General features: G+C 34.5%; 8 protein-coding genes and 1 pseudogene across 11 annotated transcripts; 4 read left to right on the top strand and 5 right to left on the bottom strand.

Annotated features, from left to right (window-relative positions):
- The first annotated feature begins 7445 nt into the window (after nucleotides 1-7445).
- Nucleotides 7446-14552, top strand: LOC145598006 (dnaJ protein ERDJ3B-like). The gene is made up of 10 exons (XM_081654293.1): nucleotides 7446-7777; nucleotides 7890-8038; nucleotides 8330-8462; nucleotides 9715-9826; nucleotides 10866-10982; nucleotides 11395-11481; nucleotides 12583-12642; nucleotides 12810-12887; nucleotides 13680-13751; nucleotides 14121-14552. The coding sequence occupies exons 1-10, from the start codon at nucleotides 7695-7697 to the stop codon at nucleotides 14277-14279; spliced, it is 1050 nt and encodes a 349-aa protein (XP_081510419.1). The 5' UTR covers nucleotides 7446-7694; the 3' UTR covers nucleotides 14280-14552.
- A 2868-nt stretch (nucleotides 14553-17420) lies between these two features.
- On the top strand, nucleotides 17421-22543 carry LOC145597577 (phospholipase A1 PLIP2, chloroplastic-like). 2 transcript variants are annotated; one of them, XM_081653779.1, is made up of 5 exons: nucleotides 17421-18525; nucleotides 20026-20547; nucleotides 20655-20714; nucleotides 20855-21271; nucleotides 21663-22543. In XM_081653779.1, exons 1-5 carry the CDS (start codon nucleotides 17869-17871, stop codon nucleotides 22236-22238), a joined length of 2232 nt encoding a protein of 743 aa, XP_081509905.1. In that variant the 5' UTR covers nucleotides 17421-17868; the 3' UTR covers nucleotides 22239-22543. The 2 variants fall into 2 exon arrangements, with proteins under 2 accessions (XP_081509905.1, XP_081509904.1); XM_081653778.1 differs by having other exon boundaries at nucleotides 17424-18525; nucleotides 21660-22543.
- Nucleotides 22544-37892: 15349 nt separating this feature from the next.
- Nucleotides 37893-42099, bottom strand: LOC145598633 (transcription initiation factor TFIID subunit 13-like). Its single transcript, XM_081655010.1, has 6 exons — nucleotides 41948-42099; nucleotides 40714-40892; nucleotides 40599-40636; nucleotides 39375-39434; nucleotides 39234-39308; nucleotides 37893-38336 (listed from the first exon to the last, which is right to left on the bottom strand). Exons 2-6 carry the CDS (start codon nucleotides 40814-40816, stop codon nucleotides 38226-38228), a joined length of 387 nt encoding a protein of 128 aa, XP_081511136.1. The 5' UTR covers nucleotides 40817-40892; nucleotides 41948-42099; the 3' UTR covers nucleotides 37893-38225.
- Nucleotides 42100-43484: 1385 nt separating this feature from the next.
- On the bottom strand, nucleotides 43485-46493 carry LOC145597778 (uncharacterized). Its single transcript, XM_081654024.1, has 3 exons — nucleotides 46155-46493; nucleotides 45673-45892; nucleotides 43485-44010 (listed from the first exon to the last, which is right to left on the bottom strand). The coding sequence occupies exons 1-3, from the start codon at nucleotides 46352-46354 to the stop codon at nucleotides 43795-43797; spliced, it is 636 nt and encodes a 211-aa protein (XP_081510150.1). The 5' UTR covers nucleotides 46355-46493; the 3' UTR covers nucleotides 43485-43794.
- A 6260-nt stretch (nucleotides 46494-52753) lies between these two features.
- LOC145598173 (BRCT domain-containing protein At4g02110-like) lies at nucleotides 52754-60802 on the top strand (annotated as a pseudogene). The gene is made up of 10 exons (XR_014103488.1): nucleotides 52754-52927; nucleotides 53023-53112; nucleotides 53866-53970; nucleotides 54258-54359; nucleotides 54513-54597; nucleotides 55557-55626; nucleotides 55762-55809; nucleotides 56028-59408; nucleotides 59528-59744; nucleotides 60024-60802. The product of XR_014103488.1 is annotated as a BRCT domain-containing protein At4g02110-like (transcript).
- Nucleotides 60803-68094: 7292 nt separating this feature from the next.
- Nucleotides 68095-71993, bottom strand: LOC145598958 (uncharacterized). Its single transcript, XM_081655356.1, has 3 exons — nucleotides 71493-71993; nucleotides 70721-71151; nucleotides 68095-69729 (listed from the first exon to the last, which is right to left on the bottom strand). The coding sequence occupies exons 1-3, from the start codon at nucleotides 71592-71594 to the stop codon at nucleotides 68463-68465; spliced, it is 1800 nt and encodes a 599-aa protein (XP_081511482.1). The 5' UTR covers nucleotides 71595-71993; the 3' UTR covers nucleotides 68095-68462.
- A 22637-nt stretch (nucleotides 71994-94630) lies between these two features.
- On the bottom strand, nucleotides 94631-111477 carry LOC145598128 (transcription factor GTE1-like). The gene is made up of 7 exons (XM_081654439.1): nucleotides 111333-111477; nucleotides 110850-110952; nucleotides 107745-107854; nucleotides 96692-96825; nucleotides 96435-96570; nucleotides 95656-95806; nucleotides 94631-95235 (listed from the first exon to the last, which is right to left on the bottom strand). Exons 5-7 carry the CDS (start codon nucleotides 96494-96496, stop codon nucleotides 95200-95202), a joined length of 249 nt encoding a protein of 82 aa, XP_081510565.1. The 5' UTR covers nucleotides 96497-96570; nucleotides 96692-96825; nucleotides 107745-107854; nucleotides 110850-110952; nucleotides 111333-111477; the 3' UTR covers nucleotides 94631-95199.
- Nucleotides 111478-115524: 4047 nt separating this feature from the next.
- Nucleotides 115525-116499, top strand: LOC145597263 (uncharacterized). The gene has a single exon (XM_081653403.1). The coding sequence runs from the start codon at nucleotides 115525-115527 to the stop codon at nucleotides 116497-116499; it is 975 nt and encodes a 324-aa protein (XP_081509529.1).
- Nucleotides 116500-120124: 3625 nt separating this feature from the next.
- LOC145599203 (peptidyl-prolyl cis-trans isomerase FKBP17-1, chloroplastic-like) lies at nucleotides 120125-121646 on the bottom strand. 2 transcript variants are annotated; one of them, XM_081655611.1, is made up of 4 exons: nucleotides 121222-121646; nucleotides 120788-120910; nucleotides 120538-120654; nucleotides 120125-120441 (listed from the first exon to the last, which is right to left on the bottom strand). In XM_081655611.1, the coding sequence occupies exons 1-4, from the start codon at nucleotides 121570-121572 to the stop codon at nucleotides 120355-120357; spliced, it is 678 nt and encodes a 225-aa protein (XP_081511737.1). In that variant the 5' UTR covers nucleotides 121573-121646; the 3' UTR covers nucleotides 120125-120354. The 2 variants fall into 2 exon arrangements, with proteins under 2 accessions (XP_081511737.1, XP_081511736.1); XM_081655610.1 differs by having other exon boundaries at nucleotides 120125-120452; nucleotides 121222-121644.
- Nucleotides 121647-121896: the final 250 nt, after the last annotated feature.

The raw sequence follows: 121896 nt of genomic DNA on the forward strand, positions 1-121896 counted from the left end.
AGAAGTCCCAATTTCGGATTTTTTTTATTTTTTTATTGGGAGTACATCACAATATAATACGTGACTGAAATTAGTAATAAAAAAATATTAATACTAGTAAGAATGTGTCTTTCTTGTCAGCCTATATTATGGTGTAATTGTGTATTGGTGTAATTGTACCCAATGTAATAAAATAGATGTAATTATAGAAGTTAAAATATGGAATACTTTTCCAAGAATAAATGTATTTAGAGGGGTGAAACCGTGAAAGGTTTAAGTACGTTAAGGTTGCATGATGCATTTAGATGATGTAATAATGGTGTGAATTAGGGACATTGAACTATGAATAATGACCTTAGCTTGCTCATTATCATATTATCGAAGATATTAATTGTTTGGTTTGATAACTAATTGATACGACGTAATATTGACAAGAAACATAAATGTTTTTAAGGATACTCGTAGATGATATGAATTAAGAGAGTGTAGAAACAAAATAGAAAATTATGTTGCTAGCTAATCACGATATATTTTAATGTACTTAACCGTAGCCCTAGTGAGAAACGAAATGTCGAAACAAATGGTTCAAAGACGTGCCACAATGCCATTATACTACGGTCATCGAAGAATTGAGAAGGTTCACTTATAAAAATAGTAATACTTTCGTAGTACGTAGCAACAAATTAGATCAATCATCGTGGAAGTTATTGATCCAATAGTTTATATATGGTTTGTAGTTCATTATATGACACTAGAGTACTACAAAACAGTCTATGGTTACATCATCATTAATGTTATTTGCTAACGTCTTGCCTTTTGTCGATTTTTAGCACCAACTTTGCTGTTACCTCGTTATCAGTCCACTTTGACTCTTACATCTACATGAATTTTCAATATACATATTGTAGTTATCAATCTTCATTCAAGCTAAGGTGAGTAAGAATTAGCGCTAATCAAATTTGATGAGATAATAAGGTGTAAACATAAAAGTGAAATCGAGGTTGATTAGGTTAAATATGCATGTAAGGTGCGTGTAACAAATTTAGTTCATGTGAATAAAGCACACCCTTAATCTCAAATGAAATATTTCCTATCACAGCTAATCGTCTTATGGATCATATAAAAATTCCATATATGCGAAAATGTAAAAAATGGATATCGGAGATCAATTGGCATATTGGGTTGTATAGTAATTGAGCTATTTTAAGGTAAAACAATTTGCATGTGTCGTTACTTTGGGAACTTAGTGGGCATTAATTAGGTTAGTTCTAATTAATAGGTTAAATTGTGCCACGCATTTAGTATTGAAACAAAGCAATCAATAGTCTAACAAATCAATCAACTTAATTAATATTGATCATGCTACATTTGTCCGATGTACAAAGTATACTCTTAATCAACTTAAAGCATGGGGATCTAAATCAAGTAGGGTCATTGTTCATCAAATGATATAAAACAGCTAATTAAACTAATACGGAGTATATAATTTCATTTGGTAGCCCATATTTATCAAAGGTTGAATACTTCAATATAATTTCATTTGGTAGCCCATATTTATCAAAGGTTGAATACTTCAATATAAGATTTGATAAGACATGGCATCATTAATCCTTCATGCATTATGACCAAATAATTCTAACATAAATATTAATTGCATATATTATTATATTATAAGTCGGATTGACAAGAAATTTAACAAAATATCACGTGATAAATTTTTCAATGTTTAACCTTATAGGGAAAATTGTCAAAAATAATACAAACTTTGAATAGCCCGCCAAAAACAAGTCAATCTTTTAATTATTTTTAAATAATACAAACTTTGAGGGGTATTCAATTCGCTAGGGTTTCAAGGGTGGAGGGATGGGCGGAGGGATGGGCGGGCGGCGGTTTTACATGGATAAGGAGGGGATTCTAGGTTTATACGGGGCTGGGGGATGTTTTTCAGGGTAGGGGAGAGTTTTGGGGGAGGAGGGAAAGGGCGGCGAGGGCTTGGGAGAGGCGGCGAAGCACGTCAGTGGTGGGGGAGGTGGGGTGGCTAAATAGTGGTTGGAAAAAGTAGGAAGTGAAGAAGATAGGTTGTTGTGTGCTGGTGATGGCAATGGTGGCTTGATTCCTTTGTTTTTAAAACAAACAATATAGGAAATTTGAAGGATTTTTATTCCATTCTCTTTCTTTTCCTTTGTTCATTCTATTTCGTTTATTCCATTTCAACCAAACGGCCCCTTAGCGTATTCATGTTATGAAAATTAAATACGCGTAATATAAAAGTTGAGAAAGAAAAATAGTTAATCATATATATTTATGTGGGACAGAGAGTAATACCGTAGTACTCGTATTATTTTTCAAGGGACATTGAATATACTAATCAATGGGTAGGCCATGGAATAAGCCCATTAGCGCTGTCCATGGTGTTGAAATTGGGTATCTTATATTGTAATTACACCTTTCAAGTTGGAACTAGTGTGTGGCCCGGACGATGACCCGAGTTGCTAGTTTGTACTTTTTGGTTTCAAGTTTAAATCTTACTATAAACATTTTTTAGTTGTCAAACTCAATCATTATATAATAGAAACAAATAGTATAATAAAAACACCAATTAACTTATCTAAGTTAACTATAATTTTGTTGGATAAAAAAATACAATTAATAAATGGCTAAGATGGTAAGACTTGTAACTTAAGACTTGATGGTCTAGAGTTCAAGTCTTATTATAAGCATTTTTTAGACGCAAACTTAATGCATGTTGTGAAGGTGACATGTTATGTTTGTAGTGACATGTGACAGTGTGACACATATTTCTAATATGTCGAATTTAAAAAAGGTGACACGTGAAACATAATCTGTTTTAGGAACGCTTTTTAATATATAAGTATAGATTCATTAACGGCCTTTTATAGTCTTCATTCATATCCGTACCATTGTCTAATATCTAGACTTAACATTTGGGCACGAGGCATATTGAGTTGGCCACTTGGCCCATATCTATTAATGGACTATGGATTGTCAACACTCAACCAAAAATATGATTTTTTTTTTTTTAAACCCGTTAGGGACCAAAAATATTAAATAAATAAATAAATATAATAATAATCGTGCGGCAGCTCATATCTTCATTAGGGTAGGTTTTGCTATAGCTAGAGGAGTGGGAGCCCAGATTATATCTCGGCTTTCCACTAATTTATTGTAGGTTGTATTACTTTTGTTTTTGAGATATAATAATAACAATAATAACAATAATAATAATAATAATAATAATAATAGAATTAATCATCCAAATTTGACACCCAATTGATTAAAAAATAATGAAAAATAAAATTTAAAGTGCTAATGTCATGACTTACCCTCTACAGGAAGGAACCAAAAAAAAAAAAAAAAAAAAAAAGTCAAGGGATAATTCCAAAAGAATAAAAGAACCAAAAAGTTTGCAGCACGAATTGTTGACCGTCTGTTAAAAAAAAAAAAAAAAAAAAAAAAAAACAAAACAAAACAAAACAAAACAATCCTTATAACACTTAACAAGAAAACCCTATGATACTGACCAATTAACCCCTATAACACTAACCAAGTAACCCCTGTAACACTGATCAAGTAACCCCTATAAGGCTATAACTCTAACGAAGTAACCCCCTATGTGGCCAGTCACATAAAAAAAATTGTGAAAAGTTTGATACCCAATTTCATGGTTAAACGCCTTTTGGCTTGTTTGATGCATGAGTTTTTTCTTACAGATTATTTCTCTTGAGGTGTGTTTTCAAAAAAATAAAAACGCCTCATTTTGTTAATTAAACTAATTCTTTGTCCGAGCATGCTCGGATATTCACAGGAAAAATTTATATTTAAGTTTGTATGTATTTGTTTATAGAATGTGTATATATTTAATATTTTATTTATTTAAAGTAGTTGTTATTGTTCTACGGAGTATTATTTAGGCTGTATATTCTCATTTTTTCATCAATTATCTTATTATTTTTAAAAACAACAAAAATTGAAAAGTTTTTGCCGGGGATTTTGTTTAATGTTGATGTGACAAGTGTATGTATAGAATATTCTTGGTGATTACTTTAGTATATAGTAATTGATGATTATGCAAGTTACTGAATGTCTAGATCTTTAACCCTCTAACATTATATAATCTAATTTTAGTTAGTGTGAATGTGAAAAAAAACAATGTTGATTACATGTAATGAATTAATTTTATTGATAAATTTTAATACAAAATGTTTTATTAAAAAGATTAGGAAAAAAAAACAATCAAATGACAATTGTGACATGTGGCGGCGTGGCGCTATTGATTTGTGTGATGCATGATTTGTGTGATTATATATTTATATACTTCCTCCGTTAACCATTATCTGCAACTTTTACTATTTTTGGCCGCTAAACATTATGTGCAACAAAAAAATTTATTTCCTCTTTTAGTAAAAAAAACTGATGAAAAGACCACTTTACCCTCATTTAAAAATTTAAAATACAATTTACCTACTATAATAAGATTTAATTAATCACTAATTACCACCCATTCTAATTAATTATCTACTCTTCACCTTCAATTAAAGATTTCAAGTAACCAAAATCCATCTCCATTCATCTTCATCTGCATTCATCTTCCCCCATAATTTCTCTCTCCTCTTTCAATCTCATTATCTCTCTTCATCTTGTTTAGATCTTCTTTCTCTCTCTTCAACTTTCAAAAAATTTGTAGTGGGTTTCATGGATTTGAGATCTTCCTTCTCTTGCTTCAACTTTTCAAGAAATTCATCAATTCGTGGTGGGTTTTTCGAATTGGTGGTGATTTCGCGGTGGATTCTGTCAGATCCGAGGGGGATTTCGTGAGAATGATAGCCTGGATTTCGTGGGGGTAGATTTTCGTGGGAGTGGGGTTTTTTTCGAGGTGGTGCCTGGGTTTTGTGGAGGAGAGATTCGTGGGGCTGGTGGCCTGGGTTTCGTGGGGCTGGTGGGTTTTGTATAGGTGGCTTTCGTGGGGTGATTTTGTGGAGGTGGTGGGTTTTCATGGGGGTGTTGGTGGTGGGTTTTCGTCAGGGTGTTGGTGGTGATGGTGGGTTTTCGTGGGGGTGTTGGTGGTAGTGGTAGGTTTTCGTGGGGGGTATTGGTGGTGGTGGTGATGGTGAAGCGGCGTGAGTGGTGTTGCCTGGTCTTGGTGGTGACAGTGGGTGGTTGGTTGGTGTTGGTGTTAGATCTTCTTTCTCTCTCTTCACTTTAATTACATACCCTTTTAATTTACTAATCACAATTATGAAATTTTGCATTGGAGTCCGTGTCATGCCCCAAAGTTGCAGATAATGGTTAACGGAGGAAGTACTTTGTTCTAAGTATAGATATAGATTGAATTACTCCAAAATTATATAGATGTGTCACAATTGCTTACCTATATGATGAAATTTTGAAGTCTTTATCAACTTGTTTTGAGGTTAGGCCTTGAATTGCCGACTTGAAATGGTGAGATTACAACTAGGTTTTTATGGTGTTGTTATATCTTTGCTCGAGCCATTATCTAGTTAGACGTAATCAATCAATTAACCTATACTAAAAGCGGACCTAAATGACATTTGTCATAATGTCATTAATAATTTTCCCGCCCATTTTACTTTCCGTTTTTAAGAAGATTCTTTAAGGAAATTGTTTTATAATAATGAAAAATATCTTTCTTCCAGTTAAAATTTTTAACAATAATAACTCTCCATATAAACCCAACTAATATATTTTTATATTTACTTTTGAATTAATATTATGAGTATAATTTTTTTATAAAATTCAATACAATAATAACTATTTAAAAAATTAATAACAACCGTACATTGCACGGGATTTAAACTAGTTTAATATTATATTGAGTTTGAAATATTTACACATTTACAAAATACTTTAGTTATGTTTTGGAGAACAATAACTGATCGACCATTAAATTCTAAAAAGCTCAATAAATATGCAAGCTAAGAGTAGTTAGTTGTAACTTGTAAGTGTATACTAAGTATAAACTAACTTTTGAAATTTATCGTAAGCTAACAACTATTCATTAATGGAGCTATAAACCACTTTAACATGACTTGTAACTATCGAATGTATCACTTAAATTGGTATTGTTTTTTTTCTTGGGTGGCAAACTTAAATTGGTACTGTATGGTAGCCGGTAGGTGTTTATATTTTCATTTATGAAATAGGGCCTGTTCACTTTTACTTAATTTCAGTTCAGTTCAGCTTCAATCAGTTCAGTTTAGTTCAGCTCCAATCAGTTCAGTTTAGTTCAGCTCCTAATTTCATTCTCTCATAAAATATTCATTTCAGCTCTGTTCAATTCAGTTCAGCTCCAATCAGTTCAGTTCAGTACAGTTAAGCTCCAAGCAGTTCAATTCAGCTCAATTCAGTAAATATTAAGTTATCCACTAATATTTATGGGGAAATAAACCACTTGACATGGTTTGTATCTTGTGTAGGTGTATATATTTATTTCTGACTCCTTTTATTTCTAATTGTTTGCTTCAATTTTTTTATTTTTTTTTGCTTCAATTTTTTATTTATTTATTTATTTTATTTTTTATTTTTTTTATTTTTTTAAAGTTCATCAACTTTGACCATAAACTCCCAATACCAATTGTTAGAAACTTAGAACTGTACAATGTCAAATATCCGCTCCTTTTTTTTTTTTTTTTTTTTCAAAGGTTCATCCAATTAATCTTCTTAATTTTTTTTTGACAAGAAAAAAAAGGATTTCATTAATGAAAGATAGTCAAACGACACTTATTAACAAATTATAGGAAAATTAGAGTACCAACACGAGTACAAATCACCTTATTGATACATCGCAGATTCGATTAACGATCGCTTAATAAAAAACTTCATCCGAAGCAATACAATCTATGAGTTAGCATTAATAGAATAATTGTTCGAATGAAATTACCCATATGGTCTTTGAGATACTTCCGAAGATTATAATACCCTAAATCTTCAATCTTTGGCAAACAAAAAAAAATAAAAAATCAACCCTAATAGAATAACCAACATCTCAAAAATGAGATTCATTTTTTTTTTTTTGACGGGAAAAAAATGAGATTCATTTTAATAAACTATAACTATTTTAAAATCATATTATTATGAATAGAGGTGTTAATTCGGATGTTCAGATCAGGTCTGGTGTGATCGGGTCGGGTCCAATTTTAAAGTTGATTCATACCAAATTATTATATCCACTCGAATTTAAATCTAAATCGGATATTTTTCGGATTAGTTTCGAATCGGATTGGGTCGGGTATGATTTTTAGAACTCTAATTATGAATTGGGCAAAAAATGTATGCAACCTTCATACATACTCCTTTGATACGACAATACCAAAAGTTAACGAACATCCACATGGCAGCACCCAATTGGACAGTAACAACAAAAACTGCACCCTGATTGGTCGAATTCAATGAAGAACACGTCGGTTAGAATACCCAGTTGAATATTGACATTCTTTTTTTCACAAAAACAAACACTCCCAAATTACACTCGCACTATCGCTCAAACAACAATAGAGCCAATCGAATCCAATCCAAATTCCCAGATTTTGTTGATTGTTCTTCCAATTTTCAGAGAAGATAGAGAAATTTCAATCGAATTAATCGTCAATTGTAAAAATCCAGAGATTTCCTAATCAAAACCCTAGAAAATCTGAGCATCGAAGCGGAGAGATCACGAATCTCTCCTCCGCATATCAATGGCGACTCGGAGAACAACGCTGAATTTGAATTTGTTGTTTATCGCTTGCATTTTATCTTACACTGTCTTCGCCATTGCAGCGTATGTTTTTTTTTTTTTTTTTTTTTTTTTTTTTTTTTTTTTTTTGATTTTATGAATCTTGTGTATGAATGATTGAAGAGCTGATTATTGTGTTAATTTTTGTGAATTTTAGGAAGAGTTATTACGATATACTACAAGTGCCAAAAGGAGCTTCAGAAGATCAGATCAAACGAGCTTACAGGAAGCTTGCGTTGAAGTATCATCCTGATAAGAATCAAGGCAATGAAGAGGCGAACAAGAAATTTGCAGAAATTAACAATGGTAATTACATTTGATTTTTGATCGAGATTGTTTAGAACTAATTTTAGCTTAAAATGTTATCAAATTTGATATCTAATTGTTCTTATTAGTTATTCATGCGCCAAATTATGATCATTATTCGATTCAGGGTCAAATTAGATGATTTGAACAATGAAGGATTAAAATGTAGTTATTTTTGTTCAAATTTGTATTAAGTATGGAGTATTTGCATTATTTTATAATTGTTGGAGGATAAATAAGTAGGTGTATTGTTTATGGAATTGCTTTCTAAGATAGGATTGTTTTTGGCAGCCTACGAAGTTTTGACTGATAGTGAGAAGAGGAGTATTTATGATAGATATGGCGAGGAAGGTCTAAAACAACATGCTGCAAGTGGCGGCCGAGGTGGTGGTGGTGGTGGAGGATTCCAGGACATATTCAGCCAGTAAGTTGACATACCTTTTCCCCTCGACACTCGAAACCAGAAATTTATTTAATTATTTATATGTTAATGTTGTATTTAATCATAGTGAATTGAAGTTGGTTAACTTGTTAATCATTCATGGAAATAAAAAATAAATGTGTTTCTGAGAACAACTTTGATTTTGTGATTTGGACAATTGGATAGAGTAGTTTTAAAGCTGAGAATTACATTATAGGTTGTTGGCTAACAAATCAGAGAGAAAGGGATCTTGACTTTTGACAATGATAGATGAACTTTGGATTGTGTAGTTTACAATTAATATTTCCTTAGTATTGGAAAACTTGTGAGTGTGCATTTCGGGTACGGGAACTTTGTAATTTGGAAATTTTGAAGGAAAAGGAAGAGAAGGAGAGCCATATAGCTGATTTGGACCATTTTGTTAGTCTTACAAGTTAGAAAGAAGTGTATGGATGATTGGGGAGTGAATCTTCATAATATTTGAACTGGTCAACTGTCATCTTATTAGGCTAGAATTTTGTCGGTACAAGTTAGATTTGTAGAAGGAAAAGGAAACCAAGGAAAACTAGGATGAAGATACTCTACTATTCTTTTAATAAAAAAGAACTAATGTGATTTGTGAAGATTGGTTCTTATATTGAAACTAATATACAAGTAAATGGTTCATATCATCAGAATGAAACTTGTTTTACCACAAACATCTTATTGCTAGCTTGAACCATTGCAATGAGTAATTTTAAATTGCATCTTGTTAAAGGAAGGTTTAAGGTTACTGTTCCTTATTATCACAGTAGGCTTTTTACTTCAACTCCCCTCCCTCTTCTCTGATGACCAGTGAAGAGATATACCAATCTGTAAAAACACCAAACAGTAGCACTTTCTGTAAAACATATGTGCATTTTTCCCCTTTAAGTCTTTAACTCTTGATGGTGTTTTCTCTTCTCCTTTTTGGATTTTAGAATATATATGAATTAGACTTGTTAATCTTTTTTTTTTTTTTTTTGGAACTTAAATTAGTTTAGGTTTTCTCATTTGGTTGTAAATCTAACAATTGCAAAACCAGCTAGAGTTTGGCATGTTCCCCTGCTATATTGAGAACCGTGTAGGGTTGTGGTTGTCAGAAAAATTAATTTGTTTTTTTTTTTGTTTTTTTTTTTTTTTTGTCTTTTATTACTATCAGCACTTAGTTAGGTTGATGCATTTCCATGCGATCTACTGTAAGCTAATTTTTTTAAAATTTTTTTGGTCCTTTTAGATTCTTTGGAGGCGGTATGGAGGAGGAGGAAGAGAAAGTGTTGAAAGGGGATGACGTGATTGTAGAATTAGAAGCATCATTGGAAGATCTGTACATGGGAGGCACAATGAAGGTAGGATTTTTTTTTTTTTATTTTTTATTTTTTTTATTTTTTTATTTTTATAAGTCTTGATTGCTGCATGAATTGAGAAAGAGCCAGTCACGTTACTGTACAAGTGTACAGCAAAGAAAATATAGAGAGACAACCCTTTTTCCAACTAGGAAATGTCAAAAAAAATGAGTCATGCTATAAATTGTTGATTCTCAATTACTGTCAGCCGTTGTGGATTAAGTTTTGTGGAAGAGCATGAAGTTTTTGTCTCTCTTTCATTTTCTTTTTCTCATTCAAGGCTGTATTACCCATTATGCATTGTGGGCCTTCCATTGTGGTTTCATATGCCCTTCTCTGGGATAAAGCTATTTAATTTGTAATGATAATACCTTCTCTTCAGTTCTAGCCCTCCTTTTTGTATGTTATTACATTCTATTGGTTTCCATATACAATACTATATAATCTATCCTAACAAGACAACAGAAAGTATATGGATGAATCTTAATGAAGCAATTAGAGCCTTGGCATAATTCTAGAGGCTAAGGCACATGTCTACGTGAAGCATGTCTCGCATAGTCTGTTTATATTATTAATAATATAGTCGTTCCTGTAAATTCTCTTTATTGGAGATTAGACACACAGTGACATGGTATGTATAAATTACTAATGTTTGATTAGACCAAAAATACAACATATTACACCCTACCCCCAACTCTCTAAATTTCATTAAATCCTTTCACACAGATAAAAAAAATAGTATCAAGATAAGTGAGTTGCCTCCTGTGCCTGAAGCACAGCAAGGCACTGTAGTAAAGCTGTAAAGGTGATCATCCCAGCAGCCTTAGGCATGCTGTTACATATATGCTGTTATGTTATAATTCACATTCAGAGCATGTCTCATCTCACTATTATTTTTTTCTAAAATAAATGATATTGCCCACATATTTGCAGTGGATGCCTTGCAGGTAACTTTAGAAGAGACATTTCCATAATCTATACAAGAGTTTGATCAGTATTATTCAAAATGATTAAAATCAATTTTATTATCTATTCATTCCAGGTGTGGAGGGAGAAAAATGTCATTAAGCCGGCATCAGGAAAAAGAGACTGCAACTGTCGTAATGAGGTCTATCATCGCCAAATAGGTCCAGGAATGTACCAGCAGATAACGGAGCAGGTATGCCAGCTATTTATGTCCTTGAACTACTTTTGTGAGGCATTACTTATATTTATTTTTTTTACAGATATATGTTTGCTTATTTGTGTGTTTTCTCATATAACGTTATTATCACACATTGTTAAAGGTCTTACTTATGATGCCTATATTTGCTCTGAATCCTTTATGGTCTTGCTGGACTGATGTTTGAGTCAATTTGTCATGCATTCATGCTTAACCTTTATTTTTTCTTTTGAATTATTTGAAGAGGCCGGGGCGGGGAGTGGGTTGCTCATTGCTGCCTGTTATCTAGTCCCTAGAATCACAATGATCCATCATATTTGAAATTTGATGAGTTTAATCTGTTTATACATACTCTGATGTATTCTATTTATTTTTATTATTGATACATGCCTCATTTTACTTTTTGCAGGTCTGTGAGAAGTGTCCAAACGTTAAATATGAACGTGAAGGTTACTCCTTGACAGTAGATATCGAGAAAGGAATGAAAGATGGACAGGTAAGGTTAATGCATTTAATTTAAATAGTTCAATGGTAAATGGTTTGGGTGGTTGGGATTGAGAGCCTTGCATATTGTAGAAGGCTGTTTTGATTGTAACTGCACTGAAATCCTCATACTTCCTTCATCAAATGATGTTTTACAATGATGGCTTGAATATCATCAGCCCATTATGGACTATATTACACAACTTTCTTTGGGTATTTGACCATGGACTCATGTTGTTGAATCAAATCTTATTCAAGTTCTCAGCGAAGCGCCTTTTGAACATTCCATATATCTACCTGGCTGGTCCTGTAGTAGTCCACTCAAAAAAAAAAAAAAAAAAAAAACCTTTATATGGACCTGTTGTTAATGTTTGTGTAATTGAACACCTGATTAGTTTGAGACTACTAGAGAGGTTATTTCGGTAAACTGGTATTAAAGGAAAGAAAGAGGATGTAGCAGGGAAAAATACAAGTGAAAATTAATTTAGACTCGTGTTTTGAGGCTTTGGGTGCTCCCTCACTTTGAATTTATGGAAAATATATTGAGGGTAGGATTGAATAAGGTGGATTAGCATGCTTGCAAATAACTCAGAAAATAAGAACCACCTCTCTAAATTTTTTTGCTGTATATATAAGCTGGTCTTTTGTTGTTGGAATGTTTCCCTCTTTCCCTTCATTCTTGTTGTGTGAGGGATGAAACCGTAAAGGACAAAGTGATACTTTTAGACAGTAAGATAATCAATAGATCATGCTTGCATATATAAGCTATACTGTCACAAACAACTAGACCCATCTAGAGTTGACACGACTTGGAACTGTAACATGATATTGTGGGATTTAAGTCAGTGTTTTTCAACTCATAACCTGCTATGGGATAACATAAAATTGGACCCGAATCGAAATTGATCCTTACCAACTTAATTTTAATCTCAAAGTACCTAATATGTAACTGATTGGATGTCTGAAAGGTTTATAATTGCAACTTCCCTCTCATTCCCCCCCCCCCTCTCTCTCTCTCTCTCTCTCTCCATGGTCATACGTTAAAGTGTTGAAAGGTTGAATTATCCTTGCTTCTTACCTAACAAATTTTATCTTGTTCTTTTATATTTTGTAGGAAATATCTTTCTATGAAGATGGTGAGCCCAAAATAGATGGAGAAGCTGGGGATTTGAAGGTAAAGTTTTTATGTTGTTGAAGATACTCTAGATAACAAGTTCTTTCTACTTATTTCTATAAAAAGTACTATGTTTGCAGTAGTAATCATCTTAAAAGAAGTTTCTCTGTGAGTAGTAGACCCATGGTACATAACTACGTTATTTATAATTACGTCCTGTTCTGCAGTTTCGTATCCGTACAGCACCCCATGATGTTTTCAATAGAGATGGGAATGACTTGCGAACAACTGTTACGATAACTTTGGTAAGTATTACCTGTGTGTTTTTTTTTATTTCTTCATCTTTATTTTTTTTATAAAATTTTTGGCATTTTAGTTGTTCAAGATTTATCAATGTATTTGCTCAGTTTCACTAGCATGTTTTTATGTAACACAGCATATTTAATAATATGTGTCTGAAGGCTAAAATCATGCGATGATCTGAAGAGATTTATTTTATGTTTACTCCAGACTCCAGAGTAGCATCTTCTGTTAATTAGGGTTTGCCCATGAAAAGGAAGAAGAATTAGTTAGACATTTGAAAATCTGCCTTACTTCATCAGTAGACTCTGTATGGAATATGTAGATTGTTGTCTAGCGGGAGTTAGTCTGATGTTTTGTTTCATTGTATATTAACAGTCAAGGAATTTATAACTCATAATTTCTAGGCCTCTGCCTTCTCTTAAGGCTCGCCTGCATTGAAAATACAGAGAAAAGGAGGGAGGGGAGGGGAGGGGAGGGGGGGGGACAATTTCCGAAGTATTTTATTCAGGCCTCAGAGGGAGAGAATGTATGTTTGCTTTCCGAGATTGGTGTTAGTACTGACTACTACTGGGAAAACTTTTACCCATCCCTTCCATTTTGCCACCACTCTCTTTCTCTCTTCTCCCCCTCTGTTAATATTTTTCTTTCTGTGATTATCTGGTGGTTCTGGCGTAATATCGCGTTTGGCCCATTGGGACAGATGTTAAATTATTTGTAACTAGTGGTGCTATTTTTTTTCACCCTGCCACCTCAAACTATTCTGATATCATGGTTTATTTACTTCGTATTTTCAGGTTCAAGCTCTTGTTGGATTTGAGAAGACTATCAAACACCTTGATGAACATTTGGTTGACATCAGTTCAAAGGTGAGAGTTCAATAAGTTGGTTTTGCTTTAGTTCTTGTATTGAAAGAGTTCCAGTTTGTATTACCTATCATATACTTTCTTTCTTAGTCAAAAAGTATGGTATTCCAGGAAGTTATTTGGTACACAAATCAATAATTTCTGCTTGTTTCCCTACTATTAATACTCCATACTTACCTGGATAGTCTAGTAACATATTTGAGGAAGTTAATATTTCATATTTCCTGCACAAATCATACTCACCTACACAGCATTGAATTGATATAAGTACTTTTTACTCGTTGAGAATTGATTAGCCAAGCCGTTTGAACTTTTCCAAATATTATTATGATTGTCAAGTCACTAACTTGGCAAATTCTGAATGATGTTCAGGGTATTACAAAGCCCAAGGAAGTAAGGAAGTTTAAAGGAGAAGGAATGCCACTGTATTTGAGCAACAAGAAAGGTGATCTCTATGTGACCTTTGAAGTTTTGTTTCCAACTTCATTAACAGAAGAACAGAAGATCAAAATCAAGGAAATTCTTAGTTAGATTGTCATAAAATTTTGTTCGGTCAAGGATGGTCTAATGTGCCCACTGTAACATGAATACATGGTGAACCTCTTACCTTAGCTTCCGCGCCTTCTTTTTCTTTTAAAATTATCCTTCTTGATCTTCCATTTTTATGAATTAGATTAGGTTCTTCTTGGTGCTGCAATTTGCAAATGTCCTGTATTTATAAGGGCTTCTGCTGAGGTTACGAAAAAACCTTTGTTGGGTTTAGGATTGTTATAATATCAATATAGTGTTATCTATTCTTTTGACTTTGATGGACATTTATCAAATATATGGCATGTCTTCAAGACCTCTATTATCAAAGGTTGGATAAATATGAGCACGTGACAACTAATTTTGAACAAAAATGAGCCTGTATACTCATATATAGGTTTGTAGACTGTCCTTGGGCTTTCTGCCTACTCCGGAGTGGCAGGATCCAACCCATGGCCCATTGTTCCTTTCATCCACACAGAACACTATACCAAAATTTGAATAAAATCCTATAATTAGCCAAATAGGCTTACTAAGAAATACTAAGTTCCCAACCCCTTCGTAGGCGATAATAGCCTTAACTGTACCTGTACCATTACCATAAACCCACAATCGACCATGGAGCATCAGGACATAGTTTACCTTGATTAAAACAGTACGAAGTACCTAAGTTGGTTTGATAAAAACAGTACGAAGTACCTAAGTCGGTTGAACGTTTGTTACATAGTTGGTCATTCGTAGTCATTTTAACTCTAACCTTTTCTCTAAAGAAGCAACAACCATAACTCATTAGGGTAATCTGATACAAACATACAATGGATCTTGCACGAAAGTTGTTTATCATCTTCAATTCCTATGATTCAAGGAGATATTGAGAAAACTAAAGAGAATTTTATTTTACATTTTTCTTTTTTTTTTTTTTTTTTTTTTTTTTTTTGCCAATGAGTGATTTTTGCTTTCATTTGATGAACTCTTTGTCAATTTTGTTACTCTCAAGTATTTTGATTATTATCTTAGAAATAGGTTTTTGAGAAAATACATGTATTTATTTTATGAGGAGTTGTAATAAAATATAATTTATTTTTACTATTGTTCTTTATCACCATTAAATAGCTAGAAGCAACCAAGCAAAGATTAGCGGAGTTGGTGGAGAACTCACTTTGTGACTTTGAGTTGAGGTCATGAGTTCGAACTCCACCAACTACATTTGCTTGGGAGTAGGAGGAGACATGAAAACCTAAACACTAATAATAATGAGAGATACAAATTAATGACTTCCGTTTGATATAATACTGTGTTAATCGCCCATCATAGTTATCATTTAGTACTAAACCATAATAACCCAAAACAACGTAGTATCACATTTACAAGCGAGGGTGATTCAAAAGTATGTGTTTGATACTTTGATACCATTAGAGGAAATCTTACCAACTAATTATGCTTTTAAAAATTAAGTACTACTGTAATAACTTATCTCCAACCAACTACTCGTCTAATTAGCCAACAATTAAACGAAATTAATGGCTACTTATTCATGATTCGTCAATTGCTTTTCTTGTACAAGAATGCTTTAGAATGGTCCCACCTACTCTCCAACTACTTTGGAGTTGAGTCTCATGCCAACTTTTGTGAACCGAAATAAGAAATGAACTGTTATTTTACTTTCATTTTCAATTAAATATGATTGTATTGTGATTAAATGTAAATGAGATCTTGACATTAATCTCGTTGGTTTTATTAAAAATTACAGTACTTTGTATGATCGTGCTTAGTAACGTAGATTTTGCATCTAATCAGATAATAGAAATACTCCATATTAACAGTACTCCATATAAATTAGTGCGGTGTAATTGTTGTATAGTTGGAATCATCCTTGCCCTCCGAAAAGGAATACGGAGTACAAAATCTTCAAATTGGAGACAATCTACTAGTTGTCAACACAGTGAATGGTATTTGGTTAACCCCATGGTAGATTGATCACATTATAGCAAATATCAAGATCCTACTTCGCAGATTCCCCCATTAGGAAATTCGATATGTCTACAGAGAAGCAAATAAAGCAGCAGATTCTTATAATCTTTGTTATATATAACACTAAAATTTTATCAAAATAAAAAACTATAATGATATGGCCAGCTAATAAGAGAAATAATTAATTATAATAACGGCGCACTTCTAATTTATAGAAGATTGAGGGCTCACGTAGTCACGTAAATACGTAATGCTTTAGAAAATTTTGATTTAATTAGGAAACAATGGTGGACAAAACAGAGGACTTTCTTTTATTTTGCTTAAATAAAAATAGATAAAATGATGAAGTAAACTGACTTTATTTTTATCTGTTGAAACTTGAAAGTTATTTACTACGGAGTAGTATTTATTTATATTCCAAATATGATGTGGCGAAGTTGCCTGAAATAACTTTAGAGGGAGGAAATGCAAATATTTATGCAATGATGAGTACAGCAGACTTCATAAATTCGTGTCCCAAGTACTTGTACTTGACACCCTGCAACTTATGTCATGGGTTGGGTTGGCTAGGACGGCACTATTCATTTATTCCCCTATTTAAACCTTGGTCGAATTTAAGCTTGAATGAGTATTAAACGAGTTTTAAATGATCTTTATGAGTTTATTATATACTCGCATGAAATGTTTACAAGTGTAAAACGAGCGGAATACATATTAATTTGAATAACACTCAAGTTTTGTTCAATTTCATCGATTGTTTACTGGATGAATAAACTTTAATCAAATCAAATTATGAGTTGAGCACAACTGCACAAGTACGAATATATACTAACTCAAATATCATACACTTTTCAAACTCTTTATGTCGCATACATATAGCCGTAATTTCATACTCGGATACCAAGCTAACAAGAAAAGCTTGGTCTAGTAATAAGATTTGTTATCTCATAACTAAAAAAGTTGTGAAATCAAACCCCATTAAAAGTAATTTGGGGGTAGGAATTTCCTTAAGCTTTTCCCCCTCCCACTCTTAAATTGTTTAGCCGCTAATTCAGGTAAGGTACTATAAAAATAACCCATATATCTATAATCTCTATATTCACAAATACACGAATCATACACACAAACAAACAAAAACATCTCAATTCACAAAAGACCTTTTCTCTCTTTAGAACTCTTTATTTTCTTTCTTTCTTTTATTTACCAATTTTATAAAATAAAAATTCAAAAAAAACATGGGGAACGTAGAAAAGGGCAATTAACAGATTTTTCCCAACTACATAGGTAAAGTATTTGTATTTTATTTTGTTTGGTTACCCAATACCAACATTTCTTAAACTTCTCCTTCTTTCTTCTTCTTCTTCCTTTTTCTCTCTCATTAAAAATCATACACACAAAGATTAAATCACACGTATTTGCACCAAATTCCGCCACCTGCCCTTTTCGCGTTTCCCCTCAATGAGTTTTCTCTCTTCTTCTTCTTCTATTTTTCTACCTATAAATTAATCAACAAATCAAAAAACTTTGATCCATTTATTAATTTATTTTTCAACAGAAACAAAAAAAAACTAAATAACTGAAAAAACCCAGAAAAGTTTTGTAAAGAAAGATTGAAACTTTAATGGATAGTCTTTGTGTGAGATCTGGGCTTCATGGGTTGGGCTCAACAATCACATTGAATAACGGGCTTGATGGGTTTCGGCCCAGCCCGTCAATTTCTTCCGTCGGACGATCACCGACGGCGGCGACGAATGCAATATCAGTCGATAAAACGGCGTCGTCTTCATCTTCATCTTCAAAGTTTAATTACCCTTTTAGATCTCTGTTTTTTGGAGGAGAGAGAAAACAGAGGTCTAAAGGTGTTGCCTTGGACGACGCCGTTTTAATGGAGGAAGAAGATGTTAGTAGTAGTAGTAGTGCTAGTGGCGGTGTGGCGGGGCCCTCTGATTTAGAGGGGCAAAATGGTAATTGGGTATTGAAGATCCTCCATGTTAGGTCTCTGTGGTCTTCTCCAGAGAAGCAAGGAAAGGGTGACGTGGAGGAGAGAGAAAATGAGGGGGAAGGGCAAAATGGGAATTTCACTTCTTGTTCGAATTCGGATGAAGGGTGTAAAGCATGTTATAGTGATGAAGATGATAATGATGATGATGAAAAGAATGTAGAATTTGATAGAAATTCATTTTCTAAGATGTTAAAGAAGGTTTCTTTGAGTGAAGCTAAATTATATGCTCAAATGTCTTATTTGGGGAGCTTGGCTTATTGTATTCCTAGCATCAAGGTATGAATTTTAATTTTATTTTTGCATGTTAATTTTGAAAATTTGTTATTATAATCATGATTTTTTTGGATGTTTTTGATGAATTTTTAGTACATTATTGTGTTCTGTTCCATTATGTTATAATTGAATGGTGGATGTTAACTAGCATAATTGGTTAGAGTATTCGAGGTGGTACTTTAAGGCTTCGGATCAAATCCCGTCTATATTATTACCCTTGTGACTCCCTTTACACGACTCCCTTTACACCATATATAAAGATTAAAGGTGATATGATGGTTTAGAAGATTGCCAGGTTAAACTATCTACTCTAGTAACTTTGTTTAGCTTTTTACTATTACAACTGTACAATTTTTTTAAGAAAGAGTTGTACACGAGAACAATTAGGTCCGTCCTTTCTCAAGACTGTAACCTAACTTACCGAACTTAAGGAAATTTGTTTCGACGAAAGGGTCAATATCTTAATGATTATCCATTTAACTTGTACTTAGGGCCTGTTCACATTTACTTAATTTCAGTTCAGTTCAGTTCCAATCAGTTCAGTTCAGTTCCAATCAGTTCAGTTCAGTTCAGCTCAGCTCTTAATTTCCCTCTCACATAAAATATTCATTTCAGCTCAATTCAGTTCAGTTCAGTTCCAATCAGTTCAGTTCCAATCACTTCAGTTCAGTTCAGCTCAGCTCTTAATTTCCCTCTCACATAAAATATTCATTTCAGCTCAATTCAGTTCAGTTCAGTTCCAATCAGTTCAGTTCAGCTTCAATCAATTCAGTTCAGCTCAGCTCAGTTCAGTAAATATGAACAGGCCCTTAATATTTGTTGAGCTGTTTTTGCTGGTGGAAGTTCTTAGATTAAAAGCTGTTTTGATCTGGAATATTTGGTTGAGTGCAAGTTGCAACTGTTTGAAATTTGTTATGTCTGTTTGAATATTTAGGAAGAAGGAAACTGGAATGTTTGGTAGATTGCAAGTTGCAACTGCTTGCAATTTGTTAGGTCTATTGGGAAATTAGAAGAAAAAAAAAAGTTAAGGGCAAATCAGTAATTCAAAATGTGTCGACGCCTTTTCAGATATTCCCTGACTCAATCAGATATGTATACTTCAAATATCTTCTAGGATGTGAATCAAATTATCAACAGATTCAATTATTGACTGCAGTATAACTAGAACATTGGAATTAGTTTGAGGTCAGCTAATTTAGCTGATTTTGGCACTAGAAATTGTTTTGGTGTTGTGGTCCAAGTATTAACATGGGTTTATCATCAATTCTTAGTAAAATGGTTGATTGTTCTTAAACATATAATATCTATCAATATTAATGGTTTCAAAGGAATATACATATCTTTTCGAAGTAAATATCTGTTACGACTCCTTACGAGTATTAGCTTAATTAAATCATGATGGCCTGTAATACTGTATGCATGGACATTGTTCTTTTTTTTTGGACACTTTATTATCAATATATCTGCAATGGAAATTATAATGCTATCATTTTCCCAATGTAGCCGAGAAATCTTTTGAAGCGCTATAGTCTACGTTATGTAACTTCTTCAATCGAAAAGAGGGAGTTGTTAGCTGAGGCTGAAAAGAAAGAAGAGTTGGCCAATTCTGAAGCCAAGCAAAAATCTGATGAGGCTGAAAGCAAGAACAACTGTCAAGAGGAGGCAGAGAAAAGTGATGATCAAAAGAAAGAAGAATCTCGAGTGAGAGAACTGGCTGCTTTTCAGGTTGCTGCCTCTGCTGCTTCATTTTTGCATTCTCGGACTAGAACTTTGCTTTCTTCTCGGTCAAAGGACAAAGCGGATGGCCACCCATTGAACAAACATAGTGGAAACGATGAAAATCTAGATATTAACTCGGATATGGCTTCTCTAATGGCCACCACAGACTCAGTAACTGCTGTGGTTGCTGCAAAAGAGGAAGTGAAGCAGGCTGTCGCCGATGATTTGAATTCAATAAGCTCTGCACCGTGTGAGTGGTACATTTGTGATGATGATAAGAGTGCTACTAGATTTTTCGTCATTCAGGTAATTTAATATGTTTTGACTCAAATGTTACAGGCTTACAGCTCTAATTTCCTCTCCGCGTCAATGTGATACTTATATAATTACTGTTTTATATCATATTTGTGTAGGGGTCTGAGACGCTAGCTTCTTGGCAGGCTAATCTACTCTTTGAACCCGTTAATTTTGAGGTAAATGCTTATTTCCGCAGTTGGAAGGGATTTCTTCCCCTGTTCCAATATTACATCTTGATTTATTTGGCATAACTTGTGCTTGATGAATTATACTATGCAAAGTCCGTTATTAAGCATCGTGCCCTTGTCTTTCACAGGGTCTAGATGTGCTTGTGCATAGAGGCATATACGAAGCTGCAAAGGGCATGTATCAGCAAATGTTGCCCGAGGTTCAATCCTATATGAAAACACATGGCAGCCGTGCCAAATTCCGCTTCACAGGACATTCACTTGGTGGAAGCTTGTCACTGCTCATTAATCTCATGCTGCTGATGCGAGGTGAGGTTCCATATACCTTGCTTCTTCCTGTCATCACATTTGGCTCTCCTGGTGTCATGTGTGGAGGGGATAAGCTGCTCCGCAAGCTTGGATTGCCTAAGAATCATATTCAGGCTATTGTGATGCACCGTGACATTGTACCCCGAGCTTTCTCTTGCAATTACCCTAGGGCTGCTGCACAACTACTCAAGGCCGTCAATGGAAGCTTCCGGAACCATCCTTGCCTGAATAACCAGGTAATTTCATCGATGCTGAGTAACTGAATGTGCTGCATATGCTTTGTTGCAAAACCTTGGTAGGACTAGTAATGTTCAGAAAATTGAAGAATTAGGTCTCTTGTGTTTATTATTCCCCCGTCTTTTATAAACTAAAATTTACCATCTTTTTGGGACCGAGGGAGTATCAAACATTGGTTGCTTGAATTTGGGAAGAAAGAAATTGTGAAACTACATTTTATTTTTGTCAATTTAGAATGTTTTATGATCTTCTTGGGACTAAGGGAGTTCCAAGTATTGATGGCTTGAATTCGGATATATCACTTGGAATTGCCGTAGGCTACTACTTGTAGTAGCATTTAGATCGATTCTAATTCTTTGTTGACATAAGTGACCATTTTCATTGCAGAAGTTACTCTATGCACCTATGGGAGATATGTTGGTTTTACAACCGGATGAAAAGTTCTCTCCACAACATGACCTACTTCCTTCGGGTAGTGGTCTATACCTTCTAACTTACAAAATTGGGGATGCTATTGAGGGAGAAAAGAAAGTTCGAGCTGCAAAGAATGTGTTTTTAAACACACCCCATCCACTTGAGATCTTAAGTGACCGCTCAGCATATGGAAATGACGGTACTATCCAAAGAGATCACGACATGAACTCCTACCTGAAATGTGTAAGGGGTGTGATCCGCCTAGAGCTCAGCCGCATCAGGAAGGCCAAGAGGGAGCGACGTCGTCAGGTGTGGTGGCCTCTTGTGACACCACACGTGGCCGATAGAAGCATCACCATGGGGACCACATTGGGTCCGATCAATGTGGGTCAGGCCAAATTCAAGTTTGCCGGGATGGTAAAGTCCGGGAGAGAGTCGTTGAAACGTTTTAGCAGGCTTGTTGCATCACAGCATATGCATTTGCTTGTTGTGCTCTTGTTTCCTGCAAGAATGCTGCTAATCGGCGCGTACAGTGTGATTAATTACAGTTAATTTGGTAAACTGTTTGATAATTCATTTGGATGAAATGTACAGAAGGTGGCTCCCAAAATTAAGTTGGGAAATTCTTTATTCATTGAGATTTAGAAGCTCTGCATGATTTTTCATCCGTGAAGAGCGTTAGGCAATTCTTGTCACGTTAGAAAAAAAAAATTAAAATGTCGAAAACCGACATATAATTGTAGTTTTATTTTTATTTTTCTCTCTTTAAGATGTAATTGTTGTAAACATATGGAATTGTAGTCATAAACATGTGAACTTTAGCTAAAAATCAATATACAAGGAAGATGTCATATTCATTATACAAGTACTATAAATATGATTTTATTTATGGTGTTTAATTAGTATTAGAACTCCTATTTTCAAATAGTTGATATTTTGGAAATTATATTATATTTATATTGAATGGCTAGTCTAGAATGAACTGTCACTATAATAATGTCACAATCATATATAATTCCTTTCAATAATTAACTACTCCGTATTTAAGTTGATTTGGACGGTGTTTTTTTCAAGCATGTTAATCATGAATTTTCACTAAGATTTTCTTTGAAGTGTTTTATTGAGTAACAAAAGTTACATTCTAAAATTTTTACTGATGAACCTTTAATTACTATCTACCTTTAGCTAATGTTTTTGTGTCCAATGAATGAGAACAATTTCAATTTGTGTATTCTGATTTGGCTCTTTCATACTCTATGATATATGCGTAATAGTGAATATTTGTATAGGGAGTTACGGAGATGTTGTATGGTATAGGGAGTACCTAATACAACTGTAAATCATACCTTTGTCTCAAGAGGTGATATCATCTATTTGCAATTGTATCAATGGAATACATACGTTACGTTATATTATTCGCTGAACTAAATATTAATTTCAGCATAATTATATTCTTTAAACAATCTAAAAAACAAAAGTGAAAAAAAAAAAAAAAAAAAAAAAGACATTTTGCATGTAAAAGTGGACTGGGTCCAGAAGAGTTGGAAATGAAGTGGCAAAAAAGGTCAACTTAGAGCCTATCCAAATGCCCAAGCAAAACCATGATGAACAGTCAGCATATTTGGGTTGGGAGTTTGGGACCATAGATGACTCCTCTTGCTTAGTTGCTTCCAAAATCCATGTATCAAAATTGAAGGGATTACAATTTACATATATAGAAATTGGATAGGAATCAATTATAATCATAGTCAGCCTCATGTCACTTCTTCTTTATTTATTTTTTTAAAAAAAATATTTTATATATAAATATTTTTCTTTTTTTTTTCTACAAATGGAAAACAAACAAATACCGGTGATAAACCTAAAACAATTAACCTAATCTTCGGTGTGATATAGAAGAAACCAAAACATAAGCAAAGAAATTGGAGTATTGCTTTATAAAGTACGGGGTACTCCATAATTCTGGACCAATCTTATTTTCCTCTTACATTCATTCCGTATTAAATTGAAATTAGTGAATACAAATTTTTGCATGAACTTGTTAAGATTCGGTTAAAAGATCTAGTAATCGTAAATTTTGTATGTCCTAGCTTAACCATGGTGATTAATAGGAATGAATAACTTGTAAACCTATACGAAATATATGTACATGCATACTCAAACTCATCTATACAATCCACGCGTAACAATATTTTGCTTGTTTCTTAAGGCATTGACAAATTTAGGAATGTCAATTTAAAACTCTTAGAACAATTAAAACACCAAAAAATGCCCTTTGTCAAGGATTATGAGTTGCCTTGATAGACTAATGTCAATTAGGCCCCATTGAACATAGTCAAAATTGTTTTCACCTTGATTACGGTTAAATTATGAAAGTGACTTTTATGAAAATTATAATCATATGGACTAATCTTTAATTGGATATTTTCGCAAGCTACATTGATTTATAATTTGTCATATATATTTTGCTAAATTACACCTTGTTTGGAACTATATGCAATCAATTCTTAAAGAGTAGTTGAAGTTGAGTGAAACAAGCAATTGGTGCTTTTATGCTATTTGAAGTCCTTCCAATGGCTAATGTTCTCTCACACATCCCTTTTATTTCATATTCATCCATCATTATAAACCAATAAATGGATGTTGTCCTCTACCCCCACAAATAAAAGACTTGTATGGGATGATATCTGGGCATGACCGATATCTTGTAAAAGCACGTGACCAAACCCTGAACAATTGTGAAAAGGCACCGATATGCACCAAAAAGCAGACATATCGGCTTGTCGGAATTCGGCACGTGGCAACAGAAGCTCGACACTTGGCGTAGGAGGCTTTGCATGGATGAGAGCCACCTGTCAAGGTGGATCATTATAAATAGTAGGTAAGACCTCATTAATGGGGGCATGAATTACTCTCTCTCTCTCTACTTTCTCTCTCATACTTACCTTCTTCTCTTAAACACTTTCTGACTTTGTCATCGGAGTGGTTATCCCCGGACCACTCCGGGGTTAGCTAACTTCTTCTCATTGTGTAGGTTCTCAGCTTGCCGATAGGAGTATCAGGATCTCAGGTCCGAGTTCTTGGGGAAATCAGATCCAGACAGAAACAATTTGGCGCTAGAAGGAGGGGACTTTGATCACTTCTATCGCCTAAGAACCTCACACAAAAACGTACATATAACAACAATAATCATGGCCGGAAACAATGAAATACCAGTAGAACAACCTCAGGTGGAAATAGTGGATGAAACCCATACCTTAGAGGGTAACCAGTTTCACATGCCGATAACCTCCCCCGCAGGTGGAGGGGAGGCAGAGGATCCTATGGCGGCATTCACACCAGATGAATTGGAAACAGCAGCAAGGGTGATGAGTGCAATGAGTAGGAAGAGAAAGGAGGCTGAGGCGGCACAGGCTGAAAGGGGGGCCGCTCAGGCCGATAGAGGAGCACCGCACCGTAACCAGGAGGAGCAACACAATCAGTTGATGAACTCGCCGAGGAGATCCCGACATGAATCACCGATAAGATCGCACACAATGTCACGGCGGGTTGAACAATCCTCAAGTCGCACCGTGAGTACCAGAACCCAGCAGCAGAGAAGTTCGCAAGTAGATGGGCAGGCAGTGCGAACAGTGGTGCAGTTAAGGACGTCCCCATTTGCCCAACATATTTTGGACCAGCCAATGGAAAAGGTGAAAATGCCGACTTGTAGGTATGATGGAAGAGGGGATCCGGCAAGATTCATAACGTCCTATGAGGGGCACATGATGCTGTATACCAACTCGGATGCAGTCTGGTGTAAGGTCTTTCCGACTACTTTGATTGGGGCTGCAGCCGATTGGTTTAACAACCTTGAAGTTGTGTCAGTAGATAGTTTTGAAAGGTTGACCAAGATGTTTGTGGGTCAATATGTCAGCAACAGTGTGAGGCAGAGAACCTCTGGAGAATTGATGGCCGTGGAGCAGAAACCGGATGAATCTTTGAGGGATTACATTAGGCGATTTAACAATGAGGCAAACACCATCCCAAAACTGCAACAAGAAATAGCTGTGATGGCTTTAATGAATGGCTTGGTTGATTCTGATTTCAAACGGTACCTTACAAGGAAAAACCTGCCGACATTAGCAGCGGCGTTTAGCAAAGCTCATGATTACATAAAGAGTGAAGAATTAATGAAGACAAGTAGCAGACATGTCGTTGCCGGAAAGGGGCAAAGTCAGTATGAAGGGACATCGTCTGGAGGAAGTAGGCCGAGAGCTCCTGCCCCGGGAAGGGGAGGAGGAAGCCGACAAGATTCCAGACCGACAAGGCTGCCAATGAGATATAGCACCTACACTCCCCTGAATACACCAAGGGCAGCAATCTACTCAGTAAATCAGAATAGAGAGGATTGGTCAAGGTCGATTCCCATGAAGGCAAGGCCAAGGGATGTGAAGAAGTATTGTATGTTCCATAGGGATGTGGGGCATTATACGGAGGAGTGTACGCAATTGAAGGACAACATTGAGGAATTGATCAGAAAAGGGCATTTAACACAATACCGGTTGAACGCAGGTAGGAATCAGCAACCGGCACAAGCAGTTGAGAGGCAACGGATAGAGGCAAGGCCTGAAAGGGCGCAAGGAGGAATAGTTCGATAAGGGGATGCAGGAATACCACCGTTATCTACTGGAAGGGTAGATGTGATAACGGGGGGACCAATTCATGGAGGGACAATTAGTGGAGCAAAGAAGCATTTGGCTGAGCACCGTCATCTAGTTTGTGCTTTGGATGTAGACAACCGTCCTCGGCCAGCATCAATACCCCAGGTAGTGTTCACGGAAGAAGATGCACGGGGTGTAGTGTTCCCGCATGATGATCCGTTAGTCCTAATAACCAAGATAAATGGGGCTGACATCAAAAGAGTGCTAGTGGATGGAGGTAGTTCAGCAAATGTGTTGTTTATGCAAGCTTTCAATGAGATGAATATAGGAAGGCAATACCTGAAACTGGTATCATATCCTGTAATCGGGTTTAATGGGTCGACTGTAAGGCCAGAAGGGAGTATAGTGTTACCGGTAAGGCTGGGTGATGGGCCGCAAGCAAGAGATGTGATGGCAGAGTTTCTGGTGGTGGATGTTAAGTCAGCTTACAACGCAATTATCGGCAGACCGATAATACATGATATGCAGGCCGTTGTATCAACTTACCATCTGGCAATAGCTTATGTGTCGAATTTAGGAGCTGTGGAAAAGGTGTATGGGGGTCAGGTGATGTCAAAAGCCTGCTATGTGACAGCTTTGAAGAACCCAGTTGGTAATGCTTCGATACCATGTAATCCGATAAGGGAAGGTGAGCCAACAGTTCAGGATTTAACCATGAAAAACTTTGATGCAAGGCATGAGGAAACACCAAGGCCGTTACCGGGGGGAGAAACTGTCCAAGTTGAATTGCAACCAGGCGACCCGAGTAGAACAGTGAAGGTTGGGGCTGATATGGATGTGGATACAAGGTGTAATCTGATAAGCTTGTTGCGTGAGAACGCAGATGTCTTTGCATTCTCAACAAGTGAGATGCCGGGAATACATCCAGAGGTGATGGAGCATAAGTTGAATGTTGACAGAAAATTCAGACCGATAAGGCAAAAGAAACGCAATTTCTCAACTGAGAAAATAGAAGCAATTCAGGCTGAGGTAAATAAGCTCTTAGCGGCAGGGTTCATTGAGCCTTGCACATATCCGGAATGGTTGGCGAATGTAGTAATGGTGAGAAAGCCGACAGGGAAGTGGCGAATGTGTGTGGATTTTACAGATTTAAATAAAGCTTGCCATAAGGATTGCTACCCACTACCCCGGATAGACAGGCTGGTAGACTCAACCTCTGGTCATGCTATGCTTAGTTTCCTGGATGCGTTTTCAGGATATCATCAGGTCAGCATGCATAAGGCTGACAGGAATAAAACAGCTTTTATAACAGATGTTGGTGTATATTGTTATAAGGCAATGCCGTTTGGATTGAAAAATGCAGGGGCAACCTATCAGAAGTTGGTGGACAAGATATTTGAGAAGCAGAAAGGCCGGAATGTTAAGGTGTATGTGGATGATACGATAGTGAAAATTAAAGAAAAAGGGGACCATATAGCGGATCTGAGGGAAACATTTGAGACGTTAAGGAAATATCAGATGAAATTGAATCCGGAGAAGTGCGTGTTTGGGGTCAGATCAGGGAAGTTTTTGGGCTTTATGGTCAGTGAACGGGGAATAGATGCAAATCCAGATTAGGTGAATGCGGTACTTCAAATGAAACAACCAAAAACCATTCGTGATATACAGAGACTGACTGGCAGGATGGCAGGATTAACCAGATTTATCAGTAAGTCAGCTGATAAGGCACTTCCGTTTTTCATGGTACTAAGAAAGAATAAGGCATTCGAGTGGGGAAAGGAACAAAGTGATGCCCTGGAAGTAGTAAGGAATCATCTTAGATCTCTTCCCACAATTGCTAGGCCCGAGAAGGGAGAAGTGTTGCAGTTATATATCTCAGCATCGCCAAAAACGGTGGCAGCCGTTTTGTTAGTGGAAAGGAAGAAGCAGCAGCAGCCGATATACTTTGTCAGTCATGTATTGAATGCGGCAGAACGCAGATATCCAGTGATAGAGAAAATGGCGTTAGCAGTAGTAGTGGCAGCTAGGAAGTTGAGGCCTTACTTTGATGCACATCCAATAGAGGTGTTAACCAATCACCCTTTGGAGAAATCACTGCGTAAAATGGATACATCTGGTAGATTATTGGCATGGGCAGTTGAGTTGTCGGAGTATGAAATAAGCTATAAGCCTAGAACATCAATTAAGGCTCAAGCATTATCGGATTTCATTGTTGAAACCACATACACCGATGAAGAGGAGGAATTGGGAACATGGCAGGTATCAGTTGATGGTTCAGCTACAGCGACGGGGGCAGGGGCTGGAATTGTGATAACGGCTCCAGACGGGAAATTGTTTGAATATGCCATGAAGTTTAAGTTCAAGGCAACAAATAATGAAGCCGAGTACAAAGCTGCAGTAGCTGGAATGCAGTTGTCAATAGCAGCAGAGGCAAAACGGCTGGTTTTAACAACTGACTCTCAGCTGGTATCAAGTCAATTCAGTGGGGAGTATGAAACTCGAGAGCCGGCAATGGTGAAGTATTTGGAGAAGATGAAACAGTTAGCAGCGCAATTGCAATACTTTGAGATAAAACTGGTTCCGAGACTGAAAAATGCTCAAGCAGATGCGCTGGCAAGATCGGCGAGTTCAAGTTTTAACGACTTGGAAAGGACGGTCATGGTGGAGGTTTTAAAACAGAGAAGCATAGATGAGATGTCGGCAGAAGTTTTGTGTGTTGATGTTGGGGACCAGTGGTATGATAAAATACTAGCATACCTCATCCATGGTGTGGGGCCGACGGATAAGGGGGAGTTGAAAAGATTAAGGAAGGATAGCGTGTGGTTTGTCATATACCAAGGTCAGTTATACAAAAGGGGGTTTTCACTGCCATTACAAAGGTGTATAACGGATTTTGAGTCGGCAAGGTTATTAGAAGAATTGCATGAAGGTAGCTGTGGTAATCATCTCGGAGCGAGAGCCCTGTCCAGAGAGGCAATGAGAAGGGGGTACTACTGGCCGACAATGAATGCAGATGCAATAGCTTATGTCAAAAGATGTGAGAAGTGTCAAAAGTTTGCCCCAATTATCAACTTACCACCTAATGACCTGACTCCGATATTAAATCCAATCCCTTTTGCCCAATGGGGAATGGATATAGTTGGCCCGTTCCCATCGGCCACGGGTGGAAGAAAATTTCTGATAGTGGGGATAGACTATTTCACAAAGTGGATTGAGGCAGAACCGGTAGCAAAGATAACAGCATCAGAAGTGAAGAAGTTTATATGGAAAAGTATCTTCACAAGATTTGGGTTGCCGATGGCGATGGTTTTTTTTATCATGGAACCCAATTCGATTGTAAGCCAGTCAAAGATCTCTTGATGATGTACAAGGTGAAATTTGCTTATGCAGCAGTATGCCATCCACAGTCTAACGGCCAGGCAGAAGCAACAAATAAGCAAATAATAACGGCAATTAAAAAGAAGATTGAAGATGCAAAGGGTTTGTGGGCAGATTTGATACCAGAGATATTATGGGCAAACAGGACAACAATTAGAGAGGCCACAGGTGAATCACCTTATACTTTAGTTTTTGGAACAGAAGCAGTCATACCAGCAGAAGTTGGGTTGCCGACATTTAGGATTCAGCATTACTGTGAAGACCAAAATGATTTACTCCTACGACAACAGTTAGACTTTTTGCCAGAGCTCAGAGAAAAAGCAGCAGTTAAGTCAGCTGCATTTAAGGAAAGAATGTCAAGGGCCTACAACAGAAGAGTATCTCATTGGCCGTTAAATGTGGGAGATCTGGTACTGCGAAGAACAGCGGCAATCGGTAAAGGAAATGAAGATGGAAAGCTGACTGCAAGTTGGGAAGGACCTTATCGGATTAGAGATGTCATCATCCAAGGATCGTTTTATCTAGAAACTTTGGATGGGGCACCCCTAAAGAATGTATGGAACTCGGCTGTATTGAAGAAATACTATGTGTAATGTACAATTTTCATGTGAAGCTGATATCAAAAAGGGTGTCAGTGCTGAATGAAGAAGTATTTAGACAATATGTGTTGGAAATAGGCATCCTCCATTTAACAGAACAACGTTAAATGGGACGGACAGCTCAAAACCGCTTCCGTGAAGTTAATAGATATACAACCTGATCAGTTGTATACGTTAACTCACAAGGTTGCTGGTTCAAAATATAATACCGGCAAAATCAATTCGAGTATACGCCGATATGAGGCGTAGCTCCGAAAGTGATCGCCGAGAGGGTACCTCACTGGCTGAAACAACAAAGCAGTAGGTGACCAATGTTATAATCTGGACCAGCAACAAATGATTACTACTTAGTATACATAGTTCTAGTACAAACTATGTACACTGGGGGGAGTAAGGAATGAGATAGATATCGCGCTTTGGTAACTTTTACGTGATAGTTGTTAAGGCCGTTATAGTATGATTATGATATTGTCAATTTTGATAATTGCTGGAAGTTGTCAGATATCAGACAACTCTCTGCTAGGTATCAAGTCAATTCCTATTTTTTGCAAATGGTTTTATGTATTTTATCCCTAATTAGTATGATAAGAAATGTTTAAATTTGTAAACAACTGATAAATGACAGAATGTAATGAAAATGAGTTAAGTTTACACAACAACAAAGTTGACAATCGACAGGCATCACCACAAAAAAGGGGTATATGCCGATAAAACAGCATTGTCAAAATAAAAGTTGCAACATACAAAAGACGATGAAAGGAGAGTTATAGCTGATAAGGTCCAATAATACAAGACCCACAAGAAGATGTCGGTGATGACTGCCCGCCCCTTCAAGCTTGTGCATTCTCAGGCGCTGGGGAATCCAAAATGCTGGGATCTTTGAGGCCGTCATCAGCACTTGGCACCAGATTGTACAAGTCCTCTTCAGAGAATTGCTGTGCCTCGAAGCCGGAAGGGATCTTGTAGGCTTCCTCGTTGAAAGCCTTTTCAACCTTAGCCCAATCTTCTTTCTTCCAACCGGCAGCATGGGCGACGCGTCTCTGAGCAGCCGTCCAACCTCCATCGAAACGATCTTGGAGCTTGGAGCAGAACTCATTGGAAGCTATATAACGGCCAACCGCCCTCTGACGAATACCAGGTTTGTCAGCTTCCATTTTTTGAACCTTTTCTTCAAGGCTCTTAATTTTAACTCTGGCATCGCGGAGATCTTTTTCAACCGAGGGAAGGCGCTCAATGGCCTTATTCTTCTCGGTGATCTGAGCCTTCAGACTCTGCACCTCTAGCTCAAGACTGGCGACCTTCTCCGCCTTAACCTTCAGCTCCGACATCTCCTTGTCGTCTTTCTCCTTTATTTTCTTTAAATCATCTAGAGCCCTCTCAGCGTTGTCGATGATTTCCTGCATGGCACTTTGGCTGTAGGAGGCTTGATGATGCTCCTCCTGATAGTAACGGTACATCTCAACCAGCTCTGTACCAGACATGACGGCCTAAAAAAAATATATAATTAAAGTTAAGAATAAAATGAACGGAATAAGTACATGACAAAGATGTGTACAAAAAATAAAAGTATGTAAAAGAGAAGAAAAAGTACCTTCATCATGTTATGCATATGAGTAGCAGCAAGGGGGCCGATTGGACCAGCAGGTCTGTCCATCGGCAGAGTGAGGTTGCTCAGCAGCCGATAACCGAGATTCCCACCTTGCATGGGGTCATCGGTAATCATGGATTCATTCCGGCCGACATCCATGATAGGTTGCCAACGATCTCCGGAATGACCAGCAGGGACGGAGAAGCCCTTCAAAACTTCATCTGGAAACCTTCCAGAGACTCGTTCAATCCATTGATTGGACCGATAGGTCAGGGCCGGAATGCTAGAATCTGAACCAACCGTAGTGGGGGCGATTGTGGTGGTTGGCTGAGGTTGACGAGGAGACTCAGCAGCAGTGAGATCCTCGATTTCGATCCCTTGAATAACCTTCTTAACGATGGCTTTAGGGCTTTTCGTTGTTTTGGTGGGAGGAGACTTCTCGGTCTCCGGTTTGTCCTTCTTCTTCTCACCTCGCCCTTCAACTTTCCTAGGGCTCGAAATCACCACACCAACACCACGCCGATTGGCGAGGGATGTCAGCTTTCTCTTCTTGGCGTTGTCGTCAGCCATTAACTCAGCTCTCCTCTTAGCACTAAAGGCAGGAGCACGACCACAAATTGAAGCTAAGGTGTCGTAAGAAGCTGTAGCTTTGGGGCAACGCCTGAGAACTCTCTTTTCGTCTGCTGATAGGCCCAACAACTTGTTATCCAACTTGTCAGTACCTAAAAACAAAGGACAGGAAAAACAATAATAAGCTACGAGTAAACAACATCAAAAATAAGATGAAAAATAAAAACTTAGTGAAATAAGTAATACCATGTTGGTCAGTCCAACAGAGACCGACACAAGATAACGGTGCGTTGCCTAGAATGTAACTCACATTCGGCACCCACACCGCAGGAACTAGACGGACCTTGCCGTCACCCTCATCAAATTCAGAGATGTCAAAGTGATTGACAGCCCTTTCTTCATGTTTACCGAGATCTCTCTCGGGGATTGAGTCAAAATGAGGATGAGGCCTGAAAAAAGTTCTCCTCAAAGGAAAATCCTCTGGGACCGACATAAAGAAAAACCTATCTTTCCAACCCTTGCAGCTGGATAGCTTGGGATGAACGGTGTACTTGTGGGGTTGAGTGTATAACGACCACCACCCATCCGACTGACCATCCCTCTTCAGGGTAATTAACCGTCTAAATACGTTAAGGGTTAGAGGAAAATTCCGATATAGCATGACCCAGACCGTAGCAATAACGGCACGAATTGTTTGAGGAGTTAACTGAACCAGGCAAACATTCCAGGCCTTTAAAATTTTGGCAACAAAGGGATGTAGAGGAAAACGGAGGCCAAAATCAAAATGCTTCATATAAACGGCCACAGAACCAACCGGGCAATTCAACACTGAAGCCCCAGACGGAGGAAGAGATAACTCATACCCATCAGGTAGGTTAAAGAACCTTTTTGCACGACGGCAATACTCTTTCTCAATTGCCGTTTTCCTAAAAGCGTCACTTATTTTTGCCTTCGCAACTTTCCCATCGTTAGCAAGAACAATAGGTTGTCGGAACTCAGCCCTATCTGTCTCGGAGTTATAACCCTCATCCAGATTTTCTTCCTGGATAACTTCTTCCGTCATGTCAACAATATCCTCCCTGCTCTCATTATTGATACTATCTTCTTGAGTATCTTCATCTCCTAAAACCGAATTAATAGCTGATTCATGAACGGGAGATGACGGACCTTCCTGGGTATTTACGGGGATCTCAGCTCCTTGTTCTTCCTCAGAAGAACTCACGACTTGTCCTTGACCGGGCCTTTTACTGGATTCAGCCGCCTTTGCGGCTTCGGCAGCCCTAGCGGCTTCAGCAGCCTTAGCGGCTTTTGCAGCCTCAGCGGCTTCACGGGCAGCAGCTCGAGGCTGATAACTGGTACTCTTTACCCTTGGCATGGTGTTTATACCTATATTGCCAACGTTAGTGTCGTATTGATTAAAATACCGTCTCCCGACAAAGCTGCGTAAGTGATAATGAACACTAACAGGCTCAACGTCAAGAATTTCGGTATCGACAGGGATATCAGGGTTAGTAGGGTAATAAGCACGTTCACGATGAGCAATGGTCCTATGTAACATAAAAGCGCGTTTTTCTTCTTCAGAAGATAACGTCTCAAATGGGTAATCTATGTTATCAGAAAGGGAGGATGAATTACCCTGATTACTACCGGTTTCTTTGCCTAGGGATTGCCTAATTAAACGACGCCTAGAAGTACTAAGGTTAGGAAAGTTCTCTTCAACACTATCTTCAGACATTTAATTAAAAATAGGAAAATAAAAACAACATGCAAAATCAGGGGTTAGAGTACGACAATACCTTCGACGGAAATCGTTGATTTGGTGTCTTTAAGTGATAAGAAACGACGAAGAAGAAAAGCACGCCTGAAGTACTGAAGTGCGCAGACCGAATACAAAGAAGAAAAGGAAGGTAGGAACTTTGGTCGAGAAAATTAGCTCTGGGAGAAAACTTAGAAAAAATGAGAAGTAAGAAGAAATGGCGTAATTTTGATCTAAAAAGGGGAAACTGAATGGCCAGTTGAAGTGAAAGGCGGTTCAGAGATCCGACGGTTCTCAATCGACAGCCAATTTCAAAAAGCAGCGACGGGATTTGTGACACGTGTATGATTTTCCCGCTCAAAAAAAAAAAATACGGTTACGCTACCATAACGTGCATTTTGTAATAAGTAGACCTTGTTTGCTATCGGCACACAAGGTCACTTAGGGGGGAAAACGGAGTTTTTTGCTCCCAAGTACTTTGCAACAAGTAGACCTTGTCTGCTATCAGCACACAAGGTCACTTGGGGGGGGAAAACGGAGTTTTTCGCTCCCAGGTACTTTGCAACAAGTAGACCTTGTCTGCTATCAGCACACAAGGTCACTTGAGGGGGAAAACGGAGTTTTTCGCTCCCAGGTACTTTGCAACAAGTAGACCTTGTCTGCTATCAGCACACAAGGTCACTTGGGGGGGAAAACGGAGTTTTTCGCTCCCAGGTACTTTGCAACAAGTAGACCTTGTCTGCTATCAGCACACAAGGTCACTTGGGGGGGAAAACGGAGTTTTTCGCTCCCAGGTACTTTGCAACAAGTAGACCTTGTCTGCTATCAGCACACAAGGTCACTTGGGGGGGAAAACGGAGTTTTTCGCTCCTAGGTACTTTGCAACAAGTAGACCTTGTCTGCTATCAGCACACAAGGTCACTTGGGGGGGAAAACGGAGTTTTTCGCTCCCATGTACTTTGCAACAAGTAGACCTTGTTTGCTATCAGCACACAAGGTCACTTGAGGGAGAAAACGGGGTCACTAGAACTTAAAAGAGTAATGCGTCGAGGAAGTATAAAAAGTATAAATTTGAGAGCTAATGCCAAGGATAATGCAAATGGATACAATATGGGATTATAATACTATACAAAAATTGTCCTCAAAGTTACAAAATAGTAATAATAAAATAATAATAATAGTAATAAATAAGAATAAATCTTCTCAGCAAAAGATGTGAGTCTCTGAGGTATCCTCAAACTTCATCCGATGCGGTGTTTGAATATAAGCCAAACGGGTATAACGAACTGCAGCAACGGCAAAGAACAGCAATAAAGTTTTGTTAATGTACAGTGCTTGACAGAGTACAAGAAACGTTATCACAAGAAACTTCCAAAATGAGGTAAAATTTGAAGAATAAGAAGTGGAACCCAAAGTTTGTTTAGTTAGGTTAAGTTTGTTGGCTACATTAATTGAGAACGATGATGTATGATCATGCGTCCTCACTTGGGGGGCTAATTGTATGGGATGATATCTGGGCATGACCGATATCTTGTAAAAGCACGTGACCAAACCCTGAACAATTGTGAAAAGGCACCGATATGCACCAAAAAGCAGACATATCGGCTTGTCGGAATTCGGCACGTGGCAACAGAAGCTCGACACTTGGCGTAGGAGGCTTTGCATGGATGAGAGCCACCTGTCAAGGTGGATCATTATAAATAGTAGGTAAGACCTCATTAATGGGGGCATGAATTACTCTCTGTCTCTCTACTTTCTCTCTCATACTTACCTTCTTCTCTTAAACACTTTCTGACTTTGTCATCGGAGTGGTTATCCCCGGACCACCCCGGGGTTAGCTAACTTCTTCTCATTGTGTAGGTTCTCAGCTTGCCGATAGGAGTATCAGGATCTCAGGTCCGAGTTCTTGGGGAAATCAGATCCAGACATAAACAAGACTCAATATCAACATTAACTATTTCACGAAATTTGACAAGATCTAACTACGTTTTCACATAGTAATCACGTACTCCGTATAATTTCATGAATTTAGGGTATATTATACAAATACATAAAATTTGATGGTTATAGTCTCACATGAATATTCCATGAACCACATAATGAATCTTTAAATTTTATAAAGGCTCCGTAAAATAAAATAAAACGTTTTTACCATGTATTTTTTTATTACTTTTATTTTTATTTGACGAAGGATTAATGATTATGGATTATTATGAAGTCGGATTCAGATTATGATTTAGAAAGAATTCCACGTCGGAGAAATGGACACCTACAATTCAGAGAATTTGAGACCAAAACATAGGTTTTGCTGAGAGACAAAAAAAAAAAAAAAAAAAAAAAAAAAAAAAAAAAAAAAAAAAGTGGTGAACACATTCTCTTGTTCAACATGTTTTTTGGTCTCTTTTGTTATATTTACGAGTATATTGTAACCTTATCCATACAACAAGGCATGCTCACTATTCTGGGTGTCCTATATTAGCAACTTGCTTGCCTTTGCCTATAATTTCAGGTGTGTTTGGGAGAAGAGTCTTATAAAGTTCTACTTGGTTTGGTCAAACATATGACACATTATTTGTAGTCTTCTAGGATTCACACATGAATGACTAGTTTTGATCATTTCTTGTGACTTTGTTTTACCCATTTCATAATTCTTTAGGTGTCTTTGATCTAAATCTATGGATTAATTTGTTATTTTGCATTTTAAAAGTTAAAAATAAAGATTTGCTAACCATAAATAATCTCAAATTGTACATTAGTACGTAAATTTTTATGCTCTTATGTTTTTTAACAAACAAAAAAAAAAATAAAGCCTGGAATTAGTCACATGATTGTATCACATAATCCAATTGTTTATTTGTAGCTTTCAACCCGAATTTAAAAAGACTAGTAAATTATTTGGTGCACTTAGGAGCATGCATCTCAAATAATATGACAACAATTTATAAAATATAAGGCAATCGATGATCGATACGAATTACTTCATGTGACAAGTCTTAGAGACTTAGACTGTATGAATAATGCAAAGCCAACTCCAAGTTGGAGACACTAGAGATAATTTGTTTTGTCCCATTGAAACATGCACATTCCCTCATCCAAATTCAAAGCTTAGCTGGGTTTCAAACTAAGGAAGTATACGCGGAAAACACACTCAACAGAGTAAAAACAACAAAGCTAAAACTTTGACCAAGTTAAATTGAATTCTGAGTCTCATATGTAATGCCCAGCTATCCAACAAAGGAGTTGATGCAGCTACAAGGTCCCTCTCATCCCTTCTGCATAATTTCCTCGTGTAATTTGGATCTATTTTACGTGTGATATACGTAAAACCTAAGTGGTCAATTGCTATCAAGTAGTATTTGATATAGTGGTAAGAATTAAATCTCACAAGTCACAACCTTGAGGAAGGTTGCGAGGTCATTTCTCAACAAGTTCTCAAGCTTTCTAGGAATTTCCATTTCCCATGTCAACCTAACAACTACTAAAGACTATGAACAGAATGAACCGGGCAAGCAAACATCCTGTGCCAATGAGCCTTGAGCTCAAATAGGTTGTGCTTAAAACGGGTCAGATAAAAGCCAAGCCACAAGCAAAGCCCACGATCATGTAAACAAATTACCAAAAGACTAAGAAATTCTTAGAAATTACGTCAAATACTCCAATAGTCGAATGACAAACAATACCAAGTCCCAGGTATAATAAAATTGTTCTAATCTCCATGGCGAAACCTAGCAGAATTATGACATCGACACCAGGGTTACACTGTAAATACAGTATGAGATAAGATATAGATTAAATGAATGAACCAGCATTTAGCATGCTTCTCAGTTAATATTACAATCTACAAATGGAGTGTAAACTGACTGGATTTACAAGTAAATTGTAATTAAGCTTGTTCATTCAATTTCATAGTATGCTTCAATTTCTCAGTCTTTACTAACCATCCTCAACTCTTCTTTCTGTCATAAACTTTGGAAGTTTTCAAATCCTGACAGGGAGCCATGTGCATCAGTCACCCGAAGCCAGCTTTTCTTCATCCATATCAAAAGCCTTCCTAGCTTGTTTGAGCTCCTCGTTCATAGCTAGTAGTTCTGTGGCACGATTCAATTTTGGGTAGTCCTGAATTTCAATAAATAAACAGATACAAAGTTAGGCTTATGCAACACATATTAGCATGTTTTACCAATGTGGTTTAACTGTTTAAGTCTTTAAAGACAAGTGGTTGATTCTAAGATATTGGGTATATAGGCAATGTCAGAACCAAACTTGAGACACAAGGTCAATGCAAGATGCAATGTTTGGTCATGCACATTTAATTGAGATTCATGCTGGATGTCAATACATTATTTTATACAAATGGTCAGTGGGCCGGTTCACTTGGTGGACTGGGCTGGTACGTGGAGAACCATGAATGATCCATAAAGGAACTAGCAGCAGGCAGAGCCAGTTCATGGGCCAATCTTTACAGATTTGGCCCATGACCCACCCACTTGGACTGGTTAAGCCCAGTAGCCAAGGGGCTCAGTCTAAGTCTAACCTGGCTCACAGGCCACCTCTAGATGCCAAACTGCTGTAGCATCAAAGTTGTGCTTTCTTTAACGGCAGATTACGTATCCTATGAATGAACATCAGACATACAGAAGAGCAGAACAACCGGCTGCAAGTAATTTCCTATGATTGAACACCAGGGACCTAAAAGACCATGAAGCTAATAAAGATAACCAGCAACAATCACAGCATATCGTGAAACCAACAAATTATAAACAAACCACTAAAACATTACATTGTCTCTAAAATCAAGCCAGATTGGATAAAAGATGATGGTTTAGTTGTTTTACTTGCCAATGGTAAACAAAATTTTAGGAAACAGCAATACTATTTATTAAGTTCGATCCTACGAAATCATACCGAATTTTTAACATGTTACAGCCACGAATTAATCCATAAGCTACAATATCCGAAACAGATAAGCATGAAAAAGCACAGCAATAGTCAGTAAAGTCTGTAAGAGTTTACCTTACGAATGATAAACAGAAAGTCTTCTATCATCAACCTCCCCCTCTTTGAAGCCACATCTTGGGCCTTGTGAGCCTAAAGCGTACAGCTGGTGAGAACATGAAGAGTAAACTGAGTTTTCAATGCAGATTTAGGACTTACCAGATCTGTAACATACTCCACAACAATGTCCTCGACAAGGGCCACAGACTCCGGAAGTGGCTGAATATACAACACCCAATCTTAATCGAGTGACAGAGAAGAAATCAATGCTAAAAGATACAAATAACAACTAGCAAAAATACAATATATCTACCTTGAATAAATGAATATAGATGTAAACAATGTTAGCTCTGATAACATAACAATTGACACATTTTAAACCTCCAAAAATGACCGTAATGACCCCCCGTTCTCTAAGGCCTAAACCATTGAAACAAACATTAAAATCAAGGAACTCGGTGATTCATCATGCATACTTGTTGGCAATCTTGGCATTACCAGGAGTAGACAAGGAAAACCGTTACAATATAAAGCAAGGGGCTGGAAAGTTGATTTCTGAAAATCATTAATTTGTCACTCATTTGCCTTCTCCAATATGTATTTGAGATTTCATTCTTATGAGACAAATCCAGTTATCCGCACAGATAAACCCCCACCCATCCAGGGTATCAACCAAGAAAATAAAAAAAATATATTGACATGACAACTCTTAATTTGCAAAGCATTAATTGACTTATTTGTAAGCATATATAAACATCCACTTTGTTTGGGAAGCTAAACAAGATAGGCACTTTACATCCCCTTTCCCTCTTAAATCTACAGTGAAGTTACAACACTTACATGAGCAAAACAAATACCCTCCACCTACCCAAATGGAAAGCCAATTTTATTGGAGCAGGGAAACAGCAGAATACCCTTTCCTACCAAGATATAGACTAACAGGAGCACATATTCAACTAAAAGTACTCCTTGCAGTTTTAAGACTTATCAAACAAAACCAAATTCTTCCTAAGGAACATCAAGTGTAATTCACCAAAAGTCAAACTTCAACAACTCATATGAAATCACTTCTTGATACAAGGATTTGATAAGAACAGATGTCAAAAGAAAAATGTAGTTAAATTAAGTACACTTGCTTGATTCTTATTCACAAAAGCAACACCCAACACTAATTAGAGTTTAGACAATGGTCAATGAGCAAAATTAAAACTTTAAAAGAAACACAAAATCAATTCACAAAGGTCAAATTCACGCTGACCCACTTAGGGCACCAACATAAACAAACTAGTTTGAACCAAGAAGTTGATAAAAAAAAATTTCAATCACTCAAAAAATAGAAAACTACAAGTAAAAATTGAAAGTGGGAAAAAAGAAGAAACTCACATTCTGATCATCTCCATAACCATACATCATGTGCTGCACTGCAACGAAAATATCTATTATTATTTGTCAAATCTTTTTACGAAAAAGAGGGGGAAAAATGTGTATAGATACTCACATTCTTTCTGGAAAACACCTCGCTTACGCTTGAAAGAAGTATCAGATTTATTTGAGGATTCAACTTTCTGTTTGGAGGAACCTCCTGCACCTCCTCCACTCATGATTTCTTAGTAGTAGTTCTACACTCTCTTCTTGTTAAAGATCAGGCTGAAAATGTCCAAATTTACTCTCTTTTCCCTGATTAAGACAAACAGTATTTATACAGACTTGTTAAAACAAACATCTCATCTTAATTCTTGTACAGAATGCCGATTTACTGATTTAGTCCCTATGGATGTCATTACAAAAAATGGCTCTTTTGGTGATGTGCATAAATAACTAAAGCCCAAGTTTAAGAACCAAGATACGCAAATAGTAGCTGAGTAAATCCAAGTTCATAACAAAGATATGCAAAGCCGAGAATATGCATAAGCCTTGGATTCCTCATATCGATAGGAAACCTCGTATAACAGACTTTTTAAAGGGTAAATTTCGACCTACCACCATTGATTCGATCCATCTCAAACCCAATTTATCAAACACTCAATTATATATCATCCTGAGATTACCTAAAACTGATCTTACCCAATCACATTTTACTCAAAGTCCGACTATGCCTGATAATAAGCTGACTTTGGCATTGGATACTAGATACAAGTTAACCGAAACCCAACTAAGACCGATTATAACATGAAATTCATATGCCTTGGTCCTCATATATTAATTGGAAACCTCATTAATATACTTTCAAAAAATAAATTAGCCTAGCATAATTGATTCAATCCATCTAAAACCCAATACATCAAACACTCAATTATATAGCATACTGAGATTACCTAAAAATGATCTTACCCAATCACATCAAACTCAGTTTCCAACTATGCCTGGTAATAACACTGACTTAGTATCGGATACTCAACATGAAATCACCCGAAACCCAACCCAATTACTCGAAAACAACAAGAAATTAAATAGCCCCAAATTAGAGGATAATCATACATCTTAAATCACTAATGATAACATAATAATTATTCATTACAATCTACAATTTGGTATCGCGGTATACACTTAAACCCTAAGCATGACCACAAATTTAAATAATATTCCCCAAATAAACCGAATTAAATCAGTTAAAAACAGTCATAAATAAATCACCAATCAAAATTTCGAAAAGGGTTGTTCTGAATTTTTCAGCAAATGCAAGAAATAACAATTAGAAATAGTCGAGAAAAGGGGAGAAGAATTGGTGGTACCTAGGCGGTAACTGGTGATGGAAGGCGGCGTTTGGATTATATTTCCGAGCGCAAGCTGACGGCAAGGTGGGCGACGGCCGACGGTGCGTCGGTGGAGCCGTGGAGAAGTGAGTGTGTTGAGGGATGCCAGAAAGAGAGCGAAGAACAAGAAGTGCAATGCTTTTGGGGTATTTATAATTTTCACTTGCCTATTACCGTCCATTTGTGTTCAAATTACCGATTTACCCATTTGCTACAACACCTCCCTTCATTAACTAAAGACCCACCCCTGCGATCTTGAAAATTTTAGAATTTGTTATATATACTCAACTAATTTAAGGTGAGTTTTTTTTTCTTCGTTTGATGTTTAAATGGAAAACAATCATCCAAATGAGAACAAATACTTAGGATGTACTGTATACCCGGAAGTATATAACAACCTCTCGAAAATTTTTGACACTAGCTTAAAACCTCCAAAATTGAATTTGTTTTATTTAATTACCTTTGATTTTGGATAATTTTGGACTTTTCTACCCTAAAAGAAAAGTGATGGTGATTCTTCCTATAAACCGACGACATATTGGGAGGCCATTTGGGCAAGCTTAAAACCATTCATTTTGTCTTTACACCGTCAACTTAGCCATTTACTTACACGGCCTCCTTAATTAGCTCAAGGTCACCACAGAGCTTTCTACTAATGAATTAACTAGGTTAGGTCCCATGCCATGCACGGTTATTTTAATTACTCCATATTTTCTCGATATAAATTAATTTACGCCTTTATGGCATACAAAATAAAAAGTTAATATATTAGTAGAAAGATTATTTATTTCCTTACTAATCCTTACTTAATTGGGTAATAACATAAGAAAGGTAAATATTATTGTTTGTTTATTTGGTTGACAAAAAAAACTTTTCTTTTAAATAACTTCTTTTAAATAACTTCTTTAAATAAAATTTTCTAAATTAAAAAAAAAATAAAAAATACTAAGGACACACCAAGAGATGACATGTGTCATTGCTGGTGTGTCTTTTAGTATACAGTTATTGATTGATTGATTGATGATCATATATGGGTTCAAACAATATTATATGACCCCATGATGCATTCCGTACAATCTTGAACTTTTTAAACGTCGGATTTCAAAACCTCCGAAATTTATCCAAAAGTGTGGATTATATATCCATCACTTTGGACAATTTTTTTACTTTTGAGGACTCGGGAAGAAAATCAATTGAGATGCTTTCCATATATCCCACAACAATCGGAAAATCCATTAAATTGTTGGAAGTGAGATATTATTTTAAGCTATACTAAAGTAGAATCGATTCATCAGTTCAAATGTTTAAAAGATTGTTACACTTCATTTGAAATCCACTCCTCCTCTTGAACTCCAGATTTGGTGAACTGGGATATCAAACTCTCATTTCAGAGTCATAGACAGTCTCCCCAAGCGTCTTAACTCAAGAATTCAATTGAGACAGTGTAAATAATATCAATCATATACTCCACCCATCCCAATCAGAAAGCAAGGGTAGTTATTGAATATCGACTCAGTTTTTATAGAAAGCTCCTATCAAGTGAAGCAATTATTTACGAACAGGAGTATCAAAGAAGGGATTAAGCAGCAACAACTCAGCATATATAAACTACCATGTCTACCATGAATTCTTCAGTAATTGGTGAATGCTGCATAATCCAACATCACGATTACATAGTTGGAAACACTGGGGAAAAGCCTGAATAGTTTGTTATCAATGTTGAATAAATACAAGCTTAACAACAGAGAAACCCTGTGTAAACTATAATCTTCTTCGGTTCCCACTAAGGTTGGTAAAGGATGTAACAGGTAGATGGCATGATCTGATCACAGGTTAAGTTTAACGGCTAAATACCATGAGTGCATGGCAAGGCAGCCAAATGACAGGAGGTTAGCTAGAGAAGACAGGCCATGGACCATTCCAAACTTCTTGTTCATTGCTGCAAGCTGGGGGTTCTTCTTCGCAACTTCTTTGTTCTTTGTCCACCCGACTTCTTCCCCAATGCTGTTCTCTCGCTCTATCTTGTGCCTTTGCTTCATCATCTGCCACCAGCAACAAAGTAAGAGACTTCTCAGAACAAAGACAAGAAGTCACATACACTAGCATTAAAAAAAAAAAAAAAAAAAAACACAGAGATTTTGCAATCTCGAATGCAGAAAGTTGTGAAACTGAAGCTAATTCAAGGAGCAGCATTGTAACAAGTATACATTGTTAGAAGAACCGGCAATATATCAGGTTGTTAAGTAGACATCATGTATGTATATAAGAATTCATTGAAAAAGAAGACAACATCGAGAGTTAGAGATGAAAGAACCTCTAAACATACCATATGGAATCATTGAACAGGGCAGAAAAATAGATATCAACGAAATATAGAAAGAGCATACATACTACAGCTGCACCCCTCTAACTTCTCTACTCCAAGCAAGATTATACAATGAGAGGGAGAGGTGGAATTAATTAGCTCAAGCTACTTTCAAATTGGCATAGGCCTCATCTAAAAATTTGATATATTCCAGATATCTTGGATGATATGCTATGCGACTCTCTAACAAGATTTAAAATTTGATGCGGAAAATCTAAAGCACAACCAACAAGCCAATCAAAGCAAACCATTGGCATTGTTAAGATTTCATGGCCTTAGCAGTGCAAGATCACATAAAACCATAAATCTATCAAGCCAAACACAGATTATTAGATTAATCGAGATAATGTTGATAAGCAACAACAAAACTAGTTTTTCAAATGTCCTACACTGGTAAAATAACTCAACTAGAGTGCTTCACCCAAAGACCACACCAGGTGCAAAACCAAGACATGGTTATGGTCTATCAAGCACTATATGAGATAGAGATGAAGTTTGTTTGACACAAGGCCTGAGCTGGACTAATGTAAGATGCTACAAAATACTTCACTAGCTTGCTAAATTCAACAAGATCATCATCATACAGAATCAATAATCCTCTCGCAATAAAAAAAGCTAATGCTAACAATGCTAGTGTAGATGACAGATATGAAAACTTCTGCTTTCCTCTCCAGCAATTCCAAACCTCACTGTAATTGCTAACACTGATCCCAAACACAAACATGTAGTTTAGCCACATTTAAATCTTAAGAGCAACAGCAACTCTTGTCTGAGATTGTCTTCACAATAATAGTACCAAAGACGTTAAATACACTCCTAAATTGTAAGAAGTGGATTAAATGCCACCTTTACATCACATTAAATTTTAAGACATTCTCATACCAAACTTCGCCAATTCTTAAAATCTTCAATTTACACTAACAATGCTTATATAGATGACAAATATGAGGACTGTAAGCCTGTAAGGTTTATCTCCACAGTAAAATGATGGTGCACATCTCAGCAAGTACAAACATTTCACGATCATTGAAATGAAGGCAGCCTCGCCGTGATCAGAATAACAAAACAAGAGCAAAACACTATCAACAATCTATTAAACTACTACCAAGTATAACAAATGGTCACAAGAACAATTACAATACAAACAACCCAAAGGCCCTATTCCAAATTTGGTGGGACGGCTGCATGAACCAAGATTTCATCTTCCTATACAGAACAACATAAACTCACATACAATTCACAAATTTACCACAACCCCATTTGATTCCAACCAACATGATTCAGCTGTAACTATATATAAAGCAAGAGAAAGAAATAAAGCAAATTGGAAAGAAATAACCTTGATGGTCATAGGAGTAAAGACCAGCAAATTGGAAAGATTAAATAGAAACGCAAAACCCAGAAACCCTAGTTGATACTTCTCAGTAGAAGACGATGATTTCCAAGGATGCAAATATCCAAACAACGCCGTTGAAACCGCGCAACAAACACCCACCAAAGTAAAATACGCTGGAAACATCTTACTCTGCAAATTCCCAAATTGATGCCTCGGCAAATTCCTAAAAAAAAATACCCAAAAAACACAGAATTATGGAAGAACAATCAAAACCCACAAAAATTAAGAAGAAGGGCAGATAAAAGTGATTTGATTTTGAACAAAAACACAAAATTATGGAAAAACAACCAAACCCCAGAAAAATTAAGAGGAAGGACAAATAGTAATTCGGTAATTGAACAAAAAAAAATGCAAAATTATGGAAGAAAAATCAAAACCCAGAAAAATTAAGAAGAGGGGCAGAGAGAGTAATTTGAAATTGGTACTTGAACATGATGATGCCGCCGATGAAGGTGGCCCACAAGGCGGCGCCCCATGCGGTGGAGAAGCAGAGGAGATGAGACAATTTGAGAATGGAGGAAAGAGAAGAAGAATCTGGGTTGTCTGATTTGAAGGTTTCAGGGGAGAAGACGATTCCGATTGCTAAGAATGATAGTGCTACTACAAATCTGGATAACCACCCCATTTTTGTTTGATTTTGGGTTGTCAAAAAGAAAACCAAAAAAATTTGGAGTGTTTGTAGATGAAATTGATCTTTGGATATTGTTATTCTTTCCTTGACTTTGAAACTTTGATATTGGTTGTTCTTAACTGTGATTGACCAACCATTTTTGGCGCATTTATTTGTCAACGTAATAATGTTGTTTGTGGTTCGGGATGGCTTCTTCACCTCACGGCCTCACCTAACCACCTTTGTAAGATTGTAATATGGTCGTGTCGACCGTGTATCGTGGCTCATGCCAAGCTCATGTACGTAGTATTGCGGATTTACCGTTGGATAAGTTTGTAAGTTACAACACCTTTCACAAGCTATGTGTGGGGTGTTGGGTGTGGTGTGGACGGTGAATTGTGCGGTAATGTGGTATTCTGTATCATAATTCTAAAAATAATGGTCTGCACACGGTTTAATTCTATAAGTTTATCGGGTTTATTTTATTGTGTCATATCGTGCTTTTATTTATTTTTTAAACGTAAAAATGTGGCCCAGACAAGAATCAAGATTTAGCCACACCTTATTATGTGAAATTTGTGTCATGCTCTATTCTGTGATGGGTTGTGTTAGAAAGTTCAACTCACTTCATTGTGGTGAATATGGACAACGAATCTTCTCAAAGTCTCAAATGTTGATGATCGAGTGCGGAGTGCTTGCTTAAGTCATTGCAACGAGTTTGACAACTAAGATATAAATAAAAATGACATGGGAGCTAGTATGAATCACAGGTGACAATGAACTAACGGCACTTAACGAGTTACTCACTGAAGAGAACAAGATCAACTTATACCGATCAGAAATAAATATTCAGACTTTGTTATTTTCATCTTATCTCATACGAAATATGTTGTAATATTAAAACTAGAGCTGCCAAAAACTGACCCGACCCGAGAACTCGACCTAAACCGGCAATGATCTGAACCCAACCTGTACCCGGACAATGGGGTGAAACTAGTGACCTGTAACCCGACCTGAACCTGACCATATGTTTAACCGACGACCGATTTGATCCAATACTTTTTGACCTGAACCCGAACCTGCTCCCGATAAGAGAGTAACCATCAACCGATTTAATCCGACCCAACAACAATCTGTACCCGAACTAGTACTCGACCCAATTAGAACCTATACCCGAGTCATGGAAGGTTTAATAAAATTTATATGTCTTTTGTTCAACTTATATACTGATACAAATCTGTAAAACCACAATCCGATTCATCTTGTATACCTTTTGTTCTCTATTACTCATATATAGGTTTAATAAAATCTTGATAAAGCTGATCAAATTATGGAAGACGTAATTATACAGGTTCAACTTGAGCACATTGATATTTATTGGAATTGAACTTGAATAAAACCCAACTCAACACTAACTCGAACCCGAATGTACCATCTATTAACCCACTCAAACCCGACTCACACACTATCCGAATCTGAAATTGAATCCGATCTGAATTTGGCTCGAATTGAACCCTAATTATATCCAAAAAGGTGAACGACCCAGAATAAACTTAACTGAAATTGACCCGACCCGAACTTGAACCTGATATGAGGCTAGATTGACCCGATATAACCAGATCCTAATTTAACCCGAGAAATGATTTGACGACATGAATACCCGAATCAACATGTAAACTCAAGCCTACCACGGACGTTTATAACAACATGTAATGATCATATGTGGTTTCAAATGGAATTATATGACACCGAGATGTATCTCTTAGGGTCTCAAAACTTTTCGCCACCGGGCCCCGAAACCTTAAAATTCCTCAAAAAGCGTGGATTATAGCCTTCAATTTTGTAATTTTTGACCTTTTTTCGCCCGGAAATAAAAATTACCGAGATGTTTACCATGGTGCCTAATATCCTCCGGGAGTCAAATTGGCTCGGTGGAACCATCCAATATGCCCTTAAACGGTCATTTTACCTGTTCACAACTTTTAGTGATTCCGTAAACTCAAGCCTACCACGGACGTTTATGACAACATATAATGATTATATATAGTTTCAAACGGCATTATATAACCCAGAGATGTACCCCTTAGGGTTTCAAGACTTTTCGCCACCTTGCCTCGAAACCTCAAAATTTGCACAAAAAACGTGGATAGCCTTCAATTTTGTAATATTTTTACCTATTTGAAAATAAAAATTGCCGAGATATTTACCATCGTTCCTAATACCCTCCAAGAGTCCAATTGGGTCGGTGGAACCATCCAATATGCCCTTAAACGGTCATTTTACCCGTTCACAACTTTCAGTGATTTCGTAAACTTAAGCCTACCACGTACGTTTATAAATTATAACATATCATGATCATATGTGGTTTCAAACGGAATTATATGACCTCGAGATGTATCCCTTAAGGTCTCAAGGATTTTCGCCACCAGGCCCCGAAACCTTAAAATTTCTCAAAAAGCGTGGATTATAGCCTTCGATTTTGTAATTTTTTGACCTTTTTTCGGCCGAAAATAAAAATTAACAAGATGTTTACCATGGTCCCTAATATCCTCCAAGAGTCAAATTGGGTCGATGGAACCGTCCAATATGCCCTTAAACGATCATTTTACCCGTTCACAACTTGAAGTGATTTCGTAAACTCAAGCCTACCACGGATGTTTATGACAACATATAATGATCGTATATGGTTTCAAATGACATTATATAACCCCGATATGTATCCCTTAGGGATTAAAGGCTTTTCGTCACCAGGCCCCGAAATCTCAAAATTTCCTAAAAAAGCGTGGATTATAGCCTTCACTTTTGTAATTTTTTGACCTTTTTTCGGCCGGAAATAAAAATTAACGAGATATTTACCATGGTCCCTAATATCCTCCCTGAGTCAAATTAGGTCGGTGGATCCGTCCAATATGCCCTTAAACAATCATTTTACCCGTTCAGAACTTGAAGTGATTTCGTAAAACTAAGCGTATCACGTACATTTATGACAACATATAATGATCATATATGGTTTCAAACGACATTATGCGACACCGAGATATTTTCCCTAGGGTCTCAACACTTTTCACCACTGGACCCCAGAACCTCAAAATTTCCTAAAAAAGCGTGAATTATAGTCTTCAATATTGTAATTTTTCGACCTTTTTTCGCCCGGAAATAAAAATTGGTGAGATGTTTATCATGGTCCCTAATACCCTCTAAGAGTCCAATTGGGTCGGTGGAACCAACCAATATGCCCTTAAACGGTCATTTTACCCGTTCGCAACTTGCACTGATTTTGTAAACTCAATGCAAGCCTACCACGGATGTTTATGACAACATGTAACTATCATATGTGGTTTCAAACGGCATTATATGACCCCAAGATGTATCTCTTAGGGTTTTAATGCTATTCGCCACCGGGCCCCAAACCTCAAAATTTTCTAAAAAAACGTGGATTATAGCCCTCAATTTTGTATTTTTTTAACCTTTTTTCGCCCGGCAATAAAAATTTCCGAGATGTTTACCATGGTCCCTAATACCCTCCGGGAGTACAATTGGGTCGGTGGAACCATCCAATATGCCCTTAAACAGTAATTTTACCCGTTCACAACTTACAATGATTTCGTAAACGCAAGCCTACCATGGACGTTTATGACAGCATATAATGATCATATACAGTTTCAAACGACATTATATGACCCTAAGATGTATCCCTTAGGGTTTCAAGACTTTTCGCCACCGGGCCCCGAAACCTCAAAATTCCTCAAAAAGCGTGGATTATTGCCTTCAATTTTGTAATTTTTTGACCTTTTTTCTCCCGGAAATAAAAATGATCGAGATGTTTACCATGGTCTCTAATATCCTCCGGGAGTCAAATTGGGTCGGTGGAACCGTACAATATGCCCTTAAACGGTCATTTTACCCATTCACAACTACAACTGGTAGTGATTTCGTAAACTCAAGCCTACCACAGACGTTTATGACAACATATAATGATCATATATTGTTTCAAACGGCATTATATAAGCCCGAGATGTATCCCATAGGGTTTCAAGACTTTTCGCCCCCGGGCCCCGAAACCTCAAAATTTCTCAAAAACCATGGATTATAGCCTTCAATTTTGTAAGTTTTTGACCTTTTTTCGCCCGGAAATAAAAATTACCGGGATGTTTACCATGGTCCCTAATATCCTCCGGGAGTCGATTTGGGTTGGTGGAACCATCCAATATGCCCTTAAACGGTCATTTAACCTGTTCACAACTTGAAATGATTTCGTAAACTCAAGCCTACCACGGACGTTTATGACAACATATAATGATCATATATAGTTTCAAACGACATTATATAACCCCGAGATGTATCCCATAGGGTTTCAAGACTTTTCGCCACCGGTCCCCGAAACCTCAAAATTCCTCAAAAAGCGTGGATTATAGCCTTCAATTTTTAATTTTTTGACCTTTTTTCGCTCGAAACTAAAAATTATGTGTTATGTTTTTTAATGTTTATTTTTATAATGAAAGTGTACCTTAACTATGACTCATGATTCGATTACACATTTACACCTAGTATCAAACAATTTGTGAAGATGACAACCATTCTCTATTGTTTCTTAAACATTAATGTATGGGAAGAAATTGTTATATACATTCGAGTGAATCGTATACCCATGAGTATTTTATTTTCATTTTAATAATTGTTTTTCATTTTTAAGTGAGGGGATTAAAAGAAAGGTTTGTAAAACTTATGGAGGCTCAAATTGATAAACCCAAACATCAACCCAATCTGTATTATAATTGTAGAGTCATTTTCCCAACTTTTAACCACAGCACTCCAAACTATCAATCCTCAAATTCTGTTAACTTTACATAAAAAAATTAAAAATATAAAAAAACCTTATCAATCTCCATCATAACTTCCTATTCTTCAGTAACTTCCACTATCATATTTACAAAAATAAATTAATAATATCATATTAATAAAAAAAAATCAATACCCTTCAAAAAAATAAAAAAAAAATCAATATATACGAGTAACATATTCCGTACTTTAGCACGGGTACGCCCTAGTAAAAACAACACTAGAGTTCCAGAACAATCCACGTGTTAACCTCTTAAAATTTCTCCCATTTCTTTTTAGGAAAATTTAACATAAACGGACAAACCTTTGGGCGGTTCTCCCATATTGGACTAACCTTTAAATCTGCCCATATTAGACACAAGTTTGTATTTTTTCTCCCATATTAAACCAAGATGACTTATGACTTGAACAACCGGTCATTATTTTATTTTCTCATTTAATTATCTTTTTAAATTAAAAAGTTAACAAAATAAAAATAAAAAAATAAAAAAAAACAAAACAAAACAAAAGATTAACTCAAACTACTGCAGCCCTCCTTCCCAACCCACTGCCAGCCACTCCCCCCTCCATACCCCTGCTGGCGTCAGGCACTCAGCCCACCCCAAGCGCCGATGACCCTACCCCCTCCCTTTCCTCCTCTTCCTCCACCCAAAATCGCTAAAACCACCCTAATTGGATGATTTGTGATCTGCTAGGTTTTGCGATTAAAGGGAGGTTATGGTTTGGTACAATTGACGCGTGGCAGCCAGGTGAAGTTGGATGTGGGCTGATAGGTGATGCGGGTTGATATGGTGGCCGGATTTGTGTTGGTGAGGGTGAAGTGCAGCGTTTGGTGGCTGATTTTGATGAAGTAAAAATTGAAGGTGAGAGGTAGGATAGTTGGGGCGGCGGTGTTAGGTGGTTGGTGTGGGCTGCTTTGTTTAGGTGTGTGGAGTGCAGCAGGGAGCAGGGGATCGGAGTTGCGTGGGTTTTTAGTGTGTTGAGGTGCTGCTTACGGTGGGTGGGTATGGTGGTTTCGGGTGGGTTCGTTTGGTGGTTTGGTTGGTAGGTATGGTGATTTCGGTGGTTTTGGTTGTTGGTATGGTGGTTTATGTGGTGGTTGTTGCTAGTGGTGTACATAGGTGGTGGTGTAGTGGGTGGAAGTGGTGGTTGTGAAGGTTAAGGTGTAGGTGGCGATAATTCCGGTGGCGTTGAAGGTCGCCGACGCCGAGGGAATTGGTTGGCCGCTGGTAGGGGAAGAGGGCTGACTGTGGTGGGAAAGGGTGGTTTTGGTTTTTTTTTTTTTTTTTTTTTTTGGGTAAAAATTATCAAAATAAAAAAAAAAAAATAAAACTGACCAATGATTTAATGACAAGTGGAATTTTACCTGGTATAACAGGTAAGGTAACCTGTTTGGTCTATTTTGGGAGAAAAGTGTTAAACTTGTGTCTAATGTGGGCATATTTAAAGGTTAGTCCAATATGGGAGAACCACCCAAAGGTTTGTCTGTTTATGTTAAATTTTCCATCTTTTTATTCTCCCGCCTCTAACCCAAAAAATTCAAAAAAAAAAAAAACTAAAAATCCAAAGCTTCTCCAACACTACAACTATTTCTTCTTCTCTCCATTTTCTCTCTCCTCTTTTTCACTTTCTCTAATTCCGCCATTTTCAAGCTCTCTCATAAACTCTGTAAAAATGATGTACGGTTCATCAATCTTCTTCGGAATCCGCTTCTTCCTTGCTGGATTCACTCCTCAACAAATCCTCGAGGTTTATCGATTTTCTCTCCCTAATTCTTTCAATTTTGCTTTAATTTTGTGTTTTTTTTGGACATTAATTTGATTTTTTTTTTTTCCTGGAAACAGTATAAATCGAGGATTTTGAGTGAAGGCGGAGTTATTTATGATGATTATAGTCCTGATTGTACTCACGTCGTCGTCCACAACCTCGCATTTGTAATCTTATTTCATTATTTTTAATTTTTGTATTTTTTGGATTGAGCATGAAATTTAGATTAATCATGACAAAATTGAAGTATATTACATACTCTTGTATTTTGTACTAAGTGTAAATTTGCGTGATTGAAAAACTCTAATTTGATATCTGAACAATTCAATTAAACTATTACCTCCGTTTCTAAATGTTTTCCATGCTTAAGACATTTTTAGTGAGACAATCGCCGTTAAAGTAGGAATACGAGTATAATTCAAACACTTAAACTCCGAATGACACTTAGGTTTACTAAAAATTCGGTTTTTTAACGACTGATTTTTGCAATTGGACATGTATTGGTGTTTATCAACATTGTCTAAGCTTAGACAACACATAATTTTGTTAGGTTTAGTGACTTGTAAGTGTATAGTATGAGTTTATTGATGGTACTAGGTAAAGTGAAACAATTTTAGACTGCTATTTTTCGGCTCTTTTGCTAAATGATTTCATGTTTTAAGGTGTTATACATTCATTTCTGTAAAAATGGAAAAGGTTAAATTAGCTTATGAGAGGACACTTGGAGTTGTTCCAATTTCATTTGCGTTTCTTGATAATCTTGATATGTTGTATGGTGATTGTCAGTGTTACTCGTAATTGCTAATTTTGTGTGTGTGTGAACTGTGAAGTGTAATTGTTTCACTTGCCCATTCTATGTAGGATGATCTGTGTTTGTGTGTGTGTGATGTGTAATTGTTTCCCTTGCCTATTTTACGTAGGATGATCCTATTTGTGTCGCTGCTAGAAGGGATAAGAAGACGCTTGTAACAATTATATGGCTTCAGGACAGTTTACGATATGGAGAACCAATTGGCGTTGGTAATGTAAGTTATTTCACTCTTTCTTATTCACCCTCTCTCTCTCTCTGTTCCAAGTGTTAAACCTAGCAGTTGCTCCTACAGTATTAACAGGTTTGACACAATGCTGTGACCATGTGAAGCACTACTTATCATTTAGCTTGGTATAATGCTATGATTGATTATCTCCTGTGTCTTCATGGTTTTCTATTTTGCTGTAGTTTTGCGCATTTGATCTGTCTTTGACCTAGCTCAAACCTGCTCTTTAATTCACTCAACGTGCCTTATTAAGTCGGCTTCATGCTTACTTACAGATTATGTATAGGCCACTGAAGGATCTGAATGGAATTCCTGGTGCTAAAAAGCTTGTCATCTGTTTGACTGGATACCAAGGGATGGATAGGGAAGACATGAAGGTATGTGTACATATCATCAAGTTTCCCTTGCTCCATTGCTTGAGCTGTTCAGTACATGGTTATTCGTTTGTTAATGTCATAGAAGACCATAGATTTTGGGGTTACTTCATCCTTTGTGACTGTATGTAATATATTTCTTTGATTTCTTCGTAGATGATGGTGCAATTAATGGGAGCACAAATTTCGAAACCACTAGTGTTGAGCACAGTTACTCATCTTATATGCTACAAGTTTGAAGGTTAGTAATTGCATTCTCATTCTCCCCTCCCTCACTCTTGTGTTTTAGTCAATGGAGTCAATTCTAAAGGATAAAGCTTGTACCTTCTAATATACACGTCATTAACTGATGTTGTTTGCATCATGATGCTGATTCCATCTTTTGAATTTAACTAGCAAGATGTTTTTGTTAATTAAATGTGATCTTCTGTCAAATGTATTATCAGAATAAATTCTTCCAAAGGAAGATAGATCCAAATCATCCTAAGTAGAAGATGTAGTTACACCAAAAAGGAGAAACAAACAATAGAAAACATATTCGGTTCATCAATTCTTGTCTTTTTCATGAGCTAATTTATACTCTTGTGTGTAAATAGCTTTGCATCTTGAGAGTTCTGTTTTCAATGCTTAGGTGTGGAACTGTGGAATATTCTTAGAGTTTGCAATCCCTGATTCGACCTGATATGAATTTGACCAGAGAAACCTGATTTTAACTTTAACCAAAGCCAAACATGATATGCCATATATTTTACTATTTTCAATTTTCTTAGCACAACCTTAATTGACTTGAAACCAAATCTATGACCAAAATTGCCACTAGAACTTTGGTGTTCCCTTTAAAATTTTGAATATAATGTGGGAGTATTTGGCTGGTAGGATATGACAATCTGCACACAATGGTACTTCTGATTTTAAGGTTGCACATCTATGATTGTTCAAATATGAGCATTTGACTGCTGAAATTGTTCCACATTCAAAAGACGTTACATTACTTAGCTATTATGTGTAATTTTAAGCATCAGCTGCTTTGTTTCAGCTCATAACTGAATTTAGAGTGGAGTCAGTGGACAGTTTGAACATCTCATCTTCTTTTCAGCTCTTGATAAGATAAATATTTAATCCTTTTGCTAATATACTCATATCTGGAGTCTGCTTTGCTGAACAAGCTCAATATGACAAATTTGTTTTCTCTCTTCGCAGGGGAGAAGTATGAGCTGGCTAAGAAAATGAACGTTACAAAAGTTATCAACCATCGTTGGTTGGTAGATTGGTATGTCTAGTTCTTGTACTTGAGATTTGGTTTAGAAATGTCTGTTGATGCTGTATCTTAGTTTGCAAAATCATATTGTTATGGTAATAATTGTCAAAACCTTTCTTATTTTGTAATATTTTCTTTGCTATGCAGCCTGGAGGCTTGGAAAATTCTTCCAGAGGAACCTTACAGTAGTATAAGGTAAGTTTATGCCCCAACTTTGTTAAATGATGGTTTATCTTGGATAACTTTAAGCATGTGACGTGATTGAATTTACTTTTAAGTTTTAGAATTAAGTGGTCCGTTCTTTTATGAACTTGTATTGATTTTATTGGTTCATTAGTTTATCCTTTGGTTGCTTGACTTATCAATCTCTGTAAATCGTTAGCTTAGTAACATTAGTTCTCTCTCTCCTGCAGTGGCTATGAATTAGACATGGAAGCTGAGGCTAAAGATTCTGAAGACGAGGATGAAGGTGTATCTGGAAGAAACAGTAATGGGATTACTATAATGCAAAATGATATGGGGAAAGCCCATAGTCATTTTGTGATTGCAAGGAATTTGCCAGATCCTTCTACACAACAAGGATTCTCTCATAATGATGGAAAGTTGTTGCAGTCCGATAACTATGATTTTCTCAAGTCTGCAAATGTTCATAAGTTGGGTAAGCAGCCTGTACTGGACCATAGAGTTCAGCCTTTGATGGATGCTAAATTTGATAATGCTGATGAACAAAGTGCTGCATTTCCTCCATCTAATCAGGCTGGAAATGGCCACCCCTCTACTTCTGGAAATCCGAAAAATGCTGGTGATTTTGATGCTGCGAATTTCAATAGCCTAAAATACTCAAGGAAGACTCCACAGAAAACTGCTCTTTCGTTGCATGTTGAAGAGGGCTTGGGGAACACAATTGGATCATTAAAGGCCCCATTGAGCTCAAAGAAAACTCCAAGGTCTGGGGCTTCTTTGCAAACTGCAGGAAAGTCTGGCAAGTCGGGTGGAAAATCGAAAGATAAATCAACTAAAAAGATAATTGAAGACATGCCTACCTTTAATCTGGACATAGACAAGGCAGAAGTTGCTTCAGGTCTCCTTGGTGAACCAAGTTCTAAAAGACATGCTGACTCTGATGCTAGCAAGCTTAATTCGTTGAAATCAAGAAAATCACCAGCAAAGTCTAGTCTCTCCTTGCAATCACCGGGAAAGTTGAGCAATCTAGATGGAAAATTGGAAATTCCTCTTGCTGAAAAGGTGATCGCTGATGTGTGCACCTCCAATATAGGGTCAGACCAAGGAAAAGCTACTTCCGAATTTAGAGCATCAAGTGCAGAGAAGGCTAATTTATTTGATGAGAATGGTCCGGGTGCTTTACTTCCACAAAAGAGGACTTCAGATGGTGCTTCTCACTCTACTCCCAAATCTCAGAAGTTAGCTTCTTCAGCCAGTAAACGAGTTGATGCATCATAACCTAGAATCAGTGTGAATTCTTCTCATGAAAAAAGGAGTAGTGTTGCCCTTAATTCTGGCTGCCAAATAGGAGTTGAATTTGCCACACCATCTGTAGGTGGGTCATCTCCTAATGTTTCAACTTCCAAGCTCAAAGCAAAGACCGTTGCTTCCTCTAGATCTTTGGCTTTGGAGATGCTGCAAGGTGGTGAACCTATGAACACAGATTCTCCAACTACCCCTATTACCAATAGTGTTTCTACTTCATCAGGTGTTGGTAACAAAAATGGGCAACCCCAGACTCTGCAAAAAGACGCTGATACTTCTCCTGGCACCAATGATTTGGAGGCTGTGAAGTCTGGTAATCTTGAGCTGAACTCTACTGATCAAAATGGTATTCCAAAGCCATCAAAGAAGAAAATGGTGGCTAGGAAGACTTTGGGTTCCAAATCTAAAGTACGTAGAAGTGCTGATGTTCAGAGAAGTTCTGCCAGCAAAGACTCCTTTCGAGATGATGCAGCTATACACTCAGCTGGTCAGGAAAATAAAGAGCCACCTACAGCTTCACCTGCTGCTGATAAAGTTTTTGTGCCCCCTGCAACAGAAGAGCCAAATGGTTTTGGTCCAAAGCCCCACCTGGGTACTGAAAGCAATGATTTTGCTACACTTTTAGATGATGAAACCGAACCTCCCCCAGAATTGAATGTGGACGATGGACCTTTTGCAGCTGAAGAGTCGCATTTAGTGAAATCAAAAACCGGAGAGGCATCTGGCATGCTGCTTCATCAAACAGATGGGCAGGGAATGCCTGTGGCTGAAGCTGTTGGTATGAAGAAAAACTTGATTTCACAGAAGGGATTGGCCGTTAAAGCTAGGAAAAAGTCTTTGCTTGCTGCAAAGGAAGCTGCCAAAGATGCAGATGAGGCTGAAGCCGGAAAAGTGAAGGAACAAGTTGTTGGTGCTGCTGCAAAAAAAAGACGTGGTACTCTGTTGTTGAATAAGTCAAAGAGACCTGTTGAAGCAGGAAAAGAAATTGAACCCATTTCTTATGATCGTGTTGAAGTAGGAAGAGAACATGAACTTGATTGTAATGTTCAATATGAAAATAAGGGTGGCAAACATTCAGGGAAGTTAGCTGTGAAGAATAAGCGTGGAACTCTACTATCAAACAGGTCAAAGGACCCTGTTGAAGTGGATAATATAAATGACCTAGTTGTTGATTGTGACGATGGTCAAAATGGCAGTAAAAATTGCCCTGCAGATCTGGCTGCTCCTTCCACCATGACACTGGACAATGTGGAAATCAAAAAGAAAAATCACACTGGTGTTTGTAATGACCAAGGCACAAGCAAGGTTTCAAAGCGCTCTAGGAAGTTAAAAATATCAGATGGCCCTGCCGAAGCAGAAATGGAAAATGAGCCGGTCCTTGATGGTGGACAATGCCCTGGGAAACAGGTTGGTGCACCTGGCATTATAGATAGTTCTATGGAGGTTGACAAAGAAAACGAACCTATTCTCGCTACAAATCTAGATACTAGTAAGGTTGTAAAATGTGCTGACAAATTAACTGGGAAGAAGAGGGGTAGCACTCTAGTGTTAAACAAGTCTGAGGAGCAAGTCAATGAGGAGAATAAGAATAAGCCAGATCTTGATGATGAAGAAGATACAAATAAAGGTGGAATATTCACTGAAAAGCTGACCAGTAAGTCCAATTCGACAGTCAATGAGAGTGATGCAGTTAAGGGTGGGAAACGTGCTGGTAAATTAGTTGGGAAAAAGAGGCGTGGCACATTAGTTATAAACAAATCTGAGGTGCAAGTCAATGAGGGGAGCGGAAATAAATTGGTTCTTGATGGTGATGATGATACAAGTAATGGAATTGAGAAGCTCACCAGTAAGCCCAATTTGACAGTCAATGAGAGTGATGCAGCTAGCAAGGGTGGAAAACGTGCTGGTAAATTACCTGGGAAAAAGAGGCGTGGCACTCTAGTATTAAACAGATCAGAGGTGCAAGTTAATGAGGAGAGCAGAAATAAGTTGGTTCTTGATGGTGATGCAGATGCAATTAATGGAAAGGAGGAGCTGACTAGTAAGTCCAATATGATAGTCAATGAGAGTGATGCAGCTATTTCAAATCCTTTGAACATTGAGTTGAAAAAGGTTAAAAAACAAGCAGCATGTTTCATACTTTGTGGACATAGACTACAGAGAAAAGAGTTTCAACAACTCATCAAGCGTCTCAGAGGAAAAGTATGCCGAGATTCTCATCAATGGTCATATCAAGCTTCACATTTTGTTGTTCCAGAACCAGTCCGTAGAACAGAAAAGTTCTTTGCTGCTGCAGCATCTGGGAGGTGAATTTCAAATAAACTTTTTTTTTTTTCCTTATTTTTGGTAATTTATTTTCAAGACTGTTAATAGCCATTTGCCTTTTTAGCTTGTTAATATCTGTCGTGATTTGTCTCAAATACAGTTGGATTTTGAAGACTGATTACTTGATTGCAAGTAGTCAAGCCGGAAAGTTCTTGCCTGAGGAACCTTATGAGTGGCACAAGAGTGCCCTCAGTGAAGATGGTGCTATTAATTTCGAGGCTCCAAGAAAGTGGCGCCTTCTAAGAGAGAAGACAGGTCATGGTGCTTTCTATGGCATGCGAATTGTAATATACGGAGAGTGCATTGCTCCACCTTTGGTATCTTTCTTCATCCTTTCTTCGTCATTGCCTTTCCTGAATTCTTGATATAATTCTCCCAAAGCTAAGCTATACTGTTTTTGGCATGTCACACGTTCCTCTAAACTTTGGACCCACTGGATGCACACAACCACTTTTTTTCTACATTCCTAGATAGCTGTACTCTTAAGGCAATGTTAACTAACTTACTAAACTTTGGGACGGTGTAAGGAGAATTACTAAAGTTTTTTTGCAGTTGCTTGATATATCATTCTCATTATGTTGTTTATGTATCAACAGGATACCTTAAAGAGAGTAGTGAAAGCTGGAGATGGGACTATCCTAGCTACTTCTCCACCTTATACCCGTATTCTTGAATCAGGGGTGGATTTTGCCATTGTTAGTCCTGGGATGCCACGTGTTGATATATGGATACAAGAGTTTCTCAAACACCAAATTCCATGTGTCTTGGCTGATTACTTGGTGGAGTATGTTTGCAAGCCTGGATACTCTCTCGATAGGCATGTTCAATATAACACCCACGAGTGGGCTGCTAAGTCATTTTCAAAGCTCTTGAGCATGTCAGAAGAGGTTGTAACTGATGCTGTTACACCACCCAATGATCAGGTTAGTGATGACCTAGCATGTCAAGTTTGTGGCTCAACTGATAGAGGGGAAGTCATGTTAGTTTGTGGTGATGAGAGCGGTTCCACTGGCTGTGGAATCGGAACTCACATTGATTGTTGTGATCCTCCTCTCGAGAGTATCCCAGATGAAGACTGGTTTTGTCCCAAATGTACTGAATAACTTCCTGGAGTGCCATGAAAAGAATACAAAATATTCCAATAAAAGATACGAAGTAAATGTGTATAACAGTGATCAGCTGGACTAATATGGACGGCTTAGGGGATACTGGGACCGAACAAGGTAATATTTCAGATGATTAGACGCTGCGATACACAGAACTCGTGTATCACAGCTAAAAGTCGTCTATTTCACCTTCATGTGTACTTCTCCTTAGTATTGTAAATTTTTGTAGGAAGATGTTAGGAAGTAAGAGTCATATAATCAATGGCTCAAAGCACAATCTAAGTTAAAGCTATATGTAGTACAAATGTACAATTATTATTGTGCTTTTGTATTTAATCTAGACTAATCTTTTCATAAGCTTGTGTTAATAATTATGTTTTATATATTTGCATGATGAATCTTGAGATAAGAGAAAGCGTTATATTTTGCTGCATATGTTTTTTAAGCTGCTTTATTAAAGAGTTTAGTGTATAAATAATTTTACTCAGTAATATTCTGATTTATGTTCCTTAGATTCCTTGTATTATAAACAGTGAAATGGGCCCATCTTTTAGGATATTAAAAGGCTGTGAATTTTAGTTATGTCTGGGCCAATCATTTAGATTACAAGCTTTTTACAGATCTGGGTTGCCAACCCAATCACGGCCTTTTTATGGCTTCAAGGTCCGAAAGTAACTTCGGCTTTTACGATGCATGTATAAAGTTGCATTGGATTCATGTTAACAAGATATTTTTTGGAAATTTCAATTTTTACAACATAAAATGTTCTTGATAACTTACGTAATAATATGAAAATTTATCTATAATTGGAGCTGATAATGTATATTCTTTGATTATAATTTTTTTTGAAAAATTTGATTATTGCTTATTTGCTCTTTTGGTCGAAATCTAACTACACTAGGGAGCAAAAGAGTAAAAAAAAAAAATGAGGTTGAATGGCTATATGGATGGTTTGATATAGGTGTCACATTCCTTTGATAGAAAGGAAAGAGCATTCGGATGTTTGAAGTATTTGAATTTTAATTACTCCGTAGTATATAGTGGAGTTGGAGTATATCATCTACGAAGTATAATCTATATTGAGTAGAATTTTTTTCCATTAGTTAGTGATGAAGATTTGTTCGCACCTTACTTTTCTTTAACCCAACCCATAATATAAACTCGATTTCTTTCCATCAAACACATCCTATTAGAACTCAAACTTGAAACTACAAGCTAAGCTTAATGGCTTATTGCTACACCTGACCTTCATGTCAATCTTCACATGTTTAGACACATACTCAATCATTCTACTTCTATAAAATTTGACTTTGATAGTACTTTGTATTTGAAACAAGAATCAAGTGAAGTTGTTCTATTGATTTCGAAAATTGGACTAGAAAAGAATGGACCTTAGGTCCCAAAACTTAAACACCCATACTTTCACTATCTCATAAAACAGTCCAAATAAATAAGAATCTAAGAAGTTTAAATCAACAAAACAAAACAAAAGAGTAAGAATCATAAATCATAAAAAAACAAGCCAACCCAAACTAAACCATAAAACGTCAAGAAAATGAATGTCAGTAACTCTGAAAACTCCAACCTTTTTTCAACCAATCATACTTCTCATTAACCATCCCTATGCCCAGATTTTAGTTTTTCTGACTTTGAAAATGAGTGAAAGAAAATTTCCAAAATTTATAAATTTCTTTTAAGATTTTTTTTTTTTTTTTTTTTTTTTTTTTTTTGAAGGAAAAGAAAATATTTTATTTTTAAAAAAAAAATTATTTTAATTAAAAATAAATAAATAAATAAGAAGAGCACATGAATGATTCCATCACATGGTTGTGACTGACATCATCATATTTCATATCTGGCCACCATCTTTCCTCTTTCCGATGTTCCCAACATTCAAACATCACGTGCTTACCGCCCTCCTCCCATTCTTTTTTTTTTTCACAATTTTTTTTTTTCTCTTCTGATAATTTTTTTTCAGAAGCACTGTATAGTAGTTCTACTTAGAGACAAAAATTCAGTTTTCAATTTTATCTTTATAATTCTTACAACTATATTTATATATCCAATAATATACTTGGTGTGTGTGACATAGATTAGAGTAAAGAATCTATGATGATATTGTATTTGCACCCCTTCATCAATGAAATGTCGTAATTGTACCTCATGTTATATTGTTATGAAATTTAATGTAAGTGGTGATGATGATCTTGAAATGAGTTTAAGATTAAATGATTAATTTAACCATGTTAGTGTACGTGGATTATTATGATGCAACCATAAATATAAGTTTGTCTAATCCTTTTATATTGTGATTAAATTCTTTGATATTGCATGCAACAAGTTATTACGAGAATATCATATGCAAGTGCATGATTTTCTTATTCCTTAAAAGCCGAGGAAAGGGATAAGGAAACCCCCACCTCTTAAAGAGCTACCTTGCGGTATTGAAATACTATGTTATGTCGAACTTTTTTTTCTGATAATAATAATGAAGACTATGTATTTCATTTATACTACGTGTGCCAACCAATAAGTTACAAAAATTACAAGACAATAGAGAGTGATGGAGCAACGAATGTTGTTGATTGCTATCAAAACTTGGTAGTTTGGGATAAAATGACTTGAAAATTGATGATATAATCAATGAAATACAATGCAAACTGGTACAATATAACAATGTAATGCAAATTGATATAAGCAATAATGAAATATCTTTCATTCTTTCTTATAATAGTAGTTCTTAATTGTTGTCCACTAATTGTTATGGCTTATCTTAAGGAATATGTGAAGAATAATTAGACCGTTTAAACAAGTTGAAGCAATCAAATATCTCATTGATAAAACCATCAAAGATCATCTCATATCATTTTTTAAGATAAAATATACTTTGAGTTTATTAAAATAAGTTAGACTAATTATATTCTTGAAATATTCCAACTTCCAACTCAATATAATGTACCATATCCATATATTTAACTCCCTATTTGACTCTTAATATTTATAAAATAAAAGGGCATTACATTTATTCCCATTGCAAAGTTGAAACGCTAAACTTGACTAAGTGTACATTTATTTTATTTTGTGTGGCCTAAAGTTTGAGAGAATGCTACAAATTAAAGCCCTCTGACTACTATTATTTTAATGATGTATTATTAAAAACAAATATTTTAGCTGAGATTTAATGTGTTGAAATAATTGTTTTTAAAAGAATATGTTCATTTTTTAAACCTTTGCAAAGAGCAATACCTTCCTTTACTTTCACCACAAGATAAAACAAGGAAAAAATAACTTAAAACAAATTCAACTACTAGGACTAATTTTTTTTATTTTTTTATTTTTTTTTTTATTTTTTTATTTTTTTTTTTTGGGTGATAAGTGACAAAATATTGTTCAATGACCTATGAGAACACAATACTAGAAGACAGAGTATGGTCAGAACAACAAACAATTGGGGACTTCTAAAAGATATATAACTTGCTATGGTTCATACTTTAATGCACATTATATACTTGTATATTTTTATCATACATAATAACATTGGTCCAAAAATAAAATAATACACCTACTATAAGCTATTGGAGAGACTATGTAAGATGAGAAACCTATAGTATTATTTTTTTGTGAAGATTTCCCACCTTTTCTCCTCCATTAGCCTTTCAAGCCTTGAATTCCTAGCAAAACCATTTGCTAATTCAACAACATTCATGACCCATGTGGAACCAATTTTAAAAGGTAGATCTAGCCTCAACCTTGGGAACAATATATCCTTAATTAATGTAATTAGTGCATGATATATGATGTCATGTCATGTCACGATTTTACTAATTTTAACCATGTTTGAGCTCTTAAATGCTCGTGATGGGTGAATCTAAGATAACTAGATAAGGTTGATATCAATTTTATGATCATAAGTTATACTTCCTCCGTTTTCTTTTACTTGCAACACTTCCCTAAAAAGGAAATGTCACAATACTTGCAACACACTATAAAAGGAAAGTTACTTTAGGGAAAAACTATACTATTTCCCTTATTTAAAGCACATGGCCCACTAAATTACACTCCTAACAACCACTCATCCCATTTTAAATTGTATTATATCATGTGAACCCCACACTTCTTAAATACCGTGAAAAAGTGTGTGTTGCATCTAAAAGAAAACGGAGAAAGTATCTGATACTCCGTACTAGAAGAATTGAGACACAATGTGACATTTTTTCGATACTAAATACAGTAATTTGATATTTATATTACAAAAATTAATCAAAGTTTTGCGTATATAGACTAGTATAGTAACCAATACATAATCGAGAATTTTTATTTCTCCACCTTTTTTCTTTTATGTTTAGTTTGTCAAATGCGGATAAGAACTCTAAAGAAAAAATTTATTGCAAGACTAACACATGGGTCATATACTTTGAGAAAGAAAGAAAATAAAAGTAATATCTTGACTTGTGATGAGGGTTACCTTAGTTGTAAAAAGAGCAAGAGCAAATTAAAGTTTAAATCACTTGTAAGGGAAGAAAACTTCCTAAACTTGAGGGAAAAAAAGAGTAATCAAACTTTAATTAATATGGAAGTGATAAACAATATATGTTTCTTTTATTTATTAAATTTTGTAAAAATTGTTATTATACGTTGATACATTGGATTTGGGGTGTGTTGAAGGATGTGCATATCATTAAACTGTTGCCTTTATTATCTTCAAGTTAATAGGACCATTTTTTTTCTTTCTTTGGAGGGTATCTCAAGTTATTTATTTATTTGTTTATTTATATTTGTATTTAATTTTCAGGGGGTCTAAATTCTAAAAAGATTGGCAGCCTTTCCTTTCAAGCACTACCCTTTTCCTAGCTAGTTTTCCTTCAATTAAAAGTAGACTGTTCATGCTCAACTAACCACACCTATGAAATACTCCTATTTAGAAAAAAATGGCCAAAACATATGTTCTATATATATATATATATATATATATGATTTTGTTTTCTTTTAATCCGTATCTAATTTCATTTTCAAGTAGCTATTTCTACTTTTAATATCTGTATATGATTTTCGTTACATTCATACGTAGTATATTGCATCGTACACACTTTTGAAGTGAAGTGAACTTATCATAATCAATGTAGATTATTCAAAGACGTTATAAATGAGTGATCGCTTGCAAACCAGTTTTTGTAACACCACTGCCCCACTGGTATTTAGTTTGTTTTTGATTTTGAGATTTGAAAATAATGATCATAATTAATTCCTTGGTTGTTTAAGCATATGTATACAACTTGATGTAGATTTATAATTTCCGAAAGAAAATTTTAATATGGTTGAAAATTGTAAGTCTCATTAATAAATTCAAAAAAGTACATAATATACTCTAGACTTTGGATATTTTTCATGAGATTGGCATAATTTATCAAGTCACTCAAAACTTGTGAGAATCTAGCTTGGACCACCCACAAAAACCATAATGATCAAAAACTACTAACTCCCCATCTCATTCTCATACTCTCTTGAATTTTGCAAAATAATATTACTAGCACTTACTATCTCCAGCTACTTCATGCATTGAGTTTCACTACAAAATCATAAAATTTAAAATTAAATAAGTCAATCAATCAATCAATCAATCAAAGCCTTAATCCCAAAAGTGGGGTCGGCTAACATGAACCAAATTTGATTATTCCGTGTAGTCATCAACATAAATCTTTCTCCTCCATCCCTTACCAAATAAGTAAATAATAAAAGGAATCCAATGAAAGGGTGAATAATAAGAGCAAAATGGTCCAAATGAGCTTGCACAGTTAACCAAGTGCACACTCAATTTGATTACTACAACCTTAGCCTTGGGTTCCCATATTATACTGTACGTACAACACCTGTGACTTTCTATCTATTGCGCATTATTTTGGATCATCTTTTTTGTATGTATCAATCTTCCAATCCTCTAGGAGTAATTAGGATTATCATGCATTTATGTCCTTATTTTTTTTTTAATTGATGAAGATTATGATTTCATATTTCTTATTCGTTTTATACTCTTATTGAAGTATTTTACAAATTGCGTAAGCTATTACATATTTACAAAGTGTGATGACATTCACTAACACGGGGGGTAGTGATGAATCTCATTTGATTTACAAGCGTATATATAGCTTGAAGTACTTATGTCGGATTACTACCAAGCAAGTAAATTACAATTGAACATTATTTTGTATTTAACCCCTTATAATTTGTCTACAAATATCTTTTAATACACTATTTTAAATTTTGAAAGATTCTAATTAATGTACAATTCAATAAGCTTAAGGTTCGTCAAATACAAACGTACTACGGAGTAACAGTCTAATATACATGGCCTTGTTGATCGAGTTGTTGGGAGAAGATCATGCATGTTAGTCTTACTGTCTGTCAAATTACTTCTATATTATGTACTCTGTACTTCGTATTAGTTTTAATTCGTATAAAATATCTCCCATAAGTAACTCGGGATCGGAATATATATATTATTAAATTAATTTTAAAAAAAAAGGAGGCAAGCAAATAAATTAAAAGAAGCTATCACATTCAAGAGTCTGAGGGAATGCAAATCCCACAGCTCAAATGAGCTGCAAATATAAAGTGATTAGACCCATCCTTTGTTGCTATCAGGCCAGCCAAACCTACTTCAATTCCACCACCTTTCTTTTTCAGGAAAGGTATCATATACAGTGACCTTCTCTATCATTTTACACATAATTATACACAACTATACTATAAATTTATTAAGCTCCTAAACCAAAAAATTCAGAATATTAATTATTTATCCAAAATATTTCCAACCTTAGTTAACCGCCAATTTTCAAATTCTTACAAAAATCTAGTAGCAATAAAAGTTCTTAGAAGAAGAATCCAAAGCTGCCCTATTAGTTTTCACCCAAAAATAAAAATAAAAAATATATACTTGTAAAAAATAAATGGCTGAATTAAATGAAATCTAGTGGATTGACAGGACTTTTGGTCAGAAATTCATGAACAAAGTTTTGTAAAGTTTTTTTTTTTTTTTTTTCTTTTGGTGTAGGTAAAATTGAGAACATTAATTAATAAAAATAGGTACAACAACAAGAAATGTCATGAATGACAAAGAAAAAAAAAGGGGGTTTCATAAATCATGTCATCTTCTTTCCTAACTAAAATCACCGTACCAAACCCCCCTTTTTACCAAATTTCATTTAATTTCCCCATGTTTTTTGGGCACATGAATTGTTTTTATTAATATGGTCAATGAAAACCGATTTTAGCACAATTCAGTTGTGCATTAATTGTGTCTTAAGTGTATGTAATTAAACCCAATAACTAATTCCACCTCATTTCGAATGTCACCCGTAGTAGTTCGAAATCAATTGAACACACGTAAAAAAAATAAAAAAAAAATCATCAATATTGTACTTGTAGTTGATAATGTAGGATGATCCTACAAGAATTGATAGCGAAAATGGAGCATAAATGTAGAATGGAAGTTAAAAAAAATATTGAAAGCGCGAAATTATGAAAAATGTACTAGTAATATAGTTGGATTACTTGGATTCATTGATAGTAGTACTACTAAGTGCACATAAATTGAATTTTAAGCATAAAAAGTCTGTACATCTAAAAGATTCAAGTAGCAAAATTTTCTGGCACCCCATTTAATCCTTCTTTTTTCTTCATTTTTTTTTTCACCTTCACATTCCCTTTTTTTTTTTTCCTCTGTACATGGAATTTTAACCCCAAAATTAATCACATTCCCCCCTGCCATTACCTTAATTTAACATGTACCCCCAAAATTTATTTTCCTTTCTTCCAATTTCACCCCCCTCGGTTTCGAAAACTCGAAAATTACCCCCCAACAATATCAATTTTTTTTCACCCATTTTTCACCCCTAAACTTTGGTAATTACACTAGCAAGTAGTAAACTTTCCTTAGCAACTCAATGCCTCATACTTGAGTGTAATAGGGCGATTGAAACCAACTTGAGAAAGCAAACTTCCCACAGTTGCTAAGTCCCTACAAAACACTCCTTGGTAAGCAAATGACCCTACTTTGCCACCACAACTCGGGTCGTGCCTGTCATCGGGTTGATCCACATCATCAACCTCTGGTTCGTACCCGGTCCCAAGGCCAATCTCATGCCCATCATCTACCGGCATTTGTTTCCGTGCCTCGATAGCTTGCTGGGCCTGCGCTTGGGCTTGGGCATGTTGTAGGGCTAATGCCGTTTTCTTCCTCTCGGCCTCCGCGGCCTCCTCCTCGACGATTGTAGACAGCACATTCGAGTACGCCTTTTGGACTAGTCGGAAAAGCAACACCGCGGACATCCTTGCCCGGTCCTTGACCGAATCAAAATCCCTTTCGTCCGCTAGCTCGCACCGGTCTAAAAAACTCATCGATTTCTCCGGTTTATGCCTTAAAACCAAAAGTAAATGAGCCCGGTCCAATTCCGATCTCGAACAACCTCTCCTTAACCCAATCAACTTAAAATAGTCCACATTACCAGTCTCCCCCATTGCAATTCTCTGCTTTAATTGCTGAATTTTCGAGCCCAAAGCACAAAGCCGGCCCGGAATCTCTCTATATGGGACCGCCCTCGGCTTCCAAACTGGACCGGGTGGTTTTCGGTCCCTTAAAATAGAATTATAGATCAATTTCACATGCTCAAGATCATGAACTGAGTCTGTAATACACCCAATGAACTCAAACAAACCCGCCCGTGCATGAAGTGCCACGGTCGAGGTTGGATCCAATGCAAGGGTACGATTCAGGTCAGCTATACTCTCAGCTGTCCGACCGGCAGCCTTATAGGCAGACGAACGGTGAAGGTAACATTCTGCAAGAAACGCTTGAGGGGCCGGGCGACGGCCCTCTAGAATCTTGGAGAAGTGTCTGATGGACTCGGTGAAGAGCCCGGCGTCTAAAGCCGCAAGCGCGGCTGCGCGACGCCGAAGGAGAAGCTTAATGTGGGCAATGAGGTGGGATATTGACTCAGTCTCAGTAAGAGGCTGATGTTGAGTTGAAGACTCTGAAATTGAGTCAGAGGTGGTGGAAATGGTGAATGCAAAGCTGTCATCGGACCAGCAAATGCTCTCACGTCGGAACGCAGCCGAGGCGAGGCGCTTGCCGTGTTGGAGGAGGACCAAGGCGTCCTCCATTAGCCCAAGGTGGCAACATGCTTGACCAAGAACTGAGTACCTGAAAATGATCATCAACAGAACAAAATTAAGTCAAATTGTTCCAACTTGGAAAAAAATTGACCAAAATTACACAAGTGTACTCAATATAAATTGACCAAAATTACATTGAAGAGTCAAAATTAACATGAGTAATTTGCACTATTTTTTTTTACACAACAAAAACTTGAATGTATTTTTACTCTAATAAATTTTTATTGTTTGACTAAAATTCTAAAATTAATTCAACCCCAAAAATTATTGGTACCGGTTTGACATAAAACAAACTTCTATAACAAATTTATTAGTGATAATAATTAATACCAATACAACTGTCCTAAGGTAGGAAACACATTCAATGAATAGGGGATCATGAACAAGGGTGAGTCAACTCGGACCAACTCGGCAAATTTACCAAAATACCCCTGCTTATCAAAATCAACCTAATAAAGGGAATAATCTTTTCATTTAGTACCTCAAATTGCCCATGTTCATTACATTTTAGGAAAATGAATAAAATTTGCCCATTAATCAAGAAAAACTGAGTCAACTCGGACTAACTCGAGTAAACTCCAAACTAACCCATGTGAATGGAAAAAAAAAAAGTGGGTTTGTTGGTTTAAAGGATCGAAGAGCATGAAAAACAGAGTGGCGGTGGAGGGCATAATGCTACTAATCCTAGCGTAATGCACAAGATCATGTTTCCTTTCGATTTATGAGAAAAATTAATTATTTTTTATTCCAAATTAACCAAAGTTTTGAACTTTGAGCTAATTAGCCTCATGTAATTTACATTTATAACAATTAATTAAAAGGGTTTTATTTCTTAACCCAAATTAACCAAAAAAAAAATTAATTAATGGGTTTAATTTCTTAAACCCAAATAAACCAAAGTTATGAACTTTGGTCTAATTGACCAAAATAATTAACTAAAGATATGAACTTTGGATTAGTTAGAGTGATTATAATGAACATTAGTGATAATTAATTAATGGGTTGATGAGAAAAATTACCTCCATTGGCCTTCTTTATCACAGTTCTTGTAAAAACCAGAGAGAACTTTCTTCTTAAGATCAGAAACAGAGAAGCATTTGAAAGAAGTTGGATAATCACAACCCGAAGATGATGAATTAGACGATCCCAACAATTTGACTCGTTCTCTCGACAAAGTCTGAGAAGACGAGTTCGAGTTATCGGACGAAGAACCAGATGAATCGTCTGAATATACAGTCATTTTGTAACTAGGAATGTAGTCTTGTAACATGTCTGCTACTTCCTTGTTTCGTCTTAGGTAAAGAAGACATCGAGCTTTAAGTTCGAGTGCTTGTTCGTATTTTGGAGAGAGTGAAAGTGCCGATTCGAGTAGACTCAATGCTGAGTTTATCTCGTTTTGATCCCGAGTCGAGATCATTGCTCGAGCTTCTCTTACATATTTGTCTACTACCTGAAATAATGTGAATCAATCAAACATTAATACCCCATTTAATTTTGACATTAAAGTTTTGATTTTTATTAACTAAAATGGATTGAAATCAAGGCAATTGGAGATCAAATGTGTGTGAATGCATTAAAAAAATATAAAAGTTTCAATCTTTTAGTAATACCCATTTGATTGAAATGAATTTCAAGACAAATTAGAGATAAAGATTTAATCTTTGACTAATTGATGTGGGAAATTTTGGATTTTGATTGATACCCATTATGATTTAGGCAAAATTAGCATTACCCAACAAGGAAAAAATGAAATGAAATTAAAGATTGAAAAAAAAAAAAAAAAAAATTTACCTTTTTGGTGCTAAGCCACCAATGCTTCTTTTCTGTAGAAGGAAGATGAGAAGGAGAAGATGAAGAAGTAGAAGACATGGTTGTAAATGGTTGATCCACCATTTAATTTAATTTTTTTAATTTATTTTCTAAAAAAAATAAATAAAACTTCTAACTTTCTCCCTCTAACTCTGTGAATTGTTCTCACTCTGTTTCTCTCTCTAAAAAGAGCTCATTTCCCTCAAGGAGGAGAATGGGAGAAGAGGGGAGAGGGATTATATATGAGAGAGAAAAGATATGAGGGTGGGATTTGAAATGGATTAGATTTTCACTAAAAAAAAAGTAAAAAATAAAAAATAAAGATTAAAAAATAAAAAGAAAATGAAAATAATTTTCTCTCTCTAGAAAAAAACACACACTCCCTTAATAATTAGACATAAAAATTGCCAGCTTTGACTCTCAGAAGAGAAAGCTTTGATCCTTCAATTTCATCGCTGGCACCCTCACATTTTCTCTCTCTACTTTCTCTCACTAGACTTTCTGCTTTCTCTCTCTAGGCTAAGCTAAGTCGTTTTTATTTAATTTAATTAATTTTAATAAAAATGAAATAAATAAAGTTTTAAAAAATGGTGATGGCTTCTGTGTGGTGTAATTGTATGCAAGCAGGAGTAGTAAATTGTCTGACAATTTTAAGTCTTTTTTACTCCCTTTATTAAAACAAGTTTAATACTCTGTATTTTTATTTTTTTTTGCCATTTAATTATTTAATTTTTACTTTGTATTAATTTCATTTGAAGTCCTTAATTTAAGGAAAATTAACTTTAACTTAGAGGTAAAATGTGCCACTTGAAATTGTTAAATTTTTTTCACTATATAGTTTTAACAAAAGATTAATTTTTATAAAGCGAAGTTAATATACTGTATCAATTTTTCATAATCTCTTATGCTCGTCTTTGACCATTTAGCAAAGAATTTGGCCAGATTTTTACAAAAAAATTCCAAATGAATAATAGGCAAATACAATACGTAGTAAAACAAATACTGGTAAGAGGAAAGTACAAGTTCAACGGTACAATACTTCTTACTCCGTATTAATTGTTATAATATACGCAACATTAAAGGTATAACATTAAATATTTCGTATATCTCTTAAAATGGTATTGCCATAAATTTAAATCAATATGACATGTCAAATTGTCAATGGATCTTACTTATTAATGTTGAGCCAATATTCAATAATTTTACTTATTTTTGTTAGGCGATTCTGCATATCATTCTCCAATAATTAATTAAAATATGTTAATGAATTATTTTTGTTGCTTAATATCTTACCGGGTATAGCCGGTTAACCAGTCACGGGTTTTTAGAAGAGAGGGAAGAAGAACGTCTATGAACAAGAGCATTTAATTTCTTGCGTTAACTCCAATTTTTAAATATTTTTTTTATAATTTATCCTCTATTACATGCAATTTGCACATTAATTACTTACTCTTATCCACTGAATTCGAAGATTTTCTTGTGTTTAATTGGGTCGTTGAATGATTGGTTAGTGTAATTATTAAACGTTTTTGTAAATACAATTAGTCAATTAGTTGCCTTTTTCCCGGGGTAGAATCCGATTACTTACCATATAAGCCATATTTTCTTTATTGGAGAATTGATTTTAGCTCGACAATAATAAGTGAAGAGCCAAGTAAAAGTTATAAAAAAGTTAAAGTTGAAAAAGTAGGTACTCAAATTAATGGATTTTGATAAATATAGTTAGTTCTTACTTTTAGGGATGGGACAAACAATATTATTTCCGTCCTAATTTACTTGTCACTAGGACATTTGCACATAATTTTATACGAGTGAATAAGGAGGACACACACAAAAAAAAAAAAAAAAAAAAAAAAAAAAGGGTAAGTTGATGAGTATAGAACTATGGATCCTATTACAATAGAAAAATAAATAGATGAAAAAACATTACTGCATAGAAAAAGAGATAATTTAATTATTTTCAGTTATGACCCTCCAAATAGAAAAATAGGCGGTATTAATATTTTGTGTATCAATATTAATTTTAATACGGAGTAGTACAATTGGTGTTTGTTATAACTTGCATTGTGTGCATTTTACTTTTTATACGAAGCATCATTTAAGAGTGATTTTATGGTCTTGATCATCACTTAAAAGCTATTATTGAAACAAGTGTTGTATGCTATTTTTAATATTTATATGCATAATTAAAGATTAATTTATAACCCTCATTAAAACTTTTGAAATATATTTATATACATTATTCAACATAAAAAATATTTGTCAAATTAAAAATTTTGAAAAATCAACCAACTATATTATTCAAGACTATATTTGCTTCCATTTTTTTTCATTTGGAGATGATCAATTGGCAATAAAATAGCATTACATGCATACAACATAAATGCATATTATCTATTCCCCTTAAGGATGTGAAGTTGGCTTGATGGTAGCACTCCCATCTCGTAACCTCGAGGTTACGGGATCGATCCTTGCCCCCAGCATATGCTGGAATTTTCCCCGCCCCCCGTTGTACCCGCCCTTGTGGCTCATATGAATTAAAAAAAAATGTTATCTATTCCCCTTAATTAGGTGAATGTATTTAGAAGTGAAATGTACACTTTTAATTTTCACACTATTTCTATCTTAACTTTGATCACATTTTGATACTAATTAACACTAATATATAGAACACAAAGTTATTGTATAAAATAAAATTTAGATTACTTTCAATGTATATTATGAATTATTTATTTATTTTGTTGTTAATATATTATCAAATTGTGTCACGTGCTTATTATATAGTACACTATGTAACAACAATATTGAAAATCATGCCATGCAGTCATGCACGACCAGATATGAAACTGTTAAAGACTTTTATGTACCACTCTTTCTTCCCAAAAGTCAATAGCATAAACCAAACTTCATAAACAGCCATTCTATTCTTGTAGTATTCAAGAAGTTATCTTTTTTTTTTTCTTTTTTTTTCTTCTTTTTTTTTAAAAAAATAAAAATAAAATAAAATAATGATCTAATAAAATCTACTGTTATCGTAACGTGTCCTCTCCCCAATCACAATTGCTTCTTTATTTTATTTTAGCAAACAATAGCTAAATATATGTAGCATCTCTGTTGCTTCTTCCATAGTTTAATTTGATTTTGATAGCTACATATGTGCTCTTTACACTTTGCACTGACCCATACAACCTAAGCTAAGGTCTTTTCCACTATTATATTGAAAGTTAAGCATTCTCTAGGATACGTGAGGTCTTATGTGTTTTATAACAAACTTTATACAAGTATGAAGTATATTTTAATAATGAGTAATATTATACATAGTAGTTAGAAAAGACATGTCGCGCAAAGATGGAAGTCGGAGTTGAATACCAAACTATTCAGTATTATTTAAAAAACATATATAAGTATAGTTATTGAATTAAAACTCTGAACAGCTACCAAGAACATCAAACCATGTACATTGATAAACAAACTTCATGCAACCTTAAAAAAAAAAAAAAAAAAAAAAAAAAAAAAAAAAAAAAAAAAAAAAAAAAAAAAAAAACATGTTCTAATTGATTGAATTGAGCTGAACCTATTAGAGCTGAGCTGAACTGAACTGAATATTTTATAAAAGAAGGAAATTAAGATAAGAACTGAACTGAACTTATTGGAACTACTAAACTGAACTGAAATGAAAATAAATGAAGAGAACAGACCCTTAGTATATCATTTTTCACTTCAAATTCATACCAACAAGAACATTACTAGAAACAAACTCACAATTCGAATACTTTCGACTACACTATTCTACTACTAGTAATTCTATAGTTATTACTCCATACTATACATAGAGACAATAGATTAATCAACGTCTAATTCATTGAGCATGAAATAACATAGGATCGAATGAATAATACAAATTCGAAAATGTGATACTTTGTATAGTAGTAGTAGTAAGTTGAAAGGAAGAAATGCCAAATCTCTTAAACCACAAGAATCATGCAATGCAATTTCTTTATTTTCCTTTTGGTAAGCTAGATAGCTTATAAGATGAGGATGAGATTGCTTTAGCTTTTTACAAATCGAGTTATTTTTCCCCACCCACAACACAATTCACAATATAATTGATTAATATTGAATGCACATGAAATATGGATAGATACTATAGATTGCCAGATTGGTTAGCCTTAAAGTCTCTCTTTAACCTCCTTTTCATATTCCCTACCAATCACCTTTCACCACGTGTACTCCTGTGATTATGTTAATTACATATATACCCTTGTTGTTTAGGACAATGCCCTACATTTTTACAAGACTTGGGACTTGAATTGGGGTACAATGCCAATTGGCGTGATAGCTTTGATTTCATCTTTTGACACGTGGCATTACACTAATTGGGTCCCACTTTTTTTGTAGGACTATGATCTTTATTTTTTGCCTAAGGTCCAAGTCACACTATATTTGCTCCTAGTGAAGCTAACAAGAGAGACAAATGATAATGTACCATTGTATGATTTGTATCATAGCTTTACTTTGTTAAGGACATTTTCGTCCTCTTCTTCTTTGTTTCTTTATTTCTTTCAGTGATACGAACTTACGAATGCCAGCTATTATTTCAGGGTGATATCTTGTACGAGTACTTCCTATATATCTACTCGTATGAACTATTTTTACGCCACTATTCAGTGGCAAATCTTGGATCAAAAATTTAGTAATCATCTAAACTTATTATTCCAATAAATATATATATATTTTTTGATTATTATCAAGTAGGGATTAATTAGTGGAATAATATGTTCAACATATACAATATGAATAGATTGAGAGGATTAAATTTTTTTTCACATCACAATATGCATATTAGATGAAGCATTGTGGTTATCAAACACAATACGTTTATCTATTGAAAGCAATTGTTTATATTTTTGTTTATTTTTCAAAAAAGTTTTGAAAGGTTTTTTGTCAAACTTTGCCCACAATTTTATTGGTTTATTTAGAATCTTGATAAAGAAGGGTATTGTGAGGTAAAATTTATCCCGAGCTCTTTACTAATATTGTTGGAGGCAAATTAGTCCAAATCAGTTATTATCTTTATTTCAGAGTAAACAAATGCATACGTGATTTGACAAGTTGTATTTAAAAATCATCGTGTATATATGGCCCGATATAAAATTTGTGCAACGATGTAATCATTACAGGCCTACTTATACGGTCATACCTACAAGTTGCAAATATGCAACCAAGGTCCAAGGACATGGTCTAACATAAATGATTTGCTTGTTTATAAATGGTAGATTGGTGGGAGTGATTTACATATTTTCACAAGCAAATATAATGTCAAGGCAAGTTAATGGAGAAGCAATGTGGATTCTGTTATGTCATACACCTTTACAATTTATATTACTTCCCGCCGAGAAGCATGCATGATATGCTTGCATGTATCAATGTATCATTAAAAAATTAAAAATGTACTATAAATAGTAACTCTAGATTACATATAAATTAAGGCTTGCAAAAATTCAGGGACAAAATCTCAACATTCGTTTGTTGTTCGTTGATTGCTCTAAGAAAAAACTTGTATTGCTATCAAGGTGTCATTTACTCATTTTAAAATCTTAGGTAAAAAAGCTAAGATACATTCTTACTATGCATGATTTTAATTTGATAATCAAATAAGAAGTAAATAAATCTTTCAATTGAAAAGGAAGTATATATAAATAAGAGCATGCAAAATGAATAGAAATTGAGTAGTAATTAAGATGTAACAAAAAATGTGCACAACAATGCATGTCTATATATTCTTATCATATCACAATGCATTCAATTCCTATCTCAATACTATACAGGATCGGACATGTTTATAATATGCTTAATTCGAATTAAGTTGTCTAATTAAACTTATGTTTTTAAACAATAAATTAAACTTATTCTTTCTAAAAATTATTAGGTAAATCATTAATTAGTACATTTGTTAATTTGCACGCTCTAGATAACTATAGGAACAAAAATGCGTGCATGCATGCATGGCAATATGGCATGAGACAAAGGGTACAAGCTAGTTGGTTTAATTTGTTTCATTCAACACTGCTTTAAGTTTCATATACATGGTGCACCACAATATTAGGCTATCTCTTGTTAGTTTCAAGGTCCCAGTTGTCATTGATCATTCATGCATCTACATTCAACATCTTTGGTATGAAACCTAGCTAGCAAGCAAGAAATTTGTTGTAATAGTTTCGAGTGCCATTGATGTCATTTGATATAATCTATCGATCTCGACATAAAATTCTCAACATTAACTAGTACTCCGTAATTAATAAATCATTTTGTTTGTAAGTAAATTATTGCTTATTTTGAATTTGGCCAGCTAGGGTAACTATAAATATACAACTAAAGGATTGGAGTATTTACCTCGAGGGTTGATTTTTCACATATTATAGTTGTTCGATAATACCGCATATGTATATTATATAACTTACATAATTTGATAACCCTAATAATAAGATCTACAACATCAATTTAAGTTTTACCCCGTAATAATTTTATTTCGCTTCTACACGCTCGTCTCACACATAATTACACAATCTAAATAATGCTCATCCATAGCACAACTAACTGAATCTGTGCAACAGCACATGTAACACTAGAAAATTCCAAGTTAATGACAAAATGAACACTTATTAACTTCACTTTAAGAGTACTTTCATAATTTCATGCGTTTCCTTACAAGATATGGCCAATTTCAAATCCATCGATCTATCTATTTAGTCTTTACTTGCAAAAAAACAATAGGACAGTAGTACCATTTCGTATTTATTTAGAGGTTGAGGGACATATTTCACTGTTTTGCTTATATAATTGTTGTTGTTTTTATTCAACTTTTATTTATTGTACTCTAATTTATTTAGAGCTTGCATCTATTATTGAAATCATGCTAGATAATAATACTCCGTTTTTTTTTTCTAGTACAAAAATTATTATTGGAAATAATGAACTAGGCTGCATGTTTTTCTGCAACATTGACAACATACCAATACGGGATTAATAATTATAATACTGTATGCCTTTTCTTAAATTATTTTTGATAATTAATGACATGTTACTCTATTAATCCGCTGACTATTATTTTTTTAAAAATAATAAAAATTCTATTTTCTTCTTATGTTTCCAATTATGATTGCTAAAAATGGTCGATCCGGTTCTTTTTGACTTATTTTTCAAATTTCAATTCAATTTAGTTTCATTCGGTTCATTTTTCTCATGCTTATTTTTTTCACCTTAGTTTAGAGTTAATTGATTTATTTAAGTCCAATTCAAACTCGGTTAATAATTTAAAAAAATTCCTATTGGGGACTTTGCACACCGGCCCTAGCTACTAATGGTTCATGGGATTGAAAATATTAAATAAATTTTTGATAATATGTTAATAATATCCCTTCAATTTATTTTTATGGATAGAGAAATGAGTTTCATACTTTCTTATTTACTTCTCACACACTCATAAATATGAAAATCACATTTTTAATTAAATGCCACTCTGAAACATGTAGGAATGTAAGAGATATTTTTATTTATTTTTTGGTCAATTAATGTAAGAAGAAAATTTAAAGAATACTACTAAAGTCGATGATTCAAATTAAAGCATGCCACTCATAAAGTCATAAGTACTCTTGGATCTATAATTTGCTCCCAATTACTAGACATGGAGGCAATGTAGCATACAATTTAAGTGTTAGATTAGTCAAAACTCACAAATTTGTCAAACCAATCAATTTGTGATTTTGCTCTGATTTTTGTCAAAAGATTTCAATAAACTTATGCAGTACTATCTCAGGAGATGCAGATGATATAATGTTTATATCGTTGTATTAAATTACTTATATGTAGTCCTAAAAGCTATAGTATATATTATGCTCCGATCCATAACCGTTAAAATAATAAGTCACATTTTGATTTTAGGCATATTATAAAACTAAAAAATCAGTCAAACTATAATGTACTCATTTTATTTATTTTTTTGGAAAGATTTTAAATTAAATTTTGGTATAATAATTCACATTTTGAATTAGGTATATACCTAAATTTAGTTGAATTCAAGAAGTTCAATTTGACAGTTTGTAGTTGGTGCACGAATTTAGTATATTCACTAGGTAGGAGTAGTATTTTCTGTTAAATTGATAAGAAGAGTAAAATTGAATACTAAAAACAGATAAAGTAGGATGAACAAATAAATACATTCACAAACATATAACACGAGCATTAAAAGCCTTTATTGAAGGTGCACCAACCTTCTGCTCATTTGCAAGGGTGGCTATTAATAAATACTAACAACGTAACTTTACTAATCAAATGAATGAAATAGTATCCTATGAATTGCCTTGCTGTTTTTCTTTTACTTCCTTTTTGCCCTTCTTGTGCTACTCCATAACTAGTAATAAGGTTATGAAGGAAAATAAATTTAATTATTGTAAGACGATATACGTTGTTAATATATATTAGTGACATGCTCTCCATGATATGATCTTAAATGTTTTTTCAATTTTATTTTTAGTTTTTTTATAAGACAACATACAATCACTATCGAATGAAGTTAAAAGAACATTTAGAGATAGAGATATTATGATTTTGCTACAGAATACTAGTAATCTATTTGATAAATATATTTATTATTAATATGCGGAATAATAAATAGGCAAAAATATAAATAGACTTGAACAAGGCATGGTTATGTCTTGTCATAACCTTAACTTCTATAGTATATGTTGTCAAAAAAAAAAAATTGATCAAACAAACAGTCCATTTATTTTCCTACTCCGTAGTAATCTTTCTCTTAAACTGTGTTTGAAATCGAATGCCATAGCAAGTATTTATTTTGAAACGAAAGAACTATTGTATAAGATTAAAATACATATTCTAACAATAGTTTACTACGGAGTAACATAAAAAGTATTTGTATGTAGTAATATACGAAGTAATAACTTAGGGATTGTTCTCTTACATTGAAATTCAGTTCAGTTCAGTTTAGCTCCTAATTTCCTTCTCTTATAAAATATTCATTTCAGTTCAATTCAGCTCAGTTCAATTCAGTTCAGTTCAGTTCAGTCAATGAGAACAGGCCCTTAATCATCATTTCAAATAATAACCAATTGCATAATTATCGATTAATTTACACAAAAAATTCAGTTGAGAGAAATATTAAATAGAGAAATTAAGAGTGGTTCCCATTGTTTAGGCATGTCTGTAAACAAGGGAGCAAAGAGTGACGCAAGGCTTTGTAGAATCTTTCTCTCTCCTGGATTAGGGTGTTCTGCTTGTTTTCCAAGCATTTTAATCTCTTTTTAATACGGACTTGTACTTCCTATTTATTGAATTCAGCATATTTTTTACAGCTTATACAAAGCTTTTAGATTGAATTAATTAAATAATTAAATAATTACTACAACATGCTACCTAAATTAGCCAATAATATTTGATCATCATTAATCCAGAATTAATTAATTAAGTTTATGAAGATTATGAACTGGTGTAGTAATCGTGTCCAATGAAGAGGATGGCACGTGGGTCAGTGGCCACATGTGTCATGTGCAAATAACTTGTACGTGTGACGTGTCAATACTTAATAGGTAGTGTTTATCAGAATATTACTCGTGGTTTACAATTAAAGCATATGATACGAAGTTATACATTGTGATAATGGTGATGAATTTTTTGTACTCTATAAAAGAAGTAATTCGAAAATGTAATTTTACATGAATGTTGTAAGTAAATAAAAATACATGGATTTAGCTAACTCAAGCATTTAACTTTTTACTCCACTATTAACAACTTAATTATAGCATCAACAAAAGGATAAATATCTTGATTAGTTATTACTATAAATATCCACTTTTAATATATATACTAATTTAACTCATATTAACCATGCATGCATCTTTGTCGATGTAACAAATTAAATCTTGATTAGAAAAACCTTGCACATTAATTAGAGTCATTGCTATTGGAGTATAATTTACACTAACAATATCATGAAGTGACCTTAGAGATCAAGTTACAAATACATGTTAAAGTCACATAAAAGGGGTGAACGATATATATGTAGATGCCTAAATGACTTAAAAGAGATACATGGTTAGAGACTTAGAGTCATTCATTTTATTTTTTTATTTTTTTTTTTTTTTTGTGTATTTCACCCGCTTCACCCTTTGAGCTAATCCGGTATTCCGGTGTATGGGTCATCCCTACCAAGTACAGTCCCAATCACCAATGCACCAACAACCAACTGGTGATAATCATAATTCATGAATACTATAATAACCAACTAAACTAGTTGTCACCTACAAAAGATATATGCAACTATACAGAGTACTCTGATCCGATCTTTGTGATAGAAAGTATGGGCAACATACATTCTGCAATCAAATTAAACAAGTAATGCCAAGGTGATCAGGTACATTATTGCAAAATTTAGGAGGTTCGATCAAAACTTGACAGTGTCATTGATCTTAAAGATCCAACCACAGTCCAAATCTTTTATTTATGGTCATTTAAATTATATAATACCAATGAAGTAGCAACTTCGTCAGTTGGAATGTACAGTTAGAAGTATTTTTTTGGCTTAAATCATTTAGTTTATAAAATTATAAGTAAAGAGTAACGTGTCACATTTAAAGTCATAGCTTGCGTCACAACTCGCATGTTCAAAGACAGACCACGATTATTAATCAAATGTTAACAGTGTACTTACATTAATCATAGCAATATAATTTCAAGCCTAATTTGGATATAATCAGAAGGGTAATTATTAAATTTAATTTGTTGTACTTTGTAATTTTCATAAGGAGTATTAAAATTTCTAATACTTCGTACAATACAGTGAGAGTGAGGGATAGCTCAAGTGGCTAAAACTTCCCTCCTGATTCCAAGTGATATTGGAACCGATTCTCATCACCTGCCCTTGTAAATTATGAATTATAAGTCTTATTGTTCATAGAATAAAAGAAAATGAACACTAAGCTAGGTTAATAATAAATACAATATGTAAAAGGGGAGTGAACCTAGGAAACTACAAGAGGTGAAGAGGTGTGAACTTCGTAAATACAAGATTATTTACATAATCTAATAGTGATGAATAGAATAGAGCCTTATCTACCCCGACTCACTGAATATAATCTACGGAATACAAACCATGCATTGAATAACACAAATTATAACACAAATTTAGAATTTGACAAGGTGATTAGTGTTTATGTAGTATAACATAAATTCTAAGGTGGTACTGCAAATTAATTAATAAGACAGTTATACATCAAATTAAAGTTGTCTAAAATATACCATACAATAATTATTATCATTTTTTTTTTGACAGACAATTATTATCATTTTATCACTATATTGAACACAAATTTAGACCAAGCATACCCAAAAATTATAGACACCTTTTATATTATACCCTCATCAACACTGATCGATCTGTACACTTTATATCCCTGGAATATATACTTTTGCTTTAATTTGCAGAGTCTAAGTAAAAAACATCATCCTGTTTAGCCATACTATTCAACACATGTAATGTCCCAACTTATTATATTGTTTATAAATTCAGAAATGACCATTATCTACATTTTGTACTACATTTCATTAAAATTATATACGACTCATCTGTATTTTCATAAGGTAATCTTGAAAGTCTCAGTCACTTACTGTTTATGTGGTCAAAATAATACAGTATTACCTTGACTGTTCTTTATAAATTATAGTATTAAAGGATAAGAATCAACAGGCGAGGTTTTGTTAAATTCATTATAGTATAAATTTAATTATAAAATCTAGCTTTTTATAATTTCACTTATAAATAAACTCCGTAGGTAAATTCTCGTATATTATTGGTTTATGTTTTGCATGCATTAAAAACGGTGCAAAAGCCAAATGAGTTGAAGACGAAGAAGTATCTAATTTGAGAAGTCCTTTTTATCTTCACTTACATGATTGACCCTACTTGTAAGCTCATCATGTACTATCATTATATCAATAAGGCAGGCCTTTAGACAGGTGGATATATAAATATATGAATAAAATCAATCAAAAAAAAAAAAAAAACAAATAATAATTGTTTTGTTTTGTTTTGTTATATGTTATGTTATGTTATTTACTCATTTAAGTTTGAACATTTATCTCTATCATAGTTCTGTTGTCATTCCCATATTATTGGCAATGATGCAATTGTATAATTATCGGTTGTATGTACGTTATCTTGTTAGTTTAGCTCGTTTTGCTACCAATAATGCAACGTTGTATTGCTGCATGTCTGCTGTAGTGCTGTGTATTAGACAACTATCTTTGAATTTTTTGGCATTCGAAATCATTTGGGTGGTTGAAATAGAGATGGCCTCATGGGCATGTTCACTTACGGTATACTTTCTCCGCTCCTAAATGATTGTAACGTAACTATCGAACTACGAATAGTGGATAAGCACGTTTTGTAAGACGGATATTGAAAATAGTAGTTAGTATTTAACTTGAATTGTGAAGTCAAGATAAGCATGAGTTACTAAAAGGGTGAGTAAGGGTCTGTTTTGTTCAGCTTAATTTTAGTTCAGTTCAGTTCAGCTCCAATTAGTTTAGTTCAGTTCCTAATTTTCTTCTCTCATAAACAATTCATTTAAGCTCTGTTTAGTCCAGTTCATTTCAGCCCCAACCAGTTCAGTTCAATTCAGTTGTTTTCGGTAAATCGGAACAAACCCTAAATGTTGCAAACTTGTGAAAAAGAAAATTGTGGGCTTGTTACATTTGTTTCAACACTATAAATTAAAGTATATTTTGGTGTTATTAAAAATGATTTATTATGTGCGTAGAAAGAAATGAAATGTGAATGTTAACTTTATTTACATCTAAACTAATAATGTCATATTTGTTTTTTGTTTTAAAATTAATCGATATGTTATAAAATTGATAAGATATGTGCAAACAATTCTCCCAAAAAATGTGTTAGAAATGGACGACAATGTACAATTTTGACATTATTGGGGGCTAGTTAAAAGATTATACATACTAGAAAAGAAAACATGATCATCTATAAGTTCAAAATCTCGAATTTGGTCACAAGTTCTCCTAGCTTGTCCTTAAAATTTGCCTGACCTAATCTAGATAGTGACCTTGATTAGCTCCACAATACCACAACCCAAGTATATTGTAGCATGACCTAATGAAGTTCCTGATTTGTTGAGCATCATGATGCTTTTGAAATCTTTAAAATTAACTACTCATTTTTTTTTTAGTATTTAGAAAGCCACAAAGGCGGGGGGTGAGAATCGATCCTAAGATCTCCGTCTGGGAATCAGGAGGGAAGCTCTAACCACTTGAGCTATCTCTCACTCTCAAATTAACTACATATTCAAAATTAGCAATTATTTTTCTATTGTAATTAAGGCAATAGAAAAGCAAATAGAATCTTCCACTAACAATGCTCCTCTAGTACTAGCTCTAGTAATATGATACTTTATTGAATTAGTTAAGAGCTACATAATCCTACTCAAAATCATACAACCACTTAAAAATGCTTCTTTGTACTTAAACGCTTAACTTTACTAAAAATAAATGGAAGGTTTTAGTGATGAGTTGGATCACAAGGGGACCATATACTAACCTTGATTAATTAGTTAAAATGAACTAACCATATTTTAATAATAATTATGATACTAACACCCGCCCACTAATCGGCACCAACTAAATTGCAAGGGTGGCCAATACAATTAAATTACTTTAATATAAAGTTAATAGATATAATTAAGATATCTTAATCATTCCTTTATCAAGGAGAATCAGCATCCTAGGAGAATACTATTGGTGATATTCTATGATTTGTCAAATAATAATTTGGTGGTATTAAAATTTTTCTTTTTAAAAAAATTGACAATTGAAGGATAAGAATGTAGAAATAGGCTCCCATTATCAAGGGATGTCCAAGTCCAAGGAGGCAGAAAGTGGCTAAATTCTGAAGATTCTCTTACTAATTAAAGTGGCTGAGATAAGGTTTTATCTATTGGTGCACTTAATCCCTAAGGTTTAAACCGCTTAATACATAGTAGTATACACATACACTTGGTTTTTGGTATAAAACACGCAATAAGTTACCAGTTACCTATCAACAATATAAAGAGATTATCTCATATTCAATATTATGATAACAAGTCACCGCTTAACAAAATGTCACAGAAATGAAAAATAGTTTATTTGTTATGCGAATGATATAACTATGTTACTATGTCAATTCTAAGATTTGTAACTATGCACAATACACGTACCATAATATATGTATCCTCTTACGCTTTATGTTACACATGTATATGAGTATATGACCATCCATTTAAGAATGGTACAGAATGTTGATCCAAAGCTAAACAATAACATTGTATCCTATCTAAAAAATTAAAATAAAAGTTGAAGATAAGAGAGTTAATTTTTTAAATTAGCGGCACTTAAGGTTGCATTTTATTGTAGAATTCAGTAAGATTGGCAGATCACATGCTTCTCTGCATAAATGAATATAAATAATTTGTGTTATTATCTTTTGTGTTATATATCACTAGTGAAAATAACGCATTTTTTTTGTCAGCAGAATTCTCTGAAGATCAGATGCAAAAAAGCCGTTGTATAAGTTTGAATATTATTAATAATAATCTTAATTATATAATCATATGATCCAAGTCAATCAACTTCCAACAAAGATCTAATCTAGTACATAGAATTGTTTATTTACTTCCATAATACTGTACTATTGCAGACTTTGTAGAATTTTCTTGATGATGCTCTGATTTTAAATCTTCTGAAAATTTAATTTATTAAAGTAACATTAATTAGTGATGGTACAAAAGTTGGCCTTTTGATATTTTAAAGTATTGATTTTTTTTTTAAAGTTTGTAAGTGTAGTACGAAAATTATGCTTTGTGTTTTTAATTGATTCTAGAAAGATCCTTGGGGCTAGATGACTCAAAACCAACCACGAATTAAATTTGACTTAAAATCATCAACCATGAATTAAACTTAACTTACAAATAAGCGTTCTCATACGTATGTACTGTTTTCTAGTTAATGGTGGCTGGTTAATTTTTTTAATGCTATAAAATTACATACTAATCGAAGTACGTATTTACTATAATGGTTGCTTGAGACCTACAAATCCAAATTGAGTTATGTAACAAACCTACAACATGACTTAGCTTGTTAGGTGCGCGTACCACTACTGAAAACATGCATGTTCGAATTTAAAGAACTAACAAACACTTAATGAAGCATTCAAACCGAGGGGTACAAATCAACCAATTTATGCCCCAACATGGTTCATACATATTTAAAGAACCTTTTATTTCATCTCTTGTTCATTCATACTGAAAGTGCTAGCTCGTATGTTTACTGTTCTCTAGTCAGTGGCCGGCCATTTAATAGTGTAAATATACGGATAGAACTATAGAAGTACAATATAATGATGTCACGAGACCTAATTGAACATGTAACTAATCTTCATCACATACGACTTAATTAGCTTGTTGGTACTAAATAATAATAATGCTAATATGCTATGTACGAGTATTATTTTAATACAACATCATATGATCATGTTTAAAGAATTAATTCAAATCTTCATTGACGAGTACACACTATTAAGCTTTAACGTACGTTTTTATTTGGCCGGCTAGTACTATATCGTCTATATGCATGTCAGCATGTGGCCTGGACTACGTTACTTAGCTAAGAGCCAAACCTATGATTTTATGCCCTATTTTTATTTGGTTGTTATATAACCAATGTAATAGTGCTTTATATTAACCTCGTAATTACAACATTAATCTAATTTTTTTAATTACACTAAAAGGGGTTAAATTTGGACCATTTATGTACATTTCAATGCGGTTAAAATATAAAATAAGAAAAGGAATATGGTACAATTGTATGTACAAAGGTGCAATGTACTGGTACATCCTCTGGTAAAAATTTTTGTAGGGTTTTGATCAGAGTTTTCAGAATCTTATCGAGCCAATTACTCCCTTATTTTGGACAGCTTTTACCTAATAAATATATTATTATGTTTTTTTTTTAATTTTTTTTTATGTCCAATATTTTTTAAAAAAGAAATATGTACTCGTAGCATAAAGTTATGTATATAAATCTGCTGTTTAACTTTTCAATTTATCATAAATAATAATTAGAAAAAAAAAAAAAATTTGTTGTACCCTATATAATTCACATGGTTGTATTCCTTTCTTGGGCTAATGTAAATTAATTTATTCTACAAAGTTGAAAGAAAAAGAAAAAAAGAAGGGAGAATAAAGGAATAAACCAACCAAAAAAAGAAGCTCTTTATATTTAAGCATCCGAATTTAAACATTGACAGCTTTAGCTAGCTTTAAAATTGGTTTATTTTGTTGTTCCTAAAATTAATTTTGCTTGTTATAATGATGGTTGCTCTTGCCTTTAGCACATGCATAAAATTTTGGAGTGTAAAGTAAGCACACTATATGCACATGTATTCTAGCCTTTTGATTTCCTACATGGTATGCCTTATGATTGGTGCTAGCTATATACTCCGCTATTAGATGATGTAAGCATAATATACCTCGGTTTGAAAATAGTTATCACGTTATAAAACGTATATATCATAAACATATAACATGGTATATTGGTATTATCATTCTAACAAAAAATCAACATTATTTAATTCATTACTTAGTCGTCATGAAGCTAGCTAGCCTACTCAAATTATTTATATAGTCACATATATATGCAAGCATTTAAAACATTTCTAAAAAGGTATTAGTGTGTATATTAGGAGTTTAAGGTTAAAGTGTTATGAGTTGATAACGTTTATTTAGGGTCTGCTCACGTTACCGAACTGAGCTGAACTGAACAGAACTGATTGGAGCTGAACTGAACTGAGCTGAAATGAATATTTTATGAGAGAGGAAAATTAAGAACTGAACCGAACTGAATTGAACCGATTGGAGCTAAACTGAACTGAAATTAAGTAAATGTGAACAAGCCCTTATGCTTCATATTTTCATTTTAACATACTTATAATTTGCTCTTAGGATTATGCATATCATCATTTTCCTAATAAATAGTTGAACAATATATTTTCATCATATATACTTTTTTCTCCGTAATGAACATTCATATGGTAATTTAAGAATAACGGTAATCAAATTATTTCAACATAGATCAAAGAGGTCTTTCTCAAGTATCATAGCCCAAAATTTTTTTTTTACAAGCTTAAATTAACTTAAAAATTCTACTTCATATTTGGTTTAATCCAATCTACATTTAAAAAAAAAAAAAAATCACAGTTGTTTGGCTAGCTACTCAAATTGTTAGGGTTATGGTTATCTGTTGTGGTCTAAAAGTCCAGAATTTCGTTATCATAAATAATCTTTCACACAAAAAGAACTTCGACCCTTGTAAATCCTTACAATTCTATTCCATTCTCTTTTACTTGTATATGCTAAGTACAAATACAATAATGTACATCAACCTAATAATGCGACTACAATATTTATTGCATATATTGTACAAATAAACTTTATTATTGTTTGTTTGTAATAATAATTCTTTTGGTACCTCCTACCTAGCTAGTCCTGTCTAGCTACCCATAAAGTCATAACAAACCTATTTGTAAACAAGATAAGAGATATAGGTTCGACTCTCAACCCTAGCATAAATTTGCTATATGTGTTATTCAATTTATTCATGCAATAAATAATTAAGCTAAAAAACATGTTAATGTGTTAAGTCCAAATTAAAAACCGATCGAAATGCATTTGTTGCTATTTTATGGTCCAGGAAATTCACCATAGCTAGTATTTTCAATCCTTTAATTAAAAAGTACATTTTTGTGCAATATTATGATCGATGATTATATGTTATTTTCAATAATGACATACTATGTATATCCTAAATCAAAAGGGTAACAATTATCAAGACAATACGTAGGCCAACCAGGTAATAGCACACTACAAACATTAGTTCACGGGGGCAAAGATTTTGGGTATGTTTACACACGTCACACTCAAACATACACATGTTAACGTGTTAGAATAAGAACAACCGTTATTGTAGCAATTATGACCAATAATAAACTTCCCCAAGTTTCATAGACAATCACTTCAACCATTCATTTGTATAACAGCCAAACTTTCCCCTTATACATATATGTACATTACAAATTTACAACAAATTATATTCTTGAAAGCAAAGTAAAATGTGCATGCATGTTCATATATAATATATTGTACGAGTGGCTAATGTTCTTATATAATTCATCTTGTGGTACCTAGCTCATAGTACGTACTAAAAAGCAAGCTAATTAAAAAACGACTAACCAAGTGGATATAATATTGTCAAAAAAAATTGTGTGGTACTATTTATGTAATAGTACGTGGTATATATAAATAGTATATGCTTTATAAATAGGTTGAAATGTAGTGTTCGTTAATTCAACATCAACTTTTATATATTTTTCTCTCTTAATCTGCATGTATAAATGTGGGACAATTTCAGTGGGAATCCTTTCTCACCAAGTAACCATCTGGTCCATTTTTGATCCGTGCTAACACATGCAATGTCCCATTCTTATTATAATAACAATGTAATAAATTGATTTATAACTAAATATGATCCATATTTTTTTACATGCAAATGAGGGGCCAAGCCTCGGAAATAATAGAATATAATTATAGATCGGATGATTAAAACGTTGTATAGCTATATCTACATCATGATGTAAAATACGAACTAAAATTATGAAATTTTGAAGTTCGGAGAAGTTGAAGCAACTCGATCTTTTTATTTTGAGTAACACCTTAACTGTGTGCAACACATACAATTACTATGTGCTCTATATACTTTAATAGCAATTTTTAATTAATTAATTAATTAACTTCTACTTGCAACTCGAGTCTTCAAGTAGAATATCATCGTTATTATATACTGTACTTCGTAATTTCATGGATTAATTAAATTATTAAACATGGTTGTGTTGGTCGTTGAATTTCAAAAGTTAATTATATAACACCAATGCACCATGCACGCCTAAATTAATTAGTTAAATCAAACAAGTTAGTGGCAAGGACGACAACATACATAATAATGTAATTAACTAATTAAGTATAACATTGTGGCCTCACTACGTATATGTTTTTATTGGGACAAACTCACAGTTGGGAAAATTCATAAATGATACAGGCCATGCATTTTCTTAACATTTTCTACTTAGTATATAATACTCCGTATATGTTACTACAGTATATTTTAAATGTACATCTCTTTCAAAATAATAATGTATGGTTGGTGCACCCGGGTGTACCATGCGCATGGTGCACCCGGTTAAAAAAAAGGCGGAAAGAACATTAGGTGTATGAAAAAGAACATTTAGTTTCTCGAAAAAGAACATGTTTGTTTTTAACAAAGAACATGCATTACTAAAGAACATAAAGACATTACACAAAGAACATGATAAAAACTTTATTAAATTTCAGGAAAAATAACACATTAACGTAAAAATTCTCTACCAAAGATTTCAGTTTCCCAAAAATAGTTTTTTCTCTTTTCAAAAAATTTAACTTTCCATAATAATTTTATTTTTCTCTCTCTAAATTATTTTCAACTAAAAATAATTCAAGATTTCATTTTAAAATTAAATTTCAAATTTCAAAATTTAAAATAACATAAAAGAACATAAGTTAAAGAACATGCGTTAAAGAACATAAGTTACAGAATATGCGTTAAAGAACATACGTTAAAGAATTCATTACCTTAAAGAGCATACGAGCCATTTTTCAAAAAAAAAAATTAAAAAAATAAAAAAAAAAATACGAGCCAATTTCAAAGAACATACGAACCAAAAAGAACATATTTTGTATTATTGAAAAACATGTTATCAAACATATATATGTTTGTCAAACACAAACGTGTTCTTTTGCCAAACACAAGATGTTCTTTTTCAAACACTAGTATGCATGTTCTTTTTCAAACACTAGCATGTTATTTTTCCAACGCTAGTATGTTTTTTTTTTTTCCATGTTCTTTAAAATATACCTAATGTTCTTTCCGGGTGCACCATGCGCATGGTGCACCCGGGTGCACTATACTATTTTCATCAAAATAAATGACATAATCTACAAAAGATTAATTAGCTATACATTATTTGTTTTATAAAGGGATGGAGTAAAGGCACCTACACATTATTTGTTTTTTAAAGGGGTGGAGTAAAGGCACCTACATTAGTGCAGTACGAGTACATAGCTATCGATCACAATCAATTAAACTTAAATTATATCTTGAGAGAAGACGGACTTAGTTGCTATCGTTTATCCTTTTAACTAATCGAATCACTAAACTAAGAGCATTATTTTTTTTTATTATTTGTAACGGTACAATGATTCATTAATTTTTATAATTATTGTAGAAGTAATGACGTTATCCTTATTAATAATAGGTCTGCTTCAAACGAATAGGGAGTTCAGATCTTCCTAAATCCTAAACATTACCATTTCTAATTAACAAAAAGATTAAAAAAAAAGAAGTTAATTTATTTTTTACTCTAGTTTTTATTTTTGAGGAAAAAGTTAATTTATTTTTATTTATTTGTTGGCATCCCATACAATTTGACTCAATTATTTGGATATTGACAACAATTAATATAACAATGACATATGTATCGAGCTTAGCTAGGGCTTAGGTGTAAATTCAAAGAATGATGTACTTCATGACTCAGGCCAGCTGCCACATCATATACAATTAATTTTCGTTGACATTTTTATATAAAAACAAAATATGTAGGGATTTTATTTGATGAAATAACACTATCAAAGTTTTTCTTTTACAAATGCTACTTCGTATTATTTTATTAATTTACTCCACAGTCTAAGTTGTTAAAACGTTGACCTTATTCTATATACGTCATCAATTAATCATAAATAAAAATTATATTAAAAATTCATTTGATAGTATAATATTTAAAACTAAAGATACATTTCCATTTTTTCTATATTTTATATACAAAAGAAAAGCTCATATTATACCTAGGATACCTTAATATATAAAGTTTATAATAAAATATGGACGTAAATTTATGTGGTTAAAATTTTTAATGAAAACATGTGAAACTAAATCTATTTTATAGAATAATGTCATAAACATGAACACCACTAAAATTGACTGTTGCTTGCATCTAAAACAAAGTTGATCAAAATGAAGATATAGTTGAATACAGTATGTATACAACTTCCAATCAATTAATCCAATGAGCAAAATCATGAGTTCAATCATGAGACCATTAAATGTTTTAACGTTCCTAATACTTCATCAGATACTATGTAACAGGATAAGGTTCTTAACTCTATGTTAAGAGTACTATATTAATTAATTAATGATATGATATGCTAATCCAAACTTTGATTATTATTAACTCATGTAATTAGAATTTAATCTTCAATTTAATCATTTATGATGGTCCAAAAATACAATGCTTATTATCGTGTGAATTAATCATAAATCACGAAGTGTAGCTCACGTGTTTGTCAAGCGGATCAGTGGGGGGCAATGGCCACATGTGCCATGTGCTAAGACATTCATGTATGGAATTATGCATGAAATATACACCAATTTTATCATGATTAATTTCAAGTTAAACCAATTATACTACAGTATTATTATAAATAATAATAAATAATCTAAACATTTACAAGTCTTTTAAAAAAATTCATTTATCATTACATATATTTGGAAAAATCATGTCAACGTTTGATGTATTCATACTTGAGTTTATTTTTTATTTTTTTATTTTTCCTTTTAATTTTGTCATATATATATGCCGGTCATATGTAACATTTTATTTTTATCCTAATTTCGATATGATTTTTTGACCTATGATTTGAATAATCTAAGTATGAGTATTTTAGAATTCGTTTTTTTCGACAGGAGGATAATTTCTTAATAAAAACATTTCGAATAATTAGATAATATAAGAAATTGAAGAAGTCCTTGGAAATCAAGTAGCCGTTAAGAAAATCTATAAAATGGCCAAGAAATGGCCAGCCTAAATACGATTGTCATAAGTTGATTGCTCTGACTATGATAAAAAATTGAAGGAAAAAGAGAGAATAAATTAAAAATAGAAAGTGATTAAAGATAGTATATTATGATGGAATGTGCAAGTTGTGGAGTTTAAAAAACATAAAGACATTCCAAGATTAGTACTAATCCCACTATGATTGGTCGAAATCTGATTGTAATCACATGAACTCTGCCATACTTTGTGTGAAACTTTGACAACTTGATCCCCTCTTAAACGTGCAAGCTAGCTAATTCCATGACAATTAATTTTGTTTCATAAATTTATTTATGGAATTTGAGTATCTCATACATGAATAGATATTATGTACTAATATGTATTAACATAAAATTTATATAGAATTGGCAAATTAGCGAATGGACTTAGGTTCTGTCAATGGTCAGGCACATGCCAACTTCCATATCTAAACTATTTCTTCTGTCTTTAATGTTATTCCTATTTTGACTATTTATGTGAAACGAACTTTAGTCCTAACACGAAGAAGATTTAAGAATGGAGCGAGTAGACGATTATTTGATTTGATTTTAACAAAAAAGTTGTATACTTGAAATTCTAATAGGAGGAGATAGAAAATCGAAGTATGTGTTTGTCTATGCCAATGACCAATAGAACATGCTTACCTTTAGATCAATTGGGCTAAAGACCGAAAATTGTATAAAAAAAAAAATGAAGTCGTGATCTTTATCGAGCCCACCATCAAATAGTCAGTCTTTTTTACAGAATAAGCAAAGAAAAAACCAATGTGTTTCTGACTGTCTCTTGGAACATAATATTTTGGCACCCTGATTTTGATGGCTTTTTACAAATTAATAACTAAATTAATGAAATATTATTTGTTGATTAGATGCTCTAAGTATTGCTCTTTTGCATGTGGAACTTTTGATGGTTAAAAGTATTAATACTTTTGGCTAAATCATAAAAAAGGAACATATATTGGAAATAAAACAATTGCTAATGGACAAATGAGAAAATGTACATTCTTCACCGTATCATATATATTCAAATACTACCTCTTCATAATGATACGCATGTATAAAAAGGTTTTGCTTATAAACATTTATAATACCAACTTAAATTATTGGCTAAATTAGGCATTTTGTGTATATTATGCTGTATTACAATAAGTCAAGATTCTTAACATATATACATGTTACATCTGAAATAGTATGAAGCACTAAAAAACTTGATCTTGCTGAAATCAAAATTCCTTGTGAGATTACCTTCATGTATTAAGCTTCTGTATTTATCATTCGAGGAGACAGCGTACATGGAGTTTGTTAAGAATTTGCCCAATGAATAGTACATTAGAACTCTTATGACAAAATAATGGTGTTCACAAAGATGTCGGGATGGCTCAGCAGGTTCCTGCTGCCTTCCATGACCATAGTACCTCAAAAGGAGATGTGGTTTCCTTCGATTATAGAAATAGAGTTTGCCGATGAACCCCTTCTTGAAGAACCTCCTGAACATAACCAGTCCGGATGTAGGAAATATAGGTTATACTCCATACACTCGAGTTTTGGTTTCATTTTCCACAGTAATTCAATTCTTTTTCCGGACATCTGAGGGATGTAAGAAGTCTAATAACTAAAAGCTCAAACCTTGAGTGTCACTTATGCTCCCCTGTAAGACACATTGGAAAAGGTTCGATAAGATGTCATCTTGTTGAAGTCAGAAATCCAATCATTTCCTACTCTTCTAAAACTGACATCAAAGTTCAGACTACATCCTTAAAACAGTCACAGCAACAACACGAGCTTATTCAATCTATTCTACATTGTTGAAAAAATTAAAGATGCTACCTTTTTACACTTCTTGGCCTCTATCTTTCGTTTAGAGTCATTACTATCGTTTCATTGTTATCTTTATTTTTCCCACCCATGCTTGCTGCAGGCTTGCATGTGGTGCAACTTTTATATAGAATTTTAGCCTCCATAATCACTCTATGTGTCAATGGAAAAACATTCCTAAATTGATCTGACAAGAGGCTAGCCTGTGGGGCAGACATTATATCCAGAACAAACTAGATAAGGGAAAGACAACCTGAGCATCTATAGCGAGGTCCACCTCCTCAGCATTCGCTACAAAACCAGTATTGCTCAGGACAACAATATCTAGTGTCCCACTGAGATCATCAGTGGATAGCCTTGTGTTTGCTGTGCCAAGCTGCCTTTTCTCTTCTGTTGACATTTCCCTGAAATTTGATGATTCAGATTAAAAAATGCAGAGAGCAAATAGACCAATGTTCAGCCAAAAAACTTCAGAAATGCAAACCACTTGCACTGGTGAAAGCTTAAGTTACAGTCAGTTTCAGCTAGTAAACAACAAGAAAGCAACCAAAACATTAGACACAGAAAGAGAATTCTAAATGGCTGTTTGAAGAGAGAATTCAGGTTATATCCTGAATGAGAAATTTTCTAACCATAAAAGATCTGGGAGACATTGTCATATTCATAACTTGAATATCATGAGTCATTTTGCATTATTTTGCATTTTGACATTAGAAACAGCATGGACATCCTCTGCAACACAGACACCTCTTTGAGGGATAATTATAGGGTAATTCGCTTTAAGTGTTGCTTACATGGTTAGGGGCAAAATAGAATTCAGGCTTTTTACATGAAATATCCTAGTCTGTTCAGTTTAAAAGTATTTTGGGTATCAAATTTGAAGTAGTTTGCAGGCGGTTTCAGAAGCATTTCCGTTACACTGTTATCAATTTATTTTAAAAATAAACTTAACCTCAGTGATCTCATGCAGCATGTTTGACATGAAAGTTGATTGGACAATGGCTAAAGATATTCTAAAAATTCCAGACTTACCAAGGAAACAGTCCAATCACTCCGAAAAAATGGAACAAACCTCTGCTTATATCCCTAGGCATTTTGGCATAAGTAGACTCTTGAGCAGCTGCATGCTAAGCTGTACATCAGCTTCCTCTTCTTATCATCTATTATCCTGCAACAGCAACCTACCTTTTTATTAAAAGAGAAAGAATGATAAAATACGACAAATCTTATATAACAAAAGCCAACTGTGCTCACAAAATGAATGGTCTTATTGATCACTGGAATCTCACCTTTTCTACAACTCAGACAAAATCTGTACAGCCACATTTCTTCAAACGAACTTTGCCAACAAGGTTCTTGCCATGAGATGTAGCAGTCTTTTCATTGTTATCTTTCATCGCATTCTTCAAAATCAACCTCACATCTGCACAAATCTCCCATACATGTTTATATATACTATCTTTCTGAAGGCTATTATCCACGTTTTTTTTTATCAATTTTGGAGGTTTCGGGACCCGTTATCAGAAAGTCTTGAAATGATAGGAGATACATCTCGGGTCATATAATGCCGTTTGGAACCATATATGACCATTATATGTTGTCATAAATGTCCGTGGTGTAGCTTGATTTTATGAAGTCAATGCAAGTTGTAATTTGATAACTTGACTGTTTAAAGGCATATTGGATGGTTTTACCCACCCAAATGGGCTCCCGAAAAAGGTATTAGGGACCATGGTAAACATCACAGCAATTTTTATTTCCGGGCAAAAAAAGGTCAAAATAAATACAAAATTGAAGGCTATTATCAACACTTTTTGAGGAATTTTGGAGATAACGGGGCCCGGTGGAAAAAAAATATTGAGATCCTACATCCAGGGTCATATAATGCCGTTTGAAACCATATATGACCATTATATGTTGTCCTAAATGTCCATGGTGTAGCTTGATTTTATGAAGTCAGTGCAAGTTGTAATCGGGTAATTGACTGTTTAAAGGCATATTAGATGGTTTTACCCACCCAAATGGGCTCCCGGAGGATATTAGGGACCATGGTAAACATCTCGGCGATTTTTATTTCCGGGCAAAAAAAGGTCAAAAAAATCCAAAATTGAAGGCTAATATCCACACTTTTTGAGGAATTTAGGAGGTTACGAGGCCTGATGGAAAAAACTCTTGAGATCCTAGGGGATACATCTCAGGGTCATATAATGCCGTTTGGAACCATATATAACCATTATATGTTGTCATAAATGTTCGTGGTGTATCTTGATTTTATGAAGTCAGTGCAAGTTTTAATCGGGTAAATTGACTGTTTAAAGGCATATTGGATAGTTTTAATCACCCAAATGGTCTCCCGGAGGATATTAGGGACCATGGTAAACATCTCGACAATTTTTATTTCCGGGTAAAAAAAGGTCAAAATAATAAAAAATTGAAGGCTATTATCCACACTTTTTGAGGAATTTTGGAGGTTACGGGCCGGTGGAAAAAACTCTTGAGATCCTAGGGGATACATCTCATGCCGTTTGGAACCATATATGACCAATAAATGTTGTCCTAAATGTCCGTGGTGTAGTTTGATTTTATGAAGTCGGTGCAAGTTGTAATCGGATAAATTGACTATTTAAAGTCATAATAAATGGTTTTACCCACCTAAATGGGCTCCCGGAGGGTATTAGGGACCATGGTAAACATCTCGACAGTTTTTATTTTCGGGCAAAATAAGGTAAAAAAAATCCAAAATAAATTAGGCTATTATCCACACTTTTGAGAAATTTTAGAGGTTATTTGGCCCGGTGGAAAAGTCTTGAGATCCTAGAGGATACATCTCACGGTCATATAATAGCGTTTGAAACCATATATGACCATTATATGTTGTCATAAATGTGCGTGGCGTAGCTTAATTTTATGAAATCAGTGCAAGTTGTAATCGGGTAAATTAATTATCTAAAGGCATATTGGATGGTTTTACCCACCCAAATGGGCTTCCGAAGGGTATTAGGGATCATGGTAAAGATCTCAGCAATTTTAATTTCCGGGCAAAAAAAGGTCAAAAAAATCCAAAATTAAAGACTATTATCCACACTTTTTGAGGAATTTTAGAGGTTACGGGGCTCGGTTGAAAAAAGTCCTAAGATCATAAGGGATACATCTTAGGGTCATATAACGCCGTTTGGAACCATATATGACCATTATATGTTGTCCTAAATATCCGTGGTGTAGCTTGATTTTATAAAGTTGGTGCAAGTTATAAACGGATAAATTGACTGTTTAAAGGCATATTGGATGGTTTAACCCACCCAAATGGGCTCACGGAGGGTATTAAGAACCATAATAAACATCTCGACAATTTTTATTTCCGGGCGAAAAAAGGTAAAAAAAAAATCCAAAATTGAAGGCTATTATCCACATTTTTTGAGGAATTTTGGAGGTTACGGGGCTCGGTGGAAAAAACTCTTGAGATCCTTGGGGATACATCTCGGGGTCATATAATGCCGTTTGGAAGCATATATGACAATTATATGTTGTCCTAAATGTCCGTGGTGTAGCTTGATTTTATGAAATCAATGCAAATTGTAATTGGGTAAATTGACTGTTTAAAGGCATATTAGATGGTTTTACCCACCTATATGGGCTCCCGTAGGATATTAGAGACCATGGTAAACTTATCGACAATTTTTATTTCCGGGCAAAAAAAGGTCAAAAAAAATCAAAAATTGAAGGCTATTATCCACACTTTATGAGGAATTTTTGAGGATACGGGGCCCGGTGGAAAAAACTCTAGAGATCTTACGGGATACATCTCAGGGTCATATAATGCCGTTTGGAACCATATATGATAATTATATGTTGTCATAAATATCCGTGGTCTAGCTTGATTTTATGAAATCAATGCAAGTTGTAATCGCGTAAATTGACTGTTTAAAGGCATATTGGATGGTTTTATCAACCAAATGGGTTCCCGTAGGGTATTAGGGATCATGGTAAACATCTCAAAAATTTTGATTTCCGGTAAAAAAAAAAGGTCAAAAAAATAAAAAATTGAAAGCTTTTTTGAGGAATTTTAGAGGTTACAAGGCCTAGTGGTAAAAATTCTTGAGACCCTAGGGCTATGTTGCACGGAAACGGAAACGGGGACAAAAACGGGTACGGATACGGGGAAAGGATACGACAAAATCAAAATTTCAAAAAACGGGTACGGCATAGATACGGCAAAATTTTTTTATCTAAATATAGATAAATCCATAAATTGTTTCAAAAATAAAAATAATTAATCCATACAACAAAAATTAAAAGTAAAACAAAACCAAACACAAAGTCACCAGCTTAGAACCTATAATCTACAGACCTACCGCCTCCGCCTGCTACAGGGGCAAATTTTAAACTTAAAAAAGGGAAGAAAGAAAAACTGATTAACAAAATTAATCACATAACCAATAAAAGAAAAAATTAAACTAAAAAAAAAAAAGACTTTACTGCTCAAGAATTGAAGACAGGAAAGTGAGAAGTTGAGAACTGAGAAGTAAAAAAAAACTCATGAACAGTAGAGGTACAAGTAGAAGGTAGAACTTCCAGCTAAATGGGAAGCTTCGCCGGTCTCCAGTATGGGAGTGGGTCGCAGGTGGACTCCGGTCACCGGTGTCAGCTGATCTGCTTCCTTCTAGTCTCCTCCAATATTAGGGTTCAGTTTAATCGTTAATTAGGTAAGTTTATAGGGTTTTTTTTTTTTTAATGGGCTAGGCTTGGTTTGCTTTGGGGACGTCAAAATCTTGACCAAACGTCCCTGAAACGTCCCCAAAACTACCATCAGCCGTATCCAAAAAGCCACGCCGTACCAAAAACTAAGGGGATGCCTTGGGGACGTATCTGAGCCGTACCCGTACCGTACCCGTACTCGATACGTCCCCGGTACGGGAAACGGCCAAAGACTGCCGTACCCGTGCATCACTGCCCTAGGGGATACATCTTAGGGTCATATAATGTCGTTTGGAACCATATATAATCATTATATGTTGTCATAAATGGCCGTGGTGTAGATTTTTTTTTATAAAATCAGTGCAAGTTGTAACCGGGTAAATTGAATGTTCAAAGGCATATTGGATGGTTTTACCCACCCAAACGGGCTCTCGGAGGGTATATGGGATAATGGTAAACATCTCGGCTATCTTTATTTCCGGGTAAAAAAATCCAAAAAATCCAAAATTATTCACACTTTTTGAGGAATTTTGGAGGTTACTGCGAGTGCAAAAAACTCTAAAGATCCTAGGGGATACATCTCACGGTCAAATAATGCCGTTTGGAACCATATATGTCCATTATATGTTGTCCTAAATGTCCGTGGTGTAGCTTCATTTTATGAAATCAGTGCAAGTTGTAATCGGGTAAATTAGCTGTTTAAAGGCATATTGGATGATTTTACCCACCCAAATGGGCTCCGGAGGGTATTAGGGACCATGGTAAACATCTCGGCAATTTTTATTTCCGGACAAAAAAAGGTTAAAAAAATCCAAAATTAAAGACTATTATCCACACTTTTTGAGAATTTTAGAGGTTGCAAGGCTCGGTGGAAAAAGAGTCTTGAGATCATAGGAGAGACAACTCGGGATCATATAATGCCGTTTGGAACCATATATGACCATTTTACATTGTCATAAATATCCGTGGTATAGCTTTATTTTATGAAATCAGTGCAAGTTGTAATCGGGTAAATTGCCTGTTTAAAGGATTATTGGATGGTTTTACCCACCCAAATGGGCTCCCGGAGGGGATTAGGGACCATGGTAAACATCTCGGAAATTTTTATTTCCGGGTAAAAATAGGTCAAGAAAGTCCAAAATTGAAGGCTATTATCCACACTCCTTGAGGAATTTCGGAGGTTTCGGGGCCAAGTGGAACAAAAACTCTTGAGATCCTAGGAGATACATCTCAGGGTCAAATAATGCCGTTTGGAACCATATATAACCATTATATGTTGTCATAAATGTCCGAGATGTAGCTTGATTTTATGAAGTCAGTGCAAGTTGTAATCGGGTAAATTGACTGTTAAAAGGCATATAGGATGATTTTACCCACCCAAATAGTCTTCCAGAGGGTATTAGGTACCATAATAAACATCTCGACAATTTTTATTTCCGGCTGAAAAAAGGTCAAAAAAATCCAAAATTGAAGGCTTATTATCCACACTTTTTGAGGAATTTTGGAGGTTATAGGGACGGGTGGAAAAAACTCTTGAAATCCTAGGGGATACCTCTCAAGGTCATAAAATGCCGTTCGGAACTATATATGACTTATATGTTATCATAAATATCCGCGGTGTAGCTTGATTTTATGAAATCACTGAAAGTTGTAATCGGGTAAATTGAGTGTTTAAAGGCATATTGGATGATTTTACTAACCCAAATGGGCTTCCGCAGGGTATTAGAGACCATGGTAAACATATCGAAATTTTTTATTTATGATAAAAAAAAAGGTCAAAAAAATAAAAAATTATTCACAGTTTTTGAGGAATTTTGGAGGTTATAGGGCCCGTTGGAAAAAACTCTTGAGATCATAGAGGATACATCTCACGGTCAAATAATGCCGTTTGGAACCATATATAACCATTATATGTTGTCATAAATTTCCGTGGTGTAGCTTGATTTTATGAAGTCAGTACAAGTTGTAATCGGGTAAATTTATTGTTTAAAGGAATATTGGATAGTTTTACCCACCCAAATAAGCTCCCGGAGGGTATTGGGACCATTGTATACATTTAAGGTAAAAAAAATCAAAAATTAAAAGCTATTATCCACAATTTTTGAGGTTACGGGCCTGGTGGAAAAAACACTTGAGATCCTAGAAGAAACATTTTAGGGTCATATAATGTCGTTTGGAACCATATATAACCATTATATGTTGTCATAAATGTTCGTGGTGTAGCTTGATTTTATGAAGTTGGTGTAAATTGTAATCGGGGTAAATTGACTGTTTAAAGGCGTATTGGATGGTTTTATTCACCCAAATGGGCTTTCAGAGGGTATTAGGGACCATGGTAAAGATCTCGACAAATTTTATTTCCCGGCAAAAAAAGGTCAAAAAAATCCAAAATTAAAGGATATTATCCATACTTTTTGAGGAATTTTGGAAGTTACGGGACTCGGTGGAAAAAAGTCTTAAGATCATAGAGGATACATCTTAGGGACATAAAATGTCGTTTGGTACTATATACGACCATTATATGTTGTCATAAATATCCGTGGTGTAGCTTGATTTTATGAAATCACTGCAAGTTATAATCGGGTAAATTGAGTGTTTAAAGGCATATTGGATGGTTTTACCTTCCCAAATGGACTTCCTAAGGGCATTAGGGACAATGGTATATATCTCGGTAATTTTTATTTCCGATAATAAAAAAGGTCAGAAAAATCAAAAATTGAAGGCTATCATCCACACTTTTTGAGGAATTTGGGAGGCTATAGGGGCTGGTGGAAAAAACTCATAAGATCATAGGGGATACATCTCAGGGTCAAATAATGTCGTTTAGAAACAAATATAACCATTATATGTTGTCATAAATTTCCGTGGTGTAACTTGATTTTATGAAGTCAGTGCAAGTTGTAATCGGGTAATTAACTGTTTAAAGGCATATTGGATGGTTATACTCATCCAAATGGTCTCCCGGATGATATAAGGGACCATGGTAAACATCTCGACAATTTTTATTTCCGGGCAAAAAAAAGGTCAAAAAAAAAATCTAAAATTAAAGTCTATTATCCACAATTTTTGAGGAATTTTGTAGTTTACAAGGCCCGGTGGAAATAACTCTTGAGATGCTAGAGGATATATTTCAGGATCATATAATGCCGTTTGGAACCATATATGACCATTATATGTTGGCCTAAATGTCCGTGGTGTAGCTTGATTTTATGAAGTCGATGCAAGTTGTAATCTGATAACTTGACTGTTTAAAGGCATATTGGATGGTTTTACCCACCCAAATGGGCTCCTGGAGGGTATTAGGAACCATGGTAAACATCTCGGCAATTTTAATTTCCGGACCAAAAAAGGTCAAAAAAATTTATTATCCACAATTTTTAGGAAATTTTAGAGGTTACGGGCCCGGTGGAAAAAAGTCTTGAGATCCTAGAGGATACATCTGAGGGTCATATAATGTCGTTTGGAACTATATATGACCATTATATGTTGTCCTAAATGTCCGTGGTGTAGCTTGATTTTATGAAATCAATGCAAGTTGTAATCGGGTAAATTGGCTGTTTAAAGGCATATTGGATGGTTTTACCCACCCAAATGGGCTCCCGGAGGGTATTAGGGACCATGGTAAATATCTAGGCAATTTTAATTTTTGGGCGAAAAAAAAGTCCAAAAAATCAAAAACTGAAGGCTTATAATCCACATTTTTTGAGGAATTTTGGAGGTTACGGGACCCAGTGGAAAAAAGTTTTGAGATCCTAGGGGATACATCTAAAGGTCATATAATGCCTTTTTGATCCATATATGACCTTTATATGTTGTCATAAACGTCTTTGGTGTAGCTTGATTTTATGAAATCAGTGCATATTTTAATCGGGTAAAATGACTGTTTAAAGACATATTGGATGGTTTTACCCACCCAAATGGACTCCCAGAGGGTATTAGAGACCATGGTAAACATCTCGGCAATTTTTATTTCTGGGTGAAAAAATGTCAAAAAAAAATCAAAAATTGAAAGCTATTATCCACACTTTTTGAGGAATTTTGGAGGTTACGGGGCCCATTGGAAAAAATTCTTGATATCCTAGAGGATACATCTCAAGGTCATATAATGTCGTTTGGAACCATATATGACCATTATATGTTGTCCTAAATGTTTGTGGTGTAGCTTGATTTTAGGAAGTGAGTGCAAGTTGTAACCGGGTAAATTGATTGTTTAAAGGCATATTGGATGGTTTTACCCAACCAAATGGGTTCTCGAAGAGTATTAGGGACCATGGTAAACATCTCGGCAATTTTTACTTCCGGACAAAAAGAGGTCAAAAAATCCAAAATTGAAAGCTATAATCCATAGTTTTTGAGCAATTTTGGACGTTACGGAACCCGGTAGAAAAACTCTTTGAGATCCTAGAGAATACATCTTAGGGTCATATAATACCGATAGAAACCATACATGACCATTATATGTTGTCCTAAATGTCTGTGGTGTAGCTTGATTTTATGAAATCAGTGCAAGTTGTAATCGGGTAAATTAACGGTTTAAAAGCATATTGGATGGTTTTACCCACCCTAATGGGTTGTCGGAGGGTATTAGGGACTCTGGTAAACATCTCGACAATTTTTAATTATGGGCAAAAAAAGGTCAGAAAAATCCAAAATTGAAGGCTATTATCCACACTTTTTAAGGAATTTTGGAGGTTACGGGGCCCGGTGGAAAAAACTCTTGAGATCCTAGGGGATATATCTCATGGTCATATAATGCCGTTTGGAACCATATATGATCATTATATATAATGTCGTTTGGAACCATATATGATCATTATATGTTGTCCTAAATGTCCGTGGTGTAGCTTGATTTTATGAAGTTAGTGCAAGTTGTAATCGAGTAAATTGACTATTTAAAGGCATATTGGATGGTTTTACCCACCCAAATGGTCTTCCGGAGGGTATTAGGGACCATGGTAAACATCTTGGCAATTTTTATTTCCAAGCAAAAAAAGGTAAAAAAAATCCAAAATAAAAGGCTATATCCACACTTTTTGAGGAATTTTGGAGGTTACGGGCCCGATGGAAAAAAGTCTTGAGATCCTAGAGGATACATCTGAGGGTCATATGATGCCGTTTGAAACCATATATGACCATTATATTTTGTCATAAATGTCCATGGTGTAGCTTGATTTTAAGAAATCAGTGCAAGTTGTAATCGGGTAAATTGACTGTTTAAAGGCATATTGGATGATTTTACCCACCCAAATGGGCTCCCAGAGAGTATTAGTGACCATGGTAAATATCTCGACAATTTTTATTTTCGGGCAAAAAAAGGTCAAAAAAATCCAAAATTGAAGGCTATTATCCACACTTTTTGAGGAATTTTGGAGGTTACGGGGCCCGGTGTAAAAAACTCTTGGGATCCTAGGGGATACATCTCAGGGTCATATAATGCCGTTTAGAACCATATATGACCATTATATGTTGTCCTAAATGTTCGTGGTGTAGCTTTAGTTTATGAAGTTAGTGCAAGTTGTAATCGGGTAAATTGAATGTTTAAAGGTATATTAGATGGTTTTACCCACCCAAATAGGCTCCGGGAGGATATTAGGGACCATGGTAAACATCTCGGCAATTTTTATTACCGGGCAAAAAAAGATAAAAAAAAATCCAAAATTAAAAGCTAATATCCACACTTTTTGAGGAAATTCAGAGGTTTCGGGACTCGGTATTGGAAAGTCTTGAGAAGCTAGGGAATACATCTCAGGGTCATATAATGCCGTTTGGAACTATATATGACCACTATATGTTGTCATAAATGTCCGTGGTAGACTTGAGTTCACGAAATCGGTGCAAGTTGCGAACGGGTAAATTGACTATTTAAAGGCATATTGGATGGTTGTACCCACCCAAATACTCCCCGGGTGTATTAGGGTTCATGGTAAGCATCTCGGCAATTTTTATTTCGGGGTCAAAATAAGTGGAAATACACGATTTAGGGTTAGTTTTTGATATTTTTTCAAAAAATGAACTAAATGTGTTGGATGACTCCTGGGTCATATAAGGTTGTTTGAAACCATAAGACACCAATAAAGATGTCCATAAAGTACCAACAATGGTTTTGACTCTATTTTGAAATTCATGAAATATAGTAATGTCATATAAGTGTAATAATATGATGTGACTTGACTAATGACTATAATAATTGTCATATAAGTATATTGAAGTGATGTGACTCGACTATAATGATGTCATGAAAGTATATATGAAGTGATGTGACTTCACTATAATGATATCATATGATGAATGTAAATTTTTAATGATGTGATGTCATAATATGACGTGACTTGACAGTAGTGATGTCACAAAGGTATAATTATGTTATATAAGTGATGTAACATGGGTAAAATAGTGATGTGATGTTTAAGGGTAATAGTGATGTGATTTGACAATTGTAATAAAAATGAACACATTATATGATATGATGATTAATTCGACAATAGTATCTAATAATAACCATGTTACTATTCACATGTGTGTTACTTGATATGATGTGATGTGATTGATATATTTGAACAAACTACTCATGTTTGTAATGTAAGTACCATATCTTATCTCATGTAAACAATCACCAACAACCCAAATTGTCCCCCAATCACCCTGTTTTGGGGTCAATCACCATCCGTTTCTTTATTGTACTGAAATAAATAGGGATTTCAACAATAGAAAACTTGAGGCAGATAATACCAGCAGCCAAATAATGTAAAAAGGCAAACAAAAACAGATACCTAGGAGGGAAACAGTCCATAAAAGGTTCACAGCAAATGAAGAAAACATTTCAAGTACATCCATCAATAAATAAAACTTTATCTGACATTTTGTTCTCCCCAAGGTAGAACTTTGACAATCAATTTCTCCAGATGTACTTAAGAAAGAAGTGAGAGAAAATACGAAGACAAAACAAACAATTAGTCTTACAACTTCTAACAAATTAATGACAAACAGAATCAAACTATAACCACAAAGATCAAACAAAAAAGGTTTTAGGATGAACACAGCAGCATTTACAGAATGCAATGAAAAAAGTTAAACAAGTAAAAGTAATAGTGAAATGATTTAAGATTACCTCACAGCTAGCATTCAAACCGGCCTTTAACATCTAAAGGCTCAATAAAAGGCCATGCTCACTAGTGTCAAGTGATCTTAAAAGCAATACTCAAAGTGAATGGTTCAAATCACCCAATGTGGCCTCTCACACACATGAAGAATTTCATCCTCTTATCATTAACGACTTCGGAAAAGTAGAAAAAACACTAAAACTAAAGGGTATATTTCATGATTTAGGATCAATTTCGGAAAATTTTCCCAAAAAAGAGGCGTTTGTGGGGATTGCCTTCTCGGATTATAAAAAGGTGTCTAGAACAAAAGATCCACAACTTGATCAAATAAAAGCTCAAGATGGCATTGAGTCAATGAACGGAGGCATATCCACAACTAGCTACTATATTGATAATTAATAGTCAAAGTAAACAGTTCAAATAGGACTGTAAGTAGGGAATGTCTCCTGATATTATAATAGGGTGTTAAAAAGTAAAAACACATACATCCATAAGTAGGTCACATAAAGGACTGGAATGGCTTAAAGTCAAATGACATAAGACGTACCTATAATTTAAAAGTTAAAAGCCAAAGTATATGATTCAAATCATCCAAGTCACCTCTCGGGGCCTCATTGGATCCTAAGAAAGCACCTTGTCCTCTATTATTTTCACCTTCTGAAAAGTTGAAAATAAACAAAAAATAAAGGCTATAATATAATCCATGATTTTGGATCAAATTCATAAATTTTTTGAAAAAGTGAAGTGTATATGAAGAATGTCACTGAGGGTTACAAAAGAGTGTTTAGAACCACATAAATCCACAAGTGAGTCATATAAAGGCTTTAGATATCTTTGAGTCAATGATAGTAGGCGTGCCTGCAAATGGCTAAATTGATAATTAAACGTCAAACTAAACATTTCATATCACCAAAGTCGCCTCACATGGTCTTATTGAATCCATAAAAAGCACCTCCTCCAACATTTTCGACTTTGAAAATTTTGAAGATTCACTGAAATTGAAGGTTGTATGCTTTAAGATCAAATTCTTCAATTTTTTAAAATAAATATTATGCATACGTAGGGAATGTCTTTGAGGCTTAAAAGTGTGTTAACATCCACAAGTAGGTCACATAAAGGACTAGAATGGCTTAAAGTCAATGGCATGAGATATATCTATAACCGACTAAATTGAGTTTTAAAAGCCAAAGTAAATGATTCAAATATCCAAATTGCGTCTTGGGGGATCCTGAGAAAGCACCTCATCCTCTAGAATTTTTTACTTAAGTTGAAAATTAACTAAACTATAGACTATAGTTCACGATTTGGGAAAAAAAAAAAGAAAAAAAAAAAATTGATGTGCTTGGGGGAAATTTTCCCAGGCTTACACCAGGGTGTTTTTAGAACCACATACATTCACAAGTCCATCACATAAAGGCTGATGATAAGATTGATAACTTAGCTTTGAGTTGATGATAGGAGGTGTGCTAGCAAGTGCCTAATTAGATAGTTAAAAAGTAAACAATTAAAATCACCAAAACCGCCTCTTGAATTCTTATTGAATCCATAGGAAGCACCTTGTCCTCTTTCTTTTTCAATTTCAAAAATTTGAAATTCCACTAAAAAAAGGCTATAATCTTTGATTATCGATTTCATAAAGATTTTCAAAATATGAAGTGTAAGAAGGGAATGTCTCATGAGGTTATAAAAGAGTGTTAAAAACCACATACGTCCACAAGTAGGTCACATAAAAGTCTGGATTGAACTAAATTGCCTCATTAGGTCGTTAGGAAGCAACTCATTATCATTTCAACTTCGAAAAAAAATTGAAAATTCACAAAAATTGAAGGCTATTAACTACAATTTGGGATCAATTTCTGGAATTTTTTTTCGGATATTAAAATGTATGTGGAGAGTGTATCTCAGGGTTATTAAGGGTTGGCTGGAACTACAAACATCCATAATTAAGTCACACAAAGGTTCAAATGGCTTGAATCAATGATAAAAAGAATGTGTGCAACCGGAAAAAGTAGTAGTTTAGAGTCAAAGAAAATTGTTCGAATCACACAAATGGCCTCTAGAAGTCTCATTTGGTCCAAAGGAAGCCCCTCGTCCTCTATCACTTTCTACTTCAGAAAGTTAAATATTCACTTGAATTGAAGGCTAATCTATGATTTGGGGTCATAAAAGGGTGTTTAGAGCCACATACGTCAACAAGGTCACATATTGGTATAGCTTTGAGTTAATGAAAGGACGTGTGGCAAAATTTATAAATAAGAATCAACGTAATCAGTTCAAATCACCAAATTGGCCTATCGGGGTTCCATTTGGTCCATAGGAAACACCTCATCCTCTATCATTTCGAATTTGAAAGTTGAAATTCAATGAAACTAAAAGCAAATCCATGATTTGGTATCTATTTCAGAAATTTCTCCAAAATTGAAGTATATGTTGGAGTATCTGTTAGGGTTATAAAGGTTTTCTGGAATCAGATACATCCTCAAGTGGGTCACATAAAGTTGGGGATGGCATTGAATCAATGACAATACATACATCTAAATTAATAGTGAATAGTCAATGTGAACATTTAAAATCATCCTAGTAGGCTTTTAGGGTCTCATAAGGTCCATAGGAAGCACCTCGTTTCTAGCCTCCCATTGAAGTTAGGAGTTATACATAGAACACAAACAGCTACCCTCATATGAAGTAAACATTATAAGTTTGACGTTGTAAGGTTGGGAGTTGGGACTCAAAATCTTTCACTGATGTACTAGCACCAATTTGTTACAACCATTTTTGAGGAATTAGGTCATGTCAGGCATATAGAATGTGCCAATTGGCATGCTAAAAATTACAAACTTATAACAAGCAATCTCTACAAATATGGAGAAAATATGACCCCGAGCACAATTATTTTAATTGAAAAAAAGTCCGTTTACAAAGACTATACCAAATTTAAACTTCATTAACAATGAATTAGTCAAGTCACAGTCACCTAGAGCTAGGAATGGGTGTCAGAACATTTGTTCAGTGCCATTATGTAAATTCAACGAAAGAAAATAAAATTTAGTGATTTGTTCAAGCAACATACAATATCATTCCATCAGTTTAATATCTTTCACAAGGTTCTCACCTCATGCCGGGAGGGTGGGATTAGACATATGCATCTTTTATCATACGAATACAAATGGGTTCTTCTAGGCTTCTAGCTATACCTCATGGCTTGTAAAGATAAGGGTATACAAAGTCATGTACTCCACATGAGTTTACATAGAAAAACCCATGTATTAAAAGAATTTATCACTCATATTACATCCCTAAGAAAAAAATAGGTTTGATGATACAAATGCAATACAATAGATATCCACATGGGACATTTTGTGTCAAACTACATACTAACATACTTCTACCTAGTTTATTTACCTTATGGCTTATACCACATGAATTTTTTATGTTATAAACAAACAAATTCTTTCAACCTAGAGTAGAATTGCCAAGTCATATATGGATCAGTATTCATTCTAGACTTCTCATTTGAGCAAACATTATTGAAGAACTTTAAGAATTAGGCCTCTAAACTAGCAATTTGCCAAACAAATAGTTGTATTATTACTAAATTGAGCCATCATTAGGGAAAAAATCACTAAACTTCAAATTTCAGAAGCAAACTCACATTATTGAATCGCGACAACACTACGTCTGACACGATTCTTGTAACCTTCCATTCCACAATCACCCATTTTCAATACTCAATTGACTCAATTCTCATCCTCCATCTGAAATACCAATTGCACAAAATGTTTAGCACATGAACATAAATTTACAGTCTCAGCAACAAGAAGCATACGTGTATAGTTAAAAAGAAACGAAATGTCGACAAAAACCCTAAATAAATTCAAGTGATTTCCTAACATTTTGCAATCGTTCTACTTGTCTTATACCTAACCAAAACTTCAAAAATCAAACACAAATCGCAAATTAATTCTAAATTCAACCCCAAACAAACCTAAAATCATAAAATTAATCTAGGCGATGAATAATCACAAAAAATCCAAATTCAACAATATTAACAGAATCATAACGCGAACAAATATGATCATAATAATAAAAATAAAAAATCAATGAATCAATTCAATAGAAATGCTTGATTACATACCAATTTTCAAGGAAAATTTGAATAAATAACTTCGAATTGAAGACAGGAGACGAGGAAACATAGTGAGCAGTGTATTTAGCGGATGTTGAGAAACAGAGATATCCATCTGCTACTACTATGGCGGCAAATGACTTTCTTCTCTTCCCTTTTTATTCTTTCAGCATCTACTGGATTTATTTATTTATTTATTTTACGGATTTTTTTTTTATATTTTTTTTAACTACTCTTTCCGTCTTTTTTTTTATTTTTTTTTTATTTTATTATTTTTATTTTTTATTGCTCCAAAGAAGCATAGAGTTATGGGCCTTGTTTGGCAAAAAGCGGTTGGCGGTGGACTGTTTCACTAATTAGTCTGGTGCGCCTTAGATAGGTGCAACAACGTAAAAAAAATCAACACTACGCTCCACAAAATGAACATTTAGTAAAAAAAATATGAATATTTAGTAAAAAAACATGAACATGAAAAAAATATGAACATTTAATAATAAAAAATGAACATTTAATACTTATAATGCATATGTTTCATAATCATATTATTTTTTATTTCTTTAAATTTTTATGTTCATAATTAAATGCATTATATTCATAATAATATTTATATGCTCATAAATAATTTCAAATATTCATAATGTAAATATGTAGTGTGTTCATGAAATATTAATTAAATCTGTTTATGTATATGTTGTCTTTCTTAAATGTTTATGTTCATATTTTTTTACGTATATGTTCACCTTTTAAATGCTTATATTCATTTTAAGAAAACCAATGCTTACGTTCATATTTTGAAATGTTATGTTCACTTTCTGAAATGCATAAGTTCATATTTTTTATGCCTATGTTCACTTTCTGAAAAGCTAATGTTCACATTTAAGGGAACCTATGCATATGTTCATATTTTGCATTATTATGTTCATTGATAAAAAAAATGCAGAAAATCAGATAAAATTTAATTCGTTAGAATTAAGAAAATCATATACTACCTCCGTTAACATTTAGTTGCAACTTTGGAATATTTTACGTCTCTCAAGTAATACCCCAAAGTTGCAACTAAATATTAACGATGGTAGTATAACCTAATCAATCGAAGTTAATCACAAAGTCACCACATAAGAAATCAAAAATCACATATTTTTACGCCTATGTTCACTTTCTGAAAAGCTAATGTTCATATTTTTTTATACCTATGTTCACTTTCTGAAAAGCTAATGTTCATATTGTGCTGTTGTTACACCTATTTCTAAGTGCATGAGTGTGCACCTAAGAATATGCGTGTTTCACTTTACTTATTTGACCCACTGGACTATTTGGCGGTTTATAATGGCTTTTGAAATTGGCTGTTTAAGCTGACTGTTTATAAAAGTGTTTGATAAATTTAGTTGTTGGTTGTTTATTAGGTAATTTTTGGGCTAACAAGCCAAAAGCCAACCAAAAAAGCTACTCATAGCAGCTTTTTCATTTTGGCTTAAAAGCCAGCTTATCCCCTAACTCAAAAGGCAATTACCAAACATTATTTTTGGCTGTTTGACCACATAAAAAAAACCAAAAACTACCCAAAAGCCATTTGCCAAACATATGGATATAAAATATGCATATGGATTTGTAAGTGAGGTCATTGATGAGAAAGATAGAGAGCAAGTGCGGTTGCAAGGGAAAACACTTACGGAACATTGAGTATCAAATTAGATAATGGAACAATCTCAAAGGAACACACCAAAAAGATTACAATGCTAACACTAATTGTAAGTGGGCTTAAACATAAAAATTATCTGGATGTGTGAAGTTTCTCTCTTCTCTCTCTAGTTTTTCTCTCTCTAGAAAAGAAGTGTTTTTTAAAGATTTTTAGCAGTTAGTAATGGTGGATTCTAAGGATCCACCTGATCCTCCTCATCCTCATGATGAGGAAATGGTAGATTTAAATCAAAAGCCTCTTACTATGACTAGTTTTAGGGAGGTGGTTGCAACCTCTTCTCAGTGGTTTGAGGAAGCACGAAAGATTGTTGCTACTTCAACTGAGTGGACTCAGGAGGAGGATTTAGGTCCTGATACAAATTTATCAGTTAGTTTTGATAAATTAACTCTGGATCGTCTGAGAAAACCATGGAGTTTGACTTTAATGGGTAAATGCTTGGGAGCATCTATTCGTCCTGCTTTTATGCTTAATCGAGCTCGCTTAATGTGGAAGGTGAAGGGGGGATTAGAAACAATAGATCTTGGCCATAATGTTTTCCTCTTTCGATTTACAATGGAGGATGATTATGAAAGAGCCTTGTTTGGTGGTCCTTGGTTTGTTTTCGATCACTATCTAATGATGACTAAATGGAGGCCAAATTTCAGAGCTTCGGAAAATCCATTTGATAAAATGACGGTGTGGATCAGATTTACTGAGCTTCCTGTGGAGTATTTTGACAAATCATCATTATTTCAAATAGCAAAATTGGCTGGCACTCCGATTCGGGTTGATTATGCGACGGATAGGCTTACAAGAGGAAGGTATGCCAGAGTATGTATTGAGATAGATCTTAACAAGCCTTTGGTGTCAAAAGTTTGGATAGGTGGCGCGTGGCAAACAATTTCGTATGAGAATATTACCAATTTGTGTTTTACTTGTGGCAAGGTGGGCCATGTTCAATCTCTTTGCATGTTGAACAGAGTTGGTGAAGTTGGATGTGAGTCAGTTTCTGCTGGACAGCAAGATATGAAGATTGGGAAATCAAATTTGGCTTCTACTTCTAATAAAGTTAATTTGTTATCTACGAATGCTATTTCACAATCTGCTTTGACTATTGGACCTCAAATTGATAAATCTCTAGCCTCAAAGCCCAATAGTTTGGTTGGATCTCATTCAAATTCTAACTCATTTGAGGTGTTGGCCGAAAATGATTCTCATGGGGATTTTGGCCCATGGACTTTAGTCACTAATAAAAGAAAGCCCAATCCTAAGTTGGTGGATAGGAATAGCAAAAAAAAATAATAATAATATTCCTAAGGCTAATTCTAAAGTTAGAGTTGATAATAACAACTCTCAGAATAATAAGTCGAATATTGTTGATAATTATAATAATAAAAAAGGTTTTAATTCAAATAAAAATCTTTTAGTTTATAAAAAAAAGGAAGTTGATAAAAAAAATTGTTACTAATCCTGAATGTATAAAGGATTTAGATGTTTTGGTTCCAAGTAAAGTTGTTAATGATAATTTATCTAATGAAAATATTAGTGCTGTAATTATTACTACTAAAACGGTTCCAATTTCAAATTCAGAAGCAGTTAGTGGAAATAATAAGGAATTAGAAGTAATGATGGTGGATGAGATTCCAAGTAAAATATTGGAAGATACAAATGGCATTAATGCTAAGGTGTCAATCTCAAGTGAACACTTGGATGAAATGCAACTTGATGTCCAATCTGAGCCATTGATTTCAGCTGCTCTCTCTCCTCTTGGTGGAGCAGCAACAGAGAATAATTCCTCTACTTCACATATATTAGAATTCAATTCGGATTCCCAATTAAACAAATTAAACTCTCTAAATTCTAGCCATGCAAGATCAGAACCAGAACTCATCTCCTCAAATACTACCCATAATAACTTATCAGAGACGAAAGGTCTCGAATCAAGAATACAATGCTCAATCTCAGGGGAAGGAGCCGATTTTACAGGGTGTTCCAGTTTACGAATTGCAGCAGGGGTCGAGCTCAGGGTCGAAGGCGAAAACTCTCCAATTGTTCCCATCTTCCCCGATGATAAAGACACTTTTGATCAAGAAAAGGCCGGGATCTCCGACGGAGCTTACCGGAGCGGTGAGATTGTTGGATGCATTGAAAAGGAAGCAGGAAGCGCTATCAGTCTTAAGGGCGGAGGAAAGGGATCGTACCTTCCCCTTTCAAATTCCAAGAAGAATCCCTGTTTTTCACTTGCGATTAGAAACCAGAGGTCAAAATATGGCAAATCGCCTTATCGCAACCTTCATATCTCAGGAGGCGGTGGTGGGGATGCAATTACAGATAAGATATTACCGGTTTCTACAGGGGCCGAGAGAGATTGTGGCTCAGATGACACCATTATCCTTAGAGGATGTTCTACCGATAGGGATGGATGCATATTGGAGGGATTGGGAAGTGTACTATCTTCCTCCGAACCCGCAGTCGACTGATCGTCCTTCGATCACTCTTCAGAGGCCACTTCCTAATTTGAAGATGAAGTTTATTCTTTGGAATGTAAGGGGAGCTTGTAGAGATGAATTTATTCCGCATGCACGACATTTGGTTAACATTCATCATCCTGCTGTGTTTGTTTTCCTTGAAACTAAATCTGATGATTTAAGGGCTAGACAAGTTATGTTGCAATTGGGCTTTCATGATTTTAAAGCAATTGAGGCTAATGATAAAAGGGGTGGTATATGGCTCTTTTGGAAAAATGTTGTTGATATTGCCGATTTTAAGGAGGATTTTTCCTTTTTTCATGCTCTTTTTCACTTCAAAAATTTGAGCAAAGAGGCTTTGATCACTGGTATGCACGCTCCATCCACGAGAAAAGAAAGACATGAGATGTGGAGAGACATGCAAGAGGATCTTCCTCCTCCTAATACTCCTTGGTTGCTCTTTGGAGATTTGAATGAGGTTACTTCTCAATCTGAGAAGTTTGGAGGGCGTGGTTTTAGGCATGCTCAGTGTCGTGATATGAACAATTTCACCAATGCTGCTGGCTTCTTTGACATGGGTTACAATGGTAATCCGTTCACTTGGAGTAATGCTAGAGAAGGAGCAACTTTGATTAGGCAACGCTTGGATAGGGCTCTTGGTAATGCTGCTTGGGTGGAACAATTTCCGCATACTAAGGTATTTCATCTTCCATTTACTTACTCTGATCATTCTCCAATTTTAATATGTTGTGATAACCCTAGGGTAAATGGCTCCTTTCCTTTGCGTTGCAAAGAAGTTTGGTTATCTCATCCAAATTTTAAAGATTTTTTTGTTAATAACTGGCTTGAACCTTTTGATGATTATATATTAGGCATGCAAAAATTTCAAGATAATATTAAGGACTGGAATCATAATATTTTTGGAAATTTAAAATATAAAAAAGATAGACTTTTAGCTAGAATTGGGGGTATCCAAAAAATTTTGGCTAAAAAACATTCGAATTTCCTCATTAATTTGGAAAAAGAGTAGAGGAAAAATTTATGATAAGGAGAGAGTTATTTGGGCACAAAAGGCGGGTATTGATTGGCGCAAAAATGGTGATCTAAATACGAAATATTTTCACATTATAGCCAAAATTAAAAAGAGTAGAGGAAAAATTTTATGCCTTAAAGATTCAACTGGAAATTGGATTAGTGATGATTCAATTTTGAAGAAAATGGCAACTGATTTTTATCACAATATTTTCCAATCGAAGATTATTAATAGAGGGGGCTCTGGTAACTTTCATCCTGTTAATAAATTGTTGATAAGTGAAAATAATATTTTAGCTAATTTTATTCCAAGTTTGGATGAGGTTCGTATATGTCTGTTTAGCATGGAACCTATGAAATGTCCGGGCCCCGATGGTGTTCAACCGAAATTTTTCCAAGCAAATTGGGATTCTTTAGGCAAAATTCTTCATAAGGTTTGTGCTGATAGTTTTTCTAATAGCTTTTTTAATTCAGATATTAACAAATCCTATATTTCTTTAATTCCAAAAGTTGAAAAACCTGAAAATTTAACTCAATTTAGACCTATAGGGCTTTGTAACACTGTGTATAAATTAATTACTAAAATTATTTCGAGTAAGCTTCGTTCCTATCTGAATAATTTGGTAAGTCCTTTACAATCGAGTTTTATCCAAGGAAGAGGAATTAAGGATAATGTGATAATTATCAAGGAAATGTCACATATTTTCCATAAAGCTAAGGTTGGGAAAAATATTATGGCCTTAAAGCTTGATTTGACTAAGGCTTATGATAGCCTTGAGTGGAATTTTATTGAGGAAACTTTAGTTGGTTTTAATTTTCCGATGAATTTTGTTAAGCTTATCATGTTTTGCATTACTTCTCCTCAAATTTCGGTTTTATGGAATGGAGAAATAACCTCGGAATTTAGGCCAACTAGAGGTATCCGACAGGGTGATCCAATGTCTTCATATATATTTGTTTTGTGCTTGGAGAGATTATCTCTAATGATAGAAGAAAAAGTTAATCAAAAAGTTTGGAAGCCAATTAAGGTAACAAAATCAATTTCTTTGTCTCGTATATTTTATGCTGATGATGTGTTCCTTTTTGGACAAGCTTCTAAAAATAATATCCAAATAATCATGCAAGTTTTGCAAGACTTTGGAGACATTTCAGGCTTGAAAGTTAATCAAAGCAAATCTACTGCCATTTTTCCAAGAAAGATGAATCATAATATTCGAAAGGACATAGTCACAGAATTTGATTTCACTTCTACTACTTCCTTTGGTAAATATCTAGGAGTTGAAATTCATCCTAATAAACTGAAAAAATGTGATTATTTCGGTTTGCTTGATAAAACTTTCAATCAGATTAAAGGATGGCAATCCAAGTTATTAAACTTGGCAGGTAGGTGTACCTTGGTAAAGTCTGTGCTTTATGCTTTTCCTGTTTATTTGATGCTAACTAGTATTCTTCCTGTTTCTATTTGTGATGATATTGAAAGAAATTGTAGAAAATTCTTGTGGAATAAAGTTGATAAAACTAAATATTCAACTAGAATAAATTGGAATCATGTCACTAAACCTATGCAAATTGGAGGATTAGGAATAAGAAGGTTGAGATTGTGGAATGTTGCTTTTATGGCTAAGTTAGGGTGGAATATTTTGACTAAGCCATATAAGTTATGGGTTAGGATTTTTAATGAGAGGTATTTAAAGAAAAAGGGTCTTTTTGATTGTCATGGTAGCCCTAATCATTCTCAAATTTGGAAGGATATTTTGAAAGGAAGGGAATTACTTGCCTCGGGTCTTAGAGTTGGTATAGGTAATGGTGTTTCCACATCTTTATGGAATCATCATTGGGTTGGTAATGTTCCTTTGAAGGATGTGATCATAAATCCTATTCCTTCACATATGACTTGTTGGATGGTTTCTAATATTATAAAGGACAAATGCTGGTTTCTTGATGAGATTGAACATCTTCTTCCTGTTAATATAATTAATTTGATTAAAGCCACTCCTTTACCTAGACGTACTGTAATGGAAGATTTCATTACTTGGGATTTAAGTAAGGATGGGATTTTTAATGTTAGATCGGCTTATAATTTCCTTCTAAAAGAAAAGTGTACAGTTTCTACTAACATTAGCTCTTGGAAAAATGTTTGGAAGGTTCAAGCCCCCTTTAAATATAGGATGTTCTTATGGAATTGTGCTCATGAAATTTTACCTGTGGCTGAAGCTTTATCTAATTATATGCCCTTAATTTCTCCTATTTGTACTAGATGTAGTTTGTATTCGGAATCCCATATTCATGTGTTTAGGGATTGTTTTTCTTCTTCTATTTTATGGAATGATATATTTTTCAAAGTTTATCTTCCAAAAAATTTTAATTTCAATATATTCAAAAACTCTTCTTGGAATATTTGGATAAATTACAATCTTGGTTTGGATAAAAAATGGAAGTTGGTTTTTGTTACTGTTTTATGGCATCTTTGGCTTCATAGAAATTCCTGTATTTTTGAGGAGAAAATAATGGGTCCAATTTCTCTCTTTACTAAATTTTTCTTTGATTTTAAACTTTCTAATGGAATTTTACAGGATTCAAATACTAAGAAGGGAAAGAGTAAGGTGGGTTCAAGTTCAAGTTCTAACTGGGAAGCTCCAAGAGATGGATACTTCAAGATTAACACGGATGGAGCTTGGCTAAATTCTGCTGTTTCTTCAGGTGGTGGGGTAATTAGGAGATCGGATGGAACTTGGTATGTTGGGTTTTCTTGCAAATATGATTCGATTTCTCCTTTTTTGGCTGAACTCTATGCCTTGAATGATGGTTTGTCAATTGCGGAGGACTTGAGGCTAAAGAAAATTATTGTTGAAACGGATGCAAAGGCTCTTCGCAACATGCTTCTGGCAACTGGGCCAAATCCTCACCATGAGTTAGCAGCAGCAATCAGCGATGTGGCTGCTGTTCTGAGAAGCTTTGAAGTAGCTGTGATTACCCATGTCCCTCGTGAAAAGAACGAGCTTGCTCACCGTCTTGCTATCTTTGGAAGAGAAATGGCTGTTGGTTACAAGACCCATTACCTTGTTCCTGATTGCGTCTCAGAATTATATGAAATGGAGAAGGATCAAGTGCGTACTGCTTTGTCCTCCAACCAGCAAAACTGATGATCAGGGGCTCTTTGCTTTGGATTTCTGTAGTTTTTTTGGGGTGCTAGTTATGAATGTGGTACACTTTTGGGAATGTAAATGATGTATATATTAAACTCCAAGGGAGTTTAGTTGATAATGGGGGGAATGTTAATCATATTATCTTTTGTAATAGCATAAGCTTTTAATGTGAAAACAATATGATGTATTATGTAAATACTAAGGCTCTAGCCTTTTAATCTATTATATCTCCTCCTTTTGTTAAAAAATTGTAAGTGGGCTTATTGCCATTGTTTTGGTGGAATTGACCAACTAATTGCATTAATGCTTTGTATAGAGAAATTTGACCTTATAAGATTGTGTACAATTTTAAGGAATTCACATGTTTCAAAATGTAGATAATCTTGATGTTCTTATTTTGTTTTGGCAAAAAGTGTAAATTGTGCATGCTAAATATAAGTAAATCTACAGATTAGCAAGCATAATTGTCATGTTGGTAATCACAATATGAAACCTTTGCGGAGTATATTATTTCATAAGTTATATTCATAATCTTCTTCTAGTCGGGTTAGTAAAAGTACGAAGGATATATCTACATACCAACTTGCGAAAAATAATTCAACCACATCTCACTATACAAGTATACAATATTGAATCATAAATAAGTTTGTACGCGGAGAACTAGTAATAAAGAACTTCTTGTTGATTAATGCTTGACATTAACAAGCTCAACATCGAATATAAGAGTTCCTAATGTCGATCCTTCTCCATTGGCAAGACGTGTAGGATTGAAGATTGTAGTGAATAATCGTTGTCTGTCGAAGAACTAGTCCAAAGAAAATCATCAATACACTAGCATATAAGTTATACTTGTAATTACGTACACAAGGAAAAATAGTGGTATGACATACATTGGGTGGTAATGGTTCTTGAGTTGTGTTTTGATATCCTTGAGATGGAGGAATTATTACTCTTCTAATGCCACCAACTTTCATTGATCTTACTGCTGCTTCAATCCCTGAAATTACCTGTGATATACATAATATATAGTTGCATGTTACATATAATGCCAAGAATGAAATGTTACATATATAGTTGCATGTTGCATACTTACATATATCTAATGTGTTCAAAATTGTATTAAATGTAATGCGAAATTACATTGTTGGAGCCAAGAATGAAGATGAAAGGAATTGGTTCACCAGTTTGATCTTTGTGATCATATGTTGAATCAAAACGCCAACCTTGCTTTGCTGCTAATCTTCCATAATAATGTATTGCTACCTATATTAATAATTTCATCAGTCAATTCAGTTTCCATAATATGAGATTAATAGAAAAAGTATACGAAATTACAAAGTATATATAATCACCACTAGGCCAGAAGAAATAATAGTTGTACATGTCATGCCGTCCCAAAATAATAGGTCACTTTCTAACTTTAGCAAGTTATAATTTTAACTCTTCCTAGTGTAACCAATACTTGTATTATTTAGCAATAGAGGAAATATTAACAAATCAATAAGGTTCGGAAACAAAAAAATTGAGGTAAATTCGGAATATTTAAGGTGAAGAGAATAGAATCTAAGTCGAACCTGGTCACCATCGACAGGGGTAGAACCAGTACCTACACGAAGATCTAAGGCCTTAACACCACCGGAATTCGAAAGCTCGTAGAATTTAGCAATTGCATCACTTGAACTATTAGGAGTTGATGAAAAAGAAGCAGCAGAAAATGAGAATAAAGTAGCAGGAAATACAATTGATGTTATGATACAATTTGATAGCAGCAATCTTCTACTACTATTACTTGTTGGTTGTTCAACTAAAGAAGAAGAAGAAGAAGAAGAAATAATGGAGATTTTTTTTGATTGATTTAATTGTTGAGATAATGCAGAGGAATGAATGGTGAGATGGTGAGGTACATAGAAGGATATCATAGTCATGTAGCAGCTGATAAATCAACTATTTATTTCTATTAATTCTATAGCTTGATCTTTATTTATCTTGTTCTTCAAATGAATGGACAAGAAGTCTTCTTAATTAAAGGTTTGAGATACATAGATGTTTGTGTTGTGTGTACCACTAGATCTTATAGTGAGAAAATCTTGACCGTAGATTTCCTCTTATTATGCCAAATTTTGTTGAGTTTGAATGCATATATGTTACGGAGTACATGATAATTAACAGCGTGTTGGAAACATTAAAGAATTAATGTATGTGAAAATTTGAGATAAGTGGGAGGGAGGAACAAAAAACTAGAAGAAAAA

This window comes from Chenopodium album, chromosome 20, assembly GCF_948465745.1.
Source record: "Chenopodium album chromosome 20, dcCheAlbu1.1, whole genome shotgun sequence".
In the NCBI taxonomy this organism is placed as follows: domain Eukaryota; kingdom Viridiplantae; phylum Streptophyta; class Magnoliopsida; order Caryophyllales; family Amaranthaceae; genus Chenopodium; species Chenopodium album.

Excerpts from the sequence above, each read along its gene's own strand:
- LOC145598128 (XM_081654439.1), bottom strand. The coding sequence starts at position 96,496 with ATGCCTAGGGATATAAGCAGAGGTTTGTTCCATTTTTTCGGAGTGATT. Across the intron at positions 95,807-96,434 it reads GTGATTGGACTGTTTCCTTG|GGAAATGTCAACAGAAGAGA; the intron begins GTAAGTCTGGAA and ends ATCAAATTTCAG. Across the intron at positions 95,236-95,655 it reads ACCTCGCTATAGATGCTCAG|GGGAGCATAAGTGACACTCA; the intron begins GTTGTCTTTCCC and ends TGTGTCTTACAG.
- LOC145599203 (XM_081655610.1), bottom strand. The coding sequence starts at position 121,572 with ATGACTATGATATCCTTCTATGTACCTCACCATCTCACCATTCATTCC. Across the intron at positions 120,911-121,221 it reads CCCCTGTCGATGGTGACCAG|GTAGCAATACATTATTATGG; the intron begins GTTCGACTTAGA and ends TTATTAATATAG. Across the intron at positions 120,655-120,787 it reads TCATTCTTGGCTCCAACAAT|GTAATTTCAGGGATTGAAGC; the intron begins GTAATTTCGCAT and ends TGTATATCACAG.
- LOC145597263 (XM_081653403.1), top strand. The coding sequence starts at position 115,525 with ATGAAGTTTATTCTTTGGAATGTAAGGGGAGCTTGTAGAGATGAATTT.
- LOC145597778 (XM_081654024.1), bottom strand. The coding sequence starts at position 46,354 with ATGGGGTGGTTATCCAGATTTGTAGTAGCACTATCATTCTTAGCAATC. Across the intron at positions 45,893-46,154 it reads GGCGGCATCATCATGTTCAA|GAATTTGCCGAGGCATCAAT; the intron begins GTACCAATTTCA and ends ATTTTTTTTTAG. Across the intron at positions 44,011-45,672 it reads TTACTCCTATGACCATCAAG|ATGATGAAGCAAAGGCACAA; the intron begins GTTATTTCTTTC and ends TGCTGGTGGCAG.
- LOC145598006 (XM_081654293.1), top strand. The coding sequence starts at position 7,695 with ATGGCGACTCGGAGAACAACGCTGAATTTGAATTTGTTGTTTATCGCT. Across the intron at positions 8,463-9,714 it reads TTCCAGGACATATTCAGCCA|ATTCTTTGGAGGCGGTATGG; the intron begins GTAAGTTGACAT and ends TGGTCCTTTTAG. Across the intron at positions 13,752-14,120 it reads TGGTTGACATCAGTTCAAAG|GGTATTACAAAGCCCAAGGA; the intron begins GTGAGAGTTCAA and ends AATGATGTTCAG.
- LOC145597577 (XM_081653778.1), top strand. The coding sequence starts at position 17,869 with ATGGATAGTCTTTGTGTGAGATCTGGGCTTCATGGGTTGGGCTCAACA. Across the intron at positions 18,526-20,025 it reads ATTGTATTCCTAGCATCAAG|CCGAGAAATCTTTTGAAGCG; the intron begins GTATGAATTTTA and ends TTCCCAATGTAG. Across the intron at positions 21,272-21,659 it reads ATCCTTGCCTGAATAACCAG|AAGTTACTCTATGCACCTAT; the intron begins GTAATTTCATCG and ends TTTTCATTGCAG.
- LOC145598958 (XM_081655356.1), bottom strand. The coding sequence starts at position 71,594 with ATGGTGGATCAACCATTTACAACCATGTCTTCTACTTCTTCATCTTCT. Across the intron at positions 71,152-71,492 it reads GGTGGCTTAGCACCAAAAAG|GTAGTAGACAAATATGTAAG; the intron begins GTAAATTTTTTT and ends ACATTATTTCAG. Across the intron at positions 69,730-70,720 it reads GATAAAGAAGGCCAATGGAG|GTACTCAGTTCTTGGTCAAG; the intron begins GTAATTTTTCTC and ends GATCATTTTCAG.
- LOC145598633 (XM_081655010.1), bottom strand. The coding sequence starts at position 40,816 with ATGAGTGGAGGAGGTGCAGGAGGTTCCTCCAAACAGAAAGTTGAATCC. Across the intron at positions 40,637-40,713 it reads AGGTGTTTTCCAGAAAGAAT|TGCAGCACATGATGTATGGT; the intron begins GTGAGTATCTAT and ends TTTTCGTTGCAG. Across the intron at positions 39,309-39,374 it reads TGGAGTATGTTACAGATCTG|GCTCACAAGGCCCAAGATGT; the intron begins GTAAGTCCTAAA and ends TGTACGCTTTAG.